This window comes from Chionomys nivalis, chromosome 23 (assembly GCF_950005125.1).
Source record: "Chionomys nivalis chromosome 23, mChiNiv1.1, whole genome shotgun sequence".
NCBI lineage: Eukaryota > Metazoa > Chordata > Mammalia > Rodentia > Cricetidae > Chionomys > Chionomys nivalis.
In genome coordinates this window covers 25,819,132-25,963,310 of record NC_080108.1, presented here as the reverse complement: position 1 = coordinate 25,963,310, position 144,179 = coordinate 25,819,132, and the positions used below count along the sequence as shown (strand labels likewise).

At 44.1% G+C, this 144,179-nt stretch overlaps 2 protein-coding genes across 6 annotated transcripts; one reads left to right on the top strand and one right to left on the bottom strand.

Annotated features, from left to right (window-relative positions):
• Nucleotides 1–52,787: 52,787 nt before the first annotated feature.
• Nucleotides 52,788–99,511, bottom strand: Asb7 (ankyrin repeat and SOCS box containing 7). Of its 3 annotated transcripts, XM_057756547.1 has the most exons (7): nt 99,068–99,511; nt 98,774–98,872; nt 97,837–97,926; nt 92,849–92,968; nt 90,207–90,468; nt 69,045–69,650; nt 52,788–56,126 (listed from the first exon to the last, which is right to left on the bottom strand). In XM_057756547.1, exons 5-7 carry the CDS (start codon nt 90,415–90,417, stop codon nt 55,987–55,989), a joined length of 957 nt encoding a protein of 318 aa, XP_057612530.1. In that variant the 5' UTR covers nt 90,418–90,468; nt 92,849–92,968; nt 97,837–97,926; nt 98,774–98,872; nt 99,068–99,511; the 3' UTR covers nt 52,788–55,986. The 3 variants fall into 3 exon arrangements, with proteins under 3 accessions (XP_057612530.1, XP_057612529.1, XP_057612532.1); XM_057756546.1 differs by lacking the exon at nt 97,837–97,926; XM_057756549.1 differs by lacking the exon at nt 97,837–97,926 and having other exon boundaries at nt 92,854–92,968.
• A 380-nt stretch (nt 99,512–99,891) lies between these two features.
• Lins1 (lines homolog 1) lies at nt 99,892–128,508 on the top strand. 3 transcript variants are annotated; one of them, XM_057756190.1, is made up of 8 exons: nt 99,892–99,988; nt 113,950–114,241; nt 119,829–120,343; nt 120,429–120,518; nt 123,142–123,283; nt 124,038–124,625; nt 125,654–125,825; nt 127,560–128,508. In XM_057756190.1, the coding sequence occupies exons 3-8, from the start codon at nt 119,933–119,935 to the stop codon at nt 128,428–128,430; spliced, it is 2,274 nt and encodes a 757-aa protein (XP_057612173.1). In that variant the 5' UTR covers nt 99,892–99,988; nt 113,950–114,241; nt 119,829–119,932; the 3' UTR covers nt 128,431–128,508. The 3 variants fall into 3 exon arrangements, with proteins under 3 accessions (XP_057612173.1, XP_057612172.1, XP_057612174.1); XM_057756189.1 differs by having other exon boundaries at nt 99,900–100,036; XM_057756191.1 differs by lacking the exon at nt 113,950–114,241 and having other exon boundaries at nt 99,900–100,036.
• The last annotated feature ends 15,671 nt before the right edge of the window (nt 128,509–144,179 follow it).

Here is a 144,179-nt window from a genome sequence, read left to right as displayed (position 1 = left end):
AAAATGGAAGCAAAGCTGGGAGTCTCCTGATCTGAGTTGCCTACACTGTGTGTCTTACCCTCTCTTCCTCCCACCCCTCAGCTCACAACTCCCTAGACTCTGCTTCCACCACATCACCTAGCTTCACTAAAGTCACCAGTGACTCAAACTACTAAACTTACTGGTATGTCTGAGTTTTCAATGGACTCCTCTCAGGCTATACAACCATATACTCCTCAACACTTCCCAGTTTAGAGCCCACCTAGCCTTTGGCTACTCCGCCCTGGTCTCCTTGCCTGACCCTTGCTCTCCTTCTGGTCAGCCTGGTCCTGGTTGTCCCCTGCTGTCCCTTAGCACTTTCTAACCTCTTGATGTGGCCTCTCCGGGTACTTCAGTATCTCCTGCATTTTGCCTCTGCTCTACCCACTCCTCTGACCTTCAGGTCTCATTTCACCACTTTTCCAGTTGCCATGGCTACCTCACCACATCTTAGATAAGACACAAGCTCTTGATATTCCCCATCAAACACAGTCCATTTCTGGAATTATCCAAAAACCCAGAGATAGCACAGCATTGTACCAGGTCACTAACTTCCAACAGCTTATCAAGAAAATCATTTTAAAAAAATGATCATCATGAACATAGCCTGTGACCTACATTATTACTACAGTCAACTGTACAATGTTAGATCGCTAGCTGTAGGGAGATTGCTGTAGAGCAGATTTCTAGAACTTTCTCATCTTGCTTAACTGAAATGTTATGAAGAATGTGTAAGAGTTTCCTTATCCCCCATGCTGATGATCACCTTTTAATTCTGTGAGTTCATGATTTTAGATTCTCACAAAATGAAATCATGAATTATTTGGATTATGTCTTTTTCATTTAGCATGATGTCTGCCAGGCTCATCCATGGGGTTGTACGTGACAGGATATCATCCTTGTGGAGGCTGAATAATAATAATATACTGTTGTATGTGCACACTCTTGACTCCACAGATGAAGTCCCAGGGGATTCTGTCATGTGACTATTGCTACTCCTACTGTAATCTCTTTGACATCCTGACTTCTGGTTTTCCGAATGCTCAGTAGTATAATTCTGAATTCTATAGCTGTTCTGTTTTTAATTTTTTAAAAGACATACACATTTTAAGTTGTATGTGTCTGAATGTTTTGGCTGTGTGGATGAATGTGTACCATGTACATGCCTAGTGCCTGCAGAGGCCAGAAGAGGGCATCAGATCCCCTGGAACTAAAGTTCGGGAAGGTTGCAAGTCACCATGTGAGGGCTGGGAGCCAAACTCAAGCAGCAAGTTCTGTTAGGTGCTGAACCATCTTTCTGCCCCTATGTTTTTTTTGTTTTGTGGTTTTGTTTTGTTTTTTGAGGAATCTTCATTCTGTTTTCCACAGTAACTATACCACTTTCCTTTCCCAACGGTGTAGAAAGGTTTCAATTTCCTCTATTTCTTACTAACACTTGTCTGCTGTTTTGTTTTGTCAATAGCCCCGTGGTGGGGCTGAGGTGATATTTCATGGTGGTTTGACCTGCATTTCCCAGGTAATTGCCTTTACTGACCATTCCCCAAGATGCCCATCAATCCCACACTAACTTCTTCTGCTTGGATTCCTTTGGCCTACTCCAAACAGGTCCTTCCTCACTCACCCCCATCCACTCACCCCCATCCATCCTCTACACAAGGAGAGAAGTACTTTCAAACAGAAATTTCCCAAATTCTTCCTATTATTCAGGATAAAGTTGAACTCCTGGTGTGGTCCGAGGCACCCTGGCTTCCTGCAAGCCAGCATATTGGCTTTTCTAAACTATCATCTGTCTTTCATGATGCACCCAAATGCTCACATTTGTCTCCTTCAGAATTGACCTCCATCAGACCTCAGCTGAAACAGTCAGCTGGACACCGATAGTTGCTTGCAATGTGGCGAGAATACGCTCCTCCCCCATTCCCAAGCCCATTTCCCTGCTGCTTAAATAGGTAGCTGCATTTGAAGAAAGCAAACCGCAAAGAGGGAAGGAACTCTTCTACCTTGTTCTCTGTCTCTCTTGACCTGGAAAGAGCTGGGGGGTGCACAGGTGGACTCAGTCAGTACTTCCTGAATGAGTGCACAGCAGGCTGTGTTTACTCAGTGGTGGCTTCCCAGAATGAGTCAAAAGCATGACTTTTTTGGAATCAGGAAAGCAGAACCTCATCTGTCACTAGCTCTACAGCCTTGTGACTCAGTCTCCCCAGTCATAAAAGAGGGATAATGGTGCCTGGAGTCTGGCAGGTTTCCTATCATAGGAGACTACAGTCCCATCCTCCTTTGCAGTTCACTGGTCATCTTGACTCCACTTGCTGGACATTTGAGGAGCCAGACATGCATCTGTGCATGATGGATTGGAGCTGGTACCCTTCCTCAGGGCTGTAGTCCAAAGCACCACAACATGGGTGCCCTAAGAACAGGTGTCTGAGGTTGTTAGGTTCCTGATTCAGGGCAGCATAGCAGGGTGAGCTTCTCGTGAGGCCGAGGAAGAATGTTCTTCCTCTCTCCTGCTTCTGGGGCTTCCAGACATGCTTTGGCACCCTCAGCTTACAGCTCCTTGCCCTCATCGTTACAGATGCTCTCTGAGGGCCTTTTGTCCCAGTTCTTCACTTTTACAAAGATAGTAGCGTTAGACACCACCCTACTTCAGTACGCTCTTTTCTCAACTAATTATATCTTCAATGGCCCTATTCCCAAATAAGGTCAGGCCCCAAGGCTTGGGGCAATATGACTTCAACTTCAGTGCTGGGAGGGCACAATCCCACCCTTACCAAAACTTGTTTATAGAATCTAAGGAGGCCAGGGCAGACTGACTGGACCTGGGTGGATCCTTCTGTGGTTGGTGGCATGGTGCCATTGTGCCAGGCCTACAGTAGAGTGGCCCATGTCCTAAGGCCCTGCCTGGCCCAAAGAAAGTCATTTTTGAAGGACAGAGCATTCACTCACCCCAGAGTAGGCAGGGAGCCCTTCACTTCTCTATGGAGAAGACTCAACAGTGAGTAGGGCCCTCAGAGACTTCTTGCCCACAGCCCCTCTGGAAGCTGGCTCAGCTCCAGTTCCTGCTCCAAATGCTGGTTTTCAGGCTGACCTTGGGGCCTAGCAAGGTCACGTTTCCCACAGAACAGTTATCTGCTGAGGAGGGAGCACTGGCCTTCCCCTCCTCTCATTCTGTTACTGAGAACAAGGAGCCAGCCAGGGCCTTCCCAGAACCAGCAAGATAAAGGAGAGTGAGATAATATTTCCACAGCTCTCAGGACTTGGGGACATTCTTAAAAACTGCAGACTCCACCCTGCGAAGGCTGATTGCACAGGAGGGGGGCTTTTCTCTGTGCTCAGGGGAACTGGGGACCCCAAGAGCAACTGTTCCACCCTGCGTGCCCTCAGCAGCAGGGAGCCATCGCGGGAGTAGGAGTATCTCTCCACCCCTCTAAGCTTCCCGAAGTAGAGTGATCTTCATCTAACTGGTCTCCCAAGCTGCCAGTGGTGTTCCGTGCCCGGGTAACAGTACCCAGTCGTATCTGAGAGAAGCCCAGCTCCTCTCACAGTCTTCCCACGTCTGTTTCTGTCAGCCTCTGGCATGTGCCCCCCACTACTCTTCAGCACCCCAATCTCTCCGTTTACACAACCTCCTCTCAGGACCACTTCTTCCCCTTTTACCCAACATGATGCTTCCTGCTGCTCTCCCTCCATCTCCCTCTCCTTTCCTCCACCTTCTGAGCTCCAGGGCAGTTCAAGAACCTGTACCCTTTCATTTAGGTACTTCTTCTCTGGAAGTACATCACGTCCCAAACAATATACCCATGCCCTAGGTTTCTGCAGCAGATACAGCTAACCACCCCTTGTTCCAGGCTGGCTTCCCCACCCCCCCCCACACACAATGTCTTTCTGCATGTAGTCCCCTCTCTTCCTCTTGTCCTCCAGCCCATGAACCCCTATTCAGTTCGTGAGACCCAATTCGACACATGGCCCTGTAGCTTGGGCCACCCTTCTCCATCTCTTCTCCCAAAGTAAGCAGGATGGACGGACACAGCTCCGTATGTCACTGTGTTTTATGGTCCACCGTCAGCTAGCTATGCTCTCCTGTGAGAGTTTCAGAGGTGCTCAGGCCAGCGTGCAATGTCTTTCCCCTAGCAGAGCCATAACAAGGCTGGTTGTCTGTATCCATACCTGACATTCTTATTTAGGGGAACAGAAACTCATATTCTAGCGAATACATTAGGCAGTCTTGCTGCAAGGGATCCTGAGGTCCCACACTGAGAAATGTCACTCCTGTGGGTGTTGGCTCCAGGATCTTGGTTTCAGGGGTGTTATCCCCAGTTTTAGCTCAGTACTGTGGCAGAGAGCATTAATAGGACTGACGCGAGGGTCCTTGGCTCAGGGTTGATGCGATAGTACTAAATGTCGTCTTGATAGAACATAGAATCATTTAGGAGAGAAACCTCTAGGCACATCCACGAGGGAATAGCTAGAGCAATGGTTTTCAACATGTGGGGTGCGACTCCTTGGAAGAGCAAATGACATTTTCACAGGGGTCATATATTAGATATCCTGCTTATCAGATGCTTACATTACAGTAGCAAAATTACAGTTATGAAATAGCCATGAAATAATTTTATGGTCGGGGGATCACCACAACATGAGGAATTGTATTAAAGGGTTGCAGCTTTAGGAAAGTTGAGTACTACTAACCGAGGGTAAGGTTAGCCTCTGGGATTGTTTTGAGGAATTATCTTGATTGTGCAAATTTATGTGAAAAAAAAAAACCCATCTTAATGGCAGTCAAGACAATTCCCTGTACAAGTGTTCCTGGGCTGTAGTAAATGAAAAGGTGAGCGGGCACTAGCATGTATTCAATGTTCTCTTGTTTTCTGGCTGTAGCTGCAAAGTGACCCCCTGATTCAAGTCCCCGTTGCCTTGACTTCTTCGCCATGATGGACTGTACCTTTGAACTGTGAGCCAGAATGCACCCTTTCTCCCTGATGTTGATTTTGTCACAGTACTCTATCCCAGTGACAGAAGAGTTACTAAGACAGTTGGCTGCTCTGCCACCAACTAGATACTTATGGCAAGGTCCTTGGCTCATGTGACTCCCATAAAAGACCAGTAGGACTGGCTCACAGAGAGGCATGGAGAGAATTGGAGAAATAAACCGTTGGCCTCAGCATCGGGGTCCGATACACCAGCCGTTGTGTACTCTGCACAGGCAGCAGTGTCTGCACCTGACTCACTATGTGGACATTTCTTTGTAAACAGATATATCTTTATATCTTTTCCTGGGAAGTAAGTCCCATTCCTTTCTTTGGAATCAGGAGTTTTTAAACCCCATTTTCAGTTTCCCCGTAGCACTCTGATAAGTTTTGGGAGGGTGGGTGTTGATGCATAAAGATGAAGGCTTCTTGGTTTCCCAGGAAGACAAAGGAAGAAAGTATACTCAAATTTAGGCTTGGAGGTGAAGCATATAAGGAACAGCAAACGCCTTGAGCACATTCGTGCTGGTCTGTCAAAGTGCAAGGTAGCCAAGAGACAGGGCCTGTAGGAGTTCTAAACCCTGTCCGTGCTTAACTCTCTAGTCAGATACGGGCATCAGCACCAACCGTGAGCACTAAGTCTGTCTTGCATTCAAGTATCCGTTCATCCATCCATCCATCTACCCACTCATCCACTCATTCATTAGTTCTATTTATGAAATACCTCTTTCCTGCTCTCACCACACCAAGCCCCAAGGATATAAGAGATGTCTCCAGGAGGCAAGGCAGAGACTTCTGGAACAAAAGTAATAGAACCTTGAGAAAGGGATCATCAACTCGGCCCCTACCCTTGTCAGAAGTAGGATCTGAGGGACTGAGGGGAGAGAGACCTTTGTTTCAGATTCAAGACCTGTGTTTAAAATGGTTGCTCTGCCACCTCCAGCCACAGCCCACAGACTCTATTGCCCTCTGTGTCAGCCCTGGAGCCTGCCAGCCTCAGGGGCTGGGTTGGCCACAGAGGGCAGAAAGGACATAAAAGAACAGACACACTGAAATGCTGAAATGAAGGCTGTGCCACCTCTGACACAAGGACAGTGACCCCATCACTTACTAATTCCTAGGGTAGTTCTTGTGGCTCCAGCTGTTTTAATGTGACTTTCTGGATATCCAAAGTCCTTGTCAGTCTTGTAAAAAGCTCTTCAGTTTACCTTCCCTTTTAAAGGGACATATGGCACTCAAGGAAGCTGACCTTCTTCTAGATTTCTAAGATGCTTGCAAGAACAGAATAAGCAAACACTCCGTTTTCAGAGAATACATATTCTAACAAGGTAACAGAGACATTAAACAGTAAGAATATCTAAAAGGCAAGTTCCATAGTCTATAGACAGTTTCATGTGCTGTGAAGAAGAAAATAGTGTTAAGTGGGGGAATTAGAGATCAGGGAGGAGGTGGAAGTAGGGGAGAGAAAGGCTGCTCAGGTTATAACTGTGGGGCAGGTGAGTAGAAAACCAGCCTTGCTAGAGGTGAGGAAGAGGGGTGTGCTTGCTAGCTTTTGTGTTAGCTTGAAATAAGCTAGGGTAACCTACGAGGAAGGAAGCTTAATAGAGAAAATGCCTGTGGAAAATGGGGAAAGCCTGTGGACCATTTTCATGATTAACGATTTATTATGGCCTACCAGTAGCCAGTAGGGAGGAACTGAAGCTGAATTCAAGATGTGACAAGACCAGGGGACTCTAGGTAACATTGCTCAAGAGTCCTTGACTGTACTTTCCTGAAGCTTTTATTCCAGGACAGCTCACAGTTCAAGCAGGGTCAAGAAGTGATAATAAACATGCAGAGTAGTTCTCAACACCTTCCACAGATGTGCTCAGGGGGTAGAAAGTCTCAGGGTGGAGTCGACGCAGAGGCGTGGAGGGGTACTTCTTACTGACTTGTTCAGTCTGTTTTCTTATAGAAGCCAGGACCACCAGCCCAGGGATGACACCGCCCATAATGGGCTGGGCCTTACTCCCATCAATCACTAATTAAGAAAATGCCTTACAAGCATATCTCATGAAGGCAATTTCTCAGTTGAGGTTCCCTCCTTTCAGACGACTCTAGCTTGTATCAAGTTGATATAAAACTAGCCAGCACATGGAGATTACAATTAAGAAGAGCTTTTTCTTTATGGGAGCATGGGCCATCTGTCTATCTTATTTCACTGTCTGTAGGTTCATCTGCATTCCCTCTGGCTACTGTTGAGATGGACTGGCAACTAGAGATAGAGAGCTATGCTCAGATGCTCTTACATTTTTCAGATGGGAATTGATGGTGCTCTGATCCAGCTGAGAGCAACAAGCCTGACTGGCAACTCTGGGGCCTCTTCTGAAAGGACCAACAATTTTCAGACACAGTCAACAAATCCCAAGAGATAAGTCAAATCAAGTGGGTTCCATCCCTGACAACTGACAGTACCCTGACACTGGTCTTTGCTCTCCCCAGCTCAAAGTGGCCTCTCTTAGCCCGACTTTCCACTACACCCAGGACCTTGCAAGACATCCTCAGCAACCATTGCCCCATGAGGAACCAGCAGCGATGACTAAGCCAAAGGATCCGGTGAGTCGACTGTTTACACACGGAAACCAGAGTTAGAAAGAACAAAGGGTGTGAGGAAGACACCCAGGAAATCCATCATGGACCCAGGGGCTTGCTTGGGTTCAATGCTCTTTCCCACACACCCTTAGCAGCTGCAAGCCTGTTTCTCTGTGGCTGAAACTGCTCAGGGAAGGCATCAGACCACACACATCAGTCAGGAAGCCCTCACAGCAGTGGTGGAAACGGTGCTCACTTACCCACCCTCTCCTTCAGGCTTGCATACAAGGTGTCTCTCCAAAAAGCTCAGAGGCTGAAGGCTTGACCTTCAGTTAGTAGTACTGTTGAGAATAGCTGAGTATTGATCAGTTAATCCATTGATGCATTCTTGGCTGAATGGAATACTGAGAGGTTAGAACCTGATTGGAAAAGGTCGGTCACTGGAGGAACTCCTTTGAACTTTGTCTTTACCCTGGAGCCTTCTTGGCCACCATGACAGGAAGCAGCTCTACTGGGTTATACACTTTCACCATAATGTTTATGTTTTGCCACAGTCCTAAAAGCAATAGAGTCAGTCAACCATGGACCAAATCCCCTGAAACCATGGCTCCAAATCTATATTTCTTTCTTCAAGTAGATTTCAATTGGATATTTTGTCAGAAGAGTGAAAATCTAAGAGACATACCTCTTGACATCATTGAATTTCCCAGCCTCCTTTGCTGTTTACCAGGTCACATGGCCAATTCTCACCAGGGGAGTGTGTCATGGATGTATTTCATTTCCACAACAAGCAATGAGAGGCAGTGAACCTCCTCCATCCCTCTTTCCCCATTATAATGAATAACAACCAAATGAATTGGTTGTTATTGAACCAATTGAAGTTGGATCCATGAAGTACCAGGAAGCAAAGAACTACAGCCAACTCTCATTAGACCTTGAGTGAGCAAAAACAAACTCATACATTACAAGATTGGTTTACTGCTATAGACTGGCCGTAGGCTTCGATGACAGTAACAGACAGTCCATGATTTTGGAACTAATCTAAATCAACGACAAGAATATGTAACACTTTTATGTTACTTTACAGCTTGGGAGATCTTTTGCTTATCTTCATTTGCTACTCATTGGCTCTTAACTGCACAGTCTATCCAAGCATCTTCAGATGGACATCTACTGAGAAGCTTTCAAACACAAAAGTGAGCTGCTAGCTACCTCTAAATTTACCATTACTCTATTACAACGGCTAAGATATGGGGTCAGCTAGGGTACCAATCAGTAGATGCATGGATAAAAAAAAAAAAAAAAAAAAAAAAAAAAAAACACCTCTTTTTTTTCTCCTCCTAGGCTGCCTCATCCAGCTTTGATGTGATGGATATGCCTGGCCTTATTATAATTTGTTGTGCTTTGTTTGGTTAATGTCCTGGGAGGCCTGCTCTTTTCTAAGGAGAGAGGAGTGAGCCTGGGGGAGAAAGGAGGTAGGGGGAGGGATGCAGAGGAAGGGAGAGAGAGGAAACTTCAATTGGGATGTAATATATGTAAGAAGAATAAAAATTTAAAAAAGAAAAGGAAAATGGTCTTCCATACACACACACACACACACACACACGTCATGGACTGCAGGTCTTTGCAATATCAGATATATTTTAAAAGCATTAGAAATGAGGGTCAGTGATTTCCAAGCTTAGAAACAACGGGGTCCTCCACGCATTCCCAGACTAACAGTGGCTCATGATGGCAAAAAATTCTCACTGATAGGGTGCGCCACGGAAACAGAGATGTAAGCTATGTGACCATGTGGTCCCATAGTTTGTACATAGCCAACTGGTTGTAAAAAGTATAAACAGTTCTACGTGTAGCTCATCCTGCAAAGGAAAGAAGAAATAAGATTTAAAAAACCTCTAAAGGGTTGTCAAAGATTTATAATGCTCAATTTATTAAACTGAGTTCCTTATATTCTTGCTTACTTTATAAAAGTAATGTTCCAGAGAGTGTACACGCTTTCTGTATGTGTGACCCACCTCTCATTACATCATAAAGTCCCTAAGGTGTGCTGATATCCTTCCCAGGTAGGCATATTCATTCAAGGCCCAGTTATGAGTCACTGAATTAGTCTGTGAACAATGAAACAATAAAGCAAACTTGAGAATTTTAAATGACTCCCTTTATTTTGTAAAAGCATGGTGATGTGGACAAGGTCTAAGCAGTTACATAAAAGTGTGATGAAATAGTTCTTAGTGCATCATTTCTGCAACCTCCTTCTCCAAGCAAACAGACATGGGCTTCCTTTACATTAGCAAATCCTATTTAGAATGGCAACAGAGGCTGGAGAGACGGCTCAGTGGTTAAGAGCGCGTATTGATCTTGCAATACTCCTGATCCAGGAACCCAGTGCTCTCTTCCTCTGAGAGAACTGAATCTGCTGCACATAAACTCATACAGGCATACACACACACACACAAGTAAAAATTAAAAAAAAAAACTTTGGAACTGTAATAATAGGGAGAAATAGCATTCAAAGGATAACAAAGTAATACATGTAACAATTCACATAGGAATAACAATTTTAAACCTTGATGAAAAATAAAATGTCTTGGAGTCTGTTTTATAAAAAAGATTTGTTTGTTTTTACTTGCAGTTGTGTGTTTTGCACCAATGCATGTATTTACACTGTGGATGCAGTGCCGGGCTAAGTCAGAAGAGGATGTGAGCCCCTCTGGAACTGCAGTTACAGACAGTCTGAGCCACTAGGAATACATAGTGGGGACCTCTGCAAGAGCAACAAGTGCTCCTAATCACTAAGCCATCTCTTCAGGCCCCATAGAGGCTGTTCTAAAACTTCTGAAAGCCTCCAGGTTCCTGAACTGTAATATCCAACATTATAAAGAGGGTTCTTCTTACCTAAATGACGCACAAATCAAGGGAAATCCCAGCTATGTCTTTAAGGATTCCCACAGGATTTGAAATGGACTCTTTTAAAAATGTATCTAACATGTATCATAAATGTTTAAAAATGCGAGAGTGTTGACTCGGTATCAAACATTCTATAAAGATATAATTATCAAAACATTGTGGTATTGACCCCAAAACAGACAAATGGGGAGAAAAGAACAGCCAGTCTTCAAACAGACTCATGAGTATGAATCTAGCATATGGCAGAGAATTAGTTCAGACATAGACTCAGATGTTCAATAAATGTCAGTTGAACTACTAACAAGTATTTTAAAAAATATTAGATCTCTAATGCACCCCTATATGCAAAAAATAAAATGCAAGTGAAATAATCGCACAAAGAAAAATAAATTATAAAAGAACTATAATCTATGTGGGAGCATATCTTCACACTTGATATATCTTTCTAGAAAAGATCCCCAATTAATTAGTTATAAAACAACACAGATTAGATATCAGTTGCAAAATTTTATGATTTGAGATACTTAGGGAGAAAATACCAGTAATGAGTAGAAAGGGCAAGTTCAAGTCATAAATAAGAATAAATTTATAAAAATTAATAAAAGACAACTTAGAGTTTACTAAGTTAAAGGTATGTTGAAACAATTCACAGAAGAAATACTGATTGATATTACTTGAATTACTGAGATGACATTTTAGAATCTGTGAGAATGGGAAACATTAAAACCTGCTGAGAATATCCCATGTGTGCTAGACTGCAGGAAAAGAGACCCTTCCTAAGCCAATGAAGGGGGGAGGAGATGAGGCACTAGAAACTAGAGACTTCCAAGCCAACCTCTGACTCAGCAGTCTCACTATTCGGAAATACAGTGTGTCCAATTTCCCTCACATGCTCAAGGTTTTGTGTTTGGAAACATTTTTGGTCATTGCTAGTCATAGATCAACTGGGGAAATGTGTTTGTTAGGATGGAACGGGCAACATAACTGATGAAGTGTTTCTACTGGAAAGTGTGCAGCTCTCTGCTGGAAACAGACCTGAGGCTAAAACAAGAAAAAAAAGGAAAGGAAAGGAAAGGAAAGGAAAGGAAAGGAAAGGAAAGGAAAGGAAAGGAAAGGAAAGGAAAGGAAAGGAAAGGAAAGGAAAGAGAAAGAGAAAGAGAAAGAGAAGAAAGAAAGAAAGAAAAAAAGAAAGAAAAAAAGAAAGAAAGAAAAGGAAGAAAATAGGAAGAAAAGAGAAAGAAAAGAAAAGAGAGAGAGAGAGAGCCTCCAAGCAATGCACCCATTACAATTCATTCCTGCAGGTGCAGGAAATGAAAGTATGCAACACAGAACAAAAGTCAGAACTATCATTCTTGCAGGAGACACAAGGTCAAGAGTGCACTGGGAGATGAGAGCTACAAGGCAAAACCTGTAAACCATTGGTATTGTGCTGTCACCGGTTTTAAGGCACAGATGACTCCATTTAAAACATTTTCTTGAAGGCAAATTCTTAAAAACATATGCGGTTATTTTCTTTTGCCTTGTAGTGTGAGGTTTTAAAGATGATCCAGTTATCTGAAACATGAAGAGCAAGTTCTACAATTAGAGGGGGAGGAGTTTCACTCTGAATGTCCTCTGGGGAGGGAGCAAGCACAGGGTCCTGAAGAGGGACCTTGTTATTGGATACTTAATGGTCAACCTTCCCATTTGAAACAGAAGAAAATCATATACAAGAAAGGGAAAATCATTGAAAAAATTCCTTTTTTTCTAAGAGGATGTTTAAGTGCATACAAATAAAACAATTCATTAGATTGCCAATTATTTTTATTTTTTAAAGTTATGAAGTAATACATGTACATGACAAGTGAGACCAGCCAAAGATGAGGAAGGAAGCATTTGTGCCTCTGGCTTCCCTCTGGTCACTGACCTTGAAGGTGTCTATAGCCGATGCCATTTTTCTGTGCGGATGTCTTACTGTTTTGTTAAAGCTGTCTTAAAGGAGTTTGCAATATTGGCTGGGGCAAAGCACTCTCCCAATGTCAGCATTTCCCAAAGTGTCCTTGCCTATTCTCAAACTTTATTATTTTATGTTACCAATAAGAGCTATTTGGTTCGGCATAGGACATGGGGATTCCATCTAGAATGGCATTTCACTTTTGTTTTTATATAATTTTTAAATATTTATTTGTATTTCTTGGTTAGGGGTGTTTTGTCTGTATATGTATCTGTGTACCATGTACGTGCCTGGTACTCTCCAAGGCCAGAAGAGGGGAGGGTATCAGGTCCCCTGGAACTGGAGTCACAGCCTATTGTGAGCCGTCAGTGGGTTCTGGGACTCTTACTGGGGTCCTCTGCAAGAAGGGCTAGTGTTCGGAAAGGCTGAGCCGTCTCTCCAGCCCACAGATTTGTTTTTATATGTCTCTTCAACATCATTTTATCTCCTTTAATAAAGTCACTTAAATTTCTCTAATGGGCATTATAATATTTTTGCTGGGTTTCTGCACATTAGTGTTGTCAAATTATCTTCATTGACATGAGTAGTGCTTTTCTGTTTTCATTTCTAACTTTTGTTAATATAAAGAAAAATGCTTCATTTCTGTTTACTCACGTTGTGCCTAACAAGTTTGCTAAAATTTCTTGATCAGTACTAATTAATATTCAGTTTGGGGAGCTTTCAAGATATGCAATCAACCATGACAATCGTATACCAAGAGTCTGTGGTCTACGTGTGTCATGTATGCACAGGTGTGAGCGTGTGTGTACATGCTCCTAAGTGTACATACAGAGGTCAGAGGATGACAGGTGTTCTCCTCTATGACTCTCAGACTTATTCCTTTGAAGCAGGATCTGTCCCTGAACTAAGAACTCATGCGTTTCGGTAGGGCCAGTGTCAAGCAAGCCCTAGCCATCCTCCTGTCTCCACCCAAAACAGCACTGGGCTTACAGGCAGGCAAACCACACCCAGTTTGCTGTATCTCAGATCCTGAGGGTTGTGCCTCAAGTACTCCTAAGCATTGAGTAACACACACCCTCAGCCCTCAAACACCATGTGCCCATGCTATGTGCTTAGACTGGTTCTTTGTATTTATTTATCTTTTTAGGTTTAAACATTGCATGCTGACCTCCCACAATAAGAATTTAGCTCTCTTATGCTATCCCTCACCCATGTGCATATTCTATTTCCCTTAACATGGTTTTATCATGTTAAAACAATTTTTATAATCACTTAGTCATGCCTGTGTAACCAGTATCTGTAGCCAAATCTTCTACTTGATGAGTAAATGTCTTTCATTTGCTGTTCAGCTTTTCTTGTTGCTGGAATTGAGAACAGCTCCAATCTTTCTGTTTGCCTCATTCTGGGTATGGGTAATGTTATTGTTTTATTTGATTATTCATAAAATCTCTGAGGATAGAGCATGCTCAAAGCTTTTAAGCACATGTATCAACTATTAATTTTTGTTTGTTTTTTTGGAGGTTCTTTTCCTGTGGCTGTGTCTTTCTTGTTCCTAATGGGATCAACTGTTCTGAGAAGCAACAAGGTGCTTCTGTTCATTGGGATTGCTGGAAACATCCCCGTGCCCCTGGGTTGTGTTTTCTTGCTCACTTGGTTCCTGTCCCTCATAGTCCCTCTCTTTCCTGATTTATCTCTTGCAGTAGATGAAAGAGAGATGGCGAGAAAGAAAAGGCCATTCTCCTTACTTGTTGGAAAAATGAAAAAAAGAAACTCAAATGATTAACCTCAGAGGGCAAAGCTGAGAAACTGTGCTCACCCAAGATGATGTGGGAGAGGATTCCAGGTCACCAGCAAAGAAAGTTAAGATATAGACTCCATCTCTGGGAACTCGGCAGCTACATCTTTTGGAGCAACTCTTGGTTTACTGGTAGTTATCTATGACAGATAAGACAGAAGCATTTTTGAAAGCACCCCAGAAAGCTGGTAGAATTTCTGCTTTACGAGATTTGTCTTTGGATAGAAAAAAAAAAAAAAGTCCATCAACAATAATTTAAGTCAAGGATCTAGTAGGTCAAAACTGGAGGAGAAAGAGTGACCCTACCCACCTCACCTGAGAGGCAAGATCCATACTGATGTGGCTTTGAGGCCACTAGATCATCCAACAGATTTGCATTTGGGTCTCCAATAGGGAGAGAAGAGTGGGTGGGCAAGGGTGAGATGTGCAGTGAGTAGCTGCCCTGCACCACATCCCGAGCCTTGCTATAGTTTAGATGCAACTCTCCCCGGTAAGGTTCGTGCTGTGAAGACCCGGCCATCAGGAGCCAACCCTTGAGAGGTGAGTGGATCACAGGGACTCTGATCTACTCTATAGATTAATCCATTGATGGATTGTTGGACAATATTGGATGTACCATCCATTTTCTCTCTTCCTCTTCTCTCTCTCGGCTGCTATGGAGTGAGCAAGTTCCAGAAAAATGGCGCCAACCAGCTAGGCTATAATCTCTGAAACTATGAGCTACAACCAAGCCTCCCTCCCTCCAGCTGTTTGCTTCAGGTGTTTTTTCCCCCTGACAGTGAGGACAAGGTGACTAACACAAGCCTGAGGATCCATGCCCTCAGAGTCTTAGTGAGTAAGGAGGAGTCACCTCCCACCCAGATCAGGAACGTAACAGAAACTGCTGTGACGCTCTGCAGAACAAGAGCTGTGTCACTGGGCCACATTCCCACCCAAATCATGGAACAGCAAAGAAGGTCCTCTGAGAACATTGAACTCTTAAAGTGACATAGAAAATGTGATAGTTCCATGTGGAATAAAACTCTTCTGAGAACGTCAAACTCTTAATGTGACATAGAAAATTTGATAGCTCCATATGGAATTTCTGGGAAGTAAAAAAAAATCATAATCAAGAATTTGTAACTCAGTCAACAAGTTTTACAAAAGGTAAGAAAAAGGAAAACTGAAGAAAGACTTTGGGGATGGAAAGTGAGGTCCATAGAAATCAGACAAAATGAAGCAGAGATAAAAAACAAACAGCAACAACAACAACAACCATCCAGTATAAAAAAGTTATATGTGTACCCCTATGAAGGGTAGCGTTTGGATTAAAAAGTCCAGCACACATTTAGTGAGAGTCAGCGGAGTGGAGAAGAATATGACAATGTCAATGCCCAAAGGGACAATGACCAAACCTTTTCAGAACTGGCCAAAGCTCGGAACGTGTTTCGGGCCAGGGCTCCTTAATAAATTCATAACAAAATTTGTTCTGCCCTCATAGCATTGTGGGTGTTAGAACGACATAAGAAATTTTAAAATTGTATTAAACAAGATCCACTCCACCCCTCCCTGGAGTGTAAATCCACTGCCAGTGTGATAAGGCACTTCAGAATCAGGCCCCAGTCTGGGTGGGAGGAGGCATAGCCTGCATCCAGGCCAAGAGGGCAGGCCTGAAGGGTTAGAATTCCTTCCAGTCCTCCCCAAAGAGTCGTGAATTAGCTCTCTCTCTCTCTCTCTCTCTTTCTCTCTCTCTCTCTCTCTCTCTCTCTCTCTCTCTCTCTCTCTCTCTCCCTCCCTCCCTCCCTCCCTCCCTCCCTCCCTCCCTCCCTTCCTCCCTCCCTCTCTCCCTCGCTTCCTCTCTCTCTTAAGTGAATATTTTGGTAAAAACATGCGGCTTCCTCAGAGGATGAGAAAGAAAATCCCACACAGTCCTATATCAACAATCGAAGCCAAGGAGCCAGAGAAGCTTCACACACTGGGTCTTGTCATGAGTTACAGTCATTGTTCTGGGAATTTTCTCAAGGATTGGCTCTCTTCCCTATAAATAAAGAAACATATCATTCTTGAGGCTGTCTGATAACTGGGACGTAGGCAGTTGCAGTAATTTTTTTTTTCAATTCAAAGAGTGATGCCCAGTGGTCCCCCTGTAGAGCTATTCCCACCCGAGACCCATCCAGACACAAACTGTCCCAAATATTTCACATGCGGTACTCGGAGAGCTTTCTTCTCCACCCCACAAGTCTATACTTTTCTCTGCCTACATACGTCACAACCCCAGGGCTAAGGCTTCACAGCTATGAGTGGGGACTAGGATCCTTGAGATGTCTGGCTCAAGGACCAATAGCTGGTACAACATGTTCCTTGTTTGCAAGTTAGTCCTGCAATGAAGTTTACAAGATAAAGTTTAATGACTTCTTGGATAAAGAGATGGAGGCTCAGAGACAGCTTAAATAAACTACACTTAAAAACAAAGGAAATAATTGTTGGCAAGTCCCTGAGTCATCTTTTCCCCTGCTTCCCTCCCTTTCTTCCTGTTTGTGATGTCAGGGGATTAGATCTTTTGCATAGGTGGTCTCAACGCCCCACTGCTACCGTGGGCATATGGCTGGGATCATATATTGAGAGTGTGTTTCTTCTCACTACGGGGATATAAACAGATTATTAGACAATTCAGTCGGGACCCAGTGGGAAGGTCTTACATCTTTCTTTGGGAAGAGTTAGTGTAGCTACCATGGGTTCTCAGTTAGTTTTTGGTCTCTAGAACTGACTTCCTTTTTGCCATGTGATCTCTTCCTCTCTCGTGAGTTCCCACCATTGTGGTTCTCTGTCAGGTTGTGATACAGCCAGAGAGGCCCCGGGCAGAGCTGACACTCTGCTGTTTAGACCTTCAGCATTCAAAACGAACTAAATGAACTTCTTTTCTTCCTACACTACCCAGACTCAAGTGTCTTTTCTACAGTAACAGAAAACGGATCAATACTGTGACCCGAGCAGAGACCCTGGTTTCTTTAAAACTTGGTAAGAGAGTTCCATCCCCTTCTACGGGTGGAGGTACCAGGTTACTTCTCCCATGAACACAAGACTGACCACAGGAGATAAACAGCAGGTGACTCACAGGGATTCTCAACCACCTTGAGAGTCTGCTGTCTACAGCGTCTGGCTTCCCCCCCCTCCCACTTTCCTAGCCCTTCCCACGACACACTCTTCCTTGCTCATCAACCTTCAGTGGCTTCTCATTGTTTCTGGGCTCAAGGCCAGACTTGTCTGTCTGGTTTTCAAGGCCTCCCTTGATCTGATCCCAGTAACAATTCAACTGGACTCGCAAGGCTCTCTCTCCTCTGGTTCTGAGCCGAGGGTGTCCTAGAGCGTGTTTAGAAATGCGTGCAAGCACTTGAGTCGACACAAGGATGGAGGTGGCAACTGGCATTTAGTGGGCATGGTCCAGGTGTGAGAATTACCCTCTGGGACTCAACACAATCCCACGCACTGACTGTCACCCATCCCAGTGCCGACACTGTTTCTGCTGAGGAATGCCATTTGCGTCTGGCCAGTTGGTCACTCTCCACCCATCAAGTCCATTATGTGTATTTCTTGCTGCCATCCCACCCCATCTGGGGGCTCCCTCTCCCCCTCCCTGTTTCTCCATGTTCTACCGTTGTGAAGACCTGGTTGCTAGATGTGCATCTGCAGCCACCTCCGTCAACACAAGAAGCTAGTGTGCGGACATGAAGGATATGGAGGGTGGAATCCCACGGATCCACATCTGAGTCTGACGCTGCCGCTTTACCCATGTTCTCCAGGGAAAGCCACTTCCGCCAGTAAGCCCTCACGTCTAAAGTAACCATGGTGGCAGTGCCTACCCTAGAAGGTTCAGGGAGAGTTAAATGCTTACGAGGTCAAGTAAAGTGCTTGGTGTTATCTAGCACGTGATCAGAGCTCCACTGAAGCCATTATGGAAAAGACTCCTTTCAAGTGGGGTTCATTTTCAATAAGACCTTGTGGAAATGATGTTTGCCCCCACTAAGACTGCATAAAGTAAAAGCGAAAGTTTCCTCTCTTCTAGACAGGGACTACACAGGCAGAGATTTTTACTTTTTTATAATTCGGCTACAGAAACTGTCATGGGGGTAGGCTAGGTATTAGGGGATTGAGCTGTTACTTTTGTTTTCCACCATATCGTACCTTCTGCCATCAGATGAGGCAGCAAGGAAGCTCCCACCAGATGCTGGTGCTCTCATCCTGGACTCCCCAATCTCTAGAACTACAGAAACAAATGTATAGTTTTATAAATTACCCAGTCTGTGGCAGAAAACAAAGGCAAGATTGTTCTAAATGCCCTAAAGAGATAGTTTGCATTCAAAGCATTGAATTTGCTGTGCTCAAAGACAAAACAAAGAAGTGGCACAACCAGATCCAAGACAGTGAACTGACTAAGTAGCCTGGGCCATGCTGGTTGAAGGAGCAAGGGACAGAAGTGAGAAATGACTGGACCTTACATCTAGTCCTGGCTCTGCTACAGTCACCAGAAGGTTCTGAATATCTCTCACAGCTTCTCTGGGCATTTCTCTCCTGACCCAGCCACTGAATGTTGGTCTATACAAGCTAATTCAAGGACTACGATGATCCAGTCAGAAATAGTCTTACCCGAACAACTGACGAGTATTTAAAACATTCATGCTGTTGGTTTTTCTGCTAGCCCTTTTGAGGATATCCAGCACGCTAGGGTTACCCCAGATCACTGAAGACTTCCATCTGCTCACATGTTATTTATGCCCCTGGCATAGGCTCTGTTAAGTGGTTCTTAACCTTTCTAATGCTGTGACCCTTTAATACAGTTCTTCATGTTGTGGTGACCCCCAAGCAACCATACAATCAATCATACAATTATTTTCATTGCTACTTTATCACTGGAATCAGTGTGTGTGTGTGTATGCGTGTTTTCTGATGATCTTAGGTGACCTATGTGCAAGGGTCATTTGACCCCTAAAGGGGTCTAGACCCACATGTTGAGTCAAGTCCCGCTCTTGACTCTTGCCTACAAATAAACTCTCCTTATGTCTCCTCTGGCTCTGCTCCCAAACCCAAGGCATGGGCAGCGCCATCATGGCAGTGGGTCAGATGCACCTGTGCCCAAAACCCAGCATCAAGAAGGTGCAATGCTGTTTGCTTCTCTCATTCCTCAAGGGAGAGCCTGCTGTTCAGACAAAGAAGGAGGGGGAGAGTGACCGGGATCACCTAGGGCTCCTCTTCTCTAAGAGGGAGCTAGCCGTGATGGCCTTGAGCCGACGAGTCTCTGGAAAGTTGCTGACACTGCTGCATGCCAGCCTACAGGTGGCACTTGCTACAAAGCGGAGTCTCAATGGAAGCCTTGAACTAAACTCACGAACATCTGCACACCCAGGGAGAACACTGCAGGGAAAAAGGCTGGTGGGGACCAAACTCAGCCCACCTCCCTAGGAACTGGAGAAGGCAGGCTTCAAATGAGGAAAAACACATGTCCTTCTCTAGCTCTATCCAGCTGGCATAGACAAGCATCCCTACCAGGGATCAATTGGAGGCTTTCCGTGAGCCTTCTCCTCGGCCATCTTCCACCCAGAGGTTCCACTGCAGCACAAAAACCTTAACAAACCAGAAAATACTCAAAATTTCAAACGTGTTATCCAGTCATCTGTAAGACTGTAACAAGAGAGAGAGAGAAAAAAGAGTCACAGTAATACAAGTGCTCCAGATTAGTTATATGGCCTAGATCTCAGTATTGACAAATAGGTAACCTTAGGATGGTGGCCCTAAGGCCACTAAATCCCAAAGGAAGAATCCCAACCACTCAGCTGCAGTATCAATTCTGGAGAGGCGCTCTGTTTCCAAAGCAGAAAACAGACCCACTCGCCCAGGACTGTCATCGCTGAAGTAGCTGGGAGCGTGTCTCTGGATTCACTCAAGTAAATGAGGTAATTTAATTTTAAGTGGTTCTTGAGCATCTTGGGTCCTGCTTGAACATTTTAGTGAAATGACATTTATACCTCACACAAAGCTTCCCTGACCCTGCATCATGGCAAAAACAGATATTTCAAATACTCTTTAGGAATGTGGCACCAGATAAAAATAAGATACGGACAAAAAAATCAATAAAAAACCTACCAAACCAAATGGAAGAGAGGGAGTGGGGAGACTCGTGGGCTGTCCTTGCATGGCCCTTTGGAGGCTTGGAGCTGTCATGTTTATCCCCAAATCCTGGCACTGGCCACCTTCCCAAATTTGAATGGCACCTGAAGACATTTGGAAGAAGACACCAGTTGGCTAGGGAACATGGTAGTAACGAGGGAGGATTTGGAGCAGGCACTCCAGGGAAAGTAACAGTGATGTTAATCAAGTGACTAGAACTGTTTTCCCACAGGCTGTCACAGGAACAATTGGCTAAGATGATCTTTCTGTTTTTAAGCACTGTTGACCAAGATCCATGTTCCCCAGAATTCATTAACTCCTCATCTACTTGCTTTTAAAAATCTGGAGGTTTTTGGAATGCACTAAAGCAATAGACCATGTTCCACTAATATTCCTTGCAGGCACACAGTTTACAATGAATCTGAAAAGAACTCAAGCCAAACCACAGACCCTGGCTTGGGATGTCTGCGATGAAGTGGGCTCCCTCTGGTACACACACTGGGTGGGTACAGGTCCACATCCCAATGCCAGGGGCCCATCGACTAAAAGACTGGTGGGAATGGTTTAATCAAAAAAGCAGTGCATATTCGTGACTCCTGGGTTTGCCCTGGTGAAACTCAAGTTTTGGGGAGGCATCCAATCAACCTTCGCAAGGCCATCTTTCCCAAGGACTTTTGGACATTGGTGGAGCACACCTATAATCCCAGGACTTGGGAGGTTGAGGCAGGAGAATTTCAGGCTTAATTAAGGCAAGCCCCTTGGACAGTATAGAACCATCTTACCCTACTCTCTCTCCACCAATATACACATTCTCTTATATCTGCTGACATGACAAGCTAGGACTAAATAGCAGGGCCCAGCTGAGGTTCCACCCTGTAACTGGTGTTTATGACTGTGTGCGTGAGTTTGTGGGATGGGGAACCTCTGGGTTCACCTGAAGCAAATCTTTATGTTCCACTATTTGCTCAAAAGAATTGTGTGTGTATGTGTTTGTGTGTGTGTGTGTGTAGAGGGGCAACCAACAAATAATGTAAAGACGTCACTCAGCAGTAATCCATGCACTGCTCTGATGACTCCACCTGTTACCTGTTCTAATGCCTTAATTAAGAAGACCAGAAAACGCAGCCTGGCATATGACCCAAAGGGCAGAGAATAAATGTGTTAGGAGCCCTCCTTCTACACGCCACTGACACGGGCCTGAGACTATGACCTGTTAACGTTAGTCTGAAGGTCACTGATCTAGAAAGGGCTACGGAGAGACTCCAGCCTGGGTCTGTAGTACTCAGGATCTTTCCCCCAGGTCACAGTAAGGAAAGGGAGAAGGGAAGGCGTGAAAACTGAATCTATTTCTCTTCTTTACAGGGCATTTGGGGACCACAAGGTGCTGCCTGCACAGTGAGGATCACCCCCATGGGGGAATTGTGTCCCATCTCACTCCTGGGACAGCTACAGCCACTGCAACCCCTCGTCTGATGTTAACAATACCAGTGAGTTTGTAGCTGACCTCTGGGAAAAATACCCTCAGCCTCCTGATCCACTCATATTTCTAGGGCCCCAGTGTCACTGAGGCCAAAGAAGGCATTTTAGCTGCTCCCAGACAACTCTGGTTGCAGGATCCCCCAGCAGGGCCCCTTTTCCCACAGGAGTCAGGGAGCCAAAGGAGCTCCATTCATATTTTTATAGCCCATAGGGAAGAGTCAGGAGATCTTAGACCGGTGGTTCTCAACCTGTGGGTCGCAACCCCTACTGGTAGTTGAATGACCCTTTCACAGAGGTCACCAGGACCACCGGAAAACACAGAAGTTTACATTATGATTCATTAACAGTAGCAAAATTATCGTTATGAAGTAACAAAAAAATAATTGTATCTTTGGGGGTCACCACAACACAAGGAATTGAATTAAAGGGTCGCAGCATTAGGAAGGTTGAGAACCTCTGCCTTAGAGGCTGGCTGGGGACTGTAAAGGAGACTTGCTGAGGTTTCCTGGTTTCAGACACAGAACTTCCATCCTGACACTGTTCCCTGGCAGGATGATGCCAGGGGCTTTGGGGCTCGGGCCTGCTCAGTCCTCAGACTCTGAGCCAAAAGGCAAAGTGGGAACTGTTCAGGGGACATGCAAAGGTCTGTCCTTTCTTTCTCAGGGCTGCGGCTGATGTCCATAGCAACAGCGGAGTTAGGCCCTGGACCCATAAGGGGATCCCATAGTACTAGCTCACTAAGAAGGGCTTAGAGTTAGTGCTATCCCACTGGTCAGATTCTTTGCTTCTCTTCTGCACCTGGATTTCTAGGAGTATGATAACTTGAAAAGGCCCCAGCCACTCACACCCCAGGGGTTCCCAGATGTTCCCTCTCTTTCCTGTATATTCTTGCTCGCTGCTGGTGTGTTATCTATTGGCTGGACAGAGTCCAGCCTGGTAGAAACTCCTGTTAGGCATCCTGGCCTGTGGAGGAAAGTTGCAAGTCCCTGTTGGGAGTCTGGCTGGCTGCTTTCTTCACTGGGAACAGCTAGGAAGCAGGCTGGGTAAAGGCCTTTCCTGGAATTCCCTCTTCCAGCTCTCGAAACCCAGGCTGAGTGGTGCGAGACTCCCTGACCACTGTGCCTGCTCATGATCTCTTTGGCTGTCCTCATGGAAGCAGTTTCCGGTCTGTTACTTCCAATTCTCCCTTTCCAGCACCCTGTCGTCCCATCCTGAGGTTTCTGGCTCCCTGGCTCCGATAAAACACCCACTCTATTTCTTATGAACTGGGGAGCCCTGCACTGGGTCTGCCTGAGAAACTCAGATGACTAGAGCATTGCTTAACCTTTGCCAGAGCACACGTTTGCCCACTTAACTATCGTTATTAAGTTTCTTTCCCACTCAGATTTTCAGCTTTACATATTGTATTATATTTGGCGTTCTGTGTGTGTGTGTGTGTGTGTGTGTGTAGGGGTGTGTATGTAGGGGTATGTAGGGGTATGTGTGTAGGGCTGTGTGTGTATGTAGTGGTGTGTGTGTATGTATTGGTATGTAGGTATGTATGTGGGGATGTGTAGGGGTGTGTGTGTAGTGGTGTGTGTGTATGTAGTGGTACGTAGGTATGTATGTGGGGGTGTGTAGGGGTATGTGTGTAGGGGTGTGTGTGTATGTAGGAGTGTATAGGTATGTATGTAGGGGTGTGTAGAGGTGTGTGTGTATGTGTGTAGGGGTGTGTGTGTAGTGGTGTGTGTGTATGTAGTGGTGTGTAGGTATGTATGTAGGGGTGTGTAGGGGTATGTGTGTAGGGGTATGTGTGTAGGGGTGTGTGTGTATGTAGGGGTGTATAGGTATGTATGTAGGGGTGTGTAGGGGTGTGTAGGGGTGTAAGAGACAAAAAGCTCATTTCTTTCTGTTGAAAAATCACACTGTGTACCTAAATTTGAACTTTTCTGTCTGCGACAATTATCTAAGCGCTATCTATAACACTAACTAAACACTCCCCTTTAAAAGGCAGTTTCTGAAAAAGTCCCCTCCCTTGGTCACCTCACTCATGCCTCCATCATTCTTTCTTGAGTGTGGTGGTTTGAAAGAAAATGACCTCCAATGGGAGTGGCACTATTAGGAGGTGTGGCCTTTTTGGAGGAAGTGTGTCACTGTGGAGGTGGGCTTTGAAGTCTCCTACGCTCAAGCTATAGCCGGTGAGGCAGTTCATTTCCTGTTGTCTGCAGATAAAGATGCAGGACTCTCGGCTACTTCTTTAGTGCCATGTCTCCTACATGCCACAATGTCCCGCCATGATGATAGTGGACTAAACCTCCTAACTGTAAGCCATTCCAATTAAATGTTTTCCTTTATAAGAGTTGTCATGGTCAGGGCTAGCAAGAAACCTGGCACTAGAGAAATTCCCAGGAATCCACAAGGATGACCCCAGCTAAGACCCTATGCAATAGGGCAGAGGGTGTCCTAATGGACCTTGCCCTGTAGTCAAATTGATGAATATTTTAAATGCCATCATAGAACCTTCATCCAACAACTGATGGAAACAGAGGCAGAGACTCACAGCAGAGCACTGGCTTGAGCTCCCAAAGTCCAGTTGAAGAGTGGGAGGAGTGAGAATATGAGCAAAGAGGTCAAGGCCATGATGGGGACACCCACTAAAACAGTTTACGGGAACTAATGGGAGCTCACCAATTCCAGCCAAACAGGGAAAGAACCAGCATAGGACCAAACTAGACCCTTTGAATGTGGGTGAGAGTTGTATGGCTTGGGCAGACTGCGGGGCCACTGGTAGTGGCACCAGGATTTATCCCTACTGCTTGTACTGACTTTGGGGGAACCCATTCTCTTTGGAAGGATACTTTGCTCAGCCTAGATAAAATAGGGAGGGCTTTGGAACTTCCCCAAAGCAATATGCCTTACCATCTCTGAGGAGTGGATAGGGGGTGGAGCAGGGAGGTAGAGGCAATGGGAGGAGGGGAGGGAGTGGGAACTGGGATTGGTATGTAAAATGAAAAAAGTTTGTTTTCTTTTTTAAAAAAGAAAAGAAAAAAATGAGTTATCTTGGTCATGGTGTCTTCACAGTAATAAACCCTAACTAAGACATTGAGTTTAGACAGTTTTTGCTTAATGACTAATCTGACATTTGGCACATCCAAGGAGCCAAATGGCCCTCAAAAAGATTAACCCTACATTCTTCAAAGTAAAGTGTCAGCCACTGGCTTCATTCCTGGAATCCATGAATGGTTTGGAATCTAAGTCACAATCTGGGTTTCCAAAGTTTTTCTCATGTCGCTTAGTTGCACAGTTCAAATTCAGACCCATCTTCGCCTGCTCCATAGGAGTCCCCCTTTCTTGGAGGATCTGTGAGAGAGCATATCCAAGCTTCTAAGTAGGGAGGACATGGGAGCGACTATGACAACCACACTGTAAGAATTCCAGACTCGTCTGTGTCCCACCAGACCCAGGTTTCATTTGCTCACAGGCCCAGCTGTCTCCTGGAGAGGACTCATGGAGCTACTGTTGAGAACCCTCTGACTTCTGAGTTGCTCTGGCCTGAAAAAAAAATGTGTTTAGGGCCCTGGAGTTCCTAATCAGAATTTACTTGATTCTTCTGTGATGGCCGTTCCTTAATGACCTGTATCTCCTAAGGTGGCCAACATTTCCTCCCAGGGGTCTAGAGAATAAGTCTGTTCCATGAAACAGAGGTGGTAACCCAGAGGATTGGAGCTGGAAGACATCCTGCATGCCTCATAGAATAGAAGTCATGTTCTTGCCCACCCTGGGCTGCTGCAGCCCACACACTTCCCTGACTGGGGTGTGATGGTGTCTTTATGCCCTAGAAAATGCCCCTCGTGCAGCAGCCTTCTCTCACCATCACCTGCTCCTCTCTTTACCTTGTACTCCCCATCTGAGGGCGCGGTGGTTCCTGGGAAGCAGTACCACCAAGAGATACCCTCTCCGGGGACTACATCTCCCATCCTCCCATTGGGCTAGATGAGCCTATCTCTTGCTAGTGGGATAGAAGCAGACACTCTGGGTGTCACTTAAGAAGCAGATGTGACTGTCTCGTCTAGAGTCTTTATTCTGCTCATCAGCTGGAGAATGAACATGACCAAGGGCCCATGGGATAGCCAAGATGTAAAATGGAAGAGCCAGGTTCCTCACATGACACATGGAAGACAGCTGCCTGTTGAACAATCGCTGCTGCTTTACGCTCTGTGGAACGGCACTGGCATTCTAAGAGCAAAGAGAGAACTGGAGTAGAGCCAAGCTATAACATCCCAGGTCCCACCCTTCATAATGTGTTTCCTCCAGCAAGACTCCATCTTCCCAAGGTTCCCTTTCCTTCCCAAACAAGTGCCATTGTTTGGGGATCAAATGTTCACACTCATGAACCAATGGGGGAATTTTTACATTTAAATCATAGTGCAAACCAACTATGGACCAAACTAACCTCTTCCTTACTTTGCTTTTTTGTTACAGTAATGGGAAAAGCAAACAATGCAAGGCAGAGCTTGTGTCTCCCATGGCTGGAATTGCAGCTGGAAATTTCCCAAGGTGGCTGGCCTACCTCCCACTCTGAGGAAACACTAAATCAATTCTTGAAGGCAAAGCAGGTGTTTGAATGCCTGGAGTCAAACATAAGATTTGCACCTTAGAAAAACTCCTAGAGTCTCTTCCACATGCAAGATTTGTAACATGGATGACCAATTTCTCAATTTGAAAATAACATACAGAGGGCATTCTGAATGGATACAATATGAAACTTGTGAAGGGGGCATGTGTGTTACATAAGGAACACTAGTTAGAAGGAAAGGGGTGCCATTCTCCATGCCAGACATTCTCCTCACCCCATCTACCAGTTACCTTTTTCTTCTCTGACCCCTAATATGTTGTGTGAGGGATTCTAAGCATCTGAATGTCCTCCCCAAGTGTCTTAACATCAAGGTTGTGATGTTCATCCATCCTTCTATGGTGTCTGCATTAAGAACCAGGTGAGAGGTTGGAGAGAGGGCTCAGTGGATAGGAACCCTTGTTCTACAAGCATGAGGGCCTGAATTTGAATCCCTAACATTCAAAAAGTTGGGCACAGTCAGTTGAATCCATAACCCCAGCATTGGGATGGTGGAGATCGCCTTGTCAGGCATGGCCACATATATCTATAACCCTAGCATTGGAGGACGGAAGTAGCCACATGTATCTAAAACCCCAGCATTGGAGGTTGGAGGTAGCTGAGCTGAAACAATACATTTATGGCTCATTGAGAGACTCAGCCTCAAGAGAATATGGTGGAGATAGAGAAAGACACTGCACATCCTGTTCTGACCTCTACATTTATGAGCACGGGTGCACACATCCATGCACTCACACGCATACCACACATATAATACACAGTGCACACACTCATCCCTCACCATGCATACACACACATTCATGTACACACACACACACACACACACACACACACCAAGAACCAGGCGCTTAATGAGTTAGGTCCCTATACTAATGAAACTGATAGTGTGTATGAGCAGAGACCCCCCACAAGAGATGACATAGGGCATGAAGGTGTTGCCTACCTTGTCTAGGTATGGTACCTGGATAAAGTTTCTCTGAGAACATGTCAACTTCTCAGCTAAGACCTACAAAATGCCCAGGGTTTAGCCTCTAAAAGGGACAGTCTAAATGGAGTCCCGACCCAGGCCACACCCAGGTGACAGAGGCGCAGAGAGCGTAGGGTTCATGGTTGGGGAAAAAGCTGAAATGTCGAGAGAAGTGATAGGGTCCATGAGGCAACAAAGAAGGTGAACTTCACCTCAGAAGCAGCTTCAGGACACTAACGCGGCATGGGAATACAGGGTGGGCTGGCTACCATACGGTAGAGATTCTAAGACACTGTCAAGTTTAAGCTATTACCTGTTCTAGAAATGTAAATGTATAAAAAACTGAATATTAGACTATGAAAGATGAAAGCTCATCTTTAGAATTCAGGGGGGAATCAGTCTGAAGTAACCCATATATCAGAGAGATGAGGCGGTCCCACGTGAGGTGTGGAGGGAGTTTTCATGTAAAGTGCAGGTCAAAACCCTCTAACCTGATTGGAAAGTAAAATACAAAGCGTTAGTTACTCTCAATTCAAAATTCAAAGGAATTGGTGTAATCTTGAGAGCCCCCTCCTCTCAATGAGAGTGAACAACTAGAGCCACATTCAAGACAGAGACCCTGAGAAAATCGTCATTGTCCTCCCATTAACAGACATCTTAAAGAGAGAGAGGACGGAGCATGCAAAGATAAAATGAAATAGCTTCAGGGGAGGAAAGACACTGGGAAAACCTTCATCTTTGGTAACTTGACTAGAGCAGCATGACATGCCATTGTAAAAGATCTCCATGAGCCAGCAGATAGGAGGCCCCAAACCTTTGGTGAGCCCAAAACAAGTGTCACAAAACTATACTCCAAAACCTAAGTTGTAGAATTCCTCTAGTCTATAGGGAAGACACTTTGCATCAGAACCCCATGGTATTCAGCTGAGTGGAATCCTGGTCAGACAGCATCAACAGGAGAATACAGACTCAAGTTCCAAGTGGCATGCCTAACATCGGAAAGAATCACCCATGGGTAGAACCATCATTTGCAACTGGATTCTGGAGGACCACCCAGAGGTGTGAGCCAATCTGACAAGAACGCTCACTGACGGAACCAGCTGACCTCGGCCTTGCAAAGGACAGCCTAGCGTCGAGAAAAGCACCCATAGCCCAGCCTCTGAAGAAGTACCAAGAGCTATACCAGAATCTGTGAACTAATCTATGAAGTTCTCATTCATGGGGGTAGCATCTGTGACCTGACCTTGTAAAACAGCATCCAGAGTGGGACAGACATCTGAGCGTAGCCAGCAACACCAAGAGAGTTGAGACTGGAAACAGCGATCAAACAAGATCACTCAGACGCCACAGCTCTCCCCAGCTCTTTCCTTTCGGGTTCATTCTTCCTTTATTTAAAACCCAGTGGCAATTTAGGAAACAGGCTATGTCCTGTTATGTTCTCATCCTTTCTCTCTTTCTCTTTTAGTTATTCTCTTTTTTAGCTTTCCCCTTTAAACTTTATATTAGAAGGCTTTCCCAAAGAAAATGGTTTTATTTAGCCTGCAGGTTCTCTGCGGCTCAGCCTCTGGAGAACCGTGACTATTTAGATTATCTGACTGCATTTCTCTACCTCTCTCATTTTATTCTTCTTTCAGCCAAAACGGCCTCATCCGCCACCTTTGTCCCTACTACTCCTGCTTCCACTTATTTTCCTTTCTCCACTTTTTTTCCATCAGTCCCACACAAATCACTGATCTTACTCTGTTTTTCCCTTCTCACTCATACTCAGAGTAACTAACAGCTCACAATAAGCACTGTACAATCAGTGACTTTTGTCCCCTAAGATGGTTGGGTTTAAGGGTTGGTTGTGTGCCATTTCTACTTTAACAGAAGTAATGGGGACTGAGCCTGATACCCTGAACACAGTCTAAGAGGAAAACAAAGTTACCCCTTAACCTTAGTGCAACCTCATCCTTCCTGAACATTGAAAACACTTGCACTGAAGGAAGAAGGATGATTTGAAAAACCCAACCAACAGCCCAGCCACAGTTGTGCAAGTTCCAACACAACGAAACACGTGACACAAAATTCCAGACAAAGGATTCAAAAGAACAATTATTAAGTATGGTCAAAGAAATCAAAGGGGAAACAAATATATTTGTGATGAATTACAAAAGAGCAAAAGTAGCTAAATGAAGCAAGGACATCACTATGGGATATGGAAGTGGACTTCAGTAAAGAGAAAAATACTAAAATGTATGAAACAAAAAATTCAGCAAGTCAAGTATAAACATCTGTGGAAAGCCTCACCAATCAATAGACCACAAGAGGATGGACTATCAAGGCTTGAAATAAGGCAGAGGAATTGAAACATACTAACAACGGCAAAGGTAAATTAGTAAGAAGATACCAGCAGGACATTTGAGATCTATGGGACACTACACAAAGACTAAAACTAGGAATCATGAGCATGCAAGAAAGAAGAGAAATTTTTATGCCAAAGGCATAGAAAACATTTACAACAAAATCATAGTAGAAATATTCTGAAATCAGAGAAATATTCATCCAGGTATAGGAGGCATTAAGAACACCAAACACAAATTAAAAGAAAGGAAGGGAGGGAATGAGGGAGGGACGAAGGGAGGGAGGGAAGGAGAAGGGAGGGAAAAGAAGGAAGAAAGAGAAGAGAAAAGAAAATTCTATGTACAAGACCCTAAAATGCCACCAGAAAATTCTTACATCTGATAAATATTTTCAGAAAAGTGTTAAGATATAAATTTAACATAAAAATCAATCTTCTCATATACCAATAATAATCTTCATGATGAACATAGATACAAAAATTCTTAATAAAATATCTGTAAACTGAATTCAAGAACACATCAAAAAGACTTTCCATTTCATTGCAGAGATGCTGGGATGGTTTAACATACGCAAGTCAATAAATGACAACTTATGCTGGAGAGGTTGTGGAGTAAAGGGTACACTTCTGCATTGCTGGTGGGAGTGCAAGCTGGTACAGCCCCTTTGGATATCAGTGTGGTGATTTCTCAGAAAATTGGGAAACACCCTTCCTTAAGACCCAGCAATTCCACTTTTGGGTATATATCCAAAGGATGCTCAATCGTGCCACAAGGACAAGTGCTCAACTATGTTCATAGCAGCATTATTTGTCATATCCAGAACCTGAAAACAACCTAAATACCACCGAAGAATGGATAAGGAAAAATGTAGTATATTTACACAATGGAATACTAACAACAGAAAAAAAATAACGACATCTTGAATTTTTCAGGAAAAATGGATGGAGCTAGAAAACATCATTTTGAGTGAAGTAACCCAGACCCAGAAAGACAATTATCATATGTACTCACTCATAAGTGGTTTTTAAACATAAATTTGCTTTAATCCAGCCTACAAATCACAATCCCAGAGAATGTAGACAACAATGAAGACTCTAAGAGAGACATACATGGATCTATCTAGATGGGAAGTAGAAAAAGACAAGATCTCCTGAGTAAATTGGGAGCATGGGGACATTGGGAGAGGGTTAAAGGGTAGGGGAGAGTCAGGAAGGAGAGTAGAAAAAAAGGTATAGCTCGATAAAAATCAATAACAAAAAAGAGAAAAAAGTCAGAATTACACAACAGAGTCTGACCCCAAACAAATAAAAATAAACAAACAAATAAATAAAAGTAATATTAAAATAGTACAGTCTAGACTGACATGACACCTTCTGCCCTGCTTACCTGGAAGCTCTCAAGATATCTTGCAAGGAAAGGGACCCCTTTCCAATAAAGAAAAATCACCCCTTCTTTCAGTGTGGCCCTTAGTGCCAATCCCAGCCTGAGGCTATACAGAATGCACCCCCCTTTAGTCAGTTTTCTGCTATTGTAAGAGAATACCACAGACTAGGTAATTTGTTTTCGAAAGTAATTTATTGCTTACAGATGTAAAGGCCGAGAAGTCCAATAACTAGGTGCTAATTTCTGGTAAGAACCCCTTGCCCCATCAGGCAGAGACCATTATGTGAGAGAACGTTTGTGTAAGACCTTTACAGCAAGTCCCAAGTGGAATATTCCTTTACACTCTGTGAATATATATCACTGTGGTTGTGTTACTAAAGAAGCTAACTGGTCTATAGCTAGGCAGGATAAGGCTAGGCAGGAGAATAAGACTAAGAGGACTCTGGGAAGAAGACAGAGAGGAGTCTCAGCACATGACCCAGACACAGAAGAAACAACATGGGAAGTTCATAGAAGAGGTGTACAAGACTTGGGGCAGCACAAGTTAATAGAATGGGTTAACTTAAGTTGTAAGAGCTTCGTGGAGACAAGCCTGAGCTATCGGCTGAGCATTTATAATTAATATTAAGCCTCTGTGTGGTTATTTGGGAACTGGCTGGTGGGACAGAAGAGTCTGCCTACATCCCAGTGCACAGGAAGTGCTCTCACCCATACATGAGGGTGAAGCCTTCTGGACTGATCTTTTCTTAAAGGTCCCACTTCCTCAAGTTGACACAAATAACAATTCATTCTTAGGAATTCCGGAGGGAGCATTCAAAGCACAACATGGCCTGAGTTCCCTACTACCCAGGTTGGAGTTGTTTGCCTGCTTAGACATGTCTCAATCCTGCTGGATGCCACTGGATCACAATGACTAGTTTCTCCTGGGGGGGGGGTGGGACAAAAGTGAGCAGAAGGGTCCCTCCAGGACATATCAATATGGTCTCCTAGTTTCAGCCAGGTCTGTCAAGGAAGAAGAGATTAGTGAATTTCCTTTGCTAGTGTTGCTGGAGTTAGCTTGGCAGTTGGGGGCTTTCCATCAGTTGTCTAGCTTTTCCTTGACCCTGCTGGCACTGAACTAAATGCCACACACAGCACTTGGAGTGATGCCACTGTAGACCAGAAGCCTCACAGCCTGGTCTGAGGCAGACATGATTTATTTCCCTCATAAACAAACCAGGATGGCCAGCAGCTTGGAACCCCACATCTGGGTCACCCATGGACAGTTTAGTGACATTCAGAGACCTAAAACAGTGTTCCTTCTGCAGAGGAGTCCCTCAGAGTGGCTAGGACAGATGGGCAAGGGCCACCATCCCATCTCCACTGATTCCAGTATGCTCTGTGTGCCTCAGTTTCCTTCGAGAGTTAAAGGAAACAGAGAGTAAAAGTGAGCACGTTCATTGTCAACTCCCTTGCACAGTCCCGCAGTTTTCTGTAATCAGTTCATCGGTTGTCAGGACCAGATGGGGAAATAATGGCCACCTTGTCAAGACAAAGGCAGAGCTAAACGTGGTCCTCAGGCCTCACCACTTCCAAGAGAGCCCCCGGTGGCCCCATCCCCATGGTTTTTCTTTCAGATCCCAACAGCTCTGAGCTTTGGTGAAGAAGGTTTGCTTCAGTCTTGGAGCCTCTGCAACAGTGGTTCTCACCTCTCCCAATGCTGTGACGCTTTGTTACAGTTCCTCATGCTGTGGGGACCCCAACCATAAATTATTCCATTGCTACTTCTTAACTGTAATTTTGTTACTATTATGAATCACAATGTAAATATCCGATATGCAACCCCTGTGTGGGTCACTCCCCACAGGTGAGAAGCATTGCTCTATAGGAAGGAAACAATGTTAAAATGTCATCTGGAAATGGCGGTGTTGGTTAGGGGAGAACACAAAGACAAGCGGATCCTCTGCCCTCCATGTCCCCTTCACTTCTCTGTGAGGAGTGTGTATATGCCTGTGTGCACACATGTGCAAAGGCTAACACAAGCAAAGCTGGGTCCCAGCATATGAGAGCTAAGGTAAGGAATTTTCAACTGTGCCCTGTCCGTGCCCACTTTGTCAACCAGCCAACTTGGGCCATCCATTAACTTTATTGAGTCTTTGCCCTGAGGGGAGAGGAAGAAGGAGGAAGGGAGACAGAGAAGAAGGTAGGCAGGGAGAAAGAAAAGAACAAAATCCCTCACTAACTCTCTGGCCTCTCCAGGAGCCTCTGAGGCTTCCCCTCGTTTCAAATGAAGCCCGCATCAGAAGTAGGAAAAGGTGAATCAGATAGAGTGCCACCGTGCTGTGCCCCACCCTTAGTTCCTGGAAGGGACGCAGCGTTTCCCAGCCTCTGCGAAGGGGCCAGATGGTTTCCCCATTAGGGCCTTCCTGGGGGCAGAAATGAGCCTTGGCTGTTTAATGCTCTACTCTACTAGTAAGCCTGGGACTGTCTGATTTCAATTGCCTTTGGAGACAGACCTCTCAGCACAAGTGCTGTTATACAATGACTCAGCTAAGCAGCACTCTGGCCAAGAACACTTCATCCAACAAGCCTTGCTGCCACTAACCTCTTGTACACAGGAAACACTGAAGAGAAAGGAACAAGCTCAATACATTAGGAATAAACACAAGCCCAGCATGGGGAACATTCTCCAAGACAACTCTTCTGCTTGGACTCTTCAATAGATCCCGAAGTTGTTTTTGTTTTTGTTTTTGTTGTTGTTTGTAAGAGGTCCTGTTTTAGGATACAAGAGATCAAAGGGACGCAATATGCACATTGAAACTAGAACATGATTTGATTATTAATAACACCAAAACAGTAGTAACACCATCAAAACAAAAAAGAAATAGTTTTAATCTAGCTGGAGAAATCTGAATATGGGCCATAGATTATATAATAGAGTTACCACTATTTTCTTAGGATTGATATTGGAGCTGTAGCTAGATTGAAGGATGTCTTTGTTCTTTGATCAGGATGAAGTATTGTGGTATCTAGGACTTTAAAATAACACACGAAGGTTGGGGAGACAGTTGAGTGGTAGAGTGCCTGCCTGGAAAACACAAGGCCTGGGTTTGATCCCCAAGTCCCCAGAACTGTAAACAGACAGAGTCAGAAAGGTAATGCTTATATACATGTGGAGATGAAGCAAGGACATGAAAATCGTACGTTATTGGAACTGCAAGAAGATAGTCACTGTGCATGGATTTTATATGTAAAAGTAGGGGAAAGAAAAACAAAGAGAGTAAAATAAACAGACGTTAAGCTAAAAGTAGCCTTTCAGAATTTGGAATAAGTTTATTCTAGTTTGAGGCCATTCGCTTCATTATTTTGTTGTCTGATGAAACATAGCGGAGAAAATGGCACCAGCATATACCTGGGCATGAGAAAAGAGAACAGAGGATGACAAGGAAGATTTCACAGTGTGGCTGACCTCTTGGGAGCCGGCGAGGAGTACAAGTGCCAGTGGAGACACTCTCTGTATTCCAACGTGGGGGCTGTGTGGAAGCTTCATGCATGTTCATGCACTACTAATAAAAGAAAAAGAATGGCTGAAGAGGGCTGCATGTGCACCAATAAGGGAACAATCAGGTAAAAGAAGATACTGCCTGTTCCCTATGCTTGGCTGAGGTGACGATGTGACAGGGTTCTTGTGTCGGTCGTCACCCCGTGAGTGTTTCCAGTTCCCTATTTATCCATTCCACGCACACTTCCTGAGGGCCTGCTATCATTTAGGCATATAAAATAGAGAGACAGATGAACAGATCTACATAGGGAAGTAGATTCAAACAGGAACAGAAGAGATAATTGAGTTGGTTAGTTTTCTGCCAACTTGACATGTTAGTCATTTGGGAAGGGGGATTTCAATAGAAAAAAAAAAAACGCCTCTAAGATTTGCCTAGAGGGGACTCTGCGGTGTGTTTTCTTGATTAATAATTGACATGGGAAGGTCCAGCTCACTGACAGCATTGCTACCCCTGGAAAGGTCATCCTGAATGGTGTAAGAAAGCCAACTGAGAAAGCTATGAGGAGCAAGCCAGTAAGCAGCATTCCTCCATGGTTTGTACTTCAGTCTTTGAGTGGAGTTTACTCCTGGACTTCCCTCGGTGACAGAGTGTGACCTGAGAGTTGTAAGATGAACTTAAAACTCTCTCTTCCCTAGATTGCTTTTAGTCGTGGTATTTTATCACAGCAATAGAAACTGAGCTAAGACAGCAATATAAATAAGTAGTTAGGTAACCAGACAATAGATACAGATAGAGAAAAAAAACAGATTGTAGATAGTGATGCATGGCAGAGGGTAGATGTCGATGGATGAAAGGTGACAGATAAGAAAGTGATAGACAGGTAGCAGAGAGATGACAGACAGCCTCGTTTATCTTTATACAGATATGCCTGGTGAATACAGAAGGACAGTTGATAACTTTAGATACACATGTAATATATAGACATGTCATTGTCTTATTTAGGGTTTCTATTTCTGTGATAAAACCCCATGACTAAAATCAACTCGAGGAGTAAAAGGTATTTCAGATTTACAGTTCCATATCATAGTCCATCATCGAAGGAAGTCATTCAGGAATTCAAGGCAGGAACCTGGAGGCAGGAACTAAAGCAGAGGGCATGGAGGAGGTGGTTTGGTTCCTCATAGCTTACTTGGCCTGCCTTCTTATAGCACCCCAAGTTACCAGCCCAGGTAGCCCTATAGTGAGCTGAGTGCTCCCACAGCAATCATCAGTTAGGAAAAACACCCGCACATGTGTGCCTACAGGCCTTCATATGGACGAAGTTTCTCAATTAAGATTCCTTCTTCTCAAATGGTCCCAGCTTGTGTCACATTGACATAAAACTATCCAGCAAATTGACCCCTTGCCAACTTGACATTACAGTTAAACCATAACCTTTTCTTTCTTGTTATCCCTAAGATGCCCTATCAACATCAATATTAAAATATAAAATATATTCTGTACTTTAAAAGTCTCAGTCTTTAAAACTTCAAAGAATTTAAATGTCCAGGCTCTTTAAACACGTTCAAAATATCTCAAATACCCTACAGTCTCTTTAAAACATCCAAAATTTCTCTAAATTCCAAAGTCTCTTAATTGTGGATTTCTGTGAAATTAAAAATAAGTTAAATGCTTTCCTACTCCAAGAGGGAAGAACCCCAGCACAGTGACAGTCACGACAAAGCAAAACTGAGGTCCAACCATGTGCAGCTCAGGGTCAGACTTCTGGGACCCACGGCGGTCTAAGCTCCACAGGGTTTGCCATGCAGTGCATGTCATAGGCTCAGGCCAGCTCCACCGCAGCTGCTGCTGTCCCTATACCTGTTCTGTGGTTGTCTATGGTCTGCTGCGACCGCTCTGCCCCTTCACCAGTAGCCTTTCTTGGGCTCTTCTGAGGGACTCTAGCCCTGTCACATGCTGGCAAGCTTCAATGTGTCCCTGGGAGCCATCAATCCTGGGACTTAACTTCAGCTGAGGGTGTGTGTCCACCGGCACGCTCCTGTGGCCTCTCACAGGCCCAAGCACCAGCTGCTCTCCATGAGCTCGCCATGCCTTTGAAACCAGGATCTGGAAGACTGTCACACAGTATCAAGTTCAGCTGTCAGCATGAGGTGCAGCCCGGGCCCTCTCTGGATCACAGTTCTGTGTTCTGACTCTGAGGAAACACTTGCCAGAACTTTTCAGTTCACTGATGCTGGTCCTTTCTTACTGTCCACTAATTTCTTGACTCTAGATGATCAGTGTTGCTTTCCCCAGGAAGGCAAATGTTTTGCTGCGGTGGTTCTGGTCTCCTCTTAATCACAACTGATTCTTCAGCCTCCCCCGCTTCTGACCAGAGCCACAAAATCTAAGTTCAAAATATGGGATGGCTCCAATAGAGTATTTAAGCAACTCTCAAGCTTCCCTCTGAAATGTTCCAAGCCAGGCCCTGATCACCTCAACTGCTCCAGCTTTATCTTCTTAGCTTCATAGCAGCTCACAAAGCTCTGGACACTAAGTATTTTTTTTCCAGCTCAAAGTTCAAATGCCCCCCCGCCCCCCCAAAAAAAGCCTCACATGGTTAGGTCTGTCACATCGGTACCCCCACAAACCTGGTTCCAATTTCTGTCTTTGGGTTTCTCTTTCTGTGATAAAATACCATGACTGAGAACAACTCAGGGAGGAAAAGGCTTATTTCAAACTTCTAGCTCCATATCACAGTCCATCATCAAAGGAAGTCAGGTCAGGAACTCACGGCAGGAGTCCGCAAGCAGAAACTGAAGCAGAGACCATGGAGGAGTGTTGCTTACTGGCTTGCTCCTATGCCTTGCTCAGCCTGCTTTCATGTAGCACACTGGACCACCTGTGCATGGGTGGCATCACCTAGAGTGATCTGGGTCTTCTTACATCAATCACTAGTTTAAAAAAAAACCTAAAAATTTGCCTATAGGAATTTAATGATAGTATTTTCTCAATTACGATTTCTTCTTTCCCGATGACCCTTGTGTCAATTTGACATAGAACTAGCTAGCATAGTCATATATACAGAAGGCATGCTACACTCCAGGTAAACACACACGCACACTCGCACATTGAGCAAATATTGTGGGAAACTATGTAAAACACAAGAATCTTGGAAGCAGAGAGTCCAACTTTAGGACAAGCTCTCTGGGAAGGTGCCTTTAGGGCTGAGCTTGAACAACCAAGCAAGGGTGAATTACTATGCATAGAAGCAGCGCTCTGGCAGAGGAAAAGAGCGTGCAGAGGAGATGGGGCAGGAGCGCACTGTGCCAGAGGGAACTCATGCGCTTAGAGTACTCTAGTAACATGCCATGGGTTGGAAAGAGTGCTGATACCAAAGTAAACAAAAAGGTGAGTCAAAAGCAACCAGTGGGTTCTGAGTGGAGGGGTGGCATATACTACCTGCTTTTAAATGTCAAATTTGAGTGGCTATTTTGAAAAGTGGACTAGAAACTGATCATTCCCATGAAGGGAAGACAGTACTCCAAACACTGAGCAGCTTGCAAGGCAAGGGTTGGGCTAGACAGAACTGTTGGACAGGACTGAAGATGGTGGACAGGACTGATGGTGAACAGAACTGATGATTCACAGGACTGATGGTGGACAGGACTGATGGACAGAAATGATGGACAGGACTGATGGTGGGCAGGACTGATGGTGGGCAGGACTGATGGACAGAATAATTCTGGTGCTGGAAGACAGCTCAGGGTGAAAGAGGGGCCCAAACCCAAAGCAGGTGAGTCTGATTAAGGTCTCTGGAGACCAGGAGGCTGGGTCAGAGGAGGAAGGAACACTGGAAGGCTAGGATCATGAATGACTTCCTTGTGGACAGAGTCAATACTGTAACAAAATATAGGTATAGACACAACAATAGGAATAAATCATGCCTCCTCTGAGTTGTCTAAAGCAGTCCAGGTTGAGCCGGAAGTCTAAAGAAACACAACCAAGGATACCAGTGAGGGATTCTATTTCTTATACAGCTGCTTTTATCCATGGAAAACATCTATTCATCCATCTATCCATCCATCCATTCCTCCTATCAATACATCCATCTACTTAGCTATGTATAGCTAATAAGCAGCATTATTATATAGCTTTAAATTGTTTTAATTCTTAACTTATTCTTTGTGGCATTTATATCATGCATCTCAATCCCATTTATTTCCCCATCCCTTCATATCTGTCCCCTGCCCTTGCAATCTCCCCCTGAAATAAAATAAAATTTAAGTGAAAAGAAGAAAAAAGAAAACTGTTATCATAGAGTTGCAGTGTGTTGCAGAGAGTCACACTTACACTCTTTAGTCCATATATCTTTACTTGTAAGTGTTCATTTCATTACAGAAAGTCATTGGTCTGGTTCAAGGCCTTTGGTTTCTGTTACACTATTGATATTGGGCCCTCACTAGGACCCTCTTGGATACCCTGCTGCTGCCCTGGAGATCCTGCAACTATGGTTTTGCAGAATCAGCCCCTTTGTGTGCTCCAGGGAAGGCTGTTGGCTTTTAAATTTTTTTTTAAAAAAATTTATGTGTATAAGGGTTTTTCATGCATGAATATATGATGTCTGCCGGGGTCAGAAGAAGATACTGAATCCCTTGGAATTAGAGTTACAGGTGGCCGTGAGCTGCCATATAGGTGCTGGGAATCGAACCTCTCTACAAGAATGAATGTGTACTTCAAGGCTGGGACATCTCTAGCCCATTAGAAAACATTTTTGTTTGTTTTTAAAAATTCTTTTATTGTCTTGCTTTTGTGTATTTACTTTGGTGAGACAGAAGCTTGCTTTGTTGTTGAGGCTGCATCTGAACCTGCTATTGTCCTGCTTTAGACTCAGAGTTCTGGGATTCTAAGTGTGCACAGACACAGAGGACTGCGGAAGCAACTGCTTTTGAGCTGCTGGTATGAGGAAAGACTGTCTTAATGAGGATACATCAGTAAAGAGAATAGGCCATGCCCCAGGCCCTTGCAATTTCTATTTTAATATGGATGCATAAACAAATGCATAGCAAGCAAATATCCCGAGAAAATAAAAACCTTTGATTATTAAGAAGTGGGTTGGAAATTTTAGATTTCAGAAAGAAATTAACAAGAAAAGGATAATACTCATTTCGGCTCTAGGGAAGTTTTCAGTTTCTGGAAGGTACTTTGTGGATAGATGGATGGATAGGTAAGTAGATGGATGGATGGATGGATGGATGGATGGATAGATACATAGACTGATAGATGATAGTTAGATGATAGAATAGGTAGATAGACCAGAGAGAGAGAGCGGAGTCTAGCTAGAATGGAAATGTGAATGTCGAAAACTTTTAGCCACAGTAAGAACTAGATATCTCTGCACATAGTAGTTGAGAAGTTTCTGTGGGTGGAGACAAACAGGCTGCAGAGAACTGGAGAGGGAGGGGAAGAGAGAGTGCATTCCTATAAAGTTAACTGCACAGAGAGAAGCAGGAAGAAGCCACACATTTGGAACAAAGAGGGATGGTGTGAGGGGCTTCACTGTTCCCTTCATGTGCATGCTCACTAATTACACTTAACGGCATGCACTCATTTGGAAATAAAATAGATTTCTCTAAAGACGAATACAATGATATACACATCTGGAAGGGTGGCCTGGGAGGGAGCAGGAGTGCTGGTCATGGAAGCTGACCAAGACAAAGTTACTTTGCAGTTGATGATGCCTTAGGTGTCCAGGGATGGTCCGCTCATTACACACATCCTACCACCGAGGCTCCCAGACGCTCTTGAAGCTCTGCATCTAAGAAAATAGCCGTGTCCAGTACAGCGCTCATTCTGATGCATCTGTGTCCATTTAAGAAAGACAAGGCAGAAGGCAGAAGAGAAATCAGAGAACTGTGAGTTTCTAATCCCAGCATCCTGTTGGCACCACAAAAAGAATTTGCTAGCATCTTGTGGCTGCTCAATAATCCAAGTTAGTACCATGGAAGGAGACAAGTGATGCTGACTCCGTGAATGTAACCCTAGGGAATCCTGTGACCACTTCACAACAAAAATGATGGGTCAGCAGGATGTGGCTGGTCTTTGGGGTTCTCACTCTGAACGCACCAGCTGCATGTGGGGGATACTAAAAACCTGGGAACGGGACACTTTGCTGTATCCAGAGCAGAATAGGAAGCTGGGCAGTCAGTCCTGCTGGATGTAGAGGGACTACAGATAACAAGATCTTTGAAAGATTTCATCATAAAGAAATACCAAATGTTTGAGGAGACAAATATGCTAACCCTGGGCTGAACTGATAATGTATGTATGTCTGTATGTATGCATGTATGTATATATAAAAACACAGAACTTCCAAAACATAATTCATGTCAACTTATAAAAATTTTAAGTCAACAGATATAAAAAAAAATCAAAAAACTGGAGACAAAGACATACTGAATGGATTCTTTTGCAGGTAGAAAAATAACAAGGCACGGCCTCCCTAAATGTTTGCAGGCAGCGTTCATCTGAGAATCCCTTCTAGGGACAGTCAAGCACAAAAGCCAGTGGGTGGATGCTGGCAGGAGTGTCCTAGGTAAGGACTCTGACCCCAGAGACTAAGCGGGCAAGTCAGGTGACTTGAACTCCTAAAAGGCCCTGTAATTTTCAGGTGACTAAACGGGGGAGAGAATCAGTCCGCCAATCACCTTTCAAGTATTTAATTTAATTAGACAAGGCCAACGAGGCTCCTTGGAAATCCATACGGCATTAACTCCTGTCACAAAGCAGCCCAAGGTAATTGCCGCAAGTGAAAAAGTGGTCACCACGGCTTAAGCGTATTTATCACAGCTGCTGCACTTTCACAAACGAGGCTTTCTGGGGCTAAAGCCTCCGCCAGAGCCACGGGGCCCTGGAGCAGGGATTCCAGGGCTTGCACAACCCCCCTCTAATAAGCCATTGTGATAGGGTGAGCACATGAGTGGGGGATGCTAACAGACGCAGTTGACCAGATGCTCAGTGCCTGCACTCTGGTCCCAGGTGCCTGTCCGCTGCCCTTCTGGCTCCTCTGGAATGTTTAGAGTCAGGCAGCACGTTGGTCACGGAGTCCTTAGTGTCTCCTGTCACCACCAAAGCTGGATGTTAGCCCCACGAACGAGAACCCCCATGCCGGGGACCCTTTCAGAAAGTGGGGCGGCTCTGTGAGTGCTGTGGCAGCACTTTAGCTGGAGCCCTCCTGGAACTGGCCCCTTCGAGTTGTCTCTCAGAAGGCTAGTTCTGGATCTCAGAACAAGCTGCGGCACATGGACTGCAATTGTGTCGAAGGAGATAGGAATCTCGCCAGGCAATTCAGCAGCCTAACAAAATCAGAGTCGAGGAAATATCTAGGAAGGCCCAGATATTTGCAACATGCTGAGCTTTGTGCCCGGACTGAAAACTGAAGGGAAAATAGACCCTGTCCACACAACATGTACAATCAAACGGCTCAGATGACTGCGCTGTGGAGCGTCAGAGCGCCCCCAGGGCGCATGTGTTCAGTGCTTGCTTTCCAAATGATGGAAATGTTGGGAGTTTCTGGAAGCAATAGTGGGCGGGATCTAGTTAGAGGAAGTAGGCCACTGAGGGTGTGTCCTTGCGTCTGTATCTTGTAGACGACAGTCTCTGCTTCCTGTCTACCATGAGGTCAACAGTGCCTATGCTACAACCTCTCCACCACAGTGAACAAGACCTCCGAGACCATGAGCAGATACACAAGTCCTCTTTTCATGCTGTTTGCTCTGGCATCTCAGCATGGCCACCGGTTTTCATCTGGGGGTGCTCTGGCTCCTCTTCGTCAACTTGATACAAACTAGGGTCACCTGGGAATCGGGACTCTCAATTGGGGAATTTGCCTCCATCAGATTGGCCCGTTGGGCATGTTTGTGGGTCATCCATCTCCTTGATTGATGATTGATGTGGGAGGGCCCAGTTCACTGTGGGTAGTGCCTGCTTGGGCAGGTAGTCCCGAATTGCAAAGGAAAGCAGACTGGAGCAAGCTGTGGAGAATAAGCCACTAAGCATCATTCCTGCCTGGTTTCTGCTTCGTCAAGCTCCTGCCTTGACTTCTTGTGCCGTGTACACTGGAATGAAACCCTCTCCTCCCAAGTCGCTTTTAGTTGTGGTGTCAAACTAGAATAGGGAGTAAGGCTAACGTGGAGGCTCACGAATTAGTACAGACAGCCATGGCTTTTATTCCCGGTTCCAAACAGATACATATACTCCATACTGCAACAGGCCAGACACTGTCTGTGATCCTCAGCTAGTAGGTTGGGGACTGTAGTTCCCTTTAGGAAAATGTCCCACCGTGTGTGTTAGGAGACTGTTGAAATCCTAAAGATTCAAAGACTCTAAATATTTACTCTTGTTTAGTGTACCATGTCTGGCCCTCTTCTCCCAATCATTTTTGCCAACGGCACCTGCTGTCTGGGAAGGGCTGGTAGGCCAGAAGCCACCCACCCTAAGATAAACCTGGTCAGGCTTCAGAACACGGAGTAGGCTGGGTCTAGGCCCCGAGTTGTATGTGGTGGATTCTGAAGAGAGACTTTGGGCAACCTCTGTCATTCGAAGTTTTCACGTTTCCACGTGAGGATGTTCAACTCATCAGCGTGCACACGTTAAAGAGATGGTTAAAAAGACAAAACAGCAATTCCACCTGAACAAGGAAAGGGTCTTCATTTCAGCAGGCAGATTTCCTGCAGAGGTTCTCCTGTGGGGGTTCTTGAGAGGGGCTTCCTCAACAACCTGGGACCATAGTTCAGGCTGCATGGACCACACAGCTGCTCTGTTTTAAAGCAGGAAATACCAATCCAGTCCCCCCGAAGTCCAGGCTGCCTCCAGGGGCTGGGCCAGGATGTTAGGTGCTATGGTTCCCTCCGAGGACACTGGCTTTAGCCAGGTGAATGTGGCAAGGTGTTTCCCAGCTGCTATCAGCCTTGGGAACAACACCGACTATGTGACAATGTTTCCCTCCTAGGGACATGTCCTTGGCAGCCTGCCTCCTGGGCATAGCCAGGGCCCATGCTGGCTGAGGTGCCGAGAGTCTCCTCCCCTCAAGCATGCTGAGGCTGTCATTACTGATGCTTGGCATACATATTTATTTACAAATGACTAAACTAGGCCAAAGAACAACAGTCTCAGGAGAGGAGAACCACATGCTACCGGTTTTGTCTGTGCCCAACTTATTAAGTAGTTGCAAGAGATAATTGGAGACATAAAGGTCTAGACGTAGAGTCAGCTTGTAATGTGGCAGCAGAGATCTGTAGTCTTTGTTAGCACAACACACAGAACTATTCTAGCCCGGTGCGTAAAATAAGGAGGCTCACGTAACATGTGGGCTCTGGGAATCCCTGGAATTCCTACTGCTCACCCCTCAGGGGCAAGTATGGCGATAGATGGTTTCTTTAAGTTTCTTAGAATCACCAGATTTGATGTCTTGTCTTTCCTTTTCACTATGTAAGAGTCCAAATTCCCTAATGCACTGATTCTAAGTACAGTCCCTGGGCCACTGGTACCTGTCTCAGCCTGAGAACTCAACTGAACTGTGTCCTGGGCTATAGCCCAGGGCTAGAGCACTTGCCTAGCAAGCATGAGGTACCAGGTTCGGTCCCTAGCGTTGACAAAACAAAACACAACCTAAATCAACATAGACATATTAATTGGGCTTTGCCCCAGGCCTGTTGCAAGACAAGAGGTAGCCAGGAGCCATATTTTAATATTGCCAGGGAATTCTGCAGCTCCCTCACCTGCATTCCTGCATACAATGCCGTGTAGTTCCTCTTGGACCGGCAAAGTGGAAGTTCCTTGGCTGGCCATGCACCGCTCTTTCTACCCTACTTAGCCAATCCCGACCTTCCCTTGTCCATCAGTTAGGTGGCTCTAAATGCTGTCCCTATTCTGTCCTTCAGCACAGCCACTCAAAAACAATGTATTGACTGAGCGATCAAGCTCCAGCTGAAGCCTTTCTACACCCTCTTAGCATCTGGTGAGCATGGTCCGGAGACACCACGATCTCCCATTCACCATAGAAGGGTGGCAGGGACCCCCGCTGAGGGTCCTTATTCTACCATTTCCAGGGCCCATACTCTATTTGAGTAAAGTGTGAACCTAGGAATCCCACAAAGACAGGCTTCTGCTAAGCAGGCATTTTATTACTTCCCGTTAAAACAGAAGGTGATTAAAGCACTTTTTAATTTAAAACAATTATTAAATGGAGCAGGAAGCAATGGTATCAGTTAATCTTAGGGTAGAGCTCTCTTTTTTTTTCTTAAACACCCTAATAGCTTCCTAAACATCAAGCGTTTCCATGAAGCTAACCAAAGTTACTTAATTATAGGCTCTGCCAGGGTTTCTATGAATTCTCAAAGGAATCACGAGGACCCTTGTATAATATAGGGTTTAGATGTTCCACACTGGAGCCTATATACTAGCCCTTTTATCTTAATGCACAAAGGTGTCCAGAGGAGGATGCAATAAGGAATTAATCACCCAGGGGAGCCAGCCTGGCTCAGGGATGAAGCAACCAGCGGAACGTGTGAACTCAGTGTCAACATTCCCACCCTGCCTGATGGACCACTGTAGCTCCATGTTAGTTACACTACCGGCCGCCTGCCAGAGGTCCTGGTGAGCCCCTCAAAAGACAGCAACAGTTGCTCACCCAAGACACTTTGCTGTGTTGTTGCTTCTCCTCGGAGGTTGAAAGCCCTCTGCAGAGGACGACTGTGTCACACAGGACTGCCAGGAGGCAGGGCAAAGAAGAGCTAGGGTACAGTAGCCAGATGTCGCATCACCAGACCCCGGCAGAGCATGTGGACAAGCCTCCCAGCCTCTTCTAGTCTCGGGGTTGCCTCCTTCTTACCAGACTCCAGAGTGAGATTCCGAGGCTTCTGTGAGCTTATTTGCTCTTTCAGTATCCTAAGACCTTGGTGTTTAAGATAGGACTCGTGGGGAAAATTAACTGGGGAGACGAGAAGAAGAAAGCTGGCCAAGTGCTAATAGTTCAAGTCTGAAATGGTTCCTGTCAGTCCCTAGCATGGTGACTCTGGGGAGGTAGGGTGTGTGTAGGGGATAGATCCTAGTGGGAGGTCCTCTCATCACTGGGAATGCCTCCTCAAAGGGAACTGAAAGACCCTGGCTTCCCTCTCTCTATTCTGATTCCCATGCATCTGCATTGGTGATTTTGCTCTCACCATGATGTACTTTGGCACAGGCCCACAACAACAGGATCAGCCAATAAGGGATTGAGACCTCTATAACCTGAGCCCAAAGAATCTGTTTTATCTATGAGTTGGTCATCACAGGCAAAGCTAATGAATAGAAAGCGAGAAGCAAGCGTGTGCTGTGTAACACAAGCTTGAGTGTCAGCCAGGCGGGGACATCAAAGCCCCAGGGACAGGAGACCGCATGCAGCCCATATTCGTCGCTCCGCTGGAGAGATGCTGGAGAGCGATGGAGGGTCACTCAAATGTGCCACCTCTGAACACTGCTCGGGCTCTCGACTCCTCTGATGGCTTGGCAATGCCACAGATCCTCTTCTGTGTAATTCTCCATCTGTGTACAACCTCCCCCTGGAGGGGGTTAGGGTTCCTGGAAGCACAGGCACACACAAGAATAAGGTAGTGGGGACATGTGATACGGGGCATATCTGTGGGATAATTCACAACTCTTCACCTTGCCTGTACTGCAAACAGAGTTGCACACACACACACACACACACCCCACATCCCATCTGCGGGGCAAACAAACAAAAAAAAATGAAAAGAACTCAAGAGGTGGTAATGGACAGGGTTCGACTGAAGACCTCATTCAGCTGCCCTGAGAATCGAGGGCACCGGAACCTGTAAGGACACCCCAGCCAACCTGAGAACCCAGAGGGACACTCTTGAGCTGGACAATCATAGATTGTTCCCTACATGCTTCAGAAACCCAAAGTGCTGGGAAAGTTCAGAGAGGGAGACCCAGTACAGCTCTCAGCAGTCGGGGTTCGGTGGGCTCTGTGGAAGGTCCCCCGCCACCAGTAGGCCTACTGCCTGGGCCTAGGGCAGAGGAGAGGTCAAACAAAGGGGCAGGGGCCTGGAGGAACAACAAAGTCAGTACTGGCAGGGGTCAGGACTAAACCCGCCTGAGCAGTGGAGAGAAAAAAGTGGATGCTCTCACCTGCTTGGTCCTGTTGTTTTTTTGTTTTTTGTAGAACTGAAGGCCAGACATGGGCTAAGAGATACTGAATGACTACCACAGCAGTGTAAAACACTGGAAATGGAAAAAGAGGCAGGTAAGACCCCCAGGGAGTTGGGTGTCAAGAAGCTCGTTGCCTCAGGGAAAATAATTTCTTATGAGCAGCAACAGTCAAACAGGAAGAAATGCAGCCTGCTTCTGCGTACATTCAAGATGGAAGACGGCTGCGGCCCACACCAGATCTTAGCCACTCTTTCCGATTAAAACTGAGCTGTCATTTTACTCTGGTAATTACGGGAGGGGAAGCAAGCCGGTTAGGACTTCAGAAGCAACCCTAATGCAGTTTGCTGAGGGTGAGCCCATTCCTTGCCGACAGCATGTAACTCACTGAAGGTTCAGGGGACTGGGACTGAAAAGGAAATCTAGAAGTGCTCGCTCTGGAGCAGTGATTCTCAGCCCTCCTAATGCTGCACCCCACTAAGGCAGCTCCTATTGTGGTGGTGATCCCCCACCCCACCCCATGGAATTATCTTACTGTGATTTTGTTACTCTTATGAATCATAAAGTAAATATTTTTGAAGATAGAGGTTTGCCAAGGGGCTGTGACCCATGGGTTGAGAACCACCGCTCTGGCGGCATCTGCAGGAGTCATATACAGTAATTCCTTGGTCTCCAAGTGCTCTTTATTCTGGGAAAGACGACGAAAATGAAGCTGCAACCTGACCCAGAACTACCAGCGGAAGAAAAGCACCATGAGGTCAGAGCTGAACAGTGAGACAGAGAGGACTGGGCTTGCCAGATAAAACAGGCATTCTCCAGCAGCGTCACCACCGTGTCGGTGGAGGGCAACTTGTCTCCTAACAGGCCAGTTTCTCAACCTAAACAGAATCCACTGCCACGCACAGCCATCCCATCTGATCTTGGTTTCCCTGAGAAGTGAATCACTTCATTGTTCTCCACATGACTTAAACTGCATTTATATTAAAAGTCTCCCAATCAAAAAGGAGGGGGGAAGGACACACAGAAGTAACACAAATAAATACCCATATGTAATGGCTTGCATTCGGAGCCCAGCCCCTCAGAGGCAGACAAGTGGAACCCAGGGGCTTGCTGGCTAGCCAGTCTAGCCAAATCTTCAAACTCAAGGTTTAATGAGACCCAGTCTCAAAAAATAAGGTGGACGGAGATAGAGGAAATCCCAGTGCCAATCTCTGACCTGCAAAGATGAGGATATCTGCATACACACCTGCATGCAAGACACATATACACAAACACACACATTTCCAATGAGATTTTTGAATCCTAGAACAAGCCAAGTTTTAATATTATTTATGACAATTACAAATGACTACTTAAAAAAAATAGAACAGTGGTATTTGACTTTACCTTAGTTCCTGGGCTATCAGGGTTCTTGGTCACTCAAGCAAGTCTGGTATGGGGGTTCCATCTCACAGAGTGAACCTGGAGTCAAACCTGATACCCGTTGATCACTGCCACAAGCTTTGTGGGACCACTGCACCAACCAGCATATCATCAGGTAGGACACCATTGCCGAGCCAAGAGTTTGTGGTTGGCTTGAGGTTTATGTTAATCTTTTGGTAGCATTCCTAGCTATAACAAAGCCACTAGGACACAGGGAAGAAGGCACCAGCTCAACTTCATGGCATTCAGTGATCTGCATAGGTACTGCCTTGCTGTCAGCTCATGTAGAGCAGCCTATAATCTTGGGAATGGCCTGGGTTGTTCAGGGATTCCCATGGGACCCTTTGGGCCAACAACTCAATTAGATGTAACACAATCCAAGCACTGGAAGCTTCATTTGGTGACAAGAAATGGCCAGCTGGGGCTCTGCCTCCTTAATTACTTGGTGATTTCAGTTAAATCCCCTTCATGTATATTTTAGGAAGCGTCTACTGTATTGTTTGTATACTATCCCCAAAATGTCCTGTAATTTTACCTGTCTTCTCACTGTATTCCATCATCCTTCTCTTCCCTCCCCCTCCCCATTTGGTCCTCCTATTCCAGCACCTCCCCCAAACCATCCATAACTATGTGTTCTATTTCCCTTTCCTAGAGAGAGCGATCCGCACCCTGTCCCCAGCCAGTCCCTTACTCTATCTACGCCCAACTCTGTAGTTCTATGAATTGTAGCTTGGTTATCATTGACTTACTTCTGCCATCCACACAGAAGCAAATACACACCATATTTCTCTCTCTGGATCTGGGATACCTCCCTCAGGATGATTTTTTTTTTAGTTCCATCTATTTACCTGTGAATTTTTTAATTTCATTTTTTTTTTAAAAAAAGACTAATACTAATATTGTATAGATATACCACATTTTATTTTTCTCTTGGAGGCATCTAGGTTGTTTCCAATATCCGGCTATTCTGAATAGAGCAGCAATGAACATAGTTGAACAAGTGTCTCTGTGATAGGCTACAGAATCCTTTGGATATATGCTCAAGTGTGGTATAGCCAGATCTTGAGGAAGATCCAAATCCCATGTTCCTGAGGAATCGCCACACTGATTTCTATAATGGTGGTACAAATTTGCACCCCCACCAGCAATCAAAGGGTATTTCCCTTACTCCACATCCTCACCAGCATGAATTGTCTTTTTTTTTTTTAATTGATCTTGGTAGGTGTAGGATGAAATCTCAGAGTAGTTTTGATTTGCATTTCTCTAATGGCCAGCTAAAAACAAACAAAAAAGTAGCAGTAAAATGGCTCTAATGACATTCTGCTATACTCACAGATCAGTGCCTTGCTTAGCCATCACCAGAGAAACTTCCTCCTGCAGCAGATGGGAGAAAATACATACAGAGACCACACAGCCAGACATCATGCAGAGAAGGAGTGACCTTGGAACATTCAGCCCTAAACAGGATGTCTCCATCAAATCCCTTAGGGATCAGGGAACCCTGCAGAAAGGGTCTAGAGCCAGAGGCGAAGGACACCAAAACAAGACCCTCTAAGTCAACACTATCGAAGCTCATATGAACTCAGACTGAAACAGCATGCACGGGGCACACATAGGTCTGCACCAGGCTTCCAATTTGGTGTTTTTATGGAATTCCGAAGTATGAGAAAAAGTGGGTCTCTGGTTCTTGTACTTTCTCCTGTGTTCTTCTTCTGTTTTGTTTTTTTTTCAATTTTAATGTATTCACTTTTGTTTTATATCTTATTTTATTATTACCCCTTAGAAGCCTGTTTGTTTTCTAATTAGAGACAGAAAGTTGGGTGGATCCTGATGGAGGGGAGAGGGGAGAAACTGGAAGGAACCATAATCAGGATATGTTATACGAAGGGGGCAAAATCTACTTTCAATAAAAGGAAAGAACAAATGCCTACTAGTTTTCTAAAAGTCAAGATTTACAACAGAAAACTAATTTTTATAGCTTTAAGGATTTATAAAAATATTTCGGGAGTGCTTGCCTGTGTGTATGTGTAGCAAATGAATACCTGGCATCTTAGGAGGGCAGAAGAGGGCATCGAGTCCCCCTGGAATTGGAGTTATACACGGCTGTGAGCCACCATGTGGATGCCGGGAACTAAATTCAGGCTTTCTCTTAGCTGATGAGTCCTTTCTCAGGCCCCTAACTGTCAGATCATCTACATCTGATGTATCATGTCTTCAGGATTGAAAACTTATTCTGCTTAGAGATACACATGCAACAACAACAACACACACACTCGAATGAATGACACCTAGGCACTTAGTGAAAGTTCCCCACTTAAGACTGAAAGAGACCAAACATGTCAGCTGCAGCAGTGGGGTCCATGGGTATATCACTGCATGGACATTTCTTGTAGAAGATTCTTGACAAAGCCTCAGGTTTTTCAAATGTGCTCTGGTCTGTGAAGAGCATAGCTTGTCCCTAGAGAATGAGAACTCTATCAACATATTCAGTATAGAACCGTCTGTAGAATGTATAGTAGTCTGCAACACGGAACCACAGATAGTCAGGAAATCGCTTGATCCAGTTGGCACCCTGTGTTGGCTGACCCTCTGATTACCTAACACTCACCAGGTAGGTAGTGCCAGCATAGTAATGATAAGAATAAAGAAGCACCAGTTTGTATGGCAGGAGCCTACACCAGCTGTTCTATAATCCAGGATCTAGCACCGGATGCTTATAACGTCTCCACTGGTTTTGAATGGCAATACTAATATTAAAGTCGGGTGTGGAAGCTTGTTTTTTTAACCCTGTGATCAGGAGGCTAAGGCAGGGCGATGATGAGTTAGAGGCTAGCCTGGGGCACACAGTGAGACAATGTCTCAAAAGCATCAGAATGTAAAGTATCATTTCTTCTCCTTTGGGGACACAGAGCTGCATAAGTTACAGAAAGAGGGAGGTGACACACAGCCTTTCATCTTGGACATCCAACTACATGGGTGTGGAGATATTTCTCTTATCAAGCAGATGGTATGTTCTAGCAACAGCTAGCAAGCCACTTTTGTAATCTGTCCTTCGGCTGAGAAAAACAACACACTCCTTACATCATATCAGAAAAGGAATGACTCCAAGATTTCCAGGCAACGCAGCTATTTTTCAGATTCAAACTCCCCTGTTACCCATTACAAATGATTTCAAATGTGCCATTCTTGGCCTTCATTTGCACCGAACCCTGGAGAAGCATGCAGCCAAGTTGTAATTCCAGCAATCACTGTCCCACACGAGGCACTTGAATAGCTAGTTCTTCCTTCCTCACATCACACCATCATGCGTAGGAGGAGCTAGAGGTTGCTCCCAAACAAGCTGTGCGCATGCTACACAGAAGAAGTGCAAACTCTGGGCTATGCTGCTATCTCCTGCAGGCTAACAAACCTCAGCTCTGCTGTGCCTGCATTTGCTCTCCTGCTTAGTGGTTTGAATAAAAAGATTTTCTCCATAGTTTATCAGCACACGGTTTGGGGAAGTTTGGGAGGTGAGGTGTGGCCCCGTTGGAGGATGTCACTGGAGGCGGGCTTTGAGAGCTTTAAGGACTTGACCTATTCCCAGCTCTCTCTGTCTCTGTCTCTCAGCTTGCTGCTCCAGCCTCCAGGCCTGCTGCTTGCCCTCCCTGTGAACTTTTATCCCTCTGGAACCACAGTCTGAATAAACCCTTCCTTCTGTAAGTTGCCCTGGTTGTGGTGTTCCAGCACAGCTACAGAGAAGCAGCTAATGAACCTGTCTTTCTAATTAAGATGTGGCAGAGAGTGACAGTGACTCACGAAGCCTTTATGCTGGAGCGACATCTGATGTGGGTATATGCTGTGAATACCATTGGTTAATAAAGACACTCTTGGACCTGCGCAGGGAATAGAGGTAGGTAGGTGGGGAAAACTAAACCGAATGCTGGGAGGAAGAAGGCAGAGTCAGGGAGAAGCCATGTGGCCCAGCCAGAGACAGACCTGCTGAAACTTTACCCAGTAAGGCACAGCCACATGGTGATACACAGATTACTAGAAATGGGTTAAATTAAGATGTAAAAGTTAGCCAATAAAAAGTTAGAGCTAATGGGCCAAGCAGTGATTTAAATAATATAGTTTCTGTGTGATTATTTCGGGGCTGAGCAGCTGGGAACCAACAAGCGCCTCCTTACAACAGACACCCTCCAGGCTGAGCCCTTTTCTCGTTTGTAGTCACAGAATGTACTGTAAAAGGAGATGGGGGCAGTGAGAGGTCCAGAAGATCAGGGCTTTGCAGCCAAGCATCATGACCCCCAGGAGCCACACTGTAGGAGAGAACAGACTCCTGAAGGTTGACCCTGACCTCCACAAAATAAGTAAATAAAAAAATGCAATAAAATACTAAAAAGTAAACAAATAAAAGGGAAGATAAGAAAGGGCTTGAAATATGGAGCTGTTTTAGAAATCATTGTCTTACCCAGCCACTGGTAACAGAACATGCTGATGAAGAAGACAGCTTGATTTCATTTTACTAAACACATGGAGTTAAGAAGTTAAGGCAGAGTAGAAAGAAAACACAAATCCAGTATGTTTTTTTTTTAAACCAGATTTAAGATTTTTTTTTTTAATTCAAATTGACCCAAAGCAAAACTTACATTACAAAGAAAGAACAGAATATATTATGATACAACACACTGGGAGTTACATGAAAGCTAAATTTGTGGGCAAACGGCCTTGTCCCAATCCCATCCCGGGCTAACGAGTGATTCAGTAGGGAAGTTAGAGGCGCTTTCGTATGGTCCACTCTGGTCATTAAGCTACACTTTCTTGTGTCTTACGAGGGTGTGAGTCTAGACTCCCTCATGCTCAAACAGTGACTCCCGCCACTGCACAATGCTGCCTTTTCCAGCGAGACGCTGTTCCAAGCATGACTGATAATCAATTAAAAAAAACAATCAAGTCGTCCAAACTAATGAGCACGGGTTATTCTGTAGTAAATAGTTTAGAAATATGGGAATTAAATAATCTAAAAAAAACCACTCTTACTCTGCTGTACATTTATAAACACAAATATTTACAAAGAAACACCCTTGTTTGCAAAAGATGAGGTTTGCAGTTCATTAATGATCATAATCTTTTATGAGCTGGTTTCTTTGGTGTATTTGCCAAATGCATTTTATAAAATTTCCGGGATAGGCTTAAATAATACATTTCAAAAGAAACACAAAAGAATCAGTGGCAAATTTTGAGTCAAGATTCTGGAATAGCCAATAGGCCAAGCTTCGGAAAACGCTTGTTTTTCTCTCCTCATGGCCAGAGACCGGTTCTCAGATAATCAGAGTCAAGTGCAGACCTGCATGTCACCTGGGCCACGTCAGCAACTATACAGCCTTTCAGTCACCATAAGATACAGTGTATGTCTGGGGTTCTAGTACTAAACAAAGAACATTCTTTTACGCTTCCAGATAAATCAAATCTCAAACAATAAATAATGGAATTATACACTTCTTCATTAAATAGAATTTTCAATTTCAAGAAGAGCGCTCATAATTTTTTTTTTCTGAAGTCACAGCAGCACACAGAACAAAGAATTTGCCTTAATATGATCTTTTTTACCTGGGATTCCCTGACTCAATCTCATGGCTTGGTTCAGAACCCTCTGAATGGCTGGGGAATGAGTGTCATCAACTTGCTGAATAAATTAACACACACTCACACACACATACACACACACACACACACACACACACACACACACACACACACACAGAGTCCTGTGCAACCGGGACACTAACATGGCAGCTCAGAGTGCAGACTCCAGGCTCCCTCCCTCCACTTCCCTTGCTGGGCTTGGGGTTCTAGCAGAAGTTACACTCAGGTAACTGGTCACTCTGTGTTCCCCAGGTTGTTCATGAGCCTCTAGCTCATCTGGGTCCTGAATAAAGAATGAGAACACAGCTGCACAGCCGTCTTCGCAGGGGGATCTCCATAGAGATGACCTTCCAGACAAGGTCACAGCAAACAGCCAGGCCTGTCCACTGGGTTCCCAGCTCTATTGAGGGGCCAGCTCTAACTCTGGTTGTGTGCTCCCTGGCTTGCTGAAGGAGTCTACAGGCCACACGAGCGAGTCCCTGAATCATCTTTCTTGCCCAAGCTGCCTGTTCGGGAGTCTGAGTGCCATCTAGGTGTACGCAGATTCCGTGTTCTGACGGCACAGCTACTTTGCAGCCAAAATGACAAACTCTGGGCTTAAGAAGACAGCATTGTTGGCCTGAACCCGGTGAAGCTGAGTTTCACATTTTGGGGTAAAAGAGTTTTATGCTTGGTGCCCCCAAACTGGCAGTTCTGACAAGAAAGGAGAAGCCCTTACCTTGCAAACTTCTGATAGCAAATTTATCAACAGTTATAAATATTTTAAAAATTTGTCACGGCACTAAGAATGACATCGGGGCACTTGGAAAGGATCTCTTCACACTAACATGATGACGAATGAAGCAGTGAGCATGTGTCAGGGGTAGATCCCTGATGCCTTGGGCCTACGGGACCTCCTCCCTTGCTACTGGTACTTCACCACATCTGGGTTTATCTTGGACAACCCACTCAGAAAAGAACACATTTGTCTTGAAGAGCTTTACTGTACCTACCTTCCAAACAGGAAATATTTAATTAGCATACCAGCAATTTGCCAGGCTCATAAAAGAGTGCCCTTTAGAGATTTTTACCCTTAAAATATAAATGTATACATATTACCAGGAAAGGGGTGAAAAAAAAAACCACCATGAAACTACCCCAAATTATTTAATCACCAAAATCAAATGGTTTAGCAAGAATGTGGGCTATTTCTAGAAAACACTGTATCACCAGGATATGAAATTTGTTCCTTAAAATGAAAACCAAAACTTAAAATGGAGGTTGAGGTGACACACTGCGGGTCTGTGGTGGGAATGGAAGGGGTGGTCCTGCGTGGTGGGCTGAGAGGAGGCCGGCGCGGAAAGGGACGGGTGAGAGATCGAGAAACTACACACAGAGAGAGTTGCACAATAGGCACTGTTTTTTAGAAAAACAGAAGACACTGGCTTTAAAAAGTTAATTCTGTTCCCCGTTAATCTCGTTTTAAAAGTACAGTTCAACAAGAGAGAGAGGAATTGAAACACAATGTCTCAGAGTAGTGTCCTACAGTTGTTTAAAAAGAATAATTTAAAAATAAGCGCACACCAAAAGGAAGCAGAGGTACTGGTTTTTTTTTTTCCCCCATTGGAAAGCTACATTAATTAGAAGAGAAAAAAAGAATTTTTAAACAGCTCATCTGTACTCATTAAAAATGAATGAGGGAGGTGATAGCATCACTGTAAGTTTCTTCGTAGGGCATTTTCCAGCGTCACCCAGGATCTGCTGGGTGAGCCTGAGACCTCCAGACTTGACAAGTGTTCTACTGGTTTCTTAGTACCTTGTTCACCAATGAAACCGGAGCACTAAAGGGGAAAACCTTCCACTTTAAACCTGCCTGTGTTGGTGCATTTAGGAAAAACCATTTTTCTAAATGCATTATTTTATAGAAAGGCTTGGACCTCATAGACTTGGACCAAAAAACCAAATTAAGACCTTCAAGCGTGTGGTGTGTGTGTTTATATATATATAAAAAAATCCCTCCCCTAAAATGAAAAGCAAACAAACAAAAACCCTAAAAGTGTATACCTGCCTTCTGACTTCACAGCAAATCAGAAATTGCATAGGATATACTTTGTGCAAGGCCCAAAGCCTCTTAAGTATCTGGAATAACTCTTAATCTTGTTCACAGTCCAGGTATATCAGATATCATCAAATTTGTGTTTTAAGTAGTCTTTCATGACCTTGGCAATTGGTAGTTCATCAAGCAGCTTCAGGTTTTGAAGGCCTATACACTGTCGAATTTTAATTCGGCACAGGTCCTGCAGGGTTCTGGGTTGTCCTAAAATGATAGAAGAAAGACAACGTTACAAAGCTACAAAGCACAGCACTGACGAGCGAGAGCCTCTGGCATGGGCAAAGTGACTGCTTTCCGAGGACATGCCTGCTGCACACAGCACTGACGAGCGAGAGCCTCTGGCATGGGCAAAGTGACTGCTTTCCGAGGACATGCCTGCTGCAGGTGTCACAGACAAAGGGCGGAAACGCTGGACTAACTGAAACCCAAGTGTCATTAGTACCTTTGTGCAGTGCCTCACCTACTTGGTAGCGTGGCGGTCTGAGTATGTAATCACCCTGCGTGCCTACATCACGACACTGTTTTGGCGAGCGTTGTGAAGTCCTGGGAGGTAGGATCAAGCTAGAGAATACAAGTTACCCAGAGCGGGCATTGGGAGTTTATTATCCCTGGATTGTGTCCTGTCTTGTTTCCTCTTCTCTACCTACTGTGACAGGAACAGCTTTCGCTGTCATGACTTTCTGTCCACACACGTAGGAACAGTCAACCGTGGATGTGACCCTCTGAAACGGAGGTCCAAAAGAATCTCTCCTCACCTAAGTAGCCTATGTCTGGTAATTGGGTCACTATGAACTGACAAGCAATTAACCAGATGCCTCCATCTCTGCTTTACAAACAAGGTCCTCAGGATGAGAGATTGAAGTATACTGGCCACTATCTGGCGACCAATTGTAGCTTAGAATAATTCAGAGGACAGTCTTTCTGATTCCAAGCCTGGTATTCTTTCTACTATAAATCAAGGAATTGTGGATCCATCCCGATGAGATTAATATGAAGGTGAGTATCTGTGAGGAAATAGTTTCTTTGGGCCGCAGTTTCTCCACAAGAAAAGCAGGGACTGAAACGGATGTTGGCAAAGGTGGACTATTTCGACCCTGCGGCTAAGACGCTGGAGCCTTGACCAAATAGCACCATCTCTATGGGGCTTTGCCATGATGTCTGCTTCCTTATTCACTGTCACCATGGCAGAGCAGACCCTGGATAAGGGATGAGGGTCGGGTGGTCCAGCAGCAGGGGAGTTTGAAAGGTAACTCAAGTCAGTCTGCAGCTCTAGCTCCCTTCAAAATCCACACCCTGATCATCCAACCACTGTTTGTTGCGGGAGCTCCTTCCGCTCCTTCAGCCAATAGCCACTGAGATACCAGCCCATTGGGGCGTGGCCTCTCAGCGGCTATTGGCTGAAGGAGAGGAAGAAGCTCCCACAACTACTGTGGAATCCAAACAAAAGCGATAAAGTCCAATTCTGTTTCTCTCAACAACTTTGTTTCTCTACCTTAACAGTATTGATCATTACTGACCCAAGGAAAACTTCTTTAACAATGCTTCGGTAGGTGCCTGGAGCCACACAGAACTAACAGTGTGGAGAGGCTACCTCGTATCAAATGCCTGCTGTTCCATGTACAAGAGAAGCTTCTGAGGAGTATGGAGCCGCTTAATCCTTTTACAAGCGAGGTATCACTCCATTTTACTGCAGTCTCAGAGAGATTAAGTACCAAGCTTCAAAAGTCAACGAGATAGTGTATTTCAGTGGCTATAAAACATTGCTCAAATTCCATTATGTTTTTAAAGATGACTGAGGATATAAAAGAACTCTGATGTGAGAAGTATCTATGGCAAAAACCACATCAGAAGTTACAACAGAAATTTTATAAATACCTGTTAATTCATTTAAAAAGTAATTAAAACAAACTAATTACACATTAAAATGAACAATATATGATGAAAACTATATTTTCCAAAATGAACCAACAACAGTGAAAGGGAACTAGTACCACAATCTCCCCCGCCCCGCACGTGCATGCGTACACACACACACACACACACACACACAGTTTGCCTTGCTCTACAGTGCACAGCTTTACAGCGGACAGCTAAACTTCTTGTGCACACGTATTCTACAGTGCACAGTTTTATATCAGATCACTGAACTTCCTTGTGCACACCTGCTCTACAGTGCACAGCTTTATAGCAGATTGCTGAACGTCTTGTGCACACTTGCAGTCTGCTGAAATTAAAAACCACACCATGTAGTCTCAGGAGAGAAGGAACACGAAGAGGGCAGATAACACCCTGCGGCTGCTATGAGATCACTCAGACCTCACAGCCTCCCTGGAATGGTCCCAGGCTATACTTGGATAAGCACTGCTGTTCTGAGGACTTTATCTCTTGCTTGCATTGTTTCTATAGTGATAAAGCAAATCAAGTAACTCTTCCTAAGTGAAAAGAATGCCATGAGACTTAAGACTCCTGGTCTATCATTGGTGCTCAGCAATAGAGCAGTCCCCAGGAGTGCACGGTTCCAGGTTCAATTCCCAGCATCCCAAGAGAGGAAGGAAAAATAAGAGACTGAAGACTTTGCTCTGGATGGCCTGGATGAACACACTGCTTTCCAAGAGTACCACACACGTGGTCTGCTAGGAGCCACAGCACGTGACTGCTCTCTTGGAAATGCCTGTGACTAGGGCGCAGACATGTGTACTGAAGTATGCAGAAGGATACATGCACGGCAGGGACACTCGTACACTTGTCTGTCTCTAGATGGATCATAAGTCCTCCATTTCCCAGGCTGATTCCAAAGCAGCCCCTCCTCAGAAAAGACAAGGTCTGGTTCTCCATCACAAGCTGTCAGAGATGCCCCTGTCACTAACTAGCACTTAACTGAGCTCCCCTACAGCCGACCATTTAAGACAGCACTCCATCATGTTATTGTTTGCTCCACGCATTACTTCCGGACCAGCTTGGGGGTGCTACTGCGAAACAGCTCACTCACTCGGTGGCTAGTGGGTTAGCGCTGTGGCCCCTGGGAGCTCGGCCAGGACCGTCCAGGCCTACATATTCTGGAACGCTTCACTCAGGGAAATCCTAGGCCTAAGTACAGTGGACAGCCTTTCTCAGTTCGTTATTATTCTTCTTAAGTCACACGCCACACATGGCGTCCTTTGATATATTGGAAGAATGTGGTCTTTTAAAGGTGTTTTGATCACACGTAACTCCTGACTACAGAATCGCCTGGAATGATGAGGGCACAGTGTCACGGTGAAAATTAACAGTTCTGGATGCAGAGACACAGGCTCCTGGCCCTGCCACTCACCACCCACATGATCTAGGCTGAGGTGTTTAGCCTGCTGCCTTAGTTTCTTCCTAACAGCGCCGACCACAAAGATTTCAGAAGAATTAAAAACATTCATTGTGACAAAAGAGTTGGGAAGAATACAAAGCAAACTGGAAAGCAAATTCTAAAACTACGAGCTGCTAAACACTTGTAGAGACAGTATTTCTTCTTTCTTGTCTCAGGAAACTAGGAGGCCGTCCTTGGATGGTGGTCTTCATCTCCTGGTGTGAGGAGATGGTAAAAAACCAAGATGAATAGAAGCACAAGCAGTACCCATGATCAGGGAGGAGCTGGGTAAACTGCTGGACAGCACCCATATGATGTCACCCTATGAAGTCACCCGTGTGCCTTCAAAGGGCTGGAGACGAAGACCTTCTACAGCGTGAAAAGACGCACAGCAGTGAGAGGGTTTAACTAGTCCTCTCTGTCACCCCAGGGCACGGACTTGAACTCGGCCAGACTGACAGCAGCAAAGTCAACAGCAGCTAACAGCTGGGCAGTAAGGGCAGCTCAGTGCTATTGTTACTCCAGATATGGTAGAAGTCTCTCTTCAGGGGCAGTATCTTGGGACCAGAAGGCTATGATTAAATGAATGTTTATTTGTTACCAGACCACATAAAAGCATTTCCTGAGCACCTACTAAACATTCAACAATGCAGCGACCAAAGAATAGAGGGACAAACAAGAGGGGTAGAAGGGGAAAGGGAAGAAAAGTAATTGGAGGGGGTCGACAAAAATGCTCATCCCACCCACCAGGCATCCTAGGAAATAAATAAGTACCGCTCCACCACGGGCTTAAAACAGGGAGGGTCGCGGGGCGGTTCCTCATGGGCTGTAATTTATGAATTACAAACAGTGGAAGATGCAGCAAGAACTGCACAGTGGGCTTACACAACAGTTCAAAGGGCTAACCTTGCCAGGCTGTAGAGAGGCCTATCATTACTAATAACCAGGTCGGCACAAAATAGAAAGTCTGCCTCTGAAGGGCCAAGTTTAGCATGAATAAAATGCCTGGGCAAGGGTTTAACTTAGAAAATTAACTGACCTGAAGCACCTTCCCCCCCTCCCCCCCGCCTTGTGGCTCTTACAAGGGAGACCTGATTTATTTCTTGGGATAAAGATATCTGGACTTGGGGACTGGAAAGATGACTCGGTTATTAAAGAGTGTTGAATTGGACTTCCAACACCCGTGATGATGGCTCACAACCACCTGTCATTCGAGCTCCGGAGGATCCAGTGCCTTTGGTCTCTTGGACACCTGTGGTCATAAACACAAACACCTATACATAATTAAAAATAAATCTTTAGAACGTACTCATACTCATAAAGGTGGACAAAGACCAAACACTTAGAACAGTCAAAGGCAACCTCACAGAAGACAGAGTCCTAGGCTTCTTGGTGGTTATGGACACAGTGACACGGAGGCGGGAGGGAGTGAGCGAAGAAATGACAGAGTGTTCCCTTCCTCTGGACTGCTTCAGAGCCTGTCATTCCCTACTAAAGAACCACTCCATCTCCATTGGCATCCAGAATGGCCCCCTAATTTTTCTGTTTTGTTCCAGTTCCCATTCTAAAATTCTACCATAAGTGCACTTTTAAAGACAGGGTCTCACTGTATGGCCTCAGTAGACCTGGAACTTACTGTATGTACCAGGCTGGTCTACAGTTCACAGAGATGTGCTTGCCTTTGCCTCCAAGTGCTAGGATTAAAGGCGTGCACCCCCATGTCTGGCCAACCTCAGACGATTCTTTTGTTCCTGCTTTTGCAGGCTTCTCACTAGGACTAAGTGTAAAGTGAGATAAACACTCTTCTTTAGAGGGCAATGGCAGGTTCTAGCTCCCCTAAACTAAAGACCACAACATTCACTTACACTTCAAATGGACACAGTATCAGCTTTCTGACACTGAGCACTGGTGGTCTCAGAGAGATGTCCTCCATGATCTTGAACATATGAATGCTTGGTCTCCAGGTGCTGGTACTCTTTGGGGTGGCATAGGAGGCGTGGACACGTCACTGGAGGTGGGCTTTGAGAGCTTAAAGACCCCTGCCATTGCTTAATCTGCTATCTCTGCCTGGTGCTTGGAACTATAAGCACAAATAAACTCTTCTATAAATTGCCTTGGTCATGGTCTTTTACCATAGTGATAAAAAAGTAACAAAGTCAAGCAAAAATTACACATGGTTTACTCACAAATGGCAAGACATGGTGCGCGACAATTCTATATTCTGTTAACTATATTTTAAATAAATGCTGATTGGCTGATAGCCAGGCAGGAGGCATAGGTGGGAAAACCAGACAGGAAGTAGAGGTGGGACAATAAGAACAGGAGTATTCCCACAGTCCTGCACAGACCACAGAAGAAGCAAGATGTGACCTACCCTGCTGAAAAAGGTACCGAGCCATGTGGCTAACATATACTAGAATAATGGGCTAATATAAGTTATAAGAGCTAATACGAAGCCTGAGCTAATGGGTCAACCAGTTTATATCTAATGTAGACTCTCTGTGAGATTTTCTCTGGGACTAAATGACTGGGGAATGGGGCAGACAGAAACCCCAACAAGCAGGTCCTCATGTTACAAAACATCTACAGGTGCCAACATTAAAAGTATGAACTATAAAAACACTACGAGAAGGTACAGAATAAGATACTTTCTGGTTAGTTAGAATACACTTATTTATTTAAAATTTTAAATTCTAAAATTTAAAATTTATTTTAAAAAGACATTTGCTATTCAAAGAAGCTAAAAATTCTGAAGGACAACTTTGTACTTTTCATGTCTGAAAATGGCTTTTAATAAGAGAAAAAAATCCTGTAAGACTCTAATGCAGATGGACTGGTGAAAATCTCCAATTCATTAGGAAAAATATGAACAAAAACTTAGTTAAAATGTGTTGCATGAATTTCTCCACAGAGTGAAATCCCACCAAAGTAACAATGGAGGCACTGGGAAGGAGCATAGTAGGTCAGGGCTGTTGACATCCAGGCCGTCTTGGGAGTAAATCCACACACATACCTACTCTGTGCTGGATTTAGCTGAGGAAACCACAGACTTTTTCACTTCCTTAAAATTAAAAAAACAAAAACAAAAAAACCAAAGAAGCCATGCCTTTTCCTGGCCTGTAGTTTTTAAAGGCTTTTTGCTTGTGTATGTTGATGGTGCCAGGGATTGAACCCAGGGCCTCTCACACACTAAGCATGCCTCCACTGCACAGCCACTAAGCCACATACCCCCTCCACACATACACACCCTCAGGTTTTAATTTTTTCCCTTCATTTCAAATCTTATTTCTGTAAACATAGAACTTTTGTTTCATTTTTTTTTAAGTAACATAGTACTTGACTATTACTGAAATCTAAACAAAAACATATTTCTGGTTACTTAGATATTTATAAAACAGTATTTTTAAACATCTGTGATTACTGTTCCAGCAAGCAACTTAAGTACTTGACAGATTAAGTCTCCTGTGAAACAGTTTATACAACTCAATTCCCAGCCACTTCAACTTTTCCTTTTAGCATTATGAGCTATTTAATCCCTTAAAACACACAAATCAAAATCAACCCCAGGCCTATCTTTTATACAGCCCTGAAAGCGTGCTGACGGGTGACTCTAGTCGTGGAATGATATTTCTGGAACACAGGTCACTGCCTCTGCTCAGCTATCTCAGGATATGAAACATCCTAAGAACAGTCTAGACCAGAGCCATAAGGATAAAAGGACATCATGTGAGAATACGCTGGGAGCAGCCCACACAGGAAGGTGGATGGTTTATTTACTCGAGAAGCCGGCACTTTTGACATGTTCTGTGCATGACCAGTTTCTGAAAACTGTCTCTGGGACCTGAGGTACTCAAATCCCCAACTGTTAGAAATCATTTAAGCCAAGTCAGCAAGGTCACAATTTCATAGACAACGTCCAGGACTATGAGGCCTCTCTAGAGCCTGAGCCATAAACAGGCAAGCATGAGGCGGGCTCTCAGCTCACCCAGATTTTAACTTCAACCAAAATATACATTAAGGATTCTTCAAATCCTAAACCATCAGGTTGACAGGACTCCCCTAACAAATCCTGAATGTAGGGATGGGCATGCAGCTTACGACAGAATGACTACCTAGTGGGGCTGGAGAGATGGCTCAGTGGTTAAGAGCACTGACTGCTCTTCCAGAGGTCCTGAGTTCAGTTCCCAGCAACCACATGGTGGCTCACAACCATCTGTAATGAGATCTGGTGCCCTCTTCTGGCCTGCAGGCAGACACAATACTGTATACATAATAAATAAATAAATCTTTTTTTTTTTTTTTAAAGAATGACTACCTTCCACGCCTTAGCTGAAGGATGCCTTCGCATCTCAAAGAATTCTGCTTATGTAGATTATATTCGCCCATGTTCACCATATTTGGAAAACTAGAAATTTCAGAAACATTTTGATTTGTTTAAAATAGCAGTTCATCAGCTGAAATAATTTTTATGAAAACAAACAAAAATCAGTATCATTTTCTGAACTATTGAGAAGGCCGTGATGCGGTGCCCGTTTCTCCTTTCTACAAGCGTCTCTTAATGTCTGCATTCTACCTGCTGAGTTCAGTCCGTGTAACTCGAGCTCAGGGCTTCTCAACCTGTGGGTCACGACCCAATGCTTGGATGGGGTCTCCTAGGCCATCAAGAAACACAGGATTTACATTATGATTCATAACAGTAGCAAAATTATAGCTATAAAGTAGTAAAGATAATAATGTTGTGGTTGGGGTCACAAGAGGAACTGCATTAAAGGGCGGCTGAGAACCCCTGAGCTAGCTCCACCAGATACGCTGCTGGGATAGCAAGGACAACTTTAGATACTCTATGAACCTTCTTAAAATGGGACAAGAGACTTTTTTCTGTTTATATTTGATGTGTGTGTGTGTGTATAGATGCCAGCATTAACTATTGTTTTCCTTGATTGCTCTTTATTTTTTGAGGCAGGGTCTCTCACTGAACCTGAAGCTCACCAACTGACTGAGAGCTGGCCAAAAAGCCCAGGGTCCTCCTGTCTTCATTCTCCCAGTGCTGGGGTTACAAAAATATGCTACCATGTCCAACTCTGTATGTGGGTGCTGGGTATCCAAACTGATGTCTTCATGCTTGCTTGGCAAGCACTACCAACTGAGCCATCTCCCCAGCTCCAACAGTTGCGATAGAGAATCTGAAACTACACTGATGAACTTTCTGTACTTTCAGATTATAGTTCACTGGCATATCTTACTTTAAGTGGACCATTTATCCATACACAGAGTAATATAAATTAGTAATCAGAAATACATGGCATAAATTAGGTTATGCATGTCTTCAAATTGTTAGTCAATTTCATTATATGAGACCAAAAAAATATTTTTCTTAATATTTCCACTGATCTCGGACAAAAGTCATTACATAGTAGGACTCTCACAGTGGTAAATCCAAGTTTTCAAAATCCCTATTTTCAAAGCTCAAGATCTGGCTGCTCATCAATACTGTGGTCATTTCCCTTAGAGTGACAAGTGACCTTTGTGCATTTCCAGGAAAATGCCTGCTAAGTGCTCGTGATTAAATGGTATACTTTGGCTCTCAGTCCTTCGAGGAAAAGTGGTTTTCCATGGAAAAAGCTACTGGTGCAGCTCAAACAAACCTGTCACTTCTCCCCCGCTCAGTTATTTTCATCTACAGAACATTTCAAAGGTATGTGCACAAAGGGACAAGATGGAATTCAATTATGTTTACTGCTTTGTCGCAGACATTTGTAAGTGGGTCGGACTACTCGTGACTGAGGCTCCTGGCGGTGCAGCAAACGGCCATTATCAGCATCCCAGCCAGGCTGTCTGTCATGCTAACCTGGAAGCAGTTTTCCCTCCAGAGCTTACACATCACCAGCACAAAGGTCATCACAGTGCAAAGGGAAAGCGCTGCAGCTATGCAACTGGACTTTACGGTCGTCCAAGGCAACCTGTGGACTCCTAAAAGCCCATCTTTGGAGAAAAACAACAAATAAAACCAGATCTATAGGGTCCTCTCTTTCCTTCCCTCTCTGCCTGCCACTCTCCTTCCTTCCTTCCTTCCTTCCTTCCTTCCTTCCTTCCTTCCTTCCCTCCTTCCCTCCCTCCCTCCCTCCCTCCCTCCCTCCCTCCCTCCCTCTCCCTCCCTCCCTCCCTCCTCTGTGGGGTGGGGCTGGAGGCCGAAGACCTTGTCTAAGGTATTAGGAAAGTCATTTGGGGCCCTCTGCACTACCCACTCCGCTGGTTTAACAGCATCTGATACGGACACAGCTGAGAGCCTTGATGATGCAGAGAAAGGAGCCTCTGATTCTAGCGTGCAAAATCCTCCTCCACTCAAAGAACCACAGCAAGGATGCTTTCATACTCCAAATGAAAAACCACGATAAAACCAGATGGCCGCCCAATGACAGCTCTAGCATGTTAGAGCTTAGGCATCACCACTCCTGAGTTATTGAAAGAATAAGCTGAACAACTTTACAAACTAAGCCTTATCTTGGAGCAATCAAAAAGACGGAGGTTGCACCTTTATCAAAAGCTCTGGAGATTACGATAGACCCAGAGCACTGAGGCTGACGTACACTTACCCGAGCAGAAGCCACAGGGCTCACAAACAGAAGCAATGGAGACCACGGATGGACAGAACGCCAAGAGCCAGTCTGAGAAGACCCTGCCAGGTCCTCAAAGTGAAGACCAATAAAGACCCTGATGGCTATGGCAGGAGAGGGGATGCGCAGCTGGCATCCCAAGCTGCTCCGTAACTAAGGCAGCTCTCCAAAGGAAAAGGCTCACCCAGGGAACAGACACTTCTCAGGACTGGCCTTCTATCTCACCTGACAGGACTGGAAGAAAAAAAAAACCTAAGGGAAAACACGTATGATGATTCCTGTCTGGGGACACAGGCTTGTTTAGAAGACTGGAATTTAATTAGAAAACTGCAGAGTAGCGGCCCACCACCACACCTGAAAACTACACCAACAGGGCCCCACTGCAGCAGCGGTGAGCTAAAGTCAGCACACCTGAGGACGTGTCAAGGGCATGAGGGTCGATATGCCGCTGATGCTGGGAACTTTGCCCATCTAGCTCTCTGTAGTTAGTTACACGTAGTCACACCCCGTGCCTAGCCAGATTCACAGGAAGACTACTAGAGAGTAGATATGGTGGCTCACACATCCAATCCTAGCTCTAGAGAGGCAGAGGCATAGAAATCCACTGCAGGTTTGCAGACAGCCTGGTCTATACAGCAAGTCACAGGTCAAGCAGAGCTATATAGCCAAGATGGTCTCAAAAGGGCCAAAACACAAACAAAAGGGGGGGGGGGTGCACTATCACCTGAGTTCTTGCTGCTCTTCACATCATGCCTAGCTTTAACTTTAAAAAAATTGTAGCATACTAGGCAGGATAAAAAGGCAGCCAAAGAGACAGAGCTAAAAAAAAAAAAAAAAAAAAAAAAAAACAAAAGAGAGAGACAGAGCTAGCGTCAGAACGAGATTTAGATGTGATACAGATGTGGCCATTACTGTAAGCCAGAAAACCTAGAGCACTATGAGTGTTCATTTAAATCTAATGGAAACACTAGAGTGCGGGAGATCCTGACTACCGCCCGAAAGAGGCCGCAGCTCACGGTGCAGGTATGGACGGAGCTGGCAGAGTGAGGCGCAGGAGGAGAGCCCGACTCCACTTGCCTGGCCCTAACTTTGGCTCTACTTTGTCACCTGAACATGGCCCTCTCCTACCCAAGGGGAAACACTCACAACAAAGGCTCTGAGGTATGCAGCTTTCCGCAGTCTTAGCAAGCAACTGCAGAGCAGCTTCCTTTCAGGTCCGCACTTAGCTGGCTACCAGACTGTAGTGCAAGCAACTGCAGGTAAAAGTGCCACCAGCTCTTCACTGAACGGGCTTTTTGGAGACAGAATCTTGTGACTGTAGCCATTACAACATGACCTGGACTGGCCTTGAACCCCAAAGTCCCATCTCAGCCTCCTGAGTGCTAAGACTACAGGTGTGACCACCACGACTCTTTTCAACGATTCCCTTTCCCAGCTGCAGAGGTGGCTGTCACAATATAAAGGCCGTGTACCCAGTGATCTAGTCTATGGTCCTTGCTCGAGCATTTCTAGATGGGCCATCGCATGGGACTACAATTTCTCTGTGAAAAAAATTCCAGGCATGAATTCATTAAAATCTCATCTTTCAATAGCAAAGTCCTTGTTAGTCACTCCCCGAGGGTAGGGCCTCTATGAAATTTCTGTCTTTCTCAGAAGACTTTACATTCTGACAGCACTGCTCATGGAGAGGACCTGGGTTTAGTTCCGAGCCGATACTCTCCTGTCAGTCTAGCTCCAGAGGACCCAATGCTCTCCACGGTACACAGACAGAGAGGCAGGCAAAACACCATACGCATTTAGTAAAAATAAATATCTTTTAAAAATATATTCCATACTCTAAACAACGCTACAGTCTGTAGTTATCGATTAACTAGAGAGCTTTACACGGGAAGGAAGATGATGAGAACAAAAATCTCTTCTCCGCTAAATTCTAATCCGTTCTCGGGCGGGTTCCGTTAGTGCCACCGTTTCAACAATCTTTCGTCAGCTTTCCCGTTTTTTTTTTTTGTTGTTTTGATAAATAAGGTTTCTTTTTTTCTTTTTTTGGGGGGGTGAGGGGGGGCAAGCATTTCCATAGTCTGCTTTTCTCCTTAGAGAGTTGTAACCCAACCTCAAAGGACCAAACACCCACGATCTTCCTGGTTCCACAATGATGTCCACATGGACACCTAGACAAACAGTTCCACTCTGTCTGGTCTAACCTAGCCACAGGAGAAGGGCAGTTCATCTCCTTGGGATTTGGAGCTGCCTGTCCTATGACCGGGACAACTTGTCACTCGACACACCTTCGTGTACTCCAGGCTCTATGTCCTCTAGTTTACTGGCACCATCCCCTGGCTTCCAGATTTAAAAACTCAAAACTAAAATTGGCCAATCATAAATGCCACAGTCAGAAGCCGGCCTTTCTTCTGTAATCAAGATGGCGTGGGAGAGGGCAACTAGACACTGGACAGTGCAGTGGAGAGTAAATGAATGGCACTCACACACCTCAGCTCCTTGGCTCGCACTTTAACCTCTGGTACACACACCTGGCCAGCTCCAGGAGAGCAGGACAAAGCCCGTGCAGACTAACACTGCCCTCAGAAAGCAATGTGGACGCCCACTGCTTCTGTTAGATGATTCAGACACTTGGAAGTGTAGAGAAAGCATCTCTCGAAAACTGGGCAGACATGGATGGAAGCTCTGTGGCCTGGGGACAAAGGGCCAGTTTCTTAGTGTTTTTCTCAGAACAATTTCTAGGCTCCTAAAGTCTCCATTACTGGGGTATTTAAACTAGCCAAAGTGGCATTCCTTTCATTGGAGCTTAGCAATGAAGTGCAAATTATGGACCATCTCTATAGCTAAGGAACCTAAAACCCCAAATTCTCCTTCTAATTCCTCAATCTGAATCCCATACAGTATTAGACAGGCTATTGTTTGGACCGGAGGGAACTGACTTGTTCTAACATCAAAATTTGTTCATCCTGTAAAGATGTCTGTCATTTCCTCTAAACTTTACTACCCACTTTTAGCAACACAGTTGGGTTTTGGACGAATGAGTATTACTTACCAAGCAGGACTTATAAGAATGATTAATGTCTAGTCATCTTGTATTACAAAAATATCTCAAGCAACTCAGAAAGTGTGAATTAGAGGAAAAGATGCAATAAGAGTAGTAATTATGTTACATACTTGTGACTTCTTGTAAGAAATCCAAACATGGCCGACTACTTCCTGAAATACTTATTGAAACGGCCAGTGGGGTCTGACCTTCATAGTTCCTTGTGTTCGTGTCCGCTCCATAGTTATACAACATCCGCGCACAGAGCACGTCATCGCGAAGGGCAGACAAATGCAAAGGAGTCTGTCCGTCTTCCAGGCGCCCCAAGTTTGTGTCTGCCCCTCTCTGAAGGAACATGCGGCAATAAGAGTGATTGCTTTTGATCACAGCATAGCGCAACAGGAACCCGTTCTGAATGTCGATGTTGGCGTTGTGATCCAGCAGGATTTTCACGCAGCTGGACCTCTCCCGGATGATGGCAAGCTGAAGCGGGGTTGTACCTTTATCACTGAGGGGGTCGACCTCAGCCTTGAACTCCAGAAGGAGCCGGACGAATGAGTCCCTACCATAGTGGGCAGCCACATGGAGAGGAGTCCAGCCATCATTGCTTTTTGCATTAATAATGTCACTCCTGTATTCAGACTCTAACATCAGTCGTGCGATCCGGGCCCGGCCATGCATGGCTGCGTAATGCAGAGCGGTGAAGCCTCCGATTAAGTCCTTAACCGTAGGATCAGCTAGGGTTAAACCAAAACGAAAACATCAGTGGCTGCTGAGACAAAGCAACTCTATCAGCGGAGTGTGGCTCAGCTGGTCAGCATCTATGTGAAGGGTCAAACACGAGCAACAACCGAGGCTTTCCCCAGGTTTAGCAGAGGCTGTGTCTCAGGCAAATACATTTTAGGAGGAACTTATCAAGCCCAAGTCAATGGGAAGAGCGGGGGGAAGAGCAACAGGTTTAAAGACAAGACCAGGCCCCACGGCACCTCGCCCTCCAGCCCAGTGAAGGAAGGGTGTCTGCTCAGCTTGCATTGCAGGCTTTGCCCACTTTTCTCGTTTGTTTTCAGCTATTTGCTGGTGCTTTTCTCGCGCTGCTTCTTGGCTTAAAGAGAAGCATATGTGGCGGCACTGGGGCTATGAATCCGTGTCCCGTGGCTGGCCGGACTTGGTTTAGAACTGAACAGGGTTAGCGTGTGTGTGTGTGTGTGGGGGGGGCAAAGACTCAGGCAGTCTCTGAGACACACACTGCATGACATGCCTCGGACGAAGCATGTTTGCATGCATAAGACAGGACTCCAAATTCAGTTACAGATGGTCCTGCAAGTTTACACGGATCAGCAAGCACTTTATGTAGGGAAAAATGGGAGAAACCTCAGTACTACATTGTTTTTAAAGAACAGTTTCAAAACTCTCTCCTAAATCAACAGATTCCCTAGGAAGAAAAACTCATAAGAATTATTTGCTACAGACTTGCCTCCTGCTCCGGCCTTTCCAAAAGGTCCACTTTGTAGCTCATACTGCACTGCCCTTCCTGGGCAGCAGGCAGAACAGAGCCATGGGCTACCCGCAGTACGGGCACTGCTTCCTGGAAGCGAACACAGCAACGAGGAAGAAAACAAGAAAAACCAGTCCGGCCTAACTACTAGATTTAAAGTAGTTGCACTTCTTGTGCAACTCAGCTTTGGGCTTGTTTACAAAAGGAAACAATGTGAATGTTTTACACAGACACAAAATGCCCCCAAAGCTATGATGAAATACCTATGCACTACTTAATAAGATCTTATTCAATTCCAGACTACAGCAGCTGGACTCTCTATAAGAGAGTGAGGCAGAAAACGATATGTTGAAATATTAATCATACTGCAGCGGGTGGAAACTGCAGTTAAAGGGTTGTTAGCAGACAAAACCTATACAAAGTAAACTATTATTTTAGCTCCTCATAACATCGGATATAAAGTGACAGCTAACAACCACAGTGTCACTTTGATCTGTCTACAAAAAAAAAAAAAATTTTTTTTTTAGGCATCAGCAATGGCCTTAACTAAAAGAATGTCCAATACCTGGGACTAGGCAACCCTCAAGACAGGCTAGAACACTAAAGCACAGCACTTTGCTGCCACCTACTGGAAGCAGCTAAACATGCACCAGACAGCTTTCACTTAGATGACTGAGCTCTCAGACCAAACTGACCTTACAGAACTGGCTGATATGTAAAATAGATGAAGTGTTAAGGGTTCTTGCTGCTCTCTGAGAGTTTAATTCCCAGTACCTATATCAGCATCTCATAAACTCCTGCTTCTTCAGCCTCAGGGGATCCAACGCCATCTTCTGGCCTCTGCAGGCACTGCACGCATGCACATAAACCAATTCCCCCCCACACACAAAAATAAAAATAAAGATTTAAAAATAAGTGAATGAAAGTCAATAAATAAGTAGAATAGATGAAATGAAGGCAGGCAGAAGAGATAAATGCCCACCCTTCTTTTCGGCCACCTGTGTCAGAGAAATTTGGGAACCCCTTCTCTCACCCCTCCTACCTTTCATCCACCAGGGATACCTTTGAAGCTGCCAGCACCCTTACACCCTACAGTCGTTCTATTCAACAAGCCAGGCTAAAACGCTGTTACCCAGAGCTGCTCCTGTACGTTTGGTTTTCACTGTGGGTCTATTCAAGGTTCACTTACATCTAGAGCTATACTGAACGGAGGAAGCACAGATGAAGATACATAGCGACCTGACTCATCTCAGCCCAAGCCATTAACTGACCACATCCTGCAGGCAAAGCACAGAGCCAAGAACCATAAGGTGAAAATGCATAAAAACTTATAGCTATTGTCCCCAAGAAAAAGTGACAGGATGAAATGAAGTGACAAAGCACACGAGGGTGCAAATGAGATGTACTACAGAGTCAGGATCAGTCGATGCAAGGCCAATGAAACCCACAGACCAGTGGCGAGGTCAGTGAGAAACGTGGAACAAACATGTGAGATCCACTTGGCTGGATTTCCTTAACTTTCTCCAGCGCTATCTGCACAATTTCTCTTTATCAGCGAGACTTCCCAAGTGCTCTAAAATAACAGCCCCATCTAAAGGTAGTGGCGCACGCCTTTAATCCCAGTAACTCAGAGGCAGAGGCAGACAGATAGATCTCTGAGTTCGAGGCCAGACTGGTCTACAGAGCAAGTTCTAGGACAGCCAGGACTACACAGAGAAACCTTATCTTGAAAAACCAAAATAAATAACAAATGAATAAAGAAACAACCCTGCCAAGCTTCTTCCTCCCCGTTACCAGATACTTGACCCCCCAAACGAGACCATTTTATACAAATAGTAGAATAATCTAATCTAAACACACAGAAACACGTTTAAAAACAAACATTACTATGCTGCGTGTGGTTTGCCAAGTGGAAGTGAAATCCGTTCATCAAGTACAGACTGACAAGTTCCAAGAATTCATACAAACAGTCATGTTAACTAAAAGCAGTTAACATCCATAACACTTTTGTCACCTCCAAGTTCCTTCCTGTCTCTTTACAGCTCATTTCCTACCGAGACTCTGGGACCCAGGTAAACCACTGGTCAACCAAGGCAAAGCCTGGCTTCTCCTCGGATGTCTGCAGATCTCTGGGACCATCTAACTCGGATGATGCTTCTGAGACTCATGTACCCTCTTCTGTGTGTGTCCGCAGGACTGGCTGAGTTGAGACTGTCTGAGCAATCCTACCACCGTCCTATTACCATTTCACTTTGTAAGCGTGGACTCTGAAGCTAGCTACTGCTTAACTTCATAAGAAGCTGCCCTGTGGCCTGCTGCCAGCGGCTGCACGGCCCTCTGTCCTCGCCAGTCATGTACCACAGCTGCAGATGGCCCATCTGTGTCACCACCACTTGTAACTTTGCTCATTAAAAAAAAGAGTAAGTGATGACTCCCTGTCCTGTTAATTTACTAAGTAACTTAATTGACCAAGAAACTCGAGGGCTGGCTTACTTGCACACATTCTTTGTGAGTGATCTGTCACACTGCTTACTCAGTTTTGCTGGGCTGTCCGACTGTGGAGTTGTAAAAATCTTTGCATGTTCTGCACAGGAGCCAAATGGAGCATGCTCATTTACTTACTTAGTTTCACAGTGCTGGAGACTGAACAAGAGCAAGCACTCCACCACTGATCTGCACTCAGCTCTTGGTTCGTGACTTCGTCTATTATCACTTTCTTCTTTCAACCACTTACTAGACTTCTACTCTGCGGGAGAAAACTGCCCAACACAACACGACACATTTGCTTTCGTCTGGGTATTTTGCACTTTAAACCCTTACATTTAGGTAATGATCTACTACCATTGAATATTTCTGTGTGGTATAAAGGAAGATCAAGGTTCATCATTTGCCATACACTTGCCGACTTGTTTTGGCACTATTTGCTACAATATCTTCTTTACAAAGTAGGGGGTGGGGTGGGGGCTGTGATGGTTCAGCAGATAAAGGTGCTTGCCGACAGCCCAACAACCAGCATTCTATTCCAAATCTCGCTGAGAAAAAAAAAAACCAGACACCTGAAGTGTCCTCCTCTCATCACTACATGCATGCTCTGACACACACACACCCACTCTCATAAAACACACACACACACACACATTCTGTCAAACACAAATGTGCACACATGCACACACTCTCATAAACACACACACAATACTCTCATAAACATACCTGTGCATGAACACACACATGCATACACTCTCATCAACACATAAATGCACACACTCTCATAAACACACGCACAAATATTTTCTTCTCGATTTATCCTGCTGCTTTTGCTGAAATTCAACTTACCATCTATGTCTAGTTTTATTTCTGAACCATTTCATTTCTGTGCCATTTATCTAAAAATACTTTCTAGCTGGATATGGTGGCACACACTCAGGGGGAGGCAGAAAAATGCCGAGTTTGAGGCCAGCCTGGGAACAGGTTCAAGGCCAGAAGGAGCTATATAACAAAACCCTATCTCAAATCAAGGGCCAGGAATGCAGCTTAGGGGCAGCAGGCTTTCCTGGCATGGACATGGCCCTCAGTCCAATCCTAGCACCCTAGGAAAAATGCAATTAAACAAACAAATAACAAGTTTTTTTATATGCTGAGTCCAGACTGTTTTAATTACTGTAGTTTTATAGTGTATTTGATAATCAGGCAGTGTTAACTCTTCCAACCTTTCTAAAAAATTATAGGTCGTTAATTTCTGGTCTAATTTTTACTGTTGATTCCACCAACTTTACAGATAGCAAGCTCCTCCAATGACATAAATAATAATAATTTCCCCATGAAAATTAATGAACATGGAACACTTCTCTACTTATTCAGGACTTCTTTAATCCCTCCCAACAATGGTTCAGTATAGATTATATATTTATTTAATAAAAATAACTATTAAAAACCTGAACTTGCCGGGCGGTGGTGGTGCACGCCTTTAATCCCAGCACTTGGGAGGCAGAGGCAGGCGGATCTCTGTGAGTTCGAGACCAGCCTGGTGTACAAGAGCTAGTTCCAGGACAGGCTCCAAAACCACAGAGAAACCCTGTCTTGAAACCCCCCCCCCCAAAAAAAACCTGAACTTATTCCTGTGAGCTGCTGACAAATGCTAACCGTTGGCAGAACTTGAGTTTTGTAACACTGAACTGCAATCTAGCTCAACTCACTTTTTAGCTTTAGTGTATCTTTGTTGACATCACACACACACGTCCAGTTAAGATAGTTTCACTCATACTTTCTATGTGTTATTATTAGCGTGTATGTACTGTGGGGGCACGTATGCCAAGGTTAGAATCTAGGAGAGAATGCTGTAAAAAAATAGTCAAAGTGTGGACAGCCTTCTATCCATGTTTAGAAGAAAAGCACTCAGTCCAGCATCGAGTACAAAACACGCTGCAGCTCTGCCAAGGTCCCTTTTCTCAGGTGCTGAGTTGCCTTCTGGCTCGCTCAGTCATTTTGAATGGGTAGGGTTGTCCCGGGCTCTGAAGTGACCCTTTGGCACTTGTCTTTGGACCTATTAGCCTGGCAAAGCCCTCAAGGTTTGTGGGCAGACCTTGACTCCTGAGATAAACACTACCCTGTAACATCCTTTGAAAAACGCTACTGGTGGATCATTTAGTTAGCACTGAGGTTGGATCCTGTGTCTGCTGTCGCAGAAGCCATTGCTCTGCACTTTCTTTTCTGCCTGTGTTTTTGGTTTTGCAGCAGGGGATGCACATTGTATTGCACACTGACTTAGAAGCAGTACCTCCTCTAAAGACTGTGTGCTGGACCACTATGTGGCGCAACACACAAAACAAGAGCAAAACCGCTGGGCTCACAGCTTTCTTGGCAGACGTTTAATGAGGAACTCAATCTTTCAGCGCTATAGACAGTGATGAAATCATTCTTTTGCTATTGGTCAGTTTTGGCAATTTGTGTCATGGAATTGGATTCTTCTCCATGACAAGAAGCTCACCGTATTCATGTCTTTTTTTAACATTTGTAGGATCCAGGCCAGCATCTGTTCCCAGTCTTGAAACTGGTTATGCCTTTTCTCATTTTTAGTCTGGCTGCAGAATTTTCAATTATATTGCTCTTTTTAAAGAATTACTTTTTTCTTTCAGCTCCACCAATTTGCTCCCTTTCTATTATACTGGTTTTTGGTTTTCTTTTTTTAAAGTACCTTTTATTTTTAACACAATTATGTCATTGTCCCTTTTACCTATCCTTTCTCCAAACTCTCCCATATATCCCTCCTTGTTCCCTTTTAAATTCATGGCCTCCTTTTTTTTTCCATTAATGGTTCTTACATGCATATATGCACATATAAATATACCTAAATAAAACCTGCTCGGTCTGTATAATGTTACTTGTATATATGTACTCTGGGTTGACTATTAGATAAGTAGTTGGCGTGCTCATTCTTGGGAATGGCTATTTCTCTCAATTTCAGCATTTTTTTGATGCCTGTAATTTTTTGTGTAGGGTTGAGGCTTTGTGGTTTTGCTGTCCACTCTGGCTGTTTATTTTAGCTCATGCTGGTGAACTCTGTAAGGATGGTACTTCTGACAATACTGGGAAACACAATCTCACAGCCAATTCCTCATTCTCTTGCTTTTGCAATCTTTCCAGCCCCTGTGTTTGAAGACTCGCTGAGCCACAGCAGGGAGATGTGGGGTCCACAACTAGCCTGCTGCAAAGAGAAGTTCCTGATGAGGGGTGAGGACTACATTACCTGTGGGTGTGGGGAACAAATGTTTACTGTGTAGTGAAGGGCTGTGCTGGTCTAGTAAAGTGGCAGTTGAAGGTTCTCCTTCCAGATCATGACATCACAGGCCTTGGTATTTGCTAGGTTTCCAGCACCAGGATTGGCTTCCTCTTGCTGAGAGTGTCTCAAGTCCAATTAGAGAGCTCTTGGTTACCACCAAGGTAGAAATGGCACTACTGCACCCTTAAGGCTATCATAGCAGGGTAAGGATTACTGGTTGCTTCCTTCCTTTAGAGACTTGCATGATACCTTCTGGTATCATGAGAGTCCTCAGAACAGAGGTTTTTGGGTCAGTTAGAGATCTGGGCTTCTGGGCTCTGGGTCTGAAGCACTTGGTGTCTTCATCACTAAGACTTCTACCTCTGGGGAGCAACCATGGGTAATAACAATAGCCTGCTATGTTTTGGGAGTCTCTTGGACAACCTTGACCAACAACTCAAAAGAGGGTGCCTCACGCCTGGTGTTAAGAGTTTTTGTTAGATTGGCTCTTGAAATTGACTGTTAGCCAAGATGAGAAAATTTCATTTAAAATATCTATACATATTTATACAGAGACCTATATATTGTAGTTTTTACATAGATAATTCATTATGACTTTTATAGACATGTTGTTTTGCCCTCTTCCCTCCTTTCGTACGTATCTCTCTTCTCCCTCCCTAATTAGAGCTCGCCCTTTGACCATTCAAATCACTTGTGCCCTGCTATTCTCTCTAATGTGCCTCCACCCCCAACTCCCCAGGAATGGTCCCCCTTTACTTTCTCGGTTTCTGCAGGATCTATATTCACATCTGAAGATTTGGAGGTAGGAGCCTCCAATAAGAGAGAATATGTGACATTTGTCTTTCTGAGTCTGAGTTAACTCATTCAAAAAAAAAAAAAACCAAACAAAAAATAACTCTTCATTTATTTATTCATTTACCTGTATTGTCCATGATTTCAATTTTCTTTATATATGAATAGCATTCCATTTCCCAGCTACTATGAATAGTATAGCAATGAACATGACTGGGTAAGGACCTACAAGAGTAGATGCCAAGTCCTTTGGGCATATGTGAAGGGACAGGACAGCTGGGTCATATGGTAGATGATATGGGATTCCCTACATATGCTGTGAATATGCTTCATTACCATTGGTCAATAAAGAAGCTGCTCTGGTCTACGGCAGGGCAGAATACAGCAAGGTGGGAAATCCAAGCAGATACAGAGGAGGAAAGTAAGTGGAGTAAGGCAGACGTAGTCACCCAAGAAACAAGATATGAGGAATCAAACCATGAGTCTTATGGTAAAGTATAAAATAATAGAAATGGGCTAATTTAAGATGTAAGAGCTAGTTAGGAATACACCTGAGCTGTTGGCCAAATAGTGTTGTAATTAATATAGTTTCCGTGTGATTATTCAGGTCTAGGCAGCTGGGAAACCAAAGCAGAGTCTCCAATTACAGGTGGATTTATTTTAAGCTTGAAAAGAATTCTCTCTATCGATTTCCATAATGGCTGCACCAGTTTGCAATACCCATGGCGAGTGAGGATTCTCTTTTTCCTGTATCCTCTCCAGCATCTGCTCTCAGCCATTTTGTTGATTTTGCCATTCTCACTGAGGCAAGAGGAAACTTCTAAGTCACTCTGATTAGCATTTCCCTAATGGCTAGTGACAATGAACACTTTGGGAGATACTTCTTAGTCATTTTTTTCCCTTCCTTTGAGAACTCCAAGCCTCAGGCACATTTTTCAAATAGACCTTTTATTTTTTTTTATTTTGTGAATTCTTTGTATATTCTGAATACTAATCCTGTCAGAGGTATAACTAGCAAAGATTCTTTCCCAGTCTGCAGGTTTTCTGGTCACCTGGTTAATTGCTTCTTTCATTTTCTTTTGTTTTTTTTTGAGACAGGGTTTCTCAGGATAATAGCCCTGGTGGCCTGAAACTTGCCCAGTAGACCAGACTGGTCTCAAACTCACTAAGATTCACCTGCCTCTGCTCTACAAGTGCGTATGCCACCTTGCCCAGCCAGTTGATTGCTTAGCTGTGCAGAACTTTCTAATTTTATAAAATCTCACATGTCAATTGTTGGCCTTTGTTCTTGGGCAAATGGACTGCTATTCTGAAAACCTTTTCCTACACCTGTATCATGTGGGTACTACCTGTTTTCTTCTAGCTAGTTCAGTGTTTAGGTCTTTCATCTACTTAAGAGTTAGTTTTTGTGTAGGGTGATAGTTACAGATCTAATTCAGTTCTTCTGCATGTGGCCATCCAGTTTCTTCAACATCATCTGTCATAGATTCTTTCTCCTGTATATGTTTTTGACATCTTTGTCAAATATTAAATGGCTGAAGTTATACTAATCTTAGAGGTCTTTGTCTCTCTCTTTGGTTTTTCAAGAGATGGTTTCTCTGTGTAGCTTTGGAGCTAATCCTAGAACTCACTCTATAGACCAGGCTATCCTTGAACTCACAGAGATCTGCCTGCCTCGGCCCTCCCAAGTGCTGGGAAGAGTACTCTGTTTCTGTTCCATCAGTCTATATGTCTGTTTTTGTGCCAGTACCATACTGTTTTTATTACTATGGCTCTGTAATATAATCTTAAGATCTGGAATGAAAATTGCTTGTACTTTTTTGTTTTCTGGATTGTTTTGGTTATAAAGTTCCACATGAATTTTAGGGTAGTTTTTCCTATTTCTACAAAGAATGAAATGTTTTTTTTTTATTGGAATTGCAATGAATCTGAAAAGTTTTTTGTAAAAGTCAATTTTACAACACTAATTTTACTAATACACGAACATAGACTTTTTTCCAATGTTCTAGTCTATTTCTTCAGAGCTTTATAGCTTTCACTGTTAGAGGTCCTTCACTTTCTTGGTTAGGTTTATTCCTAGATATCTTATTTTCTCTCAGACTATAGTAAATGGAAGTGTCGTGATTCCTCCTTTACGTTTATTATTGGTGTATGGAAAAGCTATTAATTTGTATAATTTGATTCTATGTCCCATTGCACTGCTGAATTTGTTTATATTTTCTAGAAATTTTCTGGTGGAATTTTGGGGATATCTAATATATAGTATCATGTCGTCTACAAATAAGGATAATCTGACTTCTTCCCTATTTGTACCCTTTTATTTTCTTGTCTTGCTTACTTGCTCCAGGTAGTACTTTGAGCATAATGTTGAAAAGGAGTTGAGGATAGCAGACATCCATGTCTCATTCCTGACTTCATGCAATTGCTTCAAGTTTTCTCCATGTTAGGATGCTGTTTGTTGTGGGCTTCTCGTATGTAGATTTATTATGCTGAGGTATGTTAACTATAGCCCTATATTCTCTAGGACTTTTTTTTTAAGCGAAAAAGCATGTTAGATTTTTTTCAACATGTGTCTATTGAAATGATCATGTGATTTTTTTTTTAAGTTTCTGGTTTATGTTGAATTGTCCCTACATTCCAGGATAATGCCAACTCGGTCATGGCAGATCATCTTTGATATGTTTCTATACTTTGCTTTCAAGTATTTTATTGAGCTTTATGGAGCCTATGTTTATCAAGGATAGGGGCCTGCAGTTGTTTTTGTTCCATCTTTTCCTGGTTTTGATGTTATTGACACTGGCTCCCTAGAAGGAGCTGGGAGCGCTCCTTCCCTTTCTAGTTTTTGAGTAGTTTAAGGAGGACTGGCTGTAGATCTCTTTGAATGGATGGTAGAAATCTTCAGTGAATACATCTGGCTCCACATTTTTTTTGATGGAAGACTTTTTATTACTATTAAAATCTCCTCATTTGCTATGGGTCTGTTATAGGTTGTCTTCTTGGTTTAATTTTGGTGGTTTGGTTGAATCTACAAATCAATTCATTTCTTTCATATTTACCACTTTAATGACATACAAGTTTAAAAAAAAGGTTTTAAAAACTAAGGAATTTCATGACAGTGAGACACATCTGCTCCTTGCAGCACCAAGCTACTTCAAGAGGATGACAGGCACCGAAGAGGCTCCTTATGGAGTTTGTTGGCCATCTGGGAAAGACTGTTCTTGCCTCGACTGCTTGATGTGGTACCCACAAAGAGATGACTGCTGAACTTGCCCAAAGGTGAGACCATCCTTTGGGGTTCCTGCTTCATGAAAGAGTCTGCCAGACATTCTGCAGGACACAAAAGAAAGTGGCTGACAAACTGCCAATATAGGTGAAACTGTCTTTGAAATTTCCTGCTTCATGGAAAAGTCTGCCAGATTCTATGGGTCAGTAGGCTGAAGATGAGTGTCCCAATGGTAAAGAAGAACTTTGGGTGACTGTCCAGGCAGCGAGATGTCAATTCTAGAGTTTTGGAAGTTGCTTACAATGTACTTCCTGCTTACTTAGGTAATATTATATCCCTCTGGAGTCTTTGATGGAGTTGAAGAATAGATAGTTATAATTAAAGCTTTCCTTAGTTATGATAAAAGATAAGGTCGATATAAAAAATTCTTTTATAGTTTGAATTTATTTTGGTATCTGCTGTAATGCTTCCCTGTACATTTTTGATACTGTTAATATGGGTTAGTTGGGCCAGGGGTCTATCAATCTCACTTATCTTCTCAAAGAACCAACTCTTAGATAAGTTGAGTTTTTGCATTGTTTCTTTGCTTCTATTTCACTGATTTCTACTCTGATTTCTATTATTTCTTTGCAATTGACTGGTTTTGGACTTGGTTTATTCTTGTTTCCCAAACTGTTGAGTTGCATCATTAAGTCATTTATTTGGTCCCAGTTATTTTGATGCAGGCACACAGAACCATGAATGTCCCTGAGGGGCTGCTTCAAATGTGCCCCAGAAGGTTTGCTGTTTTGTGCTTTTGTTTTTATGTAGTTCTAGATACTGTTTTTCTTGATTTTTTTCTTTGACACATTCATCATTCAGTAATAAGTGGTTTAATATCCACGATTTATGCATTTGCTAAAGATTTGTTTTTGGTCAATTTCAAGTTTTACTGAATTGTAATTAGGTAGGATACAAGGAGTTATTTTAAGCTTTTTGAATTTGTTAACAATTTTTTTGTGTGTCCCAGAATGTGGTTTATTTTAGAAAAGCTTCCATGTGCTACTGAGTAGAATGTGTAATCTTTGGTATTTAGCTAGAATATCCTATCGGTATCTGCTAAACTCACTTGATATATAATGCCAATTAATTCTGAGATTTCTGTTTATTTTTGTTCAGGTGGTCCACCTAATAATTGGAGAATAAGGGGCACTGAAATCACTTACTATGAATTTTTGAGTGTTTATCTTTATAGTAATACATTTTAAAAAATGAAATTGGGTACACAGGAGTTTAGTGTGTGTGTATCATAGTAATGTCCTTTTGGTTAACTGTTCCCTTGATTAGAATGAAATGCCCCTCTTTATCTCTTCTGAGTCATTTTAGTCCGAAGTCTTATTTTATCAATACTAGGATAACAATGCCTGCTTATTTCCTGGTCCCATTGGAGTTCTTTTGTCCATTTTTCTTACTGCAAAGTGATACCTATCTTTAAAGCTAATATGTGTTTCTTGTAGACAACAAATAAATGGGTTTTGTTTACGGATCCATTTTGTAAGCTTTTGTCTTTTGATTGGAGGATTTAAGCCATTTATATTTAAAGTTATTATAGGAATGTGTGCTAATTGTGCCCATTTTGCTGTTGAGTTTTGGTATTGTGTTCTCAGTGGTAGTTTGTGTATTTGCTAATAATGGCTTTGTATTTTTTTCATAGCTTCTCTGCTATCCTAAATATTGTTTCCTGTATTTTCTTTAGGTTTAGCTTGTTGGCTACAAAATTTTTAGGATGTTTATACTGTGGCAAGTTTTTCTTTCTCCTTCATTAATGGTGGACTGTTTATAATCTATTAGTCTAGCCTGGCAGTCATCACCTTTCAGGGTTGGAAACACATTGCTCCAGGCTGTCCACTGAGAAACCAGCTGTTATTCTGATGACTTTTTCTTTTATGTGTGACTTGAATTTTCTCTTGAATTTGTCAATACACTTTCTTTGCTATATATACTTTGTGTTTTAACTATTATATGCTGCAGGAATTTTCTTTTCTGGTCTTTTCTATTTGATCTTCTGTATACTTCTTGTATCTATATGGATGTGTCTTTTCTTCAGTTTAGAGATGTCTCATTTTATGAGATTTTGAAGGTCTTCTCCCTCATCTATACCTGGAATTCAAAGGTTTTTGTTTTGTTTTGTTTTATGGTGTCCCACATTTCCATGTTCCTTTTCTGGTATTTTTGTTTATCTGTTTTTATTTGTCATATTCCTTGAGTATCTGATCTAGATCTTCTACTTTATCTTCTAGTCCTGATACTGCATCATCTGCTTGATCCACTTTTCTTGCAGGCTTTCCTTTGAGTTTGTAGTTAAGTTATTTGGGCTATTTAATTCATGTCATCTTGAGTTCTCTTCAGTGTTTCTCCTACTTCCTTGCTGAATTCCATTTGCAAGTCCTGATTGGTACTCATCATTTCCAACAGCTTTATGTTTGCATTTTCTTAGACATCATTCAGGTATTTATTTTCCTCAAGTTCGTTCTCCTTGATCTCAGCGTGCTGTTTGCTGCTGTGGGACAATGGTCTTGTACACTGTAAAGACTTGTTACTTGTATTTTAATAAAATGATGATTGCTAGTAGCCAGGCAGGAAGTATAGGTGGGGTGACCAGAACAGGAGAATTCTGAGAAGAGGAAAGGCCAAGTCTGCAGTCGTGATCCAGGCACAGAGGAAGCAAGATGAGAATGCCTCACTGATAAAAGATACCAAGCCAATTCTTCAACATAGGTAAGAATTGTGGGTTAATTTAAGATGTAAGAGTTAATAAAAAGCCTGAGCTAATAGGCCAACAAGTTTATGATAGATGTAGACCTCTGTGTGTTTCTTTGGGACAGAACGGCTATGGGTCCAATCGGGACAGAAACCTCTGTCAACAGTTTGTGGCATTTAAAATTTCTTGAATTCTCTGATGAAGCTTATGATCATTCTTTTAAGTTCTGTGTCCTGGTGTTCATCTACATAATGCTCATTGTCAAACATTTTGATAGGACTGTTAGGCAGAGGAGAGAAGATACTGGTGGTTTTGTGATGAGCATATAGAGTTGTAAATTTGATGGACAGAGCAGGTTGGGGAAGAAGAGAAGACATACAGGTAGGTTGAGCCTAGACGCTGGAAATGGCTTGAGTAAAAAGTGGTCAGGTGGAGAGAAGGGACTGGGTTGGTGTTCAGGATGTACCTCCTGGTCCAGCCTAGAGTGTAGAGGTAGCTCTGGATGGGGGAAAGGCGGGATGTGGTGTGGGCCTTGGGTAGGGAGTTAGGTACATAAGGTCCTGGCAGAAGACTAGAGATTGGTTATGGCACAGACAGGGGTGGCCAGACTAGGCTGGGGCACTGGACCCAAACTAAATCTGACAGGTTTGGCATGTAGCATGGGTAGGAAGGGTCAGGGAGACTTACTAGGCTAGACCCTGGAGAAGGTTGAGTAGAGAGGTTCTATCTTTTTATTTCCTTCCTACTTGTATTCTGGTATTGATTCTAATAGTTTAAAAACTATTTTAATATAACCTTGTTCCCCTGTGCTATGCTATCAGACAGACAGACAGACACACACACAGCCAAATAGTACTTCCAAACATCTTGTTTTATGCCATTGCCAATGATAAAATAAGCACAAAAGCAAAACAAAAACAAAAAAACAAGAGAAAGAAGTGTGGCATTTTTATGTAAAAATATTTCCTGTTTTTAAGAGTCTAACCTTGAAATAAATAAACCGTAGTGATTATATAATTAAGTTTAAACTAATAGGTTTACTGGGCAAAGCATTTACCACTTTTAACGCCCTAACACACGCTACAAAGTTGCTTTCCAAAAGTGTCTCCACAAATCCACACCATATCCTTATTTTTATTATTTATTATACTTATCCTCTTGCAAACCTTTTCATCTCCCTTCCTACTGCACCCTGCCTGGCTAATGCTATATTCTCTCTCTCTTACTTCCATGTGTCTTTCAAGAGGATGCTGCCTGCTTTCCCGAGGGGACCAGGCCTCTGTAGGAAACGTTTAATACAAGAGTTCTCTAACCTTCTCGGAAAGGTTACCACGTTTCTATTGGTTATTAGTGTGGCTATGCACATACCCCTGTCACAAGAGGAGGTCAGAGGACAACTTTGTGGAGTCACTTCCCTCCCCACACATTTACATGGGGTGAGGGCTGAACTCACCTTACATGGCAAGTGCCTTTACCACAGGGCTACCCCATTGGCCCAATTACCATAATTTGTGCAGAGGTATGATGGTATACAGCCATGTGTGTTGAAAATTTAAAGTTTTTAGACATTTGAAAACCTGACGTTTTCATTATTTTGAAGTATCATGCAAGACAACAAAATGTCACTTCCCACACAGTGCCACTTAGCACATGTGGCTACTAGGCGCTTAGAATGTGGTCAGTCCTCAAACTAAGGATTGACTCCGTCTAGTTTCACTGTAACGCAACAGCCTCTCATGCCACGGGTAGCACAGGCTTAAACTAGGGTCCCTGGGTACCGCCCCATGCCCCGGCCCACCACCACTTTTTATGTTATACAACTCAAACACAGTTTTGTTGTTGTTTTAAGCAAACTTGGATTCCCAGCTGTTTCCCTACAGGTTTCTTTCCGGAGTTACATCACTCCCCTTGATTCTCGGTCCTGAGCTTGCTAGCTCTGTGTCTTGGTATCACCATGTGGCTCTGTAGACTTGACAGGTAGAACTGTATTTTTCGCACTGTATCCTTTCATGTATGAATATAAACAAACAATTTCTGGTTGTGTAAGTGGCTGAGATTTCCACATCTTAACTTTCTCATATTCCATATGGCTGCCCCTTCCCCTGCTTCCTGAGGTAGCTATACCCTTTTAGGAAGTGGTAACAAGAAGTTCTCCCTTCTTCTTGACCTGAAGCTTCTATTGCTCTTGATTTCTCCCACTGCACAGCTTACCTGCTCTTCCTGCGTTAGGTCTTGGGCTGTTCTGATGAGCTCAGAAACTAACCAGAGAACTTCCTACTGCCCTGTCCAGCATCCCAGCTCCAGTCACACTCAACTATTTCAGGCCTTAAAATCACACATGTTCCTCTCCTTCAACCCCCACCTTCAGTGCCTCACACAGGTAGAATGTTCCGCTCCACCAAGTTTCCAGCCCCTCCTGCTTTACACCTTTCAAGAACCCCACCCAAGCCCTGCATTCTGGGGAGATCCTGGACTCTCCCACCTTGCACACAGAGGGGCCCTGTTACACAGGGCACTTTGTTCTCTTGGAATGCCTCGCTTCTTTCCTAGGCACTACAGAACCACTGTTTAGACGATGGTTTGGAGCTTAGCTCTGCTGTCATCAAAGTGAAAGACCTGGGGTATCTGAATTACATTTGCTTCTGGGGCTCATCTTTCAATGGGAAAACTAAAAGCATCACTCTCTAAAAGCTAAAAGCACTGTCCACACAGGACATGTCACCAGAAAACATGGCTACTGACCCATCCACTTGCTGGGCTAAGAAATACCAGGGCCATTTACTGCTGCAGCTTGCTGAAGGCAGGGCCTGGCATACAACAGGTATGAACATTTTCTGAAGATGAGCGAACACTTGATCTGGAACCAAATGGCCACCTCATACATCTCGGAGTCACTGTCACACACACAGAGTGAGCAGAGAGGGAAGGAGTGCAGAGGGCAAAGTGAACTACCTACCTTGCTTCTAAGTCCTTTCCCTCCTTCACTTATTTGGTGATTGTGGAAGAGCAGCTGTCATGAATTTCGGCAGTTTCTAATCCTGACCCAACGAGGGACTGACTTTTAAGCATCATCATCATCATCATCATCATCATCATCAAAGATCAGTTTTAGCTCACAAGGTCAGGAAGCAATCAGTTTAGATCGCTGGTTTCTGTTCTTTTTCACTGGGAACAAACATGCATGTGGTTCTGTCTCAGCACCTTCAGGTGAACTAGAGCTACAGACCCTGAACAGAAGGCTAACCCTTCAGCATGCTTACAACTATTCCAGGAAACAGTATTCCACAGGGTAGAGAGAGCATCATCCAGGGCCCGGTGGCAGCATCTACCAGGACAAAAATGAAGTTTCCACCTGACCCAGTCTGCTGGAAGGAAGTGGTAGTCCTGAGAAGTGCTGAGAAGACTTAAAGGGGAAGCAGGTGTAAGCAAAGGAAAGAAGACCATGATGGCGGACGCTTTATAATGACCTCTGTGACCATCCCTCTAAGCTCAGAGACACCCAAGGAGGTGGAGGGGCTGCTGCACGGAGCTGCAACTGCAGGGGTCAGATGAGCCACCACTGTGCTGAGCGCACGATGGACTGCGTGGATTCTGTGCAGGGAAACAAGAGGTTGCTAGTGCACTGAATTCCCATTTCTACTTAGAGTGTCACGTTAATTGGAGACTGGGTTGGGACAGGGTGATATAATGTGGGGGTGAATGAGATCGATGCACAATCCTGATGAGAAAGGGGTTGCCCTGCCACAGAGTGGAACAGTGGCTCCGTGGAAAGAAGCGAAAGAAAAGGACAGCTAGTCAGCAGAGGAGAAATCCAGAAGCTCAAGGCTGGTCACATCACAGGTGAAGGCAAAGGTGCCAAGCACAGTCTGTAGCTTTCCTGCATGGCACTTCTAGGCTGCAGGGCCATTTACAGATGTGTCAGGACATTACACGGAGGATGTACATATGTGTCGAAGCCTCGTGAATGACTATGACCACAGGGGTGGGGTTGGGTTATGAGTTTCCTTTTTAACTATCCTTTTCAGACTTATTTTATAATTTGCAGTGAGGGGAGTCACGGGATGCTTTCTACAGATCTCTTTTGATTGGAGTAATGTTCTCAGAAAACACTGCAAACGGCCTTACACTGGTCCTGGGGCACTAAATGAGAACTCAGAAGTAGAAGCCAGGATGTTGAACCTGTGTATGTGACCTAGCAGCGCGCAGCCCTGAGGAAAGAAGGGAAGTTTAGGCAATCTTTGTGGAAAAGAGCAGTAATATCGTGTCAGCAATCTCTTGCCATACACAAATGCCAATTATGGGCAGGTTGGTGACCCAAGTGCTTCAAAATCCTGAGAAGAAAATGCAGGCAAATAATGACCCTGCAGTATGGAGGATTTACTAACCAAGACCAAAGAGACACAACCCAGGCAAAAGCAAATGAAACATGCCCACTTTATAGTGAGGGCAATAGGAATGTGGGATCGCTACAAACGAAGAGAAAGGTTTCCACCAGGAACTGACAGAAGAGGACACCCGAACAAGTCAAAAGTGAGCAGGAGAGGGACAAGCTCAGGCTTGTGAGTTTGATACTCTCAAGCCATCTTGGGAAGGGGTAAGCACGTCACACAAGGAAGAGCCAGCCGTCTGGCAATACGCAGCTGGGTGAAGTGCCCCACCCACTCAGGGAGGGCACAGGCAACTGCAGGCTCTTTGGAGGGCAATGTCAGCATCCATAAAATACTGTTTGACTTGGCAAGGACTTCTAGAAATAAAAAAAAAAAAAAAGAACTCTAACAAAGATTAAAAAAAGAACACTTCCTGCAATATTGGCGCTAGAAGAAAAATTCAAACAATTTCAAATGTCCCATAACTGGAGTTAAGTACAATTCAATTGTACCTAGACAGTGAAATCTGAAGCTGACCTGGGTTCTGACAGGGAACCTTCATGGTGAAGCTATTCTGTAAGGAAAGTCAAGATACTGCACAGAACATTAAGAAGAGTTGTGTTATAGAAGAAGAGGCACCAGAAGCCAGTGAAAGCCATGGCTTCTGGAAGGAGAGTCAGGTAGTAAAGAGCCATCACCCTGCACAGCCCAAAGAGTGTCAACCTGGGTTTTAAGCAGTTCTATTATGCACTACCTTCTCAAAAGTCTGCTGAGAACGTTTCATGCTTGCTAAAGAAACTAAAAGGAACAAAGTTGAAAGAATAACCAAATGGAAGCATATTAATATAAATACTGTACTCAAAGGAACAAGGTAAGTCTAACTGTCTTACTAACAGAATCACCGAGTTTCTTTCTGTAGATGTAACAGTTACTTTAGAGATTAATTGTGGGGCTGGACACCCAATTCTACAAATACACTAAAATGCACTGCACTGTGCAGTGTGGGTTCATGATTTGCAGTTTGTCACACACACAAGCATGCACGCACACACATATGTATACATACACAGATATGTGTGCATGCACACACTCACTTTTACTGCAGTGTTAGGACTTGAACGCTAGGCTTCAAATATACTAGATATACACTCCACCGCACAACCACCCTCAGCCCTGCAAGTTATCATCCGTGGGGTGGAGGAGAGGGAGATGCTTAGGAGCTGTAGCCCACAAGTTAAACCTGGCTCATCATTAGCTTTTCCTTTTTGCCCTTATCACTCATTAACTTATAAAAAAAGTCCGACTGGAAGCCAGCTGGAGAGCTATGACGTGCTTTCCACATTGTATCACATTCACACATTACAAGAGCAGACCCCAGAGAGTTAAGGAAAAAGCACAACGCTCCGTGAAGTTGAGTGAACAACAACTGTGGCAGAGCAGTAAGCCAGTAAGCGCTTTAGTTTAAAATCTACATGAAACACAATTTCTACAAGTGTGTGAGGAGGGAGTGAGAGGGCTAAGCACCCAGAGCCACCCAAGTCAGGGGCACTTTTGAGTAGTGGCAGGCAGGAGCTGGGCAGGCCAGGCAGGGTTTGGCTTCTGTGAGGAGTGGGTGAGGGTGTGCTTTGTTTAAAGGAGATGCCGTCCGTGCGTTACTGACTATCTGGACATACTCCTTATTAAGTGAGGATGAGGAGCTGAAAGGCACTTGGACCAGGTGAAATAAGCAAATGTGAGTCATAACCTTAATTTTAGCCTTACTCTTACCTTAATTTTTAATTAATTAATTCAGCCTTAATTTTACTAAGTTACGGGCAGAATTCATTCTGATCCCTTTTCCTGACATTCCATGTCTGTACCCCTCATTAACTGTGGAACTGAGGTCTGTAAGTTAGAGGGTAAAATGACACAGAAGACAGCTAGGAGTGGGTACAGGCTGGGGATCTAGGGACTTATAAAGCCCATTTGGGGCCGCTGGGACACATGGTCACTCCGGGGCTTAGGCTTAGCTTTCTCTTGGGGCCAGCCTAGCAGTAGCATCCACACAGTCACTAATTCACATGGCCTGCAGGAGAGCTGCGGAGCTTCTAACATTTCTGTACTTCAGAAGGCAAGCAAGTCTGGCCAGTCTTTTTCCCAGTACACGTCTCAGGGTACACTCTCGGAATGAAACAAACCACTGCTGATCCGGGCCCTAACACAGTCCAGACAAGTTGTTTCACACCGTGATACACAGACAATGTAGACACAAGTAATACCTAAAACAGACACACACACCACCGCCTCCTATCTTCAGTAAGAGTGAAGTTGGAATTCACTGGAGAGAGAAGTCAATTGAGAAGAAGCCTTACAGAAACGGCCAATGCAGTCACTGGCCACGTCTGTCTACAGACTCAGACCCCAGACAAGCACCCGTCTGTGGCATGCCTATACACCCTGTAAGTTCTGGAAAAGGAAAGAGCTCTAAAAGAAAAAGAGAAAACATCCAAGAGGAAAGGGAGGCAAATCCACAATCTAAGGGATGGGGAGGACCAAGATGCTTAAAGGACCTGTGTTAGGTTCCTCTGTTTGAGCAATTTCCAAAAGGGGAAACCTGGGTAACTCCCCAGTGGTAGATGCCACCACTTCTGCTTCAGAAACCCAAGTGGCTGCCAGCCTCAATTTCTGAGTTGAAGACTTGGGAGAGCTTGAGTCCCTGTAGAAATTATACATGCCAGATAAAGCCCACTCAGTGGTTTAAAACAAAACTCAGTGTTTAGTTCACAAAAATCTTTGCAAAGAGGAAAAAATGACACTGAACATTAAGGCAAGTGAAGCACTAAAAATCGCATGCAAATGTGTATGGGTGCGTTTTCAACTCAACACCATTGCAAGTTTCTCCTTGCATCAAGTAAACTCACCTCCATGTTCTAGAAACACCCGAACACATCTCTCCTTTCCTCTTGCTGCAGAGAAATGGAGCAAGGTCCAGCCATTGGCATCTCGGCCATTTGGGGAATAGCCTTGCTCCAGCATCTTTCGTACTGTGTGAACATCCCCGGCAGCTACTGCAGCCTGAATCTGCAATTCTTCCTGGAGCTCAGGGTTCCTCCGACAGTGGTGGTGTAACATCCTAGCAGAGTCCGCTTTTCACCAACCAGTCATTAGGTCAAAGGAATCAGCCTTTCGGGGAAGGTAGAACACATGAAATTTAGAAAATGTGGCTCTTTGCACTGTGTCCACTGACTACCACAGAACTGTCTACATCCTAAATCAGCACAGTTATAATTAAAAGCACTTCAATACTACTGGCTAAATGCATATGCTAAGACCAAAACTTTCAATAGTTGCATTAAGGTTACAAATTAATTGAATTAATTGAAAGCCAGATAGAGATTCCTGAATTAACAGAAAACTCTCTTCTGCATCCTTTTGAAAACTTGAAACTACATTTCTCCATCACGGCTCTATTTTAGACACAATGAGGGGTGGCAGCAAGAAGCCAAGATGTGGTACCCGAGGGGCCAGAGTAGTATTGGTCTTGGGAAGTCTGATTTATATGATGCACCATCAAGATTTAAGTCACAAACGACTCAAAGATTCTCTCACAAGTCAGAGCCAATCAATGAAGTACTAGAAAACAGCTTGTTGTTTTATGCAGACTACATAAAGCCTGTGATGAGGAAAACACTTCAGGCTGAGTCTCCGAAGTAGTCCAGGTATTTTATTTTTAATGTAAGGAAACAAACCTTGGGGGAAGCAGGCTGAGCAAACTAAGCTGGAGTAAAGTAGATTATATTTACGAATATAGGTGTATATAGGTGTGTGTGTGTGTGTGTGTGTGTGTGTGTCTTTTTCTTGGTTTTCCCACCTCAGACTATTTGATCATAGTGTTTCATCCTCTCTTTTAAAACATCCTTTTAAAACATTTTTTTTTTCTAACTCTGTACCAGTTTTCCTTCAGAAACACTCAAAGCAGCATGAAGAACCTGCTGGTTAGTCACAGGATGAACTTCAGTGAACAACACCGCTGAGGGCTGCACAGCCTCTGCAGGTCATGGAGAAGTGTATCCTCAAACCTAGCAGCGAATGAGCTCATTTACACACAAAGGAAATCCAAAGTAAAATGGCTACTTCTCATGTGGGTGTACGAGCTGTCTGTGTGCCTTTAAGCATTGAAATATACACAGAAACCTAGCTGACAAGTTCCTGGGAAGACATTCCAATGGAAAGAAGCATTTAGACTAATCTAACTTCCGTTTCTATAAGTAAATTTGATTAAAAGAAAAAAAATGTGGTAAAGCCCTTTGAAAATATTCTGTTCTCATATGCAGGTTAGATAATTTTGCTATCAATAATTTTTCTCGTAAAATTTCTCACCATGGACTATACACAAATAAAGTAAGCCTAGCTTGGTAGAACCAACACAAGTTAAGATCACAAACACCTGATGTGCTTTTGTACGTAAAAATGACATTATTACAATCTCAGCAATATCACTAAGTGATGTAATTAAAAATATCAAGCTATTGCCTCAAATAGCTCTTTCCTCAGAGAAAATTGGGAAAGGGGAAATTTATCGATAATTTGTTCTCTTAATAAGCAAGTTTCCTTTTGTTTCTTCACTACTTCTTTGAAATTCAGTTTCTTGGCTTAGAAATTTAACATAGAAAATACCTTTCAGAATAGTTTCATATTAGTTTCAGTGCCTTAAGAGACAGTATCGAAACTCATCAGAATAGATTAATGGAAGCTCTTACTGTCTATTATTCAGACCACCATCGTTAAAGCAGGCTTCTGAAATTTTTATTTACTTTACTATTATTTTTGAGTCAGCCTCATTTAGCTCAGGTTGACCTGCCAACGTGCTAAGTAGCCTTGGCTAGCCCTGAGCTCTTGATCCTCCCATCTCTACCTCCCAAACGATGAGGCTGCAGGTGTGTGCCACCACACTGGCTCCGAGTGAACTTTGAGGGTGTCTGTGTATACGCATACACTTAGGGTCTCTTCTCCACCTTGTCTTTTGAGACAGGGTTCATCACTGAACCTGCACTGCACCATCCCTGCTAGACTGGCTGGCTCTCTAGACCCCATGATCCTCTCTGCTCTGCACGCTGGTGCTGGGGTTACAGGTGTCCATTTCCATGGTCAGCTTTTACATGATCCAAACTTCAGTCTTCACACTTATGCTCAAGCATAAGTTACCCACTAAGTCCCTGTCCTAGCCCCCAAAGGGTGTTTTCAGACGGATTACCTTGGCACTTGAAAGAGGTCAACTATGCAGGAAAAAGACTGAAACAACAAACTTAGGTTTCTCTTTCAAGTGCCTGCTGCACTGTGATATTTTAGTTTATTCTTAAATCACAATTTCGCTCATTCATTTCTGTTCAACTCTATTCCATTCCTGGTAGAGACTGAGCCCAGAGCCTATACTCTAAGAAGCATATACTCTATCACTGAAGCAGCAGCCCCAACCAACTCATTAGCAGTTTTCAAGAGGAACAGTAAAAGTTAAGTGTCATTTTCCTTAAAACGGCATCGGCGACTGATGGCCCTGAGTTACCTTACAGAAGAATGACTCTTCTCTTGGTAGACAGGTCGCCTAATGACCATTGTGCACAAGCAGCATCGTGGGGAAGGGGTTCCCAGCGTGTCCAGGCCTCGGAGCAAGAGTTTCCTTCACCTAAAAACAAATCAAACAACCATCATGGGAGTCTCCGAACTAACGAAGGACCACGGCTGTTCGCAAATTCTACTTTTTGAAGAGTTTAGGTTTCAGGAATTTATAACAAACTGATAGAACTCGGAGACAGTTTAGGAAAAAATGATCTTGCTGCTTACAACAATCTCCAAGATGCAATCAAATAAGATTTATTTTTGGCATTCTGTGCCCTTCTATTCCCGCCCCCCATTCTCCAGCTTCTTGAAAAAAAGTAAATAAGGAAAATAACAAATCACACATTTGGAATTTGGATACAAGCTGAGGTTCTTGTTTTTTCTACCTAGATCGTATCTTCAGGCCTGCTTCTTTTGAGTTACTTTTTTAAGGACACCATCGGTCATCTGCTTTTTAAAAGCAGGACTAAAAAGAAAAAAAGTGTGCATTCAGTACAGCAGCTGCCCAAGGCCAATGTAAACTATGGTAGTAAAAGGAGATTATGCCATTGAATGGTAGCTCTTCATATGCCTTAAAGGCATCCAGTCAATAACATTTACATGCATACAATGGAGCAACTTAAAACATTAACTAGCCAGAGTTTTTGCTAGCTTCTCCTGATGAATTCCTAAACAACAAAACACTAAAAACCCAACCTCTTTCTCTCTATATAGCTAAGAGAAAAGGACTCTTTCCCCACTTCCACTGAATCCCAGTTCTGTACATTCCATTCAGGCTAAGAACAGCAGTGACCCCTTCCCTCCCCCCACAATATCATAAGGAGATCACTCTAGGAATTAGCCTATTGGGAGACCTGCCACCCCTTCAAGTAGGGGGAAGGAGTGCAGAGCCTTTATCACTTAAACTTTCAGACAAGAAGAGGGACAGGCCATCTGCCAAGCAGACATGTGCAGGGGACGAGTGGCAGTTGTAGAGGCTTGCTGGCTGTGCAAGGGGATACTCAACTCAAATTAGAATCATCCATGCGTTCCTTTTGTTCTCCTCATGTTTTATTTTCTCTTGTCTGAAGTCTTTAAGAACAGCAAAATGCTTGTACGCACACGGAACTAAATTCTGAGTGCGACCTGTGCCTATTATTTCCCAATAAAAGAAGTAGGCACAGTCAGAACAACTCCTTCAAAGCAAAGTACAAATACCACGGAACAATCCTTGCAGAAATGGACTGAGACCAGAGCAGGAAGGCTGCAAGGTGAGCCTGGAGCATCTTACAGTGCCTGAAGGCAAGAAAGTGCTCAAAGAAAAGGAGCCAGTAAAGCCACCACCGCCTGGACAAAGGAAGCAGCAAAGGGCTCTCCGCCAGCAGAGAGACCACTGAACCTGGTTTCTCTGTAAGAGAAGAATTCTTGACCACTGAGCCATTTCTCCAAGACCACAGACTTTAAACTGAAAAGCTGCACTACAGGGGAGAACACATGCGCATGGTGTACCATGTACACATGATCTCTGTTGTTTGCATTATCAAAGTGGCCCCCAAAGTCTGAGGTGTCTGACTAGTAGCTAATTTCCTCTTGGTGTTACTTTATGGGCACTTGAGGGAAAAAAAGCACCACGGACCTTAAGAATAAGTACAACTTCAGCAGTACAGGTGCCTATAAAAAAAAAAAAGTCATCAAGAAAAGCCACAGGTGGGAATGGAAAAGCCAAGCTTTCTGTACAAGTTCAAAATTCTGATGGTTCTCAGAAATCACCTATAAAATAGGAGTCATGACAAAGGGCAATTTTTTAAATAATATACATTCAACGGAAGGTTTTCTTAAATTGATGATGGCTGTAGACTCCAGCAACCACTGAAATCAGATTCACTGCTGGAAATTACATTCTGGGTTTCAGAAAAAAAAAGTAAATAATAAACTAATATGGAAGACTTTGGAAGTGTCAAAATGAATCTTTTTCCCCAATGCATATAATTTTCTAAAGTAGTCCTACTACTTAATGTTAATGCTATGCTTACATTTGGCAAACTCATCTTTTCTACTATAAAAAAGCCAAAAGATAACAACCTAGGTCTCTAAGCTTTTATACAGTTGACCACACTGAATACCACAATTTCTTTGCTGCCTAATTTCTTTACAGGTGGACAAGTAAAATTCATTCAGTTAAAAATCAGAATTACCTCACACAGTTAAAAGAAAATCTACACTGAGATAACAGACTGAAGTAGAATATACACATTAATCAAGACATGGCAGAAATTCGCCCAAGAATACACAGCCTTCAACAAATCTGACGTCTCAGCAATTTCCTTCGGCACAAGAATGGGTACTAATGACTTCTGCGTATTATTTTCTTCCACAGTGTTTTTGCTTGGTTTGGTTGAGATACCAAGCCTTCCTTGTAAGGGCAAGATGGCTGGCAACCCGGGTCCTCCTGCCTTGGCTCCCACGCGTCAGGACTGCGGGCTTGCTGTCTGTTTCTGCAACGTCTTATGAAGGGACACACATGGGACCCCCGTTTCCTGGTCTCAAACCAACAGAAGTAAGGTCACACAGCGCCTGACTAGGACAGCACAGAGTATTTCTCTGCAGAGTAAATCATGACAAGGAAAGAAATAAGCAACTTTCAAGACACTGGGTTGAGGACAAAAATTAAAAATCTACCAATGGCTCACAAGACCCCAGAGAGAAGCCCGTACGGAAATATACTCTGTCTGATCAAAGTACACAATATAGCCAACAGGCAGGCTGCCGGGCCCCACTTACACCATCAAGGGCCTGACGCCCAAATAAAGCAGGTGTTATTTTGGTATCACTCAGCATACCATAGCGTTCATGTCCCTAAAGAAGGACAGTGCATTTCCTCCAAATGACTGGACCTCTTTGTGACAAGATTGATTGTCATGCACAGCTTACCTATGACTCACATAAACTATAGGAGAAAACCCAATGATTTTCACAAAATGCAGATGAAGTGACAGAGATCCAACTCAAAGCTTAAACCACGGGTATGAGAAGTGCTTTGCCAATGGTGCCCTACTAATGCTGTCATGCCAAGTCAAACTTAGTCAGTGCCTCAGAAGTTTGCCAGAAAGTTACACTGAGGGAGTGCATTCACATGAAAATGAAAGACTGAAGGTCAGGTTTCAGATATCCAGATTATCTGACTTTATTTACCCATTTTAAGAATGGAACCACTAAGGCTAAATGTGAGCAGAGACTACACATACACTTAATGTGAACAAGCTAAGGACACACACACACACGTGAACAAAATAAGACATGATATATTTACTTTATATATAATGTGTGCATATAATCTAATAGAATTAATCGTGAACGAATGACATCATTTTAGGTATAAAAGATAGAAGTGGTCGTAACATACTAAAGATGTGGCATTTACTTAAGTAGCATCAATTGCTCTCCTTTTGTGATATAAATCTGTATTTTGTTACCAAATAATCAGATTAGTGCCCCCCCATGTCACTCACAATAAAATTAACACCAAGTTGACTGCCAGATACAGAAATATAAATATCAAGATGACCATGTTGTTAAGTAAATGTCCAAATTAAATAAATTTTAAATGTGCTGACATAACCTAAACCAAACATTCTCAACCATACTAATTATTACAACCCCCACTCCGTGTGTGTGTGTGTGTGTTTTCTTAGGAAAACCATTGCTAGCTGAGCAGATTCACACACTGTGATTTAAGTAGCAATAACGGCCTCACTGGAAACCAGCACAGAGGAATATCCATCTTTACAAGTGTGACAAATGCTCCTCATTTATAATCTCAGGTAAACATAGGCCTCAGTTAGGAACCCTAGCAAATACAGCCCAAGGTTAACTCTCAAGAGGAAAATAATCCCACCCCCCACTAAAGAGGCTAGACCACAAAACATATACTGCTTTTTACCTTTGAAACATACTCCAAATATTTTATTACCATTTTTAAAAAAGGTTTAAGGTACTTAGAAGGCAGCATACTGCTGAGATCCCCATTTAACTGCAGAACCTCTCCAGCTCTGAGCCCTGTATTTAAGTAGTATCAACTACCCTTTACCTTGACAGACCTTTTTTTAATTCTGTGTGTGTGTGTGTGTGTGTGTGTGTGTGTGTGGTAAGAACGCTACCCTAAATTTTCTCCATAGTACAGTCACTGACGAATATTAGGGGCTCCCCCTCCTTTTGCTTTCTTTCACTCGGTTCTTTAAAAACTGCAAACAGCCCAAGTTGACTTCGAATTCTCCATCCTACGGCCTGGAAAGAACAGCAGCGGTGGCACACATCTTTAATCCCGGCACTCTCACCTCAGCACTCAGGGCAAAGGTAAGCAGATCTCCGAGTTCAGAGCCAGTCCGGCCTACAAAACGAGTTCCAGGACAGCCAGGGCTACACAGAAAAACCCTGTCTCAGAAAAACAAACAAAAAACAAAACAAAACAAAACAACAACAACAACAAAAAAAAACAAGCAAAATAAGTACAGCAATTAGAGAGAGGGCTCTGTGGCAGGGAGCTAATGTATACTGCTTTTAAATTCCATTCAAACCACCCTTTCTTTGGAATCTAATTTCAAGTTTTAAAAATATACAATCCTTCAGAATCTTTTAAAATTATCTTTAAGTCTTAAGGATCAGTAGACTCAAAAGGCGTGTGTGTGTGTATGTGTGTGTGTGTGTGTATGTGTATGTGTGTGCAAGGCACATGAAATCTAAAGGAACAAGGTAAAAAGTCTACCAGTTTAATTACTTCTTTGTACTGAAAATTCCAAAATCATTTGAGTTATTAAGATAAATGAGTCACTTTTTATTTGTGACAGCCAATGCTATAGAGTTCCTCACTAGGCAGTCTCTCTGCTGTCCTTTGTATAACTTCTCTCTATATGGTTGGTTTGTAGATATTCTCTTTTTACCTTAAAGGTCTAAACTTACCTTGAGGGCATTTTTGGAGGCAGCAACAAAATAGGCAGCAGAAATGTGACCACATGAACTAGGTGCTTACATTTCAATCTAGCAAATTCTCTGTAAGGGTTTTAAAATGAGAAAACAAGAATGACCACTTCCAAAACTAAGCCCCAGATAGCTAAACATACCAAGACGCTACTTTGTTTTCAAATTCCTGACTGTGCCACTACTGTCAAGGAGGTACAAAGCAAATTTTTCTAAATTCACCTAGAACCCCAAAGATGTAACTAATATTTCTATCACTTTATAACAACTCTCTTGTCCATCCATTTTGTCATGCACAAAAACCCAAGGAGTAAGCCAGATACTTTGTTTCAGGGGCTAATTGCTTTTATACAGCTCCTATGAAGTTAGCTACACACATTCATTTTTCCCAGGAAAACCAAAGCAAATTATTTTCTTCAAAACCCCTAAGTTTCAGTCCTCCAGTTCACCTTCTGCTGCCAAGCCATTATCAGTTAGGTAAGTCTGAAACTTTCCTGACGGAGGTAGAGAAAAAAACATACGGGGGGGGGGGCGGGCGCACAGTAAACTGTGGTTTAGTTAAAAGCAGCATCATTCAGAATTAACAAGCAATTAACATGGAATCGAGGAATTCCTATGAGAGTAAGGAAGGCGGGGAGCTACAGAAAGGTCTCAAAGCCTCAGAGCAGAGTAAATGACACAGTGTACCAAAAGATAATGCAAAACACGGAAACGGTCTGAACTGGAACCAGAGGATGTTTCTGGGTTGGAGAAGTTACTGAGATGTTAAGGATCGGACATGGGCTGTGTTTCTCTTTTGGCTAGGAACCTAGGGTCTAGGAAAGCTCGCCTTCCCAGGCAACCACCCTGAAAATAAAGCACTGCCTAATGAGGTAGGGGCCAGGAATAAACAATGGGGGAGGGGCGGCCTGGTCTTTACCTTTAGAGAGGATGCCGGTCCAAAGCAGTCTCGCTGCTGCTTCTCCGTTGGGTGGGTAGATCCCCTTCTGCTCACGAGTGTCCTCCAGCCAGCTCAAACCTGGAAAACAGAAACCAATGAGAGGTGCAGTGAGTCCAGGGGCGAGGAGAGGGCTCTGAGGATGGGGGAGCGAAGAAAGGCTGGAGAGTGGCAAGGGCAGGCAGGCGAAAGCAGGGCTTCTCTTCTCCTTCCTCCCACACCCAGTCAGCCCCTTCCCCTCGAGGGGGGCAGTGGGGAGGAAGAAAATGACTTTACCTGTCCCTTCAGCTGCAGCTCCTCTCTCTCCTTTCAGCCTCCTCCACATTCACCAACTTCTCCATTGAAGAAACACCCCAGGCAGGGCCGGACACCGTGTTCCTGATCCTCCTCGGTGCTTCACGGCCCCAGCCCGGAGAGCATCCAGATAGCCGATCCGGTTGGAGGTGGCGGTCTTGGTCTCAGGAGCAGCCTCCGGGAAGGGGTGCAGGGAGGAAGTGCCGGCTCGGGTTGGGGGGGGGGCAGTCCCAGTCCAGGGGCTCAGACCAAGGGTCTGCCGCGCGCCGGGCCGGAGGCTTCCAGCTACCGAGGGACTCAAGAGGTCTGGGGACAGGGAGACCCCAAATCGTACCAGGTCCGAAGTGTCAGCAGCGGGGTGTCCCGACAGGGGGCTTTCGGGATGCACTTTGCACTGGGCCACCCCCGCCCCCTCCTTCCAGCACTTTGGGGTCACTGGGATGGGACCAAGCCTTCGGCAACCAATCAGCTGCCGCACTGGAGCCTGCGCTCCAAGCCGTAAACCAGATCCGCGGTGGGTGGAGGTGGGGGTAGGGGGTGGGGGCGACTTGGTTGGTTGGTTGCTTCCTTCTCTTCACCCAGAGGCCCCCACCCCCTGGCTGCCGTAAAGCCGCCTGCGGATTCGCGACAGTCAGAGGAGGCGGGCCGGTAGGGACTGGAACTCGTCTCCGATTGGTCGTTCTCGCTTCGTCCCTCCGGTTCCCCGCGGTGGTTTCCGAGGCTCCACCCCCGGCCTGGAGACTCGAAGCGGTTGCTAAGAAACACTGTACTACGAATGGGGCTGGTACGCACGCTGAGGGAGGGGCCGGCGAGGCCTTCGGTGGAGTACGGTGGCCCGGAGCGGGCAGCAGCGGACGCCAGTGGCGGGGTGATGGCAGCGCGGCCCGGCCGGCTGGCAGCCAGGTAACCCGGAGCCCGGGCTGAGCTGGGCTCGACAGCGGCGTGTAAGCGGTAGGTTGAGCGACTGGCGCGGCGACAGAGCCGAGGGCAAGCGAGGAGGGCCCTGACTCGCCGCCGCTCCGCCGCGCTTCTGGGAAGCGAGCGGCGGGTCCTTGGTGCATCTGTCGGTCTCTGAGACCCGGTTAGCTTCCAGGCTGTGGACGCCTTGCCCAGCCTGCAAGGGAGCACGCTCTTTGGGATCGCGATGAGGGTTCGAGGGCTTTCCTGCGAGGATAGCGGTCCTCGCGATTTCCTGTGAATGAAACGAGCGGGGGTGGGGGTGGGGAGACATTCCGAGTGGGCATATTGATTTATGTTTAAGTGCTTTATTCGTTTAGCAAGTGTTTACTGCTTGCTTGGCACTACTCTAGTAGTTGGGGGAGACTTTGTAAACCATCTTTTGCTTTTATCTTAACAAGAAAAGATGAAACCGCAAAATGATTAGGGAAAAAAAATCCTCAAAGTAATGGAATTCAGTTTGACTAGTTGTGATGGGCTCTTTCAGATTGGCAGGAGATGTCTCCTAAAGAATGACATTTATGCAACTTGAATGGCAAAAAAAAAAAAAAACTAGTCCAATAAAAATTTGAGGGAAGTTCTTTGCAGGCAGAGCTAATCAGAAGCACAAAGCCTTTGGTACTAGAATAAGCTTTACTGTTTAGAAGTATGGAAGGAAAGCCTGTGGTCGAAGCAGAGTAAAGAGGAGAAAGACGAAAATGAGATTAGCGGGTGTGGACAGGCTGCAGATTTTGCAGGACTTTGTAGGTCTTGCGGGAAGGATTATGGTCTCTTTATGTTTTGCAACCTCCACTTAGTAGAGAAAGCTGTTATGGGGAACTGGATTACTGCAGACGTTGTCATTTATTGAGATATTTTGCAGCAGGTGGGAGTCAAAGTGTTCAATTTGCCTCTGGTTCTTTTCTTCTAGGCTGTTACTCATTTATTCAAAACTCCTCTGTCTTCCATAGGAGTTACCTATGAACTAGATTCATTCATTCCCAGGAAAGGTCATAGACAGGGATGGGGAGTCGGGGGACAGAACAAAACTGAAAAACATCAGAGGGCAATACAATGAAATAAATACTGTGGTTTTGACAAGGAGCCTTGACTTGAGTATATACAATGTTTCTAGGGACTGTAGATGAGAGACTGCTGAACATGATTTCATCAGAAAGGGGGTTAGTGAAAGCCTGGGTGTTTTCCAATTGTACAGTCTTTGGAGACCTCAGGAAAACCCTACAAATTAGTTTGTGGGCAGAAGTAGAGAGACCCAAATAGGCAGGTCTTAAAGGCCCTGCTAGGCCATGCGTTTTTGGAGTTTGGGACATTATCCTAAGCAAAATCGATTTTCTCAGTGTGTGGATGGATGCAGGGTGAGCCAAGATAAAACATCTTAGGAACGAATCCATGGACTGTGTAGGGTAGAAGTGGTTCACTGAAGCAGTGGCAGTGAGGACAGGGGAAGTGGAGTAAGGAAGGCTTCCAGCCTCTGTAAGTAGCAGAGGAGGAGTAGAGAGAAAAGTGAGCGTGAAGGGCATGGAATGAGTCGCGTCTGTGGTCAGAGTACCTGTGGCATCTCCAATGGAGTTCTGCAGGAGGCGTGTGAGCACTTAAACACAGGCTCACTGTTAGCAGTCAATGGAAGCCTAACTTCACATTTTGTAAATTTTTTCTTGGAGTAAAGATAGCCAGTCCGATAAGATGCTGGGCAGTGGTGGCTAGCCATGGCTCCCAGGCAGCTGCACTGTCACCAGGGAAAACAGCCAATGCTCTAGAGTTTCCAGCATTTGTTGGTTATTGTGTTTTCTCGTATCTGTAGCAGGCTTCCCTAAGCATCCTGTACACAGACAGCTATGGTTTCTCCCATGGCACAGTACTTAAAGGGTTCCATTATAAAATGCCTTGTATTAGATGAAGTTGACCCGTCTGAGTATGCTAGACATGGTCAGTAGGTTAGGTTATAAGTGGGTTTTCTGCTTCTGGTGTGTTTGCTGGAATGCAGCCCCATGGTACGTCAAGGAGTTTCTGTGCACAGCCCAGAAAGGCACTAACCTCTCACTTGTAGAAGTAAAAATGAAGACATAGAAGTTCATGGGATTATTCTGAGAGAGGGCGTGGGGAGGGCTGTGCTCTGAGGGGTTCTGACAGGAGACCAGGAGAGGAAGAGGATCCGGAGAGGGTGATGGAGAAGGAGCTTCTTTACAGACTGCCTTGCCAAAAGCCAGTGTGCTTTTAGAAAAGGCAGCCCTTTTTTAATTTTTTTAATGGAAAATTTGACAGTTGTTACCTATGTGAACGTAGGCCTACATTCCCTTTAGAGAATCTGTCCCCTTGGCCAGGAGACCTATTGATAAAATCTTGTATGAAAATAATAGGGAAGAGTAGTAGAGGCCTTTGTTTTTAAGGTGGCATCCCAGGCATCAGGGCATATGACCAGTATGCGCTAATGATTAACTTACTGTTGCCCTTAGAGAGCCCCCAAGTTTCTTTCCCTCCTTCAATATAAAGCTTCTCAGAGAATACAAGTTCTCAGAACATCTTTAATTATTTTTTACACTTATTTTATTGTGTGCGTTTGTGTGGGATGTACATGTACCACTGCGTTATGTGTGGAGGATGTTCTCCTCTGCCCTGTGTGGGTTCCAAGGATCACACTCAGGTTATCAGGCTTGGCAGCAAGCTCTTTTGTCCGCCGAGCCGTCTTGCCAGCCCAGAAGGGGACATCTTTAATAACGGTTTGATTAGATTAGAAAATGTATCATTTTGTTTCCGTAAGAACCAGGTTGTCAGACGGGACATTTTCAATCTCTTTCTGGCTATTAATTTAGACCAAATGTCTGTAGAGCCCGCAGCTGTGCAGCAGCTTACTCCTAGGACTATATGCCACTTCGCAAGCAGCTTCAGAATCCCAGCAACAAACAAACAACAGCAGCAGCAGGGACACAAACTATTTTGAAAGATTCCACATATTTTCCAAAGCCTGTTAATCCTCAGTTTTATCCTTGGTACTCCCTGTCAATCAGTCAGCTTGCTGTTTTTTCAAACACTGACATTTCTGCTTAAAATGGATGCCTGACATATAAATAGAAACCAGTTCTATCAAAGACTGTTTGGTGGCATGCCATCTTTTCGCCCTGCAGTGATGTACTGTAAAAACAAAGGAGTGCCTCAGACAGTTTGGAGACCAGAACACTTTGGCTTTAGCCAAACTCCTTTACCTTTCAGTGCATTTAAAACATGAACAAACTTACAAATTAGCCTAGGCTTTGTCTGAAAGTGATTGTAATGGAAGTGATTCCCCATAAGGTCCTGTGTGAAGTCTCCAGTGTTCTCGGGGTTACGGGATTTGAGAATTACAAGAAATAATCTAGCCCAGAGCTTTTAAGATTTGCTTGCCATGGCTTGCTACTATTTTATGGTCATGTGAAAGAAATCTGCTGGAGGCCTTTGCTTTTGCACCAGGCCTAACCAGCCCGCCAGACCAAACCATAGGAGTCTTTGGTACTAAGTACAGGTAACTAAATTGAACTTTGAAATAAGCCAGTTTTTTTTAATAATAATAAAAAATAAAAAGTTCAAGGTGTACAACAGGGACTCACTGAAATCCACTGTACTTGAGCCAGCTTGGAAGGATATCCCTGTCATTCCTAGAAAGAAAGTGGCTCAGAAGTGAGCATCTTTTGTACTCTGCTTTTGTTTTTCTTCCTGTGGAGCACAAGTCCTTAGAATGCCTGTTCTATATGTTTATGTGATGTTTGGAGTTTGACTGGGGTAGAGTACTTACCTAGCATGTGCAAGGCATTGGGCTTAATCCTGAGCATTACAGGGAAAAAAAGAAAAAAGGAAGAAAGAGAAAAAGAGAATAATCAGTAAATGAGATGTTACCTAATTTGTGAATCATGGGTAAAAATCTATTAGATATTTACATTTGTTAAAGTTTTTATAGTTCGGATGTACTTTCCAAGTTAGTTTTTAGAACATTTGCTAAGTATAGCATCAGGAAGGAGAGGAGAGAAGTGGAATCGGTGTGTGAGGTAGGGAGAAGACACTACCGCACAGAGCACAGTGGCAGAACTCGGGCCAGATGCTACTGCTGCTTCGGAGACAGGGAGGTCTGGCAGCAGCCTGTGAGGGTCACTGTGCTCTCTCTGCATGACTCATTCAGCCATCTTCTTGTTAAAATCCCACAGCCGAGTTGCAACAATTTTTTCAAACGATATAGAGATAACAGGAAGAACATCAGATAGCCAGAATTTTGCAGGGTGTGCTAGTGGAGAAACCAGAGTTCTTTATTGACCGCGGCTATCAGATTTTCTAATTCTGAAATTATAATTCTGTGACTTGAAGGCAGTTCAGCTCGCACAGCTTTGGAGCAGGTGGAGCTTGCTTTCTCTTTGGTTGCTTTTGTTGCAGTGTTGGGAATCCAACCCAGGGACTCACACCTGCTAGACAGCCTTACACTGCAGAGTATTGCTTGTTTTAGAAATAGTTAGAAGATGACAGAGGGTTAACTGTTACAAAATGGAAAATGTTAGTACTCTATACAAGAAGTGAATTTAAATTAGCCAACCCCATGCATATTCCCAGTTAAACATTTATACAGATACCTGTGTGCCATTCTGTTTATTTGAGGATAGGGCAGTGATTGCATATAAACACAATACAAAGATTCTTACCCCTAGAATCAGACTACAAATATTCTCCATATATAAACACAGTAAGTGTATTTCAACAACAAACCCTGATTTAATTTTATGATTTTATCTTAATATAGAATGATTGTTTTTAATTTAAAAACTTTACATTTGTTTATTTTGTGTGTATATATGATTGCATATGGAGATCAGAGGCTGACTTAATGTTGATTATTTACTATGTTTTAAACTTCCAAGATTTTTTTCAACATTATACAATAAAACTTAATGATTGGTCTTTCTAGCTCCTAGTAGTAAGCCCTGTCTTATTTTTTTAGTGTAATATTCTTATACAGGATCATGTTAGGCCCAGCTCTTAAATAATGTTACCAAAATAACTGAATGGGTCCTGAATGCAGCAAGACAGGCATCCTTCCTGGGTGTACTTTGACCTCCCTGGTATGGAAGCCACTCCTCTGGAGTGTTTTCACTTTGATGTGAAGTAGGCAGTTAGGGGTTTCAGTGTTGCACTTTTCCTTTTAAGATGTATTACTTTCTGTTTTATGGGAATGATTGTTTGCCTGCGTGTCTGTGCACCACATGTGTGCTGGTGCTGAGGAGGCCAGAAGAGGGTGTCAGATCCCCTGGAACTGCAGCTACAGAGGGCGGTGAGCCACTGAGCCACTGTGAGTTCTGGGAACTGAACTCAGGTCCTCTGCAAAGCAGAGAGTGCATTTACCTCTGAGCCCACGCTGCAGCCTAGACTATTATATGGCTTTTCACAGGAGGAAGCAGTTTTGTTCCTTCCGTCGTCCACAGTTGTCAGAAGACACCTGCTCTTAAGAACTTTGCAGTCCAGGGACGAGTGAGGAGCGACGCTCCTTCCTTCGTAGGTAGCATCTCTTGATGCAGGTGTGGTAGCCAGGCTTCTACACCCTTAGTTGTGTTACCAATAAACTGGTTTTCCTGTTTCTCTGGTTCATTTCGTTGTTGCCTTAAAACCTTGTTTCTTGATTGTTCTGACCCCCACCTGTCTGTTACTACTGAAAGCCACTTTAAACAAGGTTCCATATTTTTTTTTTTTTTTTTTTGGTTTTTCGAGACAGGGTTTTTCTGTAGCTTCGGTGCCCATCCTGGAACTAGCTCTTGTAGACCAGGCTGGCCTCGAACTCACAGAGATCCGCCTGCCTCTGCCTCCCGAGTGCTGGGATTAAAGGCGTGCGGCCACCACCGCCCGGCTAAGGTTCCATATTTTTAGAGTTGTTTTTAAGCAGTGACTTCACTGAGGGTAGCACTTGTATGCTGCAGCCAAGTCAGACATTGTTCTTCCTGCGAACTATTGGCTACAGAAGAGAGACAACCCCAGGGTCTTCCTTCACCAGTTAAGCCACAAGTCCACTGCACTGATCTCCAGTTCCTGCTGAAGAGAACCTGGGCTGTTCTTCCTTGTCCTGAGAAACCTCAGGAAAAACCTCACCCTTATCTTAATAATGGGCTTTCTGTCCTTGAAGAAGCAGTCGCAGGAATTAACCAGATTCGTTTGACTACTCCAAGGCCTCTTAGAAGCCAGTTCGTTGGGGGGTGTGTGTGTGTGTGTGTGTTTATGTGTTTATACATGTGCTTGTCGGATGGATGCCACAGAACAACCTGGGGTGTCAGAAACACCATCAGCCTCATTTGAGTCAAGGTCTTTAATGTCTTGGAGCTCACCAGTTTGGCTGGCTGGCCAGTGCACCTCAGAAATCCGACCTCTCAAGTGCATACAGTGCTTGGCAAAGGGCCCGAGTTCAGTTTCTCGCCCACTTTAGATGCTTTACACTACCTGTAATGCCAGCTTCATGAGATCCGATGTTCTCTTCTGGCCTCTGTGGGCTCCCGAACATGTCACACACACACATAAATCTTTGTGTGTGCACACCTATGTGTGTGTAGTGTTTGGTTCATCATAAAAGAATATTAACTAATGGATCTTTTATAAAACAACATGTTTCTGTTTGTTTGGGTTTTTTTTTTGTTGTTGTTTTCAATGGTTAAATACTCAATTCTTAAACAGTGAGTCATTGGAGGAAGTCCCAACCCCAAACGTAACAACTATAATTTGGTTACTCTCTAGAATCTGGGGCTTGGAAATTTTTCCTAATAATTTATGTTGTCTATGTAGGACACTGCCCAGTAAGCCATGCATAGTCTCTAAAGCAGTTGGTAGTACAGAAAAAGAGCAGCTTGTGCTCTGAATGATAGGTACCATTCTGGATGAAACTGTAGGGATCTGGCGATTATGAATAGGACCACAGTAGACCAGATGTCACCCAGAGACATCCTTGTAGCCATAATCCAACTATACCTGGTAGAAAGAGGGGTGGGGGTGAGTGGAGAAATCACACTGGCCCAGCAAACAGGATGCTGAAATGAGGGACAGTTAAGATGTGGGGTGGGAAAGAACAGTGACTCTTTTCCATGGAAGATTGATTTTTGAAGCTTAATCATGAGTAACTAAGAGTAGAAAACCATCACTTAATATTAATAAGATGTTCCATTTTTAGAAAATGCTTAGCACAGTTTGATATAAAACCAGGGAACAGCTTTTTCATCAATAAATTAAAGCTTGAGCATAAAATTTTAGTGTCATCTTTGATCCAATTCTTGAACCTTCCCAGACCCACAAAATCAGAATCTGGGTTTGAGGGTGAGCATGTTGCCCATGTTCTAGCAAGTCTTCTGGGGAATTCTGATGCTCGAATTTGAGAATTTTGCCTATATCATATTTGAGATTCTTCTAGTACTAAATTGAGAGGCAGTGGTGGTGGTTCTGGACTAGAACCCAGGAGCTCACACATAATAGACGCATGCCCCACCACTGAGCTGTATTCCAGCTCAAAACTTTTCTAATGCCGGTCTGAGTCTGTGGTGCGTTAGAAACAGATAGCGCTTGGACAGTTGCAATGACAGAGCTAGCCAGGAAGGATCAAGTTTGTATTAGATGCTGCCATCCCCCTGGTTCCAGCTCCTAAGAACAAAACAAGACTCTTCCATAGAGATGGGAAATCTTGGCAGGCTGTACAGCCTCTGGGCTCTTAGCGGTCAAGCTGAAGATGACTCCTTTCCACAGTGGACTTATAACAAAGAAACAGAATCAAAAGTCACCTTCAGTCCCTCTGGCCATAGATCCCTGTAGCCTTCTGTTGTTGAGATGGGCCCCCTCCTGAGCCAGGCAGGGGCAGTCCCTTTCTCAGTGTCCTGCAGTTCCAGTTATGGACAAGGTGGTGGGCACATGGATTTTGACAGTTTTGAATGACGTGTCCTACTTGGCAGCAGTTGTAACAACCCAGTGAGGGTTCTTGTAAATTAGGAAAGTTTTAATCAACTTGGGGTTTAGCATGCAGGATGGGACCATATGGGGAAGGTACCTAGGGCTGCTCTGGCATAGGCGTGGTCTATGACTGCTCTGTGTGCTGGGCCTGTTGCTTGTCACACTGCCTTCTTGGTCCTTGAGGCCTCCCCCCATTGGTGAATATCTTAAAGAGCTAGCTATACATACATATATATATAAAAGTGGGCCAAGGGAATTGGGGTCTGTCTAGATTCTAAAGTTTTTGTCTGATATTTAAGGAAGTTTGACTGATGAAATGGGCCTTGAGGCTGGCAAAGCCTGTGGGACTCCCTCCATCCAGGTTAGTGTGTGTGTGTGTACTCATGGCCACTCTGGAATGAAGCAAAGCTGAGTCCTCCCTGGGCCTCTTTCACTTCTTTCAATTTGATTTAATTAATAGATTTCCTTGTGACCCTTTCATCTCTTCTACCAACCATGGGCACAGGTGATTATGACTCCCCCATCTAGAGCCTTATCTGGGTAAGTTAACCCAGGGTTTGTTGGAAACTATGTCTTTCCCAGGACGGGCTTCCATGGCGTCTTAGTTTGGTTCCTATGGCTGTGATAAACACCATGGCCAAAAGCAGGTTGGAGAGGAAAGTTTATTTCAGACTTGTATCTGGTAGTCTGTCAGGACAGGATCCTGGAGGTAGGAATTGAAGCAGAGACCACAGAGGAATGCATTTCCTGGCTTGTTTTCCATGAGCAGCTAAACTGCTTTCTTTTCTACCTCTGGCTCACTTTCCCAGGATGGCATCACCCGCACTGGACTGGGCCCTCCCACAGCAATCATTAATCAAGATAATACCCTGTAGACTTGCTACAGGCCTTCTTTATAGAGGCATGATACTAATTGAAATTCCCTTTTCCTACATGACTCTAGCTTGTGTCGAGTTGACAGAAAAATCTTACCAGTGCACAGGGGTTATAGGCATGAGCCTCACTGACCCAATTCTTGGCTTGTAACCAAATTACTCATGTATAGGAGTGTGATCGTTTGAATGTATTCGGCTTCCACGGTAATGGTCTATTCTATCCCTTTAAGAAACAAGCCCCGCCTACTCCCCCACCTCCCCTCCGCTGAGGCAAGCAGATCTTCCTTCTGCTTCCAGCCTGAGTTCTTTTCCTTTCCTTCTCTGTCTCTGTCTGTAGTTGCTACTGTGGCTCCTCTCCTCTCCCCACCTCTCTCTTTGCCTCTCTCTTTGCTCTCCCCCCTTTTCCCCTTACCCTCTTCCCCTTCCATAACACACTAAATAAATACCCACTTTCTCGGCATGGCGTGCTTAATAGGTCTCTCTCTCTCACCTGTTGAGTGGCTCTCAACTGCCTTGGGGCTTCCTGCCAGGGATCAGCTGCCACTTGTGGCCCATGGGCCACTCAGGGAATGGCGTCATTTTACTTTTACCATAATACCATAAACTCATAAGGAGTGGCACTATTGGGAAGTATAGCCTGTTGAAGAAGGTGTGGCCTTGTTGGAGGAAGTGTGTCACTGGGGGTGGTCTTTGAAGTCTCTTTTGTTTAAGCTTTGCTCAGTATCACAACCACTTTCTTTTGCCTTCTGATCAGGATGTAGCCAGCACCATGTCCACCTGCACACTGCCATGCTCCCCACCATGATGATACTGAACTGAACCTCTGAAACTATAAGTGAGCTGTCCTAATTAAATGCTTTCTTTTTAAAAGTTGCTGTGGTCATGGTATCTTTTCATAGCAATAGAAACCCTAACTAAGTCAAGGAGACAGTTTATATATTATATGAAGTTCTTTAATGAATGAAGGGGTCTTGATTAAAAGAGCTGTTCAGTTTCTATGTGGGTAGAGGCAGGTATGGGAAAGAGAACATGGACTCTGATGGTTTCCAATTCTCTGTTGGCCCCTCATTGAAGGGATATTAGGCCTATTCTGTCCAGCGGGAGGTATTTGTTCCCTGAAGGTTTTCTGCAAACAGGTGAGGGAGAGGGTGGCAGGGCCTCAGGATGTAGGGGAGCTCTATTGAAAAGGTGGGTGTGGATAGTGGTCAGTAGGATGAGGTGGGACAACTCTGCCCTCCTAAAGACCCGAAGAACCTGGCCAACACCCACAGTGGGTTCCTTGCAGATTTGGAGCTGGGGGAAGGAGACATGATAGCTTGGCTCTGGTGAACATAAAATCATTTTCAAATGTTGTTAAGAGAACAGAGCAAACTAGAGATGAGATTGCAGTTGGGGGTACTGATTAGGAGCCATGCCTCTGTCTCAGGGCCAAGCCATGAGACAATTGTACACACCATCCCCAATAGTGAGTCTGGTTTGAAGAAGGTGACTGTCTCATGGCTAGGTGTAATGGTCTGTCCTGTCCCTTTAAGAGACAAGCCACACCCACACCCTCCCCTGTCCTCTGAGGCAAGCTGATCTTCAGCTTCCAGCCCGAGTCCCTTCCCCCCTCTCTCCCTCTCTTCTCTCTCAGAGGCAGCTTCTGTCTCTCCCTTTTCCCCACCTCTCCCCTTCCCCCCTCTTTGTTTCTCTCTCCCTCCCTCTCTCTCCACTTTTCCCCTTCTCCCCTTCCCTTCCATAACCCACTAAATAAATATCTAACTTCACTCTACATGGTGTGCCTATTCGTCTCAATCTCTCACCCACCATGCGGCTTCCTGCCCTGGACCTGGCTGCAATCGTGGCCTGCTATGGTCTCAGGACCCACTCGCTTGGGGACCTGCCACATAGTCTTGTGCCCTGCTGCCCACTGCCGTCACTTGGGAACCTGCAGCATTTTACTTAAACCATTACACTGGGGAGATAAGTTCCCTACACTAACAAAAAGGGATAGCTCACCTTATTTCAGGACTTCCTGAGAAGATGTCTACAAGAGACTTGAAGTACAGATGTCAAAGCGGGCATTTAATGTAGTAAAAGAATGTCTTGGCACTGCCAGCAGTTAAAAGGTCAGAGACATAGGTTCACAGTCCAGGTTCTACAGTCTGATGTCATGGGGAATCGTCAGATGAATGGAGTCATTCTCAGGAAAGACAGCCAGAAAGGAAGGAAAGAGAAGCCATAGGGCCTGAGAAGTATTGCCCACAGTGTATGTGAATTCACTCAGGGAGAGCTGCCATGGGTCTGCTGCACTGAGCACTGGGCACACAGAGGGAGGAGGGGCAGAAAACAGTCCTTTCTTCCTGAAAGACTAGGCAGATGACCCCAAGCCTTCAGATCCCACCAGAGTTGTCCTTAGTTGGGGGCTGTCAGATACCACGGCAGGTGGGCCCTTCTGTTGAAAAGTGTAAGACAACTCTGGTATCTTGCCACTGGAGAACTGGAGAGAAGGGAGGCCTTTGTTCCACAAGGGCCTGGTCCCACCTAACCAGGAATCTTTAGCTGTCCTCATTTTTCAGTGGAATTGTTCAAGTGTCCTGAGACAGAGAAACTCCCAGAGGACAAAGATGAACATGCCCTGGAGCATGGAAACCTGGTCCTACTGGGCAGTTGCCCTAGGTAGAGGCTGTCAGTTGTCTCCAAGCACGTATGTAGCTTACCTAGGATCATGAAGAACGGAAGCAGGCATTTGATGTACCTCAGAATCCATGCAGACAAACATGATGTGGGTCAGATTCCTTTGTGGTAAAAAGAATTCACCAATCCATATCAGAGTAGAAACGATAACCTTACAAACCCTTCAAGGTAGCAGTGGACTGGACAAGGACAGAACTGTCTGCCCCAAGATGGTGGAGTGTGGTATGCAAATGAGGGGAGTTCTGATTGGTTGATGTTCACTCTGGGCTGGGCCTGCTTAATTTTGATAAGTCAATTCCTAAGTGCCACTCAGCCTGCTTGTTCCCCCCCACAGTTTATGATGTCTCAATGGGGACAGAACCACAATCCTGGAGGACAGCCTTTGCTGTGAGTGCTTCAGCTTCTGTGTTGAGTGTCATAGACAGTATCTGAACTATGTAGCTACTTGGGCTGTGGTTAAAGTTGGGCCATTGTTGACTTAAGCTGAGGTGTAATCCTGAATTGCTTGGCAAACTAGTAAATTTGTAAAAGGAGAATCAATGTTTTACTTTTAGTAATATTGGCCATGGAACTAGAAATAGGGGCAGTTTTGATCATTCTGAAGTTAAGTGATGAGAAATCACATTTTCTAACAAAGACTTCAAAGTTGTATCTATATCCTAAACATTTTGGGAGGGGTTTATTTTGTTTGCTTGCACTGTTATGCCTAGATCATGGAACCCCCCCCCCCCCCAACCAACTAGGAGATCGAGTCCTGGATGTAAAAGCAATTTATTTTTACACAAGTTTGCAAACTCGAACTCAACATGTGTCTAACGTATTGGAATAATCAGAGAGCCCCGAGCTCAGTTAGAGTTGGGTTTTTGTAGTAATAAAGGTGGGAGTGAGGGATTTCTAAGGTTCAGGACCCCTGATTGACTGACATTTGTCTAGGGGTGTCTTGGTGAAAAGCGATTGGTGTGTGTTGGCAGCTGATCCTATCTACAGTGTTTGGAACATTAGGAATTTCCTTTGGATGGTCTGTTCCTGAGTGGTACCTGGATGGTCTCAGTTTATGATCTTTATCTTATCGGAACCAGATATTGCCTCAGGGTAAACTACTGAGACTCAGGCCTCTTTTGAGCTTGTCAGGGCTGGGTCCTACATTACCTGGCTAAATAGACTTCTTATGCTTTGTGGTCATTATAGAATCCCAAGCAGTTTGAAGAAAATTCAGTGAGACAGTGTAGCCTTTTTCCTGATTTCCCCCAGCATCTTGCTCAACACAGCCCAGGATCTTGATTGACACGGTCTTGCCAGGATCTTGACACAGCACACCAGCCTCCCCCAGACTCCTCTCTTTATCTGTATGCATTTATTTGAATGTGTACTTAGTTCTGGGTGATTTTGTCACATAGAGTTTCATCTTTCCCTGTCCATTTGTTAGCACTGCACTCCTGTTGTCCATCATAGCCCTGTCTACCAAGGAGATGGGGTCCTCAGCCAGCGGCAGGCAGACTTCCTTCTGTATTAATTGTCGTTTGCTCTTCAGGAACAGAAATAATGTGCAGCCTCTAGGATTGCCTTTTTCCCCTCAGCACAATCCCTTTGAGAGTCATCTAAGTCATCTCATGTAGCAGTAGGGTTTTTGTTGTTGATGATGAAAAGTATTTATTTCATGGTGTGTTGGCACCACTTTGTTTAACCACGCACCCCTGAAGGACATCTTGTACAAGGTTTTGTGTGAATGGCTTTATTTTTCTGGCATGAATGCCAGTTTCCCAGTTGCTGGGTCATCTGGTGACTAGATGTTCAGCTTTTTAAGAAACTGCCAGATTAATTTGCGGAGTAGCTGTTTGACCGAGATCTCATTTCTGCATATCTTTGCCAGCATTTGGTGTCTCTGGGTGTTATTGCAGCTATTCTGAGAGCTGGCGTTCTTTATAGTTATTTTTGTTGTTCTTTTATGTTTTTGTTTGTTTTCTGTTGTGTAGCTGAGTAGAAAGGACACTTAAAAATGACAGCGCTAGCTTATATAGGGCTCAGCTATTTTTGGAGACACTACCTCACCTTGGATGTCGTTTTTCTGTAATTATTGACCTAAATGCAGTTGGGAGATGCGTACCAAAGCCAAAGTTTTTAATCCATTTAATGTACACTTTCAGTGACTCAGTTACGAGGTGAAATGGCTGTGGGTGACACCCATGCTGGCCAGGAAAGAGGGATTGGTGTGCTGCTGTCCTCCAGGGGCTTCTTCAATGCTTCCTGAAACTGCTTGCTCAGGGATAATCCCCTTTTCTGGTCAGCTTGCACCCTTGGTTTTTAAATATGCAGAATAAGCCTCTTTGACACCTACATGGGATTCCCTGGGATTGTCTTCAGCATTGAAATCAACATCTGCCTTGCTCTTCTCTTCTGCATCACAGTTGGCTTTTCTGTTCTGTCCTCCAGAGCCCAGCACAGGTGAGTCAGTGAAGGGATTCCAGGGTGACTGCTGTGGACACAAGAAGGACAGTGCCCTCCAAGGTGATCTTCAGGCAGTTCCCCAGCAAGGCAGCAAATCCCAGCTCTACACTCATGATTAGGCAACGCCTCGAAAGGGCAGCCTCCTCGGGGGACCCTTCTGTGCTTTGCAATAGCTCTGTGCAGTGTTGCCTTCAGCTACAAAATCAGCCTGCTTCTGTGGCCTCCTTTCTGTGTCTACACCGATTTGTTCCTCTAGCATCTGCAGATTCCAAGACAGGTAAGCACCAGCAAATAAATGTCTGATCCCATTTGCGGGGGAGGCGAGGCTGCTAGGGATCTGGTTCTGGTTCTACAGATCTGCTAACACCCAGTGTCAGTGTCTTTGAGTCAGTTTGCAGTTGTCAAAACCATCTGGTTGCATTTGAAGAACTGACTTTCCAAGAAGAGCCGTGTACAACATTCATGATTGTTGAGAGTTTTGATGGTAGTAACTCTTTGTAACTTACCTTTTCTTTCTTTCTTTTCTCCTCCCTCTACTGAGATTGAATCTCTGACCACACCTGTGTTGACTAAGGACTCTATCACTCAGCTCTGTCCCTCAGCAATCTTTCAGCTTCTACATAGAATATTTTAGAGAGCAAATGTTTTAATTTTGTTGGAGTCTAGCATATCAATTTTTGCTTTATGTACCCTACTTTTGGAAGAGGCCAAGGTCTTTGATCCCAAAGATTTTTTATTACATCTTTTTCTAAAAGGATAAATTTTTTTTTACATCAGAAAAATTTAATAGTTGTCAGTCAACATTATCTAAGGAATAATTTCTTTATGATCATGTCCTATTTAAACATCTCCAAATACTTCTTTTCCATGGTAGTGGCTTCGCTTTTAGACCCTGTATAGGTGTTTCAAAGCATCACCACATACAGAGGGCCCCATAGTAGACAGCCAGCTGTGACCACATTTTAACAGGCATGGTTCTCAATGGCACATGTATTTCCAGGCCAGCATGGCATTTCAGTTTGCAGTGAACCAGCCCATGGGCAATCACTTGAGGGACATAGTACAGCCAGTTGATTCCTTAGTCTGCTTTCTCAGATTTTCCTTTAATACAACATTTTTTTTTCCTGGGGTGGAGTTTAACAGGCAGCCTACAGACATTTATTATGGAGCGTGTGTGTATTTGGTTACTGTGAATCAAAAGTGCAGTTGAAGGTTTGTGCCAGCCCCAGTAGAAGCATCCCAGCACTTAACTGTTCTCAGTCGGTTGTTTCTTGCCTGTCCCCTGAGTATTTGATGTCTGTGTTTTGTTTTGTTATTTTCAGCTGTAAAACAACCATCTGAATATTTATTTATAAATACTTATTTTTTATTTGTAAGTAAAATTATAAATAAAAACTATAAACATTTATAATATTTATTATTATGTGCTGAGGATTGAACCCAGGACCTCGCCCATACGTAGTAATGCCCTACTCCCAAGCTTCATTGCCCAACCAGATATATATTAGTATTGTAGTATTTGTTTGTGCGTATGCATGTATGCATTGATGTCAGAGAACAGCTTGTGGGAGTCAGTTCTCTCCTTCCACCCGTAGGACCCAGGAACTGAATTCTGCCTTAAGGCTTGGCAGTAGGCACCTGTAGCAAACACCAGTGGTGCTTTGGATGAGTTGAGTCCACCGTTCAATCAGATGCTCAGATACTTGGTCCACCGTTTGGGTAGGTTTAGGAGGCGTAGCTTTGTTGAAGGAAGTATGTCACTGGGAGCGAGCTCTGAGAGTTTAAAGACCCATGCTGTTTTGAGTTTGATCTTTCTGCTTCCTGCTTGGGGTTCAAGATGTGAGCCCTTCTGCTCTAGCTGTCGTGTCTGCTGCCTGCTGCCAAGCTTTCTTGCCATGAAGGGCTGTTACCCTTCTGGAACTGTAAACCCAAATGAAGGCTTTCGTAAGTCTTTATCATGGTGTGTTATCACAGCAATAGAAAAAGTAACTAGGACTGTTCCTTTGCCCTCCAGGCTATCTGTAGCCATACAACTATGTAACTGTCCCTGAGTATGTATTTCTTAATTTAAAATGGACAAACTTTTAGTCTTATTTCTTGGATCCATTTCTGCCAAGGAACCTGGGTCTTACCATGCCAGGAAACAGGCGGTGCCACTGTTACTCGCTGGCATTGACTTCACCCTGGTGTGAGGTGATGGCAGTGAAGAATAACCAAGTTGGGGTTTTACTCTTGCTTAGTAAATCTGAGGTGACAGAAACACTGTTTTAAGTATTTTTATTGCTATAAATAATTGAAATGAAAATACATTCATTGCTGAGGTTTTTAGTGACAAGAGATGAGCATATGATAATTACTAAAGCCTTAAATGTTCTAAATATTAGTACTTCTAAGAAAGGAAACCTGTTCTGAAACGGGATTTCGACTTTAAAGTAGAATGTGAAAGTCAATTTCTGACATGTAACTGGGAAACTGTGCCTATAGCTGATTTTATTCTGGCCATTGCAATTGTGTTCTCTAATGGGAAAGTGTTCTCTAATGGGAAACCTCTCAGTAGGGATGGCCACGGAAAGAAGGGATGATATGACCCTGTCATCCCAGCTATTTTCTGGCTAGCTGTGTGTTAGCATACCGAAGTTACAGAACTTCTTCACCATTGCTGCTTGTGTGAGTACAGGAAAGCTCAGCATTGTCCAATGGAAGGGAGCTAGGAAGTCTGGATTATTGCGTTGTATGAAATGCACCTTACAGCTTGCAAGTAGTGTTCAGAGGCTGGGAAGGTGCCTAGGGAGTGAAGAATGCTTGCTACTCTTGCAGTAGACCTGAGTTCAGTTCCCACTCCCTATGCTGGTCACTCATAACTACACTCCAGAGGAGCTGGTGCCCTCTTCTAGAGGCTGTTGTTTTTGTGGTACAGATTTCCACATGCAGACGCTAACATGAGCATAAATAAAGATAAAATAAATAAATCTTAAAATAGCATTCAGAGGCCGGGCGGTGGTGGCGCACGCCTTTAATCCCAGCACTCGGGAGGCAGAGGCAGGCAGATCTCTGTGAGTTCGAGACCAGCCTGGTCTACAAGAGCTAGTTCCAGGACAGGCTCCAAAACTACAGAGAAACCCTGTCTCGAAAAACCAAAAAAAAAAAAAAAAAAAAAAAAATAGCATTCAGAAACGACTTAACCAAAAGTTTTGTTCATACATTTAAAATCCAAAGGTTTGTCAATACGTAGCTGCTCTCTTTTAGTTCTCTACAACCAAACTGTGTCTGTGAGGTTGCCACGGGAAGAAATAAGTGGTAAAAGGCTGAGCTGGGTGTGGTGGCACATACCTCTAATGCCAGCTCTCTGGAGGAATGGCAGCCGTGTCTCTCTGAGTGTGAGACTAGCCTGGGCTACATAGTGAGTTCCACACCAGCCAGGGTCACACAGTGAGACTGCTGCAGAACAATCAATCAAGCCAACTAGAAAGAAAAGAAAACAAAAGGGCAAAAATATCATGTGCTGCAGAGACATACCTGCAGGCAAAATAACCATACATGTCATATTTCATAAAAGATGAGAAAGTCAGGACCTATGCATGGGCCACGCTGTAGAAGGGAGGCAGTGTGAGTGGTCACCCTCATAAGCTCTTCTCTGAGGAGGGAAGTTCAGTGTATCGGGGCAGTTGGACCTTAGTTAGGTAGGGAAGGAGAGTCCATGGGTTTTGTTAACTAGTATATTTTACTAAGACAAAGTCAAGGGCTGCAGAGGTGACTCAACAGGGCCTGGAGAAATGGCTCAGTGGTAACGAGCACCAGCTGCTCACCCAGAAGATCTGGGTTTGAGTCCCAGCATCCACGCGGCAGGTGTCTTAGTTACTTTTCTGTTGCTGTGAAGAGACACTATGACCAGGGCAACTTGTAAACAAAAGCATTTAGTTTGGGTGCTCATGATTCCCAAGGGTTAGAGCCGTGGCTGTCATGATGAAGATCATGGCAGTAGGCATGGCGCTGGAGCAATGGCTGAGACTTTACATTCTATCCGCAAGCATGAGGTGGGGGGTGGCAGGGTGGTGGAGGGGAGGCTTTAACTGGCAACGGTGTGGACTTTGAAACCTCAGAGATCACCCCTAATGACACATCACTTCCAATAAGTCCATGCCTCCTAATTCTTCCCAGACAATTCCACCAACTGCTGACCAAGCCCACAAGTAAAGTATAAAAGTCTTTAGATTCCATTCTCATTCAGCCCACCATAGCAGCTGGCGTCCATTTGTAAGTTCAGTTTCAGGGGATCTGGCATTCTCTTCTGACCTCTCTGAACACCAGTCATGCACATGGTACCTAGACATACATGCAGGCAAAACACCCATATACATAAAATTAAAGTAAAATTTTACAAAGGACAGTCAGGATCCATGGAAAATGCCTATGTGAGTAAAACTGTTGTGGTTTTAAAAATTTAGGAATTGATGAGGGAATCAGGCAGCTGTCACAGCCCATTTAATGTAAGAGAACTCTGAATTTATGTGGAGGATATGAGCATTCAAATGAGTTTACAAAAAGAATCACAAAGCTCCTTTTTCCCCAGTAGGAGAGGAGTCTTTGCTTGTCCAAGCAAAGGAGTTGGTGTGTGGCTTTAAGGTCTATATTTAGGAGGAGTAAGGTGGTCCAGGAGAGTCCCAGAGGCTTTAGCATTCCATTGGAAGAAGGTCGAGTCCTCTTTTTTGCTTATACCAGTGACAGCATGCTTCCTCTGACATTGACTGGCTGCCCCTATTTTCTGCTTTAAAAGCCATGTCTGTTCCTAAATGTGTCATGTGTATCTCACCCCTGGTCTCCATCATGCCTGAGAACTCTAGTACAACCTGAATGCATACATTTCTGTTCAGTTACAAGTACAGTCTGCTCGGTTTGGGTTGCTTTTCCTTCCCTTCTTGACTTTCTTGGGATAGCACTTAAAAAAAATGTTTTTACTTAGTTACAGAGAAGATAACTTAGGATCCTAATATCATTGTTATTTAATGCAATATATAATTTTAAGTTGGAATTTAATAGTTAATAGCCGTATAGCAATGTAACTTCAGGTTTTAATCTATAAATCAGAGTGAAGTTTAAAAATTTTTATTTACTGTGGTTTTGAACTGGGGCATCTGACAGTGTCTGCAGACATTTCTGGTCATCAGAATCTGGTGGATGATGCTGGGAGCATTTGACCAGGAGAGGGTAGGGGTTTGGGTAGGGTAGGGTGGGGATGGGGTGGGGGTTGCTTAACAGCTTAAAGTGTGCTTGCTGCTCCCCATACAGAGGAGTCTGGCTCCACTTTCAGTGGTGCCAAGAGTGGTGTCTAGAGCTGTTAGAAGAAAGCAGATGTTTTTAGCTAGACCTAGTGATGCCAGCCCATGAGCCTAAAGACTCTCTTGTCTAAGGTGGGAAGATCACAAGTTCAAGGTCTCCCTAAGCTACACAATGAGATCAAGGTGAGCCTACTACTGTGGGCAGCTTACAGACCCCATCTCAAAACAAGTGATAGACAGGGATGGGGATGAAGCTCAGAGGTTGAGTGTTTGCCTAGTATGCCCAAGATCTGGGGTTCACTTCTCAGAAACACACACTCACACAAATATACACACACACAAACACACACACACACATACACACACACATACCCCAAAAGCAAAACAACACTACACTGCAAATAGGTTTATGCTCCTATATGTGTGTATAAAACATTCATTTTATCATTGTGATTTTAAAGTGTTAAAATTTTCATTCAAAGAGCTCAGCAACTAGCATTATCTCTAACTTGAGACTAAGTGAACAAAGTTTTCTTTCACTTGTAATACAGCTTAATACTTACAATCATGTTACTTTTTCTACTTCAGGCTTCAGTGAGGGGACATCTTAGAGAGTCATTGCATTTCTAAGTCTTCAGTATTTACCCCTCGGAACTTTTGACCCTCTTACCATATACATTTTGGAAATCAAAATGAAAGATGTTGAAGAAATTTTGGACCAGTTATACAAGAAAGTACTTCTTGGAGCCACCCTTGAGGATGACATCCATGGTTACATCTTTTATCTCAACCCAAACCTCTCAGAGCAAGTTGGCTATACAGCCCCCGCTTTAGCATGGTCAAATGTTAATGGTGGTCTTGATGGTGTGCCAGACCAGCATAGACCATCCTCCAGTGAGTCGACCACCCTTCCTGAAGCACGGGAGTGTGCAAAGAAACACTTCCGGATGAGCAGGGCCCAGGAGGTGGCACTCCTTCAGTTAACAGTGATTGACCTGCTCCTGAGCCGAGTGCTGTCTACTGAAACCGAGGCCCACGCAAAGAAGGGGTACAGAGAGCTGACTAAAGCCCTTTTGCAGTCAGCTGGAGTCGATTCCAAATTGGTAAGCCTCGTTTTCAGTGATTTGGATACGGTGTCTAGGCTTTTAGGCGTCAGCAGTGTGATGAACTGTGCCTGTTTTGCTGCAGGTCTGGATGCTCCAGAACTCTGATAAGTTGTTGTCTCACATGGCTGCCAAGTGCCTCTCATCGCTCCTCTATTTCCAGCTGAGAGAGAAGGTCGGGTAAATCAGAGCATAGTCATTTCTCTTTCAGTTTTCAAGTTGCTCATTAGCATTGACTTTACTCCTTCAAATAGTTGAAATAATAAGCTATTTGCACCCACCATAATGTGCAAATCCAAAAATTGCCACACCAGAGTGGCCTGGATAGCCAAGATTGGTGGCGGTGTGTGTGTGCACACGCCGGGATTGAGACACGGAGACTTCTTTTCAGGTAGAAGAACAGCAACCTTTATTTTTCCCTGACTTAAAGCCTTTTATACCTCTCCTGCTTCTGTGGAAAACCTCCGGCCAGAAAGAACACAAACATTCTTGTCAATTACAGACCACAAGGAAGTTCCGCTGTCAGTCTTGGGAGTGAGGGCAGCTGGATCACAACAACTCCCCCCATTTTATTTTATTGTTACCTTGGGTGGAATATCTTGTCTGTTGTGGGGAATAGCCCTCTAGTATTCCCTAACTTAGGTTGCATCCTGCCCCCAAAGTATTGCCCGTCTGTGCTACCCAGACACATAGCCCTAAACCAAGTATCTTCAGGACTGACAGCGCCAACGAGCCAGACCAGAGCTGCAACCATCTAGCATGCACTAACTGGGTGGTAAAATTAACAAAAGCAGTATTCCAAACCCCTCTCATGTGACGGTTGAGTTCCATAACAGTAGCAGAAGCATACAATACAGTGCCATGAGTAACGTACATAACATGATAAGAGCTAGCCATTGAAAAGTCCAAAGATTAGTCTTGCTTCTAAACCAGAGCCACTTGTTGGTTTAAGGTCAATATCCAAAGCATTGCTGACTCTTTCAGCTAGCTAGTTGACAGTCTCAGCTGTCTTCACAGTCTGGGAAAGAGCAACTCTGACAGCAGTATCTGCCGTGGCAGAGATAGCAATAATGGCAATCACAGCTGTAGTGATTCCAAGGTCTCTCTTCTGCCGATCTTTTATGGTCCAGCACTTTTTGCCATATTTGCTGATACTCCTGACACCGCCGTGGTGTCCCCCAGGCCGGGCACCAATTGGGCCAGGGCAACATGCCTAGCAAAGCTCTGCTCCAGCTGCCTTCTGGCCCCAGATGCACTTGCTCTGGGTCCAAACTGCTGTACGAAGAGGAGCAGAACTCAGGGAAGCAAGCTCGCTGCTCCTGCTCCAGAACCATTGAAGGGGCCCAACTTTAACAATCTTTTAGGGAATTTGGGCATCGGCAACCTGTTTGACTACTTCCTGCTGAGCGGGGGTGCTGCATTCTTGGGGGTATTTTACGTCAACATTTCAGGAGGTCTTGCTGAATCAAACCACATAAATTTGCAAGAATCTACAGGTTCTCATCATCTGTGGAGACAAAAGAAAAACCTCTTTTCCAAAGCATCAAATCCTTAGGCTCATATTTTAAAGTCTTAGCAGTTCCCAGAATCAAATGTCTTTCTCCAGTCCAGAACACAAAAGAAAACACAATCAACACAATAACATACATCTGTACACATTCTATCTTTTGAGGGCCTCAATTCGTCCTCCTGCCTCCTCTTTATTACTTCCCTACTGGCCAGTCACTGGAGGGCATCCCTCAGAGCATCTCTGGGGATGAAGATTAACATTTAAGCCCCCTCCCATAATAAATCAGGGGCTAACTTGAGCTATTGTTTGTACAAAATCTTCAGCTGTCTTCCTTGTTACTTCTGTGCCTTGTTGTTTTAAGAGTTCCAGTTACTTTTTGAGGCCTTCAGTTCACCCTCACGCCTCTTTATACTTGGTAGTCTTTTGGAGGGTGTCTCTCAGAGTATCTCTGGGAATGAAAAAAAAAACATTACCTTCCCAATGCGCTCCTCGATTTAGCCAGCAGACGGAGCGATCTCATTCACAAATCCCACTTTCCAGATCTTGATGGGACCTCCACTTTGCCGCCGCACAGCCTGGATAGCCAAGACTGGCAGGGGTGCCAGGATTGAGACACGGAGGCTTCTTTTCAGGTGGAAGAACAGCAATCTTAATTTTTTCCTGACCTAAAGCCTTTTATACCTCAACTGCTTCTGTGGAAAACCTCTGGCCAGAAAGGACACAAACATTCTTGTCAATTACAGACTACAAGGAAGTTCCACTGTCAGTCAGGGGAAGTGGGGGCAGCTGGATCACAACAAAAAATAAGAATAAAATAAGATCCTGTCTCAATAAGGAGAAAAGTGATTGAGCAGGACACCTGGCTTCGGCCCCTGGCTGCCTGGCGCACTTCCACACACGTGATTACACAGGGGCTTGCGAATGCACACAGATCTAGGACCTATTAACTTCGCACTCTCCCTGCTTGTTTTTAAAGTAGTACTTTGAATGTGAATGCTGTTTTTGGTAGAACATTTGGAAAGCAGGATAGAGTGTTAAAGAAAGGTGTACACATTTCTACACCATTTATAAATAATGTGGATCTTTTCATGGTCTTTTGATCCTTTGCTTACATGGTGTGTTTCTTTCCTGCCTGAAAAAATATTTTTTCCGTGTTTTGTCAAATATTTTCATGCTTTTTTCACATAAACAAGTAAACAACATTTTGTGGTATTGTGTTGTGTAATAAGTAATTTTTAATTTTATAAGCAAAATAATTATAACAACCCTTTTGTTTTCTCTTTTGTAGATGATGTTAAGTAATCCCTGGATCACTTTTTGCCAGAAGCATCTCTCTGAATCCTCTGAGAGTGGAGAAGCAGTGCACTGCCTTTGGATTCTCACAGTTGTAATAAAAGAAGTCTTTAAAGATGCACAGTCCCAGCAAGCAGGTAGAGATGGCACTGTCCTAATGCTCATCCCCTCTCTCAGCAGCAGTGTGTTTAAAGTGAAGAATAAAATGTATGTTATTCCTATTCTCTCTGGAAGTATGGAAGAATGCGAGAATTGCTCCCCTGAATTTTTTAATTGGACATAATTGGTGTGTATGGTGTACGTATTTAGTGTGTGGACTGTGTGTGTGTGTGTGTGTGTGTGTGTGTGCGCGCGTGCGCGCGCGCATTTGCTTGAGGCCAGAAGGCAATGTCAGGCATTTTCCTCAACTACTTTCCACCTTGTTTGCTGAGATAAGATCCCTCACTGACTCTAGAGCTCATCAGCTTAGCAAGACTGCCTGGCCAATGAGCTCCACCTCCCCAGATGTGGTTACAGATGTGTGCCGCCTTGTCTGGCTTCTGCATGGGTGCCAGGGATCCTAATCCAGGACCTCGTGCTTATGCAGCAAGCACTTTACCAAATAAACTATCTCCCCAGCACTGAAGATTATCTTTTTAGAAATAAATTAAAAATTAGTCATTAAATATTTCTTATATAGTCTCATACTATCCATATTTATAAAGCAAACGTTAACTTTTTGTGATTAGCTGTTAATCTGTGTACCCTCATGTGGTCTTATTAGAAGTAATTGTTCTTAAACCTATTTTTTATCTTACAAAGTGATGTACATGCCAATTGAATTGTAAAATTGTGTTTAGAGAAAACTTTTGTGTTTCCTGTTTCTTCTAACTACTATTTTTCTAATTTCAGAAATCCTAAAGCAGCTCTTGGCTCCTTTTGACATTACTTTTGAAGTGTTCTACAATTCCTTATTTTCTCAGCATTTTGGAAACTACCAGAATCTCGCTAATGTAGTCAACATCCTGGTGTGCTTCCTGGAGCTGCTAGAACTTCTCACAGCCTCCAGAATCCACCTGAAACTGCACTTTCGAAGCCAAAAGATACTATTTTTGAAACCCCGTGCTCTAGATATTCTTGCCTGGCCTATTCCAGCTTTTGTTAAGAGGAAATTGGTTATAGTCATCAAAAAATGCCTTCTTGGTAAAATGGGAGAGGACCTCTGCCGTGGATCAGTGCCTGCCCTGGTGTCACCAGACTATCTTCTGGACAGTGACGTGCTGGCCTTAGCTGAGGCACTTCTGCACAGGGTACATCTGGGTTTGTGGAAGGAGTTGTCTGTTCCTGGAAAGCCTTCCTGCTTTGGAGGGGACGAAGTTCAACCTGGATGCCAACCCAGGTCTGGCCCTGATCACGTCACCCTGAGAGCAGCAAGCTTAATTACTTTGAAATCCTTGGAAATCAAGTTCCAGAATTGTACCTCAGCAACTGAAATGAAAGGTAATTCTCCAGACTCATTTTTTGTTCAAAGCACTATGCAATTAATTCACTTAAGAAAAGTGATTCATGATTATTGAGTATTAATGCTAGTGCCATTTCCATAATCTATTTATATTTTCCTGATTAAATTTAGTAAATACTTTTTCAAAGGAAGCAGGGTTGTGGGGGACTGGAATTTTAAGAAGCTTCTTGGCTTTTTTGTATAATTAATATGCATAGGATAATGAATACAAAAATAGTTGCTTTTGAGTCACTACCAAGCAAATAGAAGTCAGTTGATATTTAATTATATTATTCATAAAAGCTCTATGACTATGTTCGTTAGTGATAATGACAAGTTTTGTTGAAGCTAGTACGGAAAGTTCTTTTGGTAAAGGACTTGTTGCACATAACTTGAGGGTGACAAGTTCAGCGTGACTGGAGGAGCGGCTTTCATTGTGGGTGTTGTGGAGAGCAGACAGTGGCTGTCTCCAGCTAGCCGCCTTGACCTCCGGGGCTCTCCTAGACGTCATTTTTAAGGATGTTCTCATTAGTGCAATTACAATTCATGACACTAGGTGGCATCTGTTACATAACTCAGAGGTTTGCATTGCAGTTCAACTCCCAGGTCCTGTCTGGGTTTTTGCTGTACTTCAGTTCTTTATCAAGCAAAAGGAAGATTTTCTGTTGTGTTTGAAGCCATTTCTTTTTGTGGCTTAGTGGTCTATAGTTAGCCGAAGCTAGGCTTGCCAATGAAGAGCTTGTTGTCCACTCAGTTAACATGCTTTCGTACTGAAATCACATATTCATTTCGTAGACAAACTGTGACTAGTTTTTTGGCAGATGGACACCCTGACTATATGTCTTGAACAAGTGATCCTCCATGAGTCACCTTGCTATTCTCAGTTCTTCTTTTGTGAAAAAACTAATCCTGATTCTAGGACCCGAAAGTGTGGATTACGATAGTGCACTGACAGATTTGCATACAGACGAGATGTTATTTGTGTTTGTAAACATTACCTGCCCTTTGAAATTGCTGTTGTTTGAAGTTGACTTGCAGAAGTTCATGTCCGAGTTACTGACCTTCTTAAAGCCTCACCTTCAGCCCCCTCTACAATTCCAAAACCCGTGTGAATGGCTGTCCAGGGTCTTCATAGAGCAGGACGATGACATGCTGGAGGCTGCCAAAGCTTCCCTGAGCATCTACCTCCAGTTGACCAGGTTTGTGTATTTCAAGTACTTTTGACTGCCTACAAGCCAGAGAATCAGGAGACATGCACATCAGAAAATGTGTTTCTGCCTGGTGCATTATTTTTGTTTTCTATGTGGGTAGGACTACTTAGGGTTTCCTCCCGTTTTAACTCCACCTTACATGAAAATGGATGCTATGTGTATTATCCTTAGAAGCTGGCCGAGCAGCGCAGGGGTAGTAAAGCAAGATCAGAACCCCTGGGTTCTGGTGTTGCCTATGGGGGTCAAGGTAAGCCAGTGCCCTCTCTGAACCGCAGCCGCTGGTTAAGAACCATGTTCTTAAAGCCTCCAAGACTTGCTTGTTTGAATTAAGCTTCTAGCTGGTGACCCTCGCCTTTGTCAAAGAGAATACAAATGGAAGTAGCCAGCGGAGCCTCTCCTTGCACTTCTAGCTCCACCCCTGCAGGCTGCTCCCTCTGGAGGTGCATTGCTGGGAGGCTGCTGCCCCAGGTCTGTTTCTGCTTTACACCTGCAGCAGTGTCTGGAATGGCTTCTGAAGCTGACAGCCAATGACCCCTTCCATGCTGTCTGCTCGGCTTCATTTCCCTCTCCCCTGGCCTGGGAGAAGAGCTGTCTCACTGACGACTGGCGGCGCAGCCTTCCTTGTGCCAGCCAGCTGGCAATGGCTGAGTATTTGGGGCAGAATTCCTGCATGTGATTTCAGTTAGGCTCAAAGATAGCGAAATTTTTCTACAGATTTAGACTACATATTCAAGAGTATGTGTTGATTTCACTCAACACTGCCTTCTTATGCCTGTTCTACATGAGTCTCACTGCCTTCAGGTCACTGTGTCCAGAGAGGTAGATTTTTATGCCATGAGTATCAAAATAAAAAAAAAAAGAGAGAGAGAGAAGGCCATCCTGTTAAGGTTTTCTTGTTTGTAAATGACAGAAACCAGTTCAAACTGGTTTAAGCAAAAATAGAATGTTTTGAGGCCTGGTTGAGAGTTTTGTTTTGTTTTGTATGACAGCGTTTCTTTGTGTGTCCCTAGCTGTCCTGGAATTTACTCTGTAGTCCAGGCTGGCCGCGAACTCAGAGATCCACCTGCCTCTGCCTCCTCAGTGCTGGGATTAAAGGTGTGTGCCACCACCCAGCCAGTTGAGAATTTCAAGGGCATCATACTGACATCAGATTTAGCACTGTGTGTGTGTATGTGTGCATTTGTGTGTTTCTGTTTGTCCATGTCTTTCTGTGTTTGTGTGTCTGTGTATGTATCTTTCTGTGTGTATGTCTTTGTCTTTCTGTGTGTGTGTGTGTGTGTGTGTGTGTGTATTCCATGTATTCAAATCATGCCAGCCATTATTTCCCCTGCTTGTGATCTCACAGCCTGATTCCTTCTCAGGCCTGGCCATGAGAACACGAGAAGCTTAACCCTTCCTTTTCATCAATCTTAAAATCGTAATTATCCTTAGCCGTAGAGATATCTCAGAGAAGATATGATTGTGAAGCTGTGTTCTGATTGGTCAGTTGGGGTCATATGTCTACCCTGATGTGGCGGTCTTGAGCTCCACTTTAAACATGGAGTAAGTTGCCCTCATGAAGAGAGCCTGCTGATGTTAAGGAAAGGATTGTGCAGATAAAATCTGAAACTGGTTGGTCGTGAACAGATTTGGTTTTGATTTCCTCCTAAAGTGATTTGGCGAGTGAGTGCTAGTGTCTGTGAAGCCCCGTCATTCTGATCTCTCCCTTGTTTGTGTTTGCAGAGGCAGGGACGACACCTCTGGAAGCCTGACTCAAGAAAATGAAGCATGGATCCACTCCACTCATAGAAATGGCTGTAATCCACACTGTATTTTCTTATTCTTATTAAAGAACATAGTGTTCGACTCTACAGTTCTTTTAGACTTCTTAATTTCCTCCGAAACCTGTTTCCTTGAATATTTTGTTAAATATTTGAAATTGCTGCAGAAAGACTGGCATCACTTTCTGTCCGTCTGCAAGTTCTTTGATGCAGCTGAATCACAGTGTGGAGCAAATCCTCGGGATCCTGTCCCCTCACTTGTCCACGACAGAAGCACCAGCCACACAGTACCTCATGCTCTGGCTTCTCCTGTTGACCACAGAAATGCTTGCCCATGGGTTTCCTGGGCTTCTGATACCCACTCTGAGCCCCAGAGTCAGGTGGTGATGCCTAAGGAAACTCACACAGTGCCAGCTCATGGCCCACCTTCCCAGACACCACAGAGTCTGGTAGATTATGACAGCTCGGAAGATTCTGATGAGGAAGCCACAAATCATCATTTAGGAAACAGCAAAAAGACTTCTTTATGTCCAGAAATGAACAGAGAAACTCAAGGCCTGCCTAGGACATGTAAGGACCAAAAAGAACTTAGCCTGGAACCTCAGCTGAGGCCTCTGCTTCCCCAAGAGTCCGGTTCTCCCTTCTGTGCTGCTGGGGAAGTTGCTCCCAATGGGGCTGTCTGGGAAGTGGAACTGTTTTCTAGAGCAGTGAAATGCCTGGAGGAGCTACAGGGTGCTATTTACCGTTTGCAGGAGAAAAATCTCTTTCCTTACAACCCAGCCGCGCTTCTGAAGTTGTTGAAAGGGGTGGAGGCGAAGTGCGATAACGCGTGAGTTCCAGGTGGCGGCGGCAGTTGGTCCTCGGGTTTGCTTCTTTGTATAAACTGGATATCTGAGCTAAATAAAACCAAATCAAAGCTGCAGAAATGGTTTCCTGAGTCTCTGCTTTACGGAGCAGCCCTAGAAAGGTCCATTCTATCGCAGGTCACGTGGTGCAGCTGGGCAACAACTGAGCTAGTTCAGACTACACAGAAATGGCCGTGACAGGTGACTGCATATGTGTAGCCTAGAACAAGTGAGCTGTATCCTTTTAGCTTAGATACCAGAAGCCTAAACCGAGATGCCTTCCCTGCTGTTGCTGCTGGTCACCACAGCACTGAATGTCCCTTGTAACTGTGTCTCTCCAGCCAACGCTTCATGTGGCATAGTCCCTGTGTGCATGTCTGTCCACTCCATGTCTGAATCCTGTATGACCTCATCTTTACACCTGCAAAGATTTTACATCCCAGTAAAGCCACATTCATGGGTTCCAGGTGGATATGAATTTGGAGGAGACATTAGCCCAGTTCAATTTTATTCCTCTGAAGTATTTACATACAGCAATGGCTAAGAGAAAAACTTTGTGAGTCAGGGTCTTTATATGTATCCCAGGGTGGCCCTGAACTTCCTATGTAGCCCAGGGTGGCCCTGAGCTTACCCTCCTTCTGCCTTGGCCTCCCCAGTGCACGATTAATAAAAACGACAGGTAGTAGGGTTCAGCGTGAAGGCCAGAAAAGGAAAACAGCCATCCACTGGCTCTTACCTCTACCTCAGTTCGAAAATGGCGACTCTGCCTCCAGGAATCCCCAGAATGAGACTGAGCCTGAAACCTGTTTCTTTACATCTTATATTCCTCTCTAGTACTGGGATTAAAGGTGTGTACTACCACCAGCCAGTCTCTATGGCAAACTAGTGTGGCTACTGGGATTAAAGGTGTGGGCCACCACTGCCTGGTCTGTATGACCGCAATGCAGCTGCTTTACTCTCTGGTCTTCAAGCAAGCTTTATTTATTAAAATGCAAATGAAATATCACTAAAGCTGGCATTAGAGTTGTATGTTCTCCTGCCCATATCAGAAATACTTGAGAGATAACTAGCTTCATCTATTTTACTTACTCTATGAACATGATTCTTTAAAAAAAAATTAGTGGACAAAATTGTGGATACCTATAGTCTCACAGTTGGAAGATGGAGGCAGAAGATGGTGAATTCAAGGCCATCCTGGGCTGGAAGTTAGGCCATGCCTCAAAATAAAACTGACATAATATTTGTACTTACTTGCGGGTTCTAGTATTATTTTACTATATGTATCTAATATGCAATGACCAGATTGGAGTAATTGACATGTCTAGCTCCTCAGAAAGTTACCAATTTCTCTTGGGTGTTTACTCAGTAAATGAGGTTGCTGGAGTATGTGGCCATTTTCTTTCCAGTTTGGGAGTCCCCTGGACTTTACCACTACACATCCTACCCTCAGTGCCACCTCCATCTCTGCCTCCTGTGCCCTGTTTGTTACTTTGGTTATTTTTGTCTTGTTTTGAACGTAGCTTCCCAGTTGGAGTAGCATCATCTCGCTGTAGTTTTGATTTGCAGTGTCCTGATTCTTGACATCGAACACTTACCCTTCTTAGTTGTTTGCCTGGCCAAGTTTCCAGGTTAGGAAGAAACTGTATGTCAAGGCAGAAAAGCTCAGAGTGCTGGAGGAAGATGCCAGATGTCCTGCCCTGGCTTCCACATACAGGTGCATAGGTAAAGACCTATATACTCATGTACCACACACAAGATGCAAAGATTTGATTGCCTGTAGTAATGAAAGCAGTTGATACTTATCCAGGTAGAACCAGTAAGATGGTCGTCACATAGACACGCGGATGTCAGCAAGTTTAATGAGACGTTGTTGGCAAGAATATGATTGGCGGCACCTACCATAATGCCGCCTGTCTTTTTAAGAAATTCAATGATTTGTTGTAGTTCAAGGCCTTGCAATTGCTAGGTAAGCCTTGTAGTGCTGGACTTTATCTCTATTCCCACTTACTTTTAGTTCTGCTAATTGTTTGTTCTCACACTCCTGTGTGCAAGAGGGTCTCTCCAGGAGCTGGGTCTACAGACCAGGTCCACTAAGCCTAAGCCTCTTTCATAGTTAGTAAGATCAAAGAATTACCAGATGAAAGAATATGTGATCGAAGATTATATACTGTAAAAGACAAGGCTAGATGTGGACTGCGACACCCCTGTAAAAATGCATTCATTGCATCTGTTTTGGAGATAGGAAACTTTTCCAGCAAAAAACAGAAAGGAATATACTGGGTGTTTCCAGCAAAAAACAGGAATATACTGGGTCTCCATTTTTTTTATGAAAAGTATTGGGGCAGGAGCAACACATTCACATCTTCGTGCATTTATATATGTGCTTATTGTTTGGTATTCCAAGTCGTGACTTCCAGGACCCTGTGTTGCCCCTGCCCCCAACCATGAAGCCAAAATTTTGGATATTCCCTTATTATACCGCATCATTCTTCTATCCTTTATCTACACACATCCACCCAGGTCGCTTACGCCTCACACCATGTAAGTTCTTGTCCTGTAATGATTATAGTATATATGGTGTTAGAAGATGACTCAGTGGGTAAATGTATTTACTGTCAAGCAAGTATATGAGCTCATTGAGAAGTTTCCACCTCCTTCCCCAAACCCACACGTGTTTATCTCAAAATGTTGCTTGTCTGAAGATGCCCTGGTCCCTCTAACTCTGTCAGGGAGGGTTTCTGTTGTTTATCCCATGCTATAAAAGTGCCTGCAGTGGGAAAGAAGTCTGAAGTTGGGCCATGGAGTGGAGGCCCGGGGGGAACTCCAGCTGACTACCCCAGCTTCCCCAGCCTCTGCTGGGTGCTTAGAGACCCAGATTTGCTGATGCTATCTGTACCGCTGTTATTTGTTCTTTCCTTTGGAAGCGTCACTGAAGGAGGCATTCTGCCTGAACTCTCAGTAAGTCGGGAACTCCAGCTTATGCTCAGTTTCCCCAGATAGTTTCTCCTGGACATCCGATAGGCCCTGATTTGATGGCGTTGCTTTTGTTTGCACTCAGTTGGATAATCCCAGTGGTTGCTGTTCTGCTGGGTGTTTTGATTGTCTGGTTGATGCTTCGCTGTCTGTCTGCTGTGTCTCTCTGTCTGCTACTCACTATTTATTCTTATGCTTGTTATATATTTAACAAACACATTCAAAACCAAAAGCATGGCTATTATAGATCGTTCTCTGGGCCGTGCAGAACAAAAAGACACTTTGTTTCTGCTATCTTTTGCCCACTGCTGGAAATGTATTCTTTCTTGTTTTTAAAATGTCAAGTAGCCACACTGCAGCTATTTTTAGTAAAAACGCTTTGATGCCCCATAATTATTTAGTACACCTAGCATGCCGGGTTGATCGGTTTGGTATACACTGGTCACACAGCAAAGTATAGAGTTCAAGCAGGCTGTGCAAGGCCTAGCCTCATTGACAGCCTCCCATCCACTGTTACCCACTCAGCTGCTTGCCCTTATATGGCTTTTTTGTTTTGTTTTGTTTGTTTGTTTTGGCAAGGGCCTTCCAGGTTTCTAGTCCCAGAGGCTGTCCCAGTTGGTTCCAGACCATGAGTTCTGACCAGCCCTGTGTTCTCTGCACTTGATTCTGTCTCTAGCGTAGCATCTGTCACGTTACACTTGAATCAGCGGTCGGCGGTCTTTCCATCTGTCAGGTTCTTTTTACATTGTCCCCAGTGTCCAGCAGGTGTCATGTCACAGACGCCACAGCCGAGGGGAGATTCCTCTCCGGGAGCTGGAGAGTGTCCTGGGGAAGGCAGATGTGCAGAGAACTAGAACTTGAAGCTTATATGCACTCCCTGGATGCCAGTTCCTCGTCAAGGTGCTCTTCAACTCGCAGAAGTGATCGTGGCACTGTGACTAGTCCTGTTTTGCCGATGATGTCACTTGCAAGATCACCAGCTGGAAAAGCGATTGGCTGAGCCGAGTGGAGGCATCCAGGTATTCTGGCCCCAACACCCTTCCATACCTCTCTGTGATTTGTTTCCTGTTCTTGAGGCACGGGGTCATGGATGTGGGGAAAACGGAAGTTGGCACAGCTGTTAGTGTGGTGGTGGGGGTGGAATATGTGTAGTGGGAGGGTGGATAAGTGTGGTGGGGGTGGGATAAGGTCTAGAAGAGCAGTCAGGTCAGATGATCCAGATGACCCAGGTCACATGACTGAGGAATTTGAGTCCTCTCTATAGGCAGTGGAGAGCTGACAGGGCTTTTGATCAAATGCAAGTAAATTCCATGACAGTCATTCCATGAACCTAAGACACCGTTCTAACCAATGCTAGCAGGATAGAGGTTTGTGTTCCACAGGGAGTGTCTTTGAACTGATCGACACCAAGTATGATGGATGTTAGGAGCAACACTTGCACGGAACGACACAAAATGTTGAAAACCACTCCCTTCCTCCCCATATTCTGCTCTACGTGCATTCCCAGGACACCCAAACTCTAAGCAGGAAGCTAGAAGAGACTTTTCTGGAGGAATCCAAGGCAAGAGGAACATCTGAAGAGATTGGCAGTGGAGGCTCAGCGGAAGAAATGCCTCAACCAAGTCCTGCCCAGTGAAGCCCACAGTGGCAAACCTCCCTATGTGCATAGATATCAATGGGCATGCAAACGTGAACAGTCCAATCATCAGGCCCTGGGAAGAGTGATGGGGAAAGTGGAAGCCAGAGCCTACACAACATATTAAATGAGGAAGGAGTTGATCCAGTAGCATCTGAGATAAGAGTATAAGCAACCTGACACTAAAAGGTAGTAAGCAGGAAACAAATCCTTTTAAAACAATAACAAACTGAAAAATTCAAGAGAAATGTGTAGCGTCCTGAGTTGAAACCTAGAAAGTTTAGCAGAGGGGCAAAGAAATTGGAAAACGGAACAGAGACATGATTAAATCTAAAGACTAGTTCACAAGGTTCAGTAGTTGAATTAAAAGGAGTACAACGTTGGAAGGGTGAGAAAGGGGAGTGAGCAGGTATGAAGGGGATAGGGTAAAAATACGCTACATAGATGTACAAAATGCCCTCATGAAACCCAGTGTGATGGACCATGAGTCTGTGCCAGCAAAAAGCACAAAGTGAACCCTCTGGGCATGAAGAAAGGGGAATAAAAAAACTGGGAAAGAAAAGTGCGAAAGAATTCAAGAAAAAATGTGTTAGGACTGAGAGATGAAGTCTAAACAATGGGCAAGTGTGATTGAAAGGGGAATCTACCTGCAAAACGTTTATACACAGCACTGCTGCTGCTGCTGCTGGTGATGGCGATGAAGGTGATGATGGCGGTGATGGTGGTGGTGGTGATGATGATGGTAATGGTGATGGCGATGATGGTGATGGTGGTGGTGATGATTATGGTTATGATGATGGTGGTGGTGATTATGGTTATGATGATGGTGGTGGTGGTGGTGGTGATGATGATGGCGATGATGGTAATGGTAATGGTGATAATGGTGATTGCGATGATGATGATGATGGCAATGATGGTAGTGGTGATGGTGATGATGGTGATTGCGATGATGATGATGATGTTGATGTTGGTGGTGGTAGTGATGATTATGGTTATGATGATGATGGTGGTGGTGGTGGTGGGTGATGACCACCAAATAAATAAAGAACTAGTCTTGTGAGGAAAATGGTGAACAGTATTTTCACCTAGTGACTTTCAGCACTGTCATCAGCTCAAGATGATGGCCATCAGACAGAAAACCTCTGCTGAAATCAGAAGGTCACCATTAGAAAAAGGCACGGGAGCTTTTTACATGCAGATATGGCAGTTGTTGGAGATATGCTTGCCCTGAAGACAGTCAGAGACAACAGGGAAAGAGAGGTGTCGAGGGTCTGAGTAGAAGGGAAGTGAAGGAGAAACAACAGGAGCTGGGAAGAAAACTACCCCTGGAGTTCAGGAGCGAGGATGAGCAGTCTAAGAAGGGGCTGCCTGCTAGACATCTAGATCACTGGGAAGCTACTGGGACACTGGCTCAGTAAAGTGCTTGCCATGCAAGCATGCAAAGCTGAGGCCGGTTTCCAGCACTCACTGAAAAGTTAGGCCCTATGGTTCAAGCCTGTAAACCTAGTGCTTGGGAGACAGAGGTAGGAGGATCTCTGAGGTGCACTGGCCAGCCAGTTTAGCTAAATTGGTAAGCTCCAGGTTCAGTGAGAAACCATGTCTCAAAAGGTATGGTGGTAAACTGATAAGAATGATGTCTGAGGAGGCTGGAGAGATGGCTCAGTGGTTAAGAGCACTGGCTGCTCTTCCAGAGGTCGTGAGTTCAATTCCCAGCAACCGCATGGTGACTCACAACCATCTACAGTGAGATCTGGTGCCCTCTTCTGGCCTGCAGGCATACATGGAGGCAGAATGTTGTATACATAATAAAGAAATAAAATCTTAAAAAAAAAAAAACACAACTCTCTTAAAAAAAAAAAAGATGTACAAGGCTGGCCTCTGTCTTCCACATTCGCAGGAGCATTCAAGTACACATATCCATGCAATATACAAATGTTCTCCGTAGGGCTGGAGAGATGGCTCAGTGTAACCATTTGAAAGAGCATTGCCTGCTCTTTCAAAGGTCCTGAGTTCAATTCCCGGCAACCACATGGTGGCTCACAACCATCTGTAATGAGATCTGGTGCCCTCTTCTGGCCTGTAGGCATACACACAAACTATTGTATACATAATAAATAAATATTAAAACAAAACAAAAAAACAAATGTTCTCTGTCTAATGTTTATGAGGAGGAGGCTTACAAGATCCCTTCTCCAAGGATTGATAGCAGGTTATTAACCTCTGGGGGAGGGCAAGACTATCTTCTTTTGGTAGTGTGGTCACTGATAAGCTACTAAGTAAACCTAATTAAATTTGTTGGTTACATACATACACACCCAAAGGCATGAAAGTCTTTAGAAGGGGGACTAAATGGAAGATTACAGCAATAGGGGTGGAAAAACAGGATTAAAATTAGCTCAAAATTATTTAGTTGTTGGTACATTTGGGGAAGCCAATTTGGTCAGACCCAAATACACAGGGAAAGGGAGAAGGCGGTCCACACAAGGACAGTGTTTTTCAACCTCTCTGTGTTTTCTGTGCCATCTGAATACTGGAATCTTGAGTGGCCACCCTAGTATAACAGGGTAGTAACATGCCATCCAAATCAGAAACAGTTTAACTCTGTCATTGAAAGGGAAATTCCAGTCCACTGACACCACTCTGGCCACCCACGTTACCTGCCGCCCATCTTCCCACCTCTTCCTCTAATGTGTGGGGCCCATACCCCATCCTGTGACACAACCCACTGAGGTGCCATTCAGCAGACCTGCGAGGCACAGGTATTTGGAAATGTGACCTACATATTGAGCTATGACTGGCCTCATTCATGACAGCATGCTAAGTCACCTTGCATTACTGAAATGGCCATTTGCAAACTGAGCTAGGGGAAAAAATACCTTTCTTTACTGTCATAGATCATAATCACAAACTAATTTTATTTTATTTTGATGTACTTATCTATTTAGTTAATTTTGGTTTTTCAAAATAGGGTTTCTCTCTGTAACAGCCCTGGCTGCCTTGAAACTCGCTTTATAGACCAGGCTGGCCTCGAACTCACAGAGGTTCTCCTGCCTCTGTCTTTCAGAGTGCTGAGATTAAAGTTGTATATCACCATGCCCTACACTGGGCTTTTTAAAATATATACATGTTTTATAAATTTAGCTTTTCTCCTAAGTGCTGGTATTAAAAGCATAGACTTCCACACCCAGTGAATGCTTATTTATTGGTTCATTTGTTTTTTGTTTCTCTTTCATAGATTACATCCCAACCACAATTTTCCTTCCCTTCTCTCTTCTTGACCCAGTTCCTCCTCCCCAACTCCCTTTCCCCCCAGATCCACTCCTCTTCTATTGCCCTTCAGAAAAGGGCAGACCTCCCAGGGCTATCAACCAAACATGGCATATCATGTTGCAACAAGACTAGGTACCTCCCCTCATATTAAGGCTGTGCGAGGCAACCCAGTAAGAGGAAAAGGATCCCAAAAGCTGACAAAAGAGTCAGAGACAGCCCCTGCTCTCACTGTTGGGGTCCCATAGGAACTCCAAGCAAGCACAACCATAACATATATGCAGAGACCCATACAGACTCTGATTGTCAGTTCAGTCTCTGTGAGCCCCTATGAGCCCTGTTTGGTTGTTTCTGTGGGTTTCTTGTGGTGTCCTTGACCTCTCTGGCTCCTAAAATCCTTCCTTCTCCTCTTCTGCTGGTGGGAGGGGTGGGGGAAATGCCTTTCTTGACTCTATTGTCATAGATGAGAATGGCAAACTAATTTTGAATGTTCTGATTATTCTCAGAATGATGGAGTTGAAACTCAGACCAAGGCCTTTAGGTTAAAGCCCTATATTCCCCCATCTAATGGCGTGATTGGTGTATTTAGTGTTTAAGCACAGTAGAAGCTCCTGTTGACATTGAGTTTTATGAAGTTATTGGACTTAACTGTTACCCGGTTTCCATATGGGGTGAAATGGATGTTTATGAAGATCTAGATTGCGTGTTTCTCCTTTTCAGGAATTCGGCTTTATTTTTACGCTTTAGGTCTCTGGTTTAAACAGAAGCATTGAAAATGGTGTGCTCTTTGTTCCACTTCCTTTCCATCATGAAAAGCTCAAGTTTGTTTGTTTTATGATGTATTTTTATTGGTGTGTGTGTGTATGTGTATGTATGTGAATACCGTATAAGTGCCTCTGTCCACAGAGGTCAAAAGAGGGCATCATATCCCCTGGAGCTGCAGTTATGAGCCACACAGCTGGCAACTGAACTCAGGTCTTCTGTAACAGCAGTAAGTACACGCTTTTAGTCCCTGAGCCATCTCTTCATTCCAAAGCTTAGTGTTTAAGCTAGGAGCTCAATTGCTGAAGGAGGTAGGTTTTCAAGCACAAGTTACCTGGAGAACATTGGAAGGTAAGAATGCTGATAGGCTTATATGTGTCTCACTTTTTTTGGTTGGTTTAATTTGAGTTTTTTGAGACAGATCTTGCCTCACTGTGTAGTCTAGGCTGGCCTGGAGCACATCATCCTCCCATCTGGGACTCCTAAGTGCTGGGATTACAGGCATGTAGCACCAAGACAACAAAGATATATCTGTATGTATGTGTGTATGTATGTACATATCTTTACTGTTGGAGTGGTGTGTGTTTAAATGTTTTAATCTCTGTTGAAGCCCAGCACGTTTGTGATTGCTAGTGACATTGTTAAAAAGTTATCCAATAAATTGTAAGAAAAGGCAGGTTTCTCTATCTCTGAATCTCTGGATATTTTTGTTGTCTAATTGTGTCTATAAACCACAAATGAATGCCTGTATAGAACATTCTTCTTAATTTTTTCTCATTTTGCTACTTTTCTGCATAATAATACAGATTTTTGAGTAAATGTTGACAGGTAGTAGTCCTTGCTTGGATGTGGCATATAGTATTTTTTTTCTTGGGATGGGCATGCTAAATGTTGAACCCAAGGATTTGCACCTTGAAAACAAGTACTCCCCTTAAGTCACATCTCAAGTCTTGGCATGTGTCCTCTTGTGTTACACTTTTTTATGTGCAGCAGATGGTGTGGTGTATGTACAGACAGGAAGCTGAGCATAAAGTCTTTCTCCCCTTCACTTGGTGACGTCTATCGCAGATTAATAATTGAGTCAGGAGGATGTCTGGAAGTGGTCACAACAACCCAAGTCTCTGAAGAGTCTATGTGAGCCAAACAGCTTGCCTTTGTTTTAGGTTAGGAAACAGATCTGAAAGGAGCACTGAGTTCCTGCTGGGTCGCCAGGATTCCACGTCCAAAGCAAACAAACATTATTGCTTATTTCATTTGTTAATTGTCTGCTATGGTGGCCAACGGCCACCTCCAGAGACTGTGGGTCATCACAGTTGTTACAAATGAGCGGGGTGACACACCTACTGTGGGAGGCTGGCTTCGTGAGTACACCAGCATGCCATTTGAAATAGTGACATGCAAAAGCAGGTGGTGCTGGAAACCCAGCCTAATGTAATAGATGGATACAGGCTATACGGCTTGGGTTGTGAGTCATCTTTGGGCTTGGAGTGGGGGGACACAACACCATGGTATCTAGAGAAGGCGTTGAGATTCTGTAGTACGTCACATCACAGTTGACCATTTAATGAATTTATAGCACTATACATGAAACCTCTGGCCCCAGGCACGCTAAGCAAGTACTCTAACACTGAACTACGTCCCTTGCATATCACCTTCAGGCTAAGTGTCTTGATATGATTTCTTTGGTCTGATCATTTAGAAGAAATAGCTGATAAACCCATTTTATATAATTAACCCATTGTATATTATAAGTACAATCAAAAAATTTCATTGAATTATTTTCTATCTTTACATATGTTTAAACTGTTAATTTTTTCTTGTTGTGAATTTCATACTTGCTCCCCGAAGAGGAGAAGGACTAAAATGAAGCATTTTTCAAATCCGCACTGCTGTGGAGTACCCTAAGTGACACTTGCTCCAAGGCTCACCTCCTTGCTGGAATGAAGGCCGAGCGTGAGCTTCGCATTCGTCACCACTCCCTCCGCCTTTACACCCAAGGAGCTGTGGAAGCTGACTCGGGACAGTTATCTGGAAAATACATTTAACCATTTTGAACTGTATAAATTATTACTTTTCTGTGCTTTTTCCAGGCAAACAGTCAAACCATGCTTGAGACAAATGGGGCATCTCAGTGGTAGAATACTTATCTAGACTGTGCAAAACCAGGTCACAATCAACAACAAATGGAGCTTAACATTCTTTCTCATAGTCCAAGGGTCCTCAAACTTCTTGAGCTCTTTCTTACTCATAGCCCTCTTTCACCCAAGAAATGTTTATGTGATTCTGAATATCTAGATATATAAAATAGGTATACAGATCACATATTCACTGATAACAAAGCATAAACTTACTTTTTAAAAATTTTTAATTTTATTTATTTATTTTAATGTATGTATCATATAAAATTGATATTTTAATCATATTTGAGTGTACAGCTCCACAGCATTGGTTTTATTTACAATGTGAAGCCCTCACCAAAACATTTTCATTAAATTAAGGCATAATATCTGCACAGTTCATCCATGTTGGAGCATACATCAAAATCCTATTTCTTTTTATGGCAGCACAGTGTTCTGCTCTAGGTATGGCCTGTGTTTGGTTCAACTATTCATTTTTTTTAACTATTTATTTATTAAAGATTTCTGCCTCCTCCCCGCCACCGCCTCCCATTTCCCTCCCCCTCCCCCAACCAAGTCCCCCTCCTTCATCAGCCCGAAGAGCAGTCAGGGTTCCCTGGCCTGTCGGAAGTCCGAGGACCTCCCACCTCCTTCCAGGTCTAGTAAGGTGAGCATACAAACTGCCTAGGCTCCCACAAAGCCAGTACGTGCAGTAGGATCAAAACCCAGTGCCATTGTTCTTGACTTCTCAGCAGTCCTCATTGTCTGCTATGTTCAGCAAGTCTGGCTTTATCCCATGCTTTTTCAGACCCAGTCCAGCTGGCCTTGATGAGTTCCCAAAAGAACATCCCCATTGTCTCAGTGGGTGGGTGCCCCCCTCGCAGTCCTGAGTTCCTTGCTCGTGCTCTCTCTCCTTCTGCTCCTGATTTGGACCTTGGGATTTCAGTCCAGTTGCACCATAATTTTTTTTTTTTGGAAAAAATTCTTTGCTGTGTATGTGTTTTACCATCTATAGCAAACAGATGTAAATGAGATGATTGTGCATATTTATTTCAAAATAAATAACTACCAGGGGCTGGGGCGATGGCTCAATTAGTAAAGTGTTGGTCATGCAGCAAGAGAGCCCCAGTCCTAGCCTAAGCACCCATGGAAAAGCCAGGCATGGTAACACATGGCTATAATCCCAAAGCTGAGAAGGTGAAGAAAGGTGGGCACCAGGGACTTACAGACCAGACAGTCTTGCCAAACCTGGGACCTTCAGGTTCAGTGACAGACCCTGGCTTAAGAAAGACAATGGAGAATGACTGAGGAAGTCACGCAGCACCAACCTCTGTTCTCTCTGCTCGCATGCATGCATGCATGTACCTGCACACACGCAGTAGCAAAAAATCTATATATAATAAATCTTGGCTGAATAAGACTTCAGAATGCACAGCAGCTTCAACATTTTGTGTTGATCAATGTTTTGTTTATGTCATCATCAGTGCTGAGAATGCCATCTCATATAAACTCACAGAACAAAAATAGTAGACCCAGTTCAGGAATCAAACCAAAGCCAAAACTCATTTAGCATTTTTTAAAAGAAAGGTTAGCAATACAGACAGCAATTTTGGAAATTAAACATTCCAACACAATACAATTCAAAATTATGCTAACTAAGAAATGATAGGAAAATATTTACAAAGTATTCGTTTTCTGTAATTAAACCGTTATGATTCGAGACCAGTAGAAATTTTAGCACATATAGTTAAGTCAGTGTAACTTATAGCACAAGATTTTGAATCTGAGCCAAGGTGTTTGCAGTAGTGCTATGGGGTGAGTGAGCATGCATTCCTGTGCAAAGGACATGTTGTGTATTCAGCACAAGGCCACGGTGGAGTCTCGCGCTGCAACACAGGTATGCGCTGCCAGAGACATCCTGGATTCATTTCTTTTGGACTCGTTTCTGCTCCGTGCCCATTCAGAAACCTTTTGTTACTCTCAAAGTTTTCACTAATCTCTCATTCAGTTACACAACCTTCCATGAATCCCAGTTGCAGAAGCAGGCAAAGGCTGAAGACATAGCCCTCCTTGTCTGCAGCATTTAGTAACATCCACTTTTCTACCTTCTCCAGCTTTGCTCACTTGTACTTGCATCAGAATTCATGACCAAATGGCTGTTTCCACAAATGTTTATAGTATACATATTTAAATTCCATTTTTTGTATTTATGGGTTTTTAAAAAACCTTTTTTGTTATCATTATGGTATATTACTATCTAATCTTAACTCATAAAATGTCCATAGAGCTAATCTTATTTTGACTTTTCTCTTGAGTGATGTTTTCAGAGAGTATTCCCTACCTGATTTCCCAGGAAAAAAGAATAGGTTTCCTGAGCTTTTCTACATTTGATTGTATGTTTGGTTTACCATTTATTTTGTTTTTCTCAGTGACAAAGTTGTCTGAAGACTGTGTGTGTGTATACATAGTTAGATATGTTCACAAGTGGAAGCCAGAATTTGATGTCAGATGTCTTCCTCTATCACTTTCCTCCCTAATTTTTGAGCAAACAGAACCCTCCTGCTTTTCCTCTCCAGTGTTGAGATGACAGGTGTGTGCCTGTCTGTCTTTATGTGGGTGCTGGGGATCTGAGCTGGCACCCTCCTGCTTACACACTGTGCCATCTTCCCAACCCTGGGATTAGTTTTGTGGGGTTTTTTTTTTGTTTGTTTGTTTGTTTTATTTTGTTTTCTCTAGCAGCTGCCATTTTGCTGTATTGTTTCTGGACTTTACTATCTTTAAAAAGATCGAGGCCAGGCCGGGCGGTGGTGGCGCACGCCTTTAATCCCAGCACTCGGGAGGCAGAGGCAGGCGGATCTCTGTGAGTTCGAGACCAGCCTGGTCTACAAAGGGAGTTCCAGGACAGGCTCCAAAGCTACAGAGAAACCCTGTCTCGAAAAAACCAAAAAAAAAAAAAAAAAAAAAAAAAGATCGAGGCCAGCTTCTTGTGGGCATTTTAAGTTTACTGAGCATTTCTGCTTCCTAGTTTCTTGTCCCTGAAATTCAGATTGTCCTGAGGTTATGTCTAGACCAGATTCTCTTTTGAGAGCTCATCCCTTACATTAGTGGTTCTCAACCTTCCTAACACTGCAACCCTTTAATACAGTTCCTCATGTTGTTGTGACCCCAACCGTAAAATGATTCCATTGCTCCTTCATAACTGTCATTCCGCTAGTTATAAATTGCGATGTAAATATCTGATAGACAGGATGTCTGTCATGCTACCCCTGTGAAAGGGTTGTTTGACCCAAAGGGGTCATGGCCCACAGCTTGAGAACCACTACAGACCATGCCAAGCAGTGTGTATGTCACGCCAGAGATTGCTTGTCAGTGCTTTTACCCTCTCAGCCGTATTTTTATTTCATTGCTTAGAGTTGTTCTGGCTGGAGTGAGATAAAAATCCAGTTATTGTTTGTAGATTGTTTCTGCTTTTTAACCCCAACCTTTAAAACTCACCTTCATCGTTGGTCTCCCTCCTGTGTTTGGGGAGGCTGTCTCAGCTCCACACCCTCATCCTAGTGTGATCTTCAGAGCCAACCCATTGTCACTTGATCTCCACGCTCTACCTTTTGTCCCCTCCTGAGCAGGTTAATCTTGCTTTTTTTTTTTTTTTTTTTTTTTTTTTGAGACCGGTCTCTCCTAGCCCAGGCTGACCTTGAACTCACTATGTACACGTGGTGACTTTAAATTCTCTGATCCTCTCACTTCTATCGACCAAGCACTGGGGTTTCTGACATGCGCTGCCACAGCCCATTTGATGGGGTGTTGAGGATGGAACCCCGGACTTCATGCCCCCTAGACCAGCACTCTACCAACTGCTCTGCACCCCCAGCCCAGCAGGTTTTAAATCCATGATTTTTCTACTTCCTTATAATTTCTTTTCAGACATGTGTGTCCAGTTACACAGCTTCTTGTCTTTTTATCTCCTCCACTTAAAGTTTGTTTTTTTATTTTATGGCAAACTTAAGATGAGATTTAACAAGACTCCATAATTCGGCTGCTTATTAACATAGCAGAAAGCAGATATGTTTTATATACTCTTAATTTCTAAAGTAGCTATCTCCTGAGTGCTCAATTTCACCAAATATTCTTCCTCCTCCTCTTCTTCTTTTTTTTTTTTTTTTTTTGACAGGATCTCTCTGTGTAGCTTTGGAGCCTGTCCTGGAACCAGCTCTTGTAGACCAGGCTGGCCTCGAACTCACAGAGATCGTCCTGCCTCCTGAGTGCTGGGATTAAAAGCATGTGCCCGGCACCAGATATTATTAAGGCTTTCTAACCATTATCTCATTTAACCCTCCCAACATAACAAAAACTAGTTGCTCTCATTTTACTGAGGAAGTCGTCATTTTAAAAGGACATTATGAAGCTGGAGGTCAGCACAGTCTAAAGTTAGTGAGGTCAGAATTAAGATGTTCTAACCCTGATTTCCCCTTACACTTTTTATCTCTTGAATAAATAGCTTGGGATTTTCATCTTAACCAAATATTGTGGAAAATAAGACTCTCTCCTTTGCGGCAGCCGTTTCTATTTATCCCCGTCTCTGTTAATTCAACCTTGCCATCAGAGATTTTCGGGTTTGTCAGGTAAGAGAGCACACAGATGCTTATGGAATTATTCTAGAATGTTTTCCCTTCATCTCCTCACCAGCTTGCCAGAGGTCTAGACCACTGACAGTGTTATTTGCCCTCTAATAGATTACTTAGCGGCACTGCGTTAAACCCAGCTGCTTCCCTTCCTCCACAGGTAGCTTGAGCAAGAGCTTTCACTCATGACGCCTCTGTCAGCCAATCAGGTTCCCATTGGGATGAACCGAAGTAACTGACATGAGGGAGCACCCACAAACCAAGCTATTCCTCTTTAAACTCGGTGCAGATACTTCCCTTCCAAGCCGAGGGCTCGGTGGCCTTCCCAGAATGCACTGCTGCACAGCCTGCCTCGCGGCT

Bases quoted from the DNA above. Each gene is read 5' to 3' on its own strand.
- Lins1 (XM_057756190.1), top strand. From the start codon at position 119,933: ATGAAAGATGTTGAAGAAATTTTGGACCAGTTATACAAGAAAGTACTT. The intron at 120,519-123,141 runs GTCGGGTAAATC...TCTCTTTTGTAG, and splicing joins ATTTCCAGCTGAGAGAGAAG to ATGATGTTAAGTAATCCCTG. The intron at 125,826-127,559 runs GTTTGTGTATTT...TTGTGTTTGCAG, and splicing joins ATCTACCTCCAGTTGACCAG to AGGCAGGGACGACACCTCTG.
- Asb7 (XM_057756547.1), bottom strand. From the start codon at position 90,417: ATGTTACACCACCACTGTCGGAGGAACCCTGAGCTCCAGGAAGAATTG. The intron at 69,651-90,206 runs GTGAGTTTACTT...GTTTAACCCTAG, and splicing joins GGTGTTTCTAGAACATGGAG to CTGATCCTACGGTTAAGGAC. The intron at 56,127-69,044 runs GTATGTAACATA...CTATCATTTTAG, and splicing joins TTTCTTACAAGAAGTCACAA to GACAACCCAGAACCCTGCAG.